We start from the raw sequence: 144179 nt of genomic DNA, 5'->3' as shown, positions 1-144179 counted from the left end.
TCAACCAATGAATGCATAAATAAGTAGAACAACAGATCTACGTTTCCATATATCTATCTATCTATTATCTATCTATCTATCTCTATCTTTTTCTTCTCTCTAAAATCAATCAATAAATTTTAAAAAAAGATGCAGTAAAATGTATATAATATGACCCTATGTTTTAAAAGTTATGACTGCACTATGTACCTATGTAACCATATTTTGTATATCTATGTCTCTGTGGGTGTGTATATACATAAGAGTGACAAAAAAATATAAAAGAGTTCATTCAAGGTGGTTAATATAAATTATCCAAATAAGTGTGGAGAAGGGAGGACAGCACAGAAAAAAGATTGCAAGTAAATACTAAAGGCAGCATGTTATATAACTTTATTCGTGTATTTGTGTAAAGTTCTATGCATGCATATAAAAATGTATTTAAAGCAAAAATTAATTTTCGCAAGACTCACCTGGGGAACTTAGTAAAGTGCATCGCCTTTCCCTGGCTTTTGTTCCCAGCCATGTGGAATGAGACACCCAGGAGCTGTGCATTTATGAAGAAGCCCAGATAACAGCAATGCAGCCCATCCGTTCACACCGGTGCTCACACTTTATTCTTCATGAGGGAGAAGTATTTGAAATTTTATTCTTCATGACCTCCAGCAGAATGCAGTGTCTGCCCTTCTTCAAAACTAAATGTCCCCCAAGGGCCCCGGAGGTCGAGTTAGCAAGCGTGGAGGAGCGCCTGACTCAGCACTCTTTTCCAGATCTGCCTGACATGGGTGTGGGAGTGTTTCCCCAGCAGGACCTCTTTCCACTCCTTCACCTTCATGGCCGGCGTGTCTAGCAAAACTGTCCTGTCACCTGCTTGAACCCTGCTGCAGAGTGAGGGGTGCTCTTGCAGATTATATACTTTATAAACATACGTGGAACTCAGTGACATCCAGCTCCTTGCACAACACCTGAGAATGTGGCAGACATTACAATAAAAAAAAAAAATCAAAGTTTTGGTGAAACTGAGCAAACACGGACAGTTGCCAATGCAGCTCCTGCTTCTATACATCCCAGCTTCACTACTCAGGTCCCAGGAAATCTATTCTCACTGGTGCAGGGGGAGCTTCTGAGCCGAGGACTCCGAGCATCCTGCTTTCCCTGCTGAGGAGCCACAAAGAATGGATGGGCCTATAATCAGGGATAAGGTACTAGAGCCATTTACAATAATTAATTTACTGTCAAAATAGGCATTCCATTACAAAATCTGAGTTGGGAAACTATGGACCCAGTTGCATATTTTGTTCTATATCTAATTATGGTTATGAGTTTTCAACATTCAGTCATTTTAAAATGTGCCATCAACTTATTTAACTTAGATTCTGCCCATGAGAAACTTACACTCAGAGGCCTAGCGGGTGTGGCTCAGTTGGATGAGCTTTGTCAGGTGCACCTAGAGGTCACCAGTTTGATTCTGACTCCCTGTCAGAGCACGTGCGCAGGTTGCGGGTTCAGTCCCCACATCAATGTGGTTTTTGTTGTTGTTTTTTTCCTCTTTCTCTCCCTTTCCCTTCATTTCTCTCTAAAATCAATAAAAACATATTGTTTAAAAAAAAAAAAAAAACTTACACCCTTATTGAGGGGCCAGATCCATCTGAGTGGGGTCACACAGTGATAAGTCACAAAGACACATACATTGATACACAAAAATTAACACAGCACAGGTTCTTTCATTTCGAAGACAAGTTCCAAAATCATATGCACAAAAGCAGCCATGTGGCGATATGTGTATAGTCCTCCCAAAGCCCTTTAACGAAAGAACCAGACATTTAGGTAATTATGTTTTGTAACATTTAAAAATCAGTCCCATGACTTCATAGTTACACTTCTCGTTTTGGTGCCTGTGTGAATGCAGTTTTCTCCCTGTGAGAGAGGAACTTGGAGCACGTTCTCCTTACCAGCTGTAGCCTCTGTGATATCTGTTTTCAATGTAAATTCCTTGATGAAAGGAACAATATATTACGCTGTCTTCGCATACTGTAGTCTTTGAAGGATGATTATTATGGTTAGTAACAAAAAATTATATATTAGCAAAAATGTATCTACACTTCTGTGCAAATTAACAGGGGAGTTAGTATTACAGTTTAATATGAAAGAGTGATGGTAAGACTGTCAAAGCAAATAGGCCTCATTTCTATAAAAGTCAGGGCCGTTTTTATCAATGAAAACAGACTTTCTTAAAGGCTTAAGAACACAGACTGGGAAAATGTAAGAGTCAGCAGTTACCAAAGAGCGTCTCCCTAAGAAAGTGCAATCTGAACGGTAGTGAGAGCAGAAGGACATTCAGAGGCAGTAACACCAAGTGTACTTGACATTTAAGGCAGATACAATTTTAGCATTTCTGTCTTCTACATAATCAAGTTGTTTTAATCAGTATTCAGCATAAAAATAATAATAATAACAATCAGGAAATAATTTTTATCAAACTGTGTTAATGAGGTCATGGCAGTAAATGATAACAAACAGATTATTTTAATAACATTGTTTATAAAAGGGGAAAAAGGAATGTAAAAACTGTTTCCAAAAGAGTGAATAAATTCCTCAAAATTCACAAAATGGTGTGCGCTTAGAATGACAGAATGGAGACAACTCGAGTTCCATTTCTTCTTTGTCATGATTAGATTAGTGTCATCATTGCTTATTCTGTTTGCTCTCTCAGTATAGAAATATGTAGTCCGACAGTGATGGGAGCGAAGGACGCACCTGGGACGAGCCTGCGCGCATGATTCTCAACCGCTCATTTACTTCGCTGCTTGCTCTGCAAATGAATGCGTATAACTGAGTTTAGGATGACAGTGGCCAATGGAAAACTGGAGGTTTTTCCCATTAACTTCCAATAGAATAAAATGTTTATTAAAGGGTATATTAAAAGTGTGTTAATTTGGGACTTAGGTATATATTATTTGAAACTTCATAGTAATCATAGTACTTGTTTAGCATCCAGGTCAATAGATTTTTTTTTTTTTTTTTCCTCACAGAGAAAGGGTTTTTAACTGACTTTATTCAAAATTGCCAGAGCATGGTGACAATAAAAACTAGACCAACTTTGAAATCATTTTATTTTATTACCTGTAGGTAATGCACCTGTAATCACTTGTACCTGTGTGGACTGCTCCTTGTCCCCGCCTCTCCACGCCTGCCCATAGGGCCCCCATGAAAGGCTAAACTGGGTGCAAAAGTACAGCAAAAGCACTTTAATAGAGGGCATAATGTAGGTCCTTTCACAAACTGTAAAATGTTAAAAAATGTGGCCTCTCATCACCAACCATACACAAAGGACCATGGATAAGTTCAGAGATGGAAAATACTTAGTCCTTAGTTCCTTTTCTTCCACTCACAGTGACATCCTCACAGGACTTCTTTCTCAGTGAACCAGAACATGTCTTTGGAAGGCTTATAAAACTGCAGACCAGACAATCCATACAATGGTCTGGCAATGGCGTTCCTGAATTAGATCTCTAACTGGACACTCAAGGGAAGTCTGTCCTCAGGATCCATGAGGAGCGGCTGGTGCCCTCCAGGTGCTCAGGCCGCTGTGTTCATGGAGGAAGTACGCTGCTGGACGTATGTGGAAGGTGGGGCGGGGCAAGGAAACTGAATGACAAAGCTAAGTCTTCACTCCCTGTAGAACATGGAAAAATAGTAAGACCTTAGGGCTTCAAGTGTGTTGACTATTTTTATCCTTTCAAATGCCCAAGAAAGAAGGTATTGTTATTATCATCCCCTTTTAGCAGATGAGACCCTGAACCAGAGAGCCTGAGCAACTAGCCCTAGTCACACAGCTAGTGGTGGAGTCAGCCCACGTGGTATGTCTGCAAAGTCCCACAGAGAAACACTCGCTATGGTATTCTGATGAGCTGCTGTCCATTTCAACTGTTCAGAGCCTCTCTGAATTCTATGAAATATTTTGCAGAGGCGTAATTTGGATTTGGCTTGCTATAAGGCCAGAGTGAGAAGTAATTAATTAGTAAATGTGACAAGCCAAGGAAAATAAAATATTAAAATTATCTCAAAATAGCTTTAATGTTTTATTTTTCACTATGATATTAGCAAAAATTAATTGGGTAGTTCAATTGCTTTATTTATGGGAGAGGTTCTCTGAAAAGAAAGTCAACTATTAAAGACAGTATGAAGATCTTAAGAACATGCTAACTGCTTTAAATTAATTTATTCAAATAAGCTTTGCAACATTACTGAAAGTTAAAAATTTGCTCATTTTGCCAAAGAAACTAAACTTACAGAGGTTAAGCGATTTGCCCAGTGAATCATGAACTTGTCGTTTGAAACCCTGTCTGTGTAATTTCAGGGCTCAGGTTCACCCTTCATAGGAGTTTCTCTGCAGATCCATCTTGCTAATTAAGAACCAGCCTTTTCCAGGTGCTTGCTCTTCAAACTGCTCTACCAGGCTGCCACTCACGTGACAGTGTTTTTACTTGCCCAAGGGTGGAACTCTCACCTGTGAGTCAATAGTCACTAAGGGCCAAAATTCACTCTTTAAAAAAAAAAAAAGGAAGGACAATACCTAATCGCAGATGTCCTGTGTGGCTACTGACAATGCCAAGAGCAGCTGGCACAGGCCAGAATGAATTTATTTAATAAACATTTGTCAGTCTCCTGCCCACTGCCAAGTGCTGGGCTGGGCACTTGGATGACAGAGAGACAATGTCATACCCCTGCCATTGGGCTACATTTCAAGTTTCTGACATGTAAACAAATTCAGAAAATGTTTTTTTTTTTTTTTTTTAAAGAATTAGAGCATTGGTTTAAAACATTTGTTTTCGTTGCTAAAGACATAGCAAGTGTGCATGAATCAGAGGCATGCCGACTTTCTCTCGTCTGGGAAATGAGTGCCTCTTGATTCACAAGCAATTCTTGAGTCTCATAAAATCGAGCATGTTTAGATTCTAAGGGCTCCCTACCTAAGCTCTGCCCTGTCTCTCCCCAGGGGCATTTTTATCTAAGACAGTCTGATGTGCTCCTCCTGGGGATGGTCAGGTGCTCAAAAGATTGTGAGCTTGGCAAATTTATTCCTGTAGCCCTTTCTCCAAGTTGTACATCATCTAATATTGCCTGAAGGTCACCTGGGCTGGACTAGACGACGCATGAACAATGAGACTGTCCTGTCCACTGACAGTGGAGATGGGAATCGAAGCTAGACTTGCCTATGACTTCTTGTTCTGTTATTTAAGATCTGTTTGATCTTTGGCAAACATTTCTTTTTAGCCTGAAAATGAGAAATGTAATGGGTATATTGTTTTTAACCCCCTCATTTTAGTTACCCTTATCTCTAAACCAGGTGGATGGGGCAATATAGCAACCAAGGAGACATCTGATCAGGTCTAGAGAGAGATCTAGTTTTTTACAACGGGGAGGGAAGGGCTTGTGCTGTTGGTATCTGGCAGGTAGAGGCAGGGATGCTGCTAAGCATCCTACCACGCATAGGACAGCCCCAAAACAAAGAATTGTCCATCCCCAAGCGTCAACAATGCTGAGAATAAGAAAACTTGCCCTGATCTCTCTCACATTCAGACTCCCAGTGCCCACAATGGCCTGAGGAAAATGGGTATGACAGAGAGAAAGTGGGCACCCTCCTCCCAGCCTGAGTGTACCAGGAGGTAGGTACCTCAAACACAGAGGAAAGGGAAGGAGAAGAAAGACTCTTCCTCCTCTTCAGACTCAGGTTGACTGTGGGAAAAGAAGAAAAACAGGACACAAGAAAGTAGGCAGCTCAGTGTTTGCCTTAATCTCCTCCTCTTCGGACAGAAATTCCCAAAATGAGAGGTGCATTTGACCTGCCGAGGGAACTGCTACCCAAATCAGGATGTGCTGCAGTCCCACCAAGGGTGCGGGTCGGCTGAGTGCGGGCGTGCACATGCAGAATTCCCATCACCGAGCCAAAGAAGAGGGAGGAGGTGAGAGAGGGAAAGAGGGGAAGAGAAGGAGAAAGAGAGAAGGGAGGATAAAAGAGGACGATGGAGAGAGGGAGGGGAACTGAAGTGCAGGGAGCCACTTCACAATGAATAATAATGTTAATAATAATAATAAACAATAACAATATTAATCATAATATAATTTTGAGCCACATATTAAGAGTAACGTACCTTCCTATTACATAATTATATATTTCTAAAAGATATTACATAATTATATTTGTACATTAAAAAGTAAATAGATTATCCATCAAAAGAAATAAAAATATGTTGATTTGCAACAACATAGATGGACCTTGAGAATATCATGCTAAGCAAAATAAGTCAGTCAGAAGAAGCTACAAACCATATGATGTTACTCATGTGGGATATAAAACTGAACTGAAACTCATAGACACAGACAGACAACATTATGGTGGTTACCAGAGGGAAGGGGGTGGGGGAAGTATTGGGTAAAGGGGGCCAAATGCGTGGTAACAGGAGGTGATTTGACTGTGGGTGGTGGGCTCACAATGCTATATACAGGTCATGTTTCATAGTAAGATACACTTGAAACCTATATAACCAATGTCATCCCAATAAATTTAATAAAAAATATGCGGAAATGTGTCATAAAGTTAATAAAAATACATTGATATGTTTTAGAATTTTTAAAGTATGTAGTACCTTTATTATCATGTTTTTATAATCTGTCTTGATTTCTTGATCATTCTACATAAATATTAACTTTCAGATTTAACTTTGTATATGTGCAATGTATTCTTTTTCTTAAAGCAGCTCCCTAAGTTGCATACATTTGTTGTCCCACTTTGGTCTGCCACAGCCCGGTGGGGGTTCTGGTCAGTCCAAAGTCCTCAGTGCACCGTGGCCAGGGCAGGCTTACACAGGGCCCAGCTGCTCCTTCGCTGAGGACTGAGAATAAGGTTGCTTCCCTTTTGCCCTTCCTGAGACTGACTTTGAGACTCAGGAGCCAAAAGATATTTCCTGGATTCCCATGGAGCCCCTTGGATCAGAAGGCCTGCTGCCTCCTTCAGGCCAGTGTTAGGAATAGGGCTTAGCTTTTCAGTTCAGTTCCACCGTCCTACAGACCAGGCTGAGAGTCTTCACAAAGCTATGCTGAAGTGTCCATGGTTAGAAGCCCTCTGAGCACAGTGCCTGCGATCTACTGACTACATTCCCGTAAGAGCCACATTGGTTCCTGGGTAGGAGTTCGCCAGTGCTCACTCTTCTCACAGAAAATGGATCCGTCCTCTCGTGGCCCCTTCCCCTGGCTGGGGCCTGTGTTGCCCCAGAGTGCTCTGTACTCCACATCAAGGGCCATCCGCCAGGACACCACCTAAGAGACTGGCCAGTCTGCAGAGATTCCTCCACCAGTCAAATGTTCAGAGCAGCAGAGACTCAAAACCACTGGGGAGCTTAGAGTTAGTCACAGGCTAATTTGAGTAGTGAATGAGATTTGTTTCCTTACAAAATTTCGAAATAGCGGTAAAGTAGGAAGAGGTAGAAAAGTAGTGCATTGAAGTTTGAAATAAGACTGTCACAGTCCTAATTATCTCATTTATACAGTCAACCTAGAATTATTTCTCCTCTGATCATTAAATAAGCATTCATTGGATATCTACTATGTGTAAGATGCTGTCTGAGGTACTATAATCCTTGTTTATTTATTAGTATTCACGACTCTAACTTTCAAGGCAGGGACTCCTTCATATTCTGCACCACTTACCACAGTTCTACATAGAGTGGGTGCTCAAAAATATTGGTTTCCTGAATGATTTAGTTCTAGTTCAATTAAATAGCAAATACTTCATTTGTTAAGGAAAATGCACATTCCTAATAACAAAAGTAATAAATGCTAAATACAGAAGTATATAAAGAAATAATTGATTGATATGATTTGGCTATATATTTCTCATAATTTCCTGGTAACTATGTGTGTTCAATTATTTACTTACCATCTATCTATATATTTATATTAATTGTTACTATATGTACATTTTGCTTTTCATTTTTATTGTCATTGAATAGCATGAGTATCTTAAATTATGTAAATATTACTAAAAACAGTTTAATAATTTTATGCTGAAATCCATCACATGGGTGTATTATAATTTATTCAACCAATCTGGTCTCAAATGGTATTTAAGCTACTCCCAGATTTTGTTTTTACTAACAGCACTCTGCTGAGAACCCGTGTGTGTGGAGCTGAATGCTGAGTTAGTGGGTATAATTGGATCAGCATAAACCATTATTGACCACATTCTGGCTTGAAGAGGTATAAGTGTAGGGAGGACGGAACTAAGTTGGGGAATAGAAATGGTCCTCAGACAGACCCAAAGCTAGGACTCAATTAGAGCTGAGTGTTCATGGTAATGGGAAAACTGAGAAACAGATCATAATCTAAAAGGGTGCATTAAGCATGCTTTTTAAATTTTCTGGTGCTTTGCTGTCTTGGGGCCTTGCTGTCTAGCTAATTCCTACAGACAGCAAACAGTGTCCCTGGGAGTGGGCCTTTCACACGCAAATCAGCACCCCAGAGCCCAAGTCCCCAAGTCCCCCCCGTGGGGCTCACACTCGGCCAGGACCCCCTTTCCCTGATAACTGGGGCAGACAACTCTGGATGCACCTGTCCCCAGACCCAGAAATGATTCACACTAGCCAGTCCACTGAATCTGCTGACCCTGCTTGGTTAGTCCTTTCCACAGGAACCACAATCAAAGTCCTTGCCCACATTCCCCCCTCACCCCTGTCTCCTGGCTGGCCAGGTGCTGCCGTGTGTACCCTGGGTGGTGTGGTGCGCCTCCTGTTTCTAGGGGTTTGTGAGTATAAAAAGCTTCTTCCTCTGTGATAATCATTTCCATGTCTGCATTTGACCATATCTGATTAAAACAAATCCTGGGTTCCTTACAACAATGGATAAAAATGGAACAGAAATATTAGCCAGAAAACCAAGCCTACTTACAGGCAAACACATCACATTGAAACGAAGAGCAGTGCGTGTGTGAGGCCCTGGAAAGAGCCCTGATTTCTTGCTGCCTCAGCTGGTCGGTTTCCTCTGCACAGCGGGCCCAGGACGTGTCTGTCCTTTATAAGGGTATCTGAAAGGTTATCAAAATAAAACATGCTCATATGAGATATAACCTCCGAAATTTCTAGGTGCTCCCAGTGCTCTGCACACAGGAGAAACAGTCATTAAGTATTTGTTTAACGAATCGATGACAAAGGGTCTAAGCAAACACTTACCTAACTAATGATGCTGAAGTGTGGGAAGGGACATGGTGGATCTGGAGCACAGTGCGTTGGAAACACATGGGAAGAGAGCTGATTAATCTACATTTATGCTCCACCCCAAGGCTTTCTTTTCCTGCTCGTCTGAGGCTGGCCCCTCGTCCCTTTCTCCCTCAGTCCCATCGTGCCCGAAGCAGGGAGGGGGTGCAAAGACACAGCAGCCATTCCCATTACCGCCTGCCTGTCGTGAGCCTCACCACAGAAGCTTTATTAAAGTCAGGAGTAGAAAGTAATCATTAAAATGAGTTTCGAGAATAACCCTTGGATTTCATCTATACCCACTCTCTCCTCTCCCCATAGGCAGGAATAATGAGTTGTTTGCATTTTTATTCTCAGAAAGTCAATGCAATTCTAAACTCTAAGAAAAGTATATTCCCTCCAAATTAGAAAAATATATCAGATAAATTGTTCAAAGAAGAATCTGCCCAAAGTTAAATCTTTGAGGCAAGCTTGATTTATCTTAATATGATGGAATATTACACTTACATGAAATATTCATATGATTAGGAAGAGATTGTCTTGAACTTGGAGCAGTATAGACTCTAAGAAGAAAGTCTTGAAAATGTACATTCTGAAAATGTTTCTCTCTTAGGGATTTGAAAGTTATATAAAATTTAAAAATAGATATATTTTAAACTTCCCAAAGACTGTTTTCAGTTACAGAGACATTTTAAAACCACAAAGCAAGTGATCTAAGGAGCTAGGAGTAAACTAATTTTCAATCAAAGGCTAACAACCAATATTATAGTTACCATAATGTATAATATAAAGTTAGTACTAAGAGGTGTTTTTTTTTCCCTCTGCAGCTTCAAGTATATGTTTATACAGTGATACTTCTAAAAAAGGTATACAACTAAATTACAGTTATGAGTCACCTTTATATTCTAATGCAAAGGTCATGGGCGGGGGGAAACACTGTCCCATAATGTCTGCTTCATTCCATGTACCTGGAACAAAATAGGTGCTCAATAAACACACATTGAATGAATTAAAAACAGAATAGATAAATTAATATTTGTTCAAAAGCCATATGTTTACTACTGTAGACTTTTCTTAGATTTATAATGTTTACAGGTCTCTAGTTACTGAAAATTAGGCAATACGTATTATTCTCACATTATACCAGATATTTACCATATGTTAGAAAATCCAGAAAGCGTTTCTCCAATCTTATTTCTGAGATAAGGTCATTCCCTAGGAGGGTTATTTAGTATATCAATGAGATGAGTGACTGATGAGTCTCAGGGGATAATTCTTTAGGTTAAAGAGAGAGAGAGAACAAAGTTCCAGTTTGTCCTTTGTGGTCCACACAGTGCTATGAAGAAGCACAGAAACAAAAAGATGGATGTTATGGCCTGGAAAAGTCTGAAATAAAATAATGTTAACTGCTTAATCAACGAAGACTGAAAAATTGACCATCCCGCACCCAGATGATTAAGAAGAAAGAATGCATTCCCTACATGTTGCGTTGTTTCCAAGTATTAAATTGAAGTTTCTTAAACTAACTGATAATGTCAAGTAATCCCAAAAGGAAAAACAAAGAAAGACAAAACAGCACGAGTGTCTCACTGAGGTTGCTACAGTGACTAAATCAAGAAAGAGGCAGCGTCTGTGCTATTCCCATGAGACGCCAATTAGGACCGCCGTAGCCACTCCCACCCGGTCCTGTACAGCCAGCAGCCCTTTGTTCCTGAAACTGGCTCTCCAGCGTGAACAATAAGTGACAGATGAAAAGAAACTGATGGTACTAGATTGGTATTAGGAGCAGTAAGGTAAATTCATATTCTGACTGTGAAAAAGGCAAGTAGCCAATAGAAGAAAATCAACTGAAATGTTTTAAAGAGAAGTTACAGCAGCAATGGTCCCAAAAGAGAAAGATGCTGTTTTCTTTGGAAATGGCAATATGCAGTCATAAAGCCTAAACTCCAGTTTATTACCTTTTTTCTTTTTCTTTCTGCAAAAGCCTTATTGTTTCCATTTAGTCCAATGCATGGGAGAGGACTCCAGTGGGGGCAGACACCAGGGGAAGGCTGAGGGACCCCTCAAAAGCCTCTGGGCCCCAAAGGCTCCTTATTCCTCATGCTTGAGGAGCGCCTCCTGAGGAGACACTGGCCCGGCACAGCCTGGGGGCCAGGTTTCAGAGGTGAGTCAGGTGTCACCCATCTTCTTGATGAGTTTCACCTGCTCATCCAGGACGTGGTTCTCCAGGAAGTCACAGAGCTGAGGGTCATGTGGGCAGAACTTGGGGCATGCAGATCCAAAGGGCCAGGTTCAGATTCTTCTCCAGGACCACGGCAGCTTCCATGTGTCCTCAGTGTCACCCCACTCGTCTTGGGACAGCTTCAGCTGGTTCTGCATCTTTGAGAGACACTGAGACCCTCGGGCTTTTCCTCAGCCAACTCTTGGGAGAAGTGGCCCACACTCTCCAGAACCACATCCTTGTGGTTGAAATAGAGACCCAGGGACATGTAGGTGTAGGAGGCCCAAAGATGCAGGTTGGCCAGACGATTGATGGCAGCCTCCACCTCGGTGGAATAATTCTGACAAATTAGGGAGCTTGTGGTTTTTCAGCAATAAGGAGTTGAGGTCAAAAATGGTGTTGGCTGGTCTCAGGCTGAGGATGGCTGATGTGGTTCCAAAGAGGTGAAAAGTGGTTGGAGGCTAGAAGAAGGGGCGTCCCTGGTCTGTTCTGTCCAAACACTGTTGAAGCAAAAGACAGATTTGGGGACCACTGAGGGCACTGCTGACCTCTGGTGTTTTATTTTCATCAATGATAGATGTTTATTATCAACTGTATGACTTTAATATCTACATGTCATTAAAGAGTATCTAAGCCATGTGAATATGATTCAGACACATAGCTGCATTATTCATTTCTTTATCATTCCTTCTTTCATTATTTTAATAAATGAATTGAGTATCTAATAGGTATTCATACTTGCTAACGAATCCTTTACATTTGTATGGTAATACATGCATGTGTACACATATGTGTGTGGGCATGTGGGTGTGTGTGTATCAACTTTTCTATTCTATACTTCTTAACTCACCCTTCTCTACCACATTGAGTAATCTAGTATGCAGAACCAAGCATGGACTTGGGGACATGAACTTGAGTATGTAACAATGTCTTACATTTTGGAGCCTTTCTGAGGGAGCTGCTGGCAGAGTTGCAGTGGATGATGAGCTATTTAGAATCCCCCCAACAGCAAACAAATCACCCTCAAATCTCTCAAAACCTAAGCTGCATCTGGTTCCTCACAAACCCAATATAACAAATGCCTTTCCCTTCCCATCCTCCCCTCCTCCCCTCCTCCCCTCCTCCCCTCCTCCCCTCCTCCCCTCCTCGTCTCCTCCCCTCCTCCCCCCTCCCCCACTTTCCTCACAGCTCTTTATTCCTCTATCACCAGCAATACATATTCCTACTCTCAGTGATACATTTTCCAAACACTGAAATGTTGTTTGGAGACTTTTTTTGAACTTCTTTATTTCCCCCTTTGACTCTTTGTTGCAATTGTCTGGGATCAGAGTCCCCTTATTTCCTTCTGGTCCTTCTTATTGTGGTTCTCTATAGTGACCCTCTCTTCTGGGGGTGAGGAGGACAGTAGCTCCCCTCGATTCTGTCCTCGCCTCCCCTCTGCCCTGGCTCTCACACAAGCCCGTTCTTACCAAAACAGGCTCTGCTCATCTGCTTCCAGCAGGAGCTAGCTTCTCCCCTGCCCTGCCCCGACTTCCCCTGCACTGTCATTAGAATGCTGTCCCATCTACAACCTGAAGTCCACCGTCTTTATTTCTTTCCCATGTCTTCAGCATCGCCTTCAGCTGCATTCACAGGGCTAGGGTGACCAGCTCAACTGTTTCATCTCCCTTCATTCCCAGCCAGGGCAGCCAGACCCACGGGGCTGCCTTCCTTCTCAGCAGACATGCTGTCGTGCATTTTGCGTACTATGGTCTGTCTCATCACAAACCTTACACACCACCCACTTTCTGCAGGAGGACCAGTGATGTCCTTATTCTCTACACCTGGAGCACATTTCCTGACTGTTTGTTATAGTCTGAGTTTTCTGGAGCTCACCTATGGAGGGCTTCAACTCTTGGCTGTAAAATCTACATACTTGATAACCTTTAAATAAAAAAAGTCACACTTGGCAGATAGTCGGCCCTGTGCTCCTATTTCAAACTGGTGTAGTCTATTGAAGTCCTAAACAATCAGGCTGTTTCCATAAGAATTATTAGAAAGAGGGGAGCTTGCCTCCTGGTGGAAACATGGTTACAGAAATTCACAATCACTTTCATTAATTAGATGGAGGTGGGGATGGGAGAGAAGTTTGAGAAATCTACTTAACTTTCTAAAATAAATGAGATGGAGCCCGGCCGGTGTGGCTCAGTGGTTGAGAGTCAATCCATGCACCAAGAAGTTGCCAGTTTGATTCCTTCCTGGTCAGAAAATGCCCAGGTTGTGGGCCCTATCCCCAGTGGGGCGGGGGGGGGGGAGGGGGAGCATGCAGGAGGCGGCCACTCGATGTTCTCTCTCATCAGTGTTTCTATGTCTCTCTTCCTTCCTCTCTCTTTAAGATCAATAAAAAAAAAAAATTTGAAAAATAAAATAAAATAAATGAGATGGAACTAAACTATAAACTGCCTGAAATATGGCTAAACATAAGTCCTACAACCAAGTATATAAAGCAGACACATAGACTGGAGTGAGGGGAGGAGAGGAAGAAGGGGCTGGTCCCACAACCATGTGTGGGAGATTACAATGGGAGGGACATCTCTGAGGCAGAGAACCCCTGAGGAGCAAGGGATCCCAGCCCCACACGAGGCCCCCCAGCCTAGGGTTCCAGTGCCAATAAGAGAAATCCCTGTAATTTGTGGCTGGAAAAAACAGCTCAGATTATAGCTGAGGGAGACAGAGGGCATTCCTCTTAAAGGGCCTGCGTATGGTCTTACATGGACTCACTTGCTCTGAGTCTCAGTAATTGGGCACCAAAGACATATGGGTACAAACTGAGTTGTCCGCCATCTTGGCGAGGGCTGGAGAGGCAGCTTTCTCCACGAAGAAGTGCGAGGAGAGGCCACCGCCCCGTTCCTGGGCCTTCCCCACAGAGCCGGCAGGCAGGTGCCACATTTGGGTCGCCATCCTTTCGTCTAACCTCATTAGTCTGTCCAGGTGATCCCTGAGACCCCTACCCCCGCCCAATTTACAGGCCCACCCAAACCATTTCAAAGTAGCTTTTCCCTACAAACAGCCTGTTTTGGCTCATGCTCCAGGCTTTCCTAAAGTCTCTCCAAGAAGCAGTATCTGGCCTTGGCATGCCACGAACCTCTCGCTAAGGGGCCTCAAGCCTAACACTAGAAGCATCTGGTCTTGGTTTGCAGTTTGGCCTCTCCTGGCCACCTCAAAGACCAGCACAAGTAGCAGCCATTTGCAGATCATGTTGTAGCTCCTGCTGGGGGGCCCTGGGCAAGGCACAGGTGCCAGCTGACCTTGGCCTGCACCTCCAGAGCCAGCGCACCCAGGAGAGAGCCTCAAACCAAGTTGAAGCACCACCCATCCTCCTCCACTAGAGACACACTCAAGGGATAGACTCAGCATACACCAGAGCCCCAATGAAGTACGTCCTGCTCTGTGGAGTTGCCCCCGCACAGCTGATCCTCCAAGCTGGTTGCAGTCAGTTCTCACAGCCAATCAGCTTAGGAGTAAATCCCTCCTATTCTCCCTCCCACTAAAATGCCAATAGCAATCATTTCCATCTGGATACCAGCCAGAGAGACATGGCACAGACTGGGTATTAGGTTATAGTTTAGTTAAGAAACTTATAACAGGATTCCAAAAAGCTAGGCTGATGAGAAGCTAGAACATTCATATCAGGCTCAATCAGAGATTGTATCCAGGTTCAAGGATACAGGCAGTCACAGGACCCAGAAGAGGCAGAGAGATCCAGGGCATCGGTTCTGGTTCTGCTGTTCCACATCCTTACTTCCTAGACTGGGCATGCATTCTCTTGTCCAGGTTGAAAAACGGTGTTTGTAAGTGAGGCATCTGTGGTGGGCAGTTAGACAGACATGTGCAGGGCAAGCACGATGGACCAGGTACAGAGGTCACTAGAGTGAAAAGCCCTGAGCGCCCAGCAAAGGACAACTGTAGTGTGAAACCTGGCCCCCAGGGTGACATTTTCTCCCCTAGAGATAACATCCGGGCCTCAGCTGTATTTCAGCTCCAAACCCAGAAAAGCAGCAAAATCAAAAAAGCAATGTCACGACGGACCTCAGGACCAGCTGCATTATAGAATGGCCCCTGCCCTGGCTCCAACCACTATATCAGTGGAGACCCAGACCCTAAAAAGACCCACCTGAAAAGCTGCTGAATATTCTATTGAGATCTTTGCCTGAGACCTCCCCTAAAATCTCCACCCTTAAAACTCTTAGGACCCAGGGTCAACTCTCCCTCCAGGGGGCATGCCTGTGCTTTCCCCTTCCTCCTTCCTCTCCCCCTCCCTACAGGTGCTTCACCATTACCTTCCTCATTCCCAAACTCCAAAGGCCCCTCCTTTACCTCTATTACTTGTTTCCTAAGCCCATTTCTTCTATAGATTACTTCTTCTACCTCTGTACTTTTCCAAATAAATGTTCTCTTACAGTTTGAGTCTTGGCTCTGAATTCTCTCCTAGCCAGAACTGAAGTACTGAGGTTGCTGAACCCAAGTATGGTCTGACCCCATGGGTCTGACACCTAGAGCAGTTCCAGCCTCCTGCAACAGTATCTGCTCAAACAGCAAGGGCATTTGAGAATATAAAACGCTCTACTTCTATGTAAATTATGTAAATTCCATCATTTACATTGCTTTCCAAGAAACGATGCCCAGTAAACCTCTAGATTCTAGGTTTGTTTACCTGAGGTCATGCTAAATTACCAAGAGATTGGTTATCATCATGTTTACCTGATGATTAAACCAGGTCTCCTACGGTCACGGTCACTATTTTTCCAGGGAACACATCATCATTAAAGGGAGAGAAACAGGTCAGAAGTCAGCAGCTTAATCCCTTCAGTCTCCCAAACATGCAAGGGTGAAGGAACTGAGAGGGAAGCAATAAGCTTGCAGAGAGAATTGGAGGATAAATATGCAGCACTTCCTCCTGCTCTCTCACCCCCAGAGAGTGCCTCCCTTTGACCCAAACCAACTAGACAGCAGAGCTCAGAGAAGCCTGTTGTTACTGACCACTCATGCCCCAGGGCACAAAACAGGATGGAGAAAGGTAAACAACACATCTAGAGGCAAAGAGAAAAAAACTTTAAATTATCCTTGAGCAGGTATACTATGAGAGACTCTAAAGTACAAAAGTGGCAAAATCTAAACTCTTGAATTATAAAATCAAGTCCAGGATTTTTTCTTCCCTACAAATTATCTAAAAAAGATATATTTCTAATTTTCTATTAGAATTTTCACTCTATCCCAATAAAAATTTAAGTTTCTGCCCTGGCAGAGTGCTCAGTTGGTAGGAACATCATTCCTTACACCAAAAGGCTGTGGGTTCAATTCCCTGTCAGGGCACGTGCAGGAGGCAACCGATGGATGTCTCTCTCTCTCTCTCTCTCAAATTAATTTTTTTTAAAAAGGTGAAGTTTCCTAACTAGATCTCCTTAACCCGACCTGTTGCTATTTAAGTACTTTAATTATTGAAGATGTAGAACACTGCTTCTAAAACACCATTGACATGTGACAAATGGACTATTCAATAATCTATCGCAAAAAACAAAGAGCAAAGTTTCCTGACATGCCATTTCACATGCTATACACAATGTTGGTCCTACACTTTAATGACTTAAAATCAATGAAAAAGTATGAGTTTAGTAATTATTTCATATCCATGTCTGTCTTTGGTAAAATAGGTTTACAGATTTGTGTGTGGAGTGGGGAGAGTTGGGGTGGGGAAGGGGGAAGAACATCATCCAAACATCTTTATTGAAAATGATGCAAAGTAGTTTTATTCAATACTTACAAGTTCTATAGTAATTGACATTTTAGCACTTTAAAGGAAGCATATTCTAGACAGCCTGCCGTATTCTTAAAACTGAGTCAATCAGTAATTAATAACAATGTTCAAATTGTATAAATTTTCATTAAAAATACAGAATATATATTTCTAATTCTTTCTCAGACTTACAAGTTACTTTTGGTACAAATATCTTTTCCTAACTAGTCTTTTTTCACCTTTTATAAATTTCACAAGAGAATTACAGGTTATAGAAGAGATTGATGACAGTCAGACAGCTAATATTTATTGAGGATCCATAAACCTGGCATCGTGCAACTGCTTTTCCCCCTTATCAATGCTGAGTTTTTGTTATTGGTATTTCACTTCTGAGCCTTCATATCTTTATTGATAAAGTTCATTTTTATTTCTGCCCTATATAAATGGGAAAGTGTTTTGTAAATTATGGTGTTATACAATGTTAGTTTGGGGCATTATGCACATGAAAACTTATAATCTCTCTATCTTATGAAAATTCAAATTTTCCATAGCTATTTATTTCATTTCTAGCTGGTTTGCCTTTGTTCTGCTCTTGATGGCTCTGGTGGAGTGGATGGGAGAAGTCAACACGTTCCTCGTGAGGTCTTCATGCTTTCAGAAAGGGCTCCCGTGGAAAGTCCCCCGAGGCAAGGCACACAGCCAGCCCACCGTTCTCTGGACACCTGCTGGCATAATCACGAGGAGCTTGACTGCCCTCAAAGTAAATCCAAACTCCTTACATTTCCTCCATGAAAAAAGGGAGGTAAAAGCTTGAATTAAACTTTCCCTTGGGGGGTGAGCTCTGCAATAGATCAAAAAAATAAAACTAGAAAAAACATAAAGGAAAAAGTTAAAAGCCATTTTACTAGAAATAAATCACATGAATTTTGCAGGGTGGGTGAATTATCAGAAACAATTTTCTCTCTCAGGCTCCCATTCCTTTATTCCCTCAAAGTCTATATATATATTTTTTTATCCTCACCTGAGGACATTTTTCCATTTTTTGTTCAGATAGAGCGGGAGGGAGAGAGAGAGAGAAACATTGATGTGAAAGGGACACATCAAATGGCTGCCACCAGCACGACCAACCAGGGCTGGGGACGAACTGCAACCGAGGTACGTGCCCTTAGCGGGAACCGAACCTGGGTTTCTCTGTACCTCAGGCTGACGCTCCAACTGCTGACCCAAACCAGCCAGGGCTGTATATATATTTTTTTTCATTTTCAACTATCATTAACCCAACAAAGTCTCAGCTGCCATTCTGAGACCTCTGCTTAATGAGAAAATACACTGAAGGCATTTGGGGGAGTATTTTCAATGGAATCTCATGAATTTGCTGTTTCCAACAGTATTCACTATGAACAGTCCCTCCATTCTTCCGCCAGCAGACTTTTCTGGAAGCCAAGTTGGTCCCGTGCTCTGTCTTTGGGAAGGGACCTGGGCAATGTCATAACTTGTCCTCGTTGTTCTGATCATGCTGCCACATTTCCCAGAAAACTGGAGGCATTAGTTTTATTTCAGTTGCTGACCTGTTTAGGAGTTATTTTTACTTTAAGCTGAACATTTGCCTGTCGTCTACACAAGGAGAATGGATGCCTCCCTCGGAAGCTTCCAGCGACGTGATTCTTCCTCGTGGCATCCATGTTACCCAGCACACAAAAATAAGTCCAAAAGTTAAGACCTGCTTTTATATTTCTGGTTTTGACTCACTGATCCCAGGACCACCTAACCTATATGTAGAGCCTAAAAGTTGTTATTTTAATTTCAGACCCTCTGAAGCAAGGATTGGACTGTTGGTAGCTTATCTGAGAGGTGATCTTAGGAACTGAAAGATGGGAGGCTGAGGTCCTGTTTGGAAGACTGGTGTCGCCCACCATGCTCACCTAACCCCAGCTCTTCTTTGCTATACTTGCATTGGACTGATCTGCCTCTCTTGGCCGCAGAGCAAGCAGGAAAATGCAGCAACGTGAACAGAATTGTCAGTCCAACTGCTGAAATCAGGAGCCCCATGGGAAGGGACATGTCAGCTACATGGGCAGAGCATGGGCATGTCAGAGGCTTCATTGGTTGCTTATGTAGTATTTCACCACATTTCAGTTCTCATGTGTTTCCTGTTGCCTCTTTTCAGCAAAGGAGCTGCATGGAATCAAATCCAAAAGCGTCGTCTTAGCACCACTGTACTGTGCACTACACAATGTTGAGTTTCAGTTCTATTGTGAATCCAGAGTTGTAGTCCATTGTTCATGGAAAGAAAGACCTTATTAAAAAAGAGAGAGAGAGATGTTTTTATTGATTTCTTTCTTTAGAGAGAGAAAGAAAGGGAGAGAGAATAGAAACATTGATGTGAGAGAGAAACATTGATGGGCCACCTCCTGCATGCCCCCCACTGGGGATCGAGCCCATAACCTGCATGTGCCCTGACTGGGAATGGAACTGGGACCTCTCAGTTCATGGGGCAATGCTCAGTCTACTGAGCCACACAGGCCAGGCCAAGGACCTCGTTTTTTTTAACGAACGTTATGGAGGTGCTGGCTTTACATGGAATAAAAGACAGCTTGATGCCTTTGGCCTGGACCACCTATTCTTCTCTTCAAAGTTTCATTTTAGAAGCTTCTTGATTCAATTCATTCTTCCTTCAATATCTTTTCTTTCGTTTTTGTTAGCTTATCACTAAGAATGATTTGATACAAACAATATAAGAGAAAGGCAAATTTTTAAATTCTGAAGTGAAATGTCATTCACTGTTAACAATCCTTGAGTTTGCATATCATAATTTTTAAAAATGAAGAGGTTTGGAATCAGACAAGACTCTTTGGGCCAGTTATTAATATCTGTTCCTGGAAAATCTAACATCTTTTTTATTTTTTCTTACATTTTTCTATTTTACTTTTCCCCAGCTTTATTGGCAAATAACAACAACAAAAAAACAACCTGACAAACTAAATAGAACCAGAGGCACGGATACATGGAACAGACTGACAGCTGTTGGAAGGGAGGGGGGAAGGGGAACAGAAGGTCAAGGATTAGGCAAAGAACATGTGTACATAACCCATAGACACAGACAACAGTGTGGTGATGGCCAAAAGGGGAGAGGGGGCATGAAGGCTGGGTAGAGGTGGGCAAAATGGGGGGAAATGGGGACATCTGTAATATAAATAAATAAATAATACAACCTGATATACATAAATAGAAATAAAGTGTGCAACCTGATTATTTAGTTTACATATATTTTGTGTAATGATTACCACAATCAGTTTAATGAACACATCTATCACCTCACATCACTACTATTTTTGTGTGTGTGATAAGAATATTTAAGATCCACTTTCTTAGTGTATGTCAATTATAATCAAAAGCTAAAAATAATATTTTAAAAAATCTGATTTGCCCTGGCTGGTGTGGCTCAATTGGTTGAAGTGTCATTCTGTGCACCGAAGGGTCTCTGGTTCAATTCCCAGTCAGGGCACATACCTAGGTTGTGGGTTCAACCCTGGTTAGGAGAAAATGGATCCATGTTTCTCTCTTTTTCCCACTCCCTTCTTTTTTTCTAAAATCAATAAAAATATATTCTCAGGTGAGAATTTTTAAAGCAAATTAGATTTCAAATGTACAACATAGTATTAGTATTACAGTCATGTAATGTTGGGTATTCAATCCCCAGAACTTACTTGTCTTATAACTGGGAGTTTGCAGCCTTTGATCAAGATTACCCCATCCCCCCCAACCCCATTCTCTCCACCCTCTGGGAACCATGAATCTGTTTCCATGAGTTCATTTTTTTGGGGGGGATTCCACGTATAGATAAGATTATATAGTATTAGTTTTTTTCTGTCTAACTTACTGCACTTAGCATGATATCCTGTAGGTTCATCCATATTATTGTAGAAAGCAGGATTTATTTCATTTTAATTGCTGAATAGTGTTCTAGTGTGTGTGTGTGTGTGTGTGTGTGTGTGTGTGTAACACATCTTCCTTATTCATTTATCCATAGACAGACACAAAATACTTAGGCTGTTTCCATATCTTGACTTCTATGAATAATGCTACTATGGACATGGGAGTGCAAGTATTTCTTTGAGATACTGGTTTTCCAACACCTTTTCTTAGCAACAGATTTATTATAATGTGTGTGACTTGTTTGGGAAATATTTGCATCTAGATAGGAGGTAAGAAGCCTCAATACAAATGGGTGAAATTCTGTTTGTGCAATTTCAGAGTTTAGTAAGCTTCAGGGAGATATAAGGGGAGACTAATAGTTATAGGTAAGCTGAGCACTGATGGGAAATATAATCTCCTACTCTCTTGTCTGCTCAGAAAAAAATGGAAACTATATTCCCTAACATTCTGCATGTTTGAAAATACTCTAAGTTACTTATGTTTGAATAATAGATACAATAAATGGGAAATTGTGTTCTTTTGCTGATGGCTTTTGTCTTCTTTTTATTAGCACCGAATGTTACTTTGAACAAATCTGAGGTTTCCATACTCTTTCTCAATCACAGTACTTGATTTTATTTTCATGTTAATTCCCCTGGAATTAATTTTTTAAATATATTTCATGAAAATATATTTATTTGGAGATGTCATGGTGATTTTTTTTTTCCCTAACATAAAGGTAATTTACTCTTTCAATCTTTTAATATGTCTTTGAACATTTCTTCTACTTTATTGTCCTGATGTCTTCTTTTTAAAGGCCCCAATTAGGCTTTTATTGATATTCTCTGCCTACCTACTTCAACACTGCCCCCCTATATTCTATCATTCTTTGATGTTGTCCATTTCATTTTGTTCAGTTTCCACAAGTCTGCCTTTTTTTTCCTAATCATGTTTCAGATGTGTTTTGGGAATGGTATTACATTTCCTTTGTAGTTTAATCTTAAACTCATTCAGTTCACCCTTCCTGTCTCCTATAGTATCATTTTTTTCCTTGAGATATTACACTTCTTCTTTGAGTTCTTATTTAAAAGAGGTCAATATTGTTTTTCTTTGTTATGTGGAAATCTCTTTTTTTTTGTGAAAAAAAATAAGCAGAAATGGACATATTATAAAGCTTTCATTTTATATTTTTGGTGTACATATCCTGGTATATGTTCTATATCTGCTTTTGATTTTTTAGAGGGCTTTTTTCTAGTGTGTTTGTTTTAATTTTATGGTTAAAAGCCATTTTGGTTTCAGTTTTTAACATTTTAAGGTGAGATTCAATATACATACTATAAAATGTGTAGATCTTAATAGTTACATAAAAGTTATAGCTTAATTAGTCTTGTCAAATACATACATGCCCTCATTATGATCTATACCCCCATCAAGATATAAATAATTTCCATCGTCACAGAAAGTCCCTGCTTGCTCCTTCATAATCATTCTCCAAGTTCTCCCCACAGGCACCCGTGGTTTTGATTTATTTCACTGTAGATAAATTTCATCAATTCTTGAGCTTCATGAAATGGAATCATATAACGTTCCCTCATGAGTCTCATGTCTCATTGTATTTTTAGAAATTCATCATTATTGCATGCAGTAATAGTTCATTCTTTTTTGTTGATGAGTTGTGTTTTAATATGTGGATACACAATAATTTGTTTATGAATTTTGTTGTTCATTGACATCAGGGTTGTTTACAGTTTTGGGGTATTATTTAAAAACTGATATACTCTGGTTATTTTAGATTATTATTCATTAAAGAAAAGTATTTGTACCCTGGCCAGTTTGGCTCAGTGGTTAGAGTGTCAGCCTGCAGACCGGAGAGTCTTGATTCGGTTCCCAGGAAGGGCACGTACCTTGGTTGCAGTTTGTCCCCAGCTCCGGTTGGGGTTGTGTGGGTGGCAGCCACTTGATGTGTCCCTCTCACATCGATGTTTCTCTCTCTCTCTTCCCCCCTCTTTCCCTCCCACTCTATGTGAAGATAAATGCAAAAATGTCCTTGGGTGAGGATTAAAAAAAAAAGTATTTGCCAAGCCTGATAGTTACAAAAACAGTTTTGAGTCAAGCATTCATCCCAGAGGCTTAAATTCTGGTCTCTGGACTGTTGGTTTTCTCATCAACACTTGACCCAGCAGGTATGGTTCTAGTCTGGCCCAGCAAGAAGTCACCAATGCTCAGAGTGAAGCACTCTCCCACATCCCCACATCCTACCCTCTTCTTGTCAAGGTTCTTTGTGTGGCATTTTAGTCTTTATTTTCGGCTGATTAAGAACAGTGAGGTTTATAACTCACAAAACCTTCTCTATCTTGTCATTCCAACAGCTTACTGCTTACATATATAAGACATCCACAGGTTTCCTCATTCTGCTGTTTCATCCTCAACACTATGACATCTGACAGTGCTCAGACCCTTGGTAACGTGTTGCTTCCACTCACCATGCTTGCTGTTCTAAACTACAGTCATTCACTGGCTTTGACCCTCAAATTATATAACTCTCCTTTACGGGAAAAAAGCATAAACATAATTAACTTTAGAGTGGTTACTATGTGACACACATGTTTCTGAGCACTCTGCATATAATGGTTCATATAATCTTCACAACACCACATGAAGTACCCAATAATTATACTTAGTTTACACATGAGGAAACTGAGGCACAGAAATTGACCAAGTAACTTTCCCACAGCCACATGGTTACTAAGTGATGGAACAGTTACTAAGTGATGGGCCAGCCATTTTAATCATGCACCGCCACTCTACTGAGATTTGTGGTACAATTTGTATAGTATTTGGAACTTTTTTATGAACAGTATTTCTGAGATATAGATATGTATCTTTTTCTTCAATGATAAAGTTTTATTTAGTTTATTTTTATTCTTTTGTTTTAGATGATATCAAAAAAGAGAGGCAACTTTAGTTTGCCATTCTTTTTTTTTTCTTTATTGATTTTGAGAGAGAAAAACATCGATTGGCCACCTACTGCATGTGCCCCACTGGAGATTTGGCCCATGACCTGGGCATGTGCCCGGCAACCTCTTAGTGGATGGATTAACGCTCAACCACTGAGCCACACTGGCCAGGCAAGTTTGCCATTCTTAATGGCAGTCTTCATAATTTATTTCTAATGACATTTTGAGTCCAATTGCAGTGTTTTTGAATTACTCAAAAGGGCAGTCATTTAATTTAAACTCTGTAAGTGGTCCACATATTCTGTGTGCAGGTATTTATAGGTTAAAACCCAGAACAGAAATGTAAGTACATGGCCACTATTCTTTGGTGTTTATACTTGTTTCTACAACAATAAAGAGTTGCTGCCCAGAACAGAGCATAGGCCAAAGTACAGCAAAAAATTCTGAAAAACCCAACTATTAGATTTAGTTTTTACACCTCCTGGTTGAATATTTTCATCCAGCTGAACTCATTGATGATAAAGAGGAGAAAAAGTAAGGGATCTTAGTTATCAAATTAAAAATTAAACTAAAAAGAAATTTTAACACATTAGCAAAAAACAAAAAGACTATCTGAGAATGGAAATAACTCAAAGGCCAAAGTTAAAATTCTGGATTCTGTTCATAAATTGGCTATTATCTTACACTGTAAATTTTGAGAAGTCTCTGCTTTCCACAGCATGGGGATAATTATTTGTTCTACTTAGCTCATAGAAATTTTGAAAGTTTAATATAAAATCAGATATAAAAAGCCTTCAGAAAAATAAGACTTTCTATATTTTTGGAAGATAAGTTTTAGTTTACAGAACATTTTCAGATCCATTAGGGCTCCTCAAAACACTTTGTGAGTCAGAGAAGCAAAGTAGAGAAACACTTGATTTACGTGGGATCACAGAGATAAAATGTTGTATATAAATATTAACTGAATTTACCTATTTATATTATATGACCCACACTATAGAGGGAAAGCTTATTAAGAGTCTACAATGATAGCTAATAAAATTGAAACAGTAGTTAAAAACTCCCAGCAAACAAAAGTCCTTGACCTAATGGCTTCACAGGCAAGTTTTACAAATATTCAAGAAGAATTAACACCTATCCTCTCAAACTATTCCAAAAAATTCAAGAGGAAGGAAGATTTCCAAACTCTTTTTATGAGGCCAGCATTATCCTAATTCTAAAACCTGATAAAGACACTACAAAAAAAGAAAATTATAGGCCACTATCTCTGATGAACATAGATGCTAAAATCCTCAACAAAATATTAGTAAATCAGATCCAACAATACATTAAAAAGATGATACACCATGACCAAATGGGATTTATTCTAGAGATGCAAGACTGGTTGCAATATTCACAAATCAATAAATGTGATACATCACATAAACAAAATAAAGAGTAAAAATCACATGATTATATCAATAGATGTAGAAAAAGCATTTTACAAAATACAGCACCCATTTATGACAAAAAACTCTCAGCAAAAGGGGAATAGAGGGATCACACCTCAACGTAATAAAGACAATGTATAAAAAACCTACAGCCAACATCACACTCAATGGGCAAAAACTAAAAACATTTCCCTTAAAACCAGGAGCAAGATAGGGATGTCCACTTTCATCACTCTTATTCAACATAGTACTGGAAGTCCTCGCCACAATGATTAGACAAAAAGAAGAAATAAAAGGCATCCAAATTGGAGAGGAGGTAAAACTGTCATTATTCTCAGATGACATGATACTGTACATTGAAAACCCTACGGCTCCACTAAAAATAAAAATAAAAAATAAAAATAAATTAAAATAAATGAATTTGGCAAAGTAACAGGATACAAAATTAATATCCGGAAATTAGTGGCATTTTTATACACCAATAATTGATCTCTCAGAAAGAGAAACTAAAATAACGACCCCATTTTCTATTGCAACAAAGAGAAATAAGGTATCTAGGAATAAATTTATGCAAGGAGGTAAAAGACCTGTATTCAGAAAAAAGAGCATTAAAAAAAGAAATAGAGAAAGATACAAACAAATGGAAGCATATACCGTGTTCATGGATTAGAAGAATTAACATCATTAAAATGCCCATACTACCCAAAGTAACCTATAAATTCAGTGAAATCCCTATTAAAATACCAACAGCATAGTCCCACTGGTGTGGCTCAGTAGGTGAGCATCGACCTATTCACCAAGAGGTTGTGGGTTTGATTCCAGGTCAGGACACATTTCCAGGTTGTGGGCCCAATCCCCAAAGGGGATCATGCAGGAGGCGGCCAATCGATATTCTCTTTCATTGATGTTTCTATCTCTCTCTCTAAAAAATAAAATAAAAAATAAAATAAAATACCAATGGAATGTTTCACAGATCTAGAACAAATATCTTCAAAATTTATATGGAATAAGCCCAAGTGTCCATTAGTAGATGAGTAGATAAAAAAGCTGTGGTACATTTACACAATGGAATACTATGTGGCTATAAAAGAGGATTTCTTACCCTTTGTGACAGCACAGAGGAATCTGGGTATTATTATGCTAAGCAAAATATTCCAGTCAGAGAAAGTCAAAGATCACATGATCTCACTTATATGAGGAATCTAATGAACAAAATAGGTCCAGAGGCATGGATACATGGAACAGACTGACAGGTTTCTGAGGGGAGGGGGTTGGGAGGAATGAGAAGAGATTAACCAAAGAACATATGAATATATGAACAGCCCACGGACACAGACAGTAGTGTGCTGAAGGCCTGAGATGGGATGGGGGCTGAATGGAGTGGGCAAAGGGGGGTCATCTGTATAGTGTCAATAATAAAAATTAATTAATTAATTTTTAAAAGAGAAAACAATAACCTAAAAAAAGAGTGAGTTTACAATGAGCCAAGCAATACATATATACATATATATATATCTCTCTCTATATACATATATATATCTCTCTCTATATATATAGAGAGAGAGATGTATATATGTATAATGTGAGTAACTCCCAACTATGTAGTAGCATGAGCACTGTTAGCTTCATATTACTGCTGAAGAAACTGAGACTTTGAATTCAGTTTCCAAATTCATCAGCTGAGCAAGTAATAGAGCCAGGATGTGAACTTAGTTCTCTCTGACTACAAGGTAGCCATAGTCCCCTTATATCTTAATCTATGATTTAATTTGTTCTTGAATAGACTTCATCTTAGTCAGGTCCTCTGATATCCAGACACCAGAAAAATTATCTTTTCTTTCTAAGCTGATCATTGAACTTCACTTTTAGTGTCATTTGTCACTTTATTTTTTGGAGGAAACAAACCAAATTAGCAAAACTTTCTTCATATTATTTCAGCAGAAGAAAGCCCAGAATAAAAAAGAATTCAATAAGATAATATTACACTTAGCAAAAGAAGTTTATATGGTTCTATTTGTAGTATAATTAATAGCGTGGTTTTCCTTGAACTGGCAAGTTCATCTCAGACGATGCAAGAAATATCTAATGCTTCTCTGTCTGATACCTGAAGGATCTTTTTTTTTCCTAGTGTAATATGTACTGATGATAAAATTACTTTAACAGGATAAATATAATTTTCTTGATGGGGGGTTTGATTCTGATGTTTCTTACAAAGATGAATGCTTGTTGTCACAAAGTATGTTTGCTTAACAAGGGATGTAGGAAAGATAACCAGATAGGCTTCTTATTAGTTCCCAGTTACCTGAGTGGTCCAGATCCCCCTGCTTCCTGGATCCTTGGCTCACCCTCTCTGAAGCATCGTGACCCAGAGGAGGAAAACTTCAAAAAGTGTCAGACAAAAGACCAACTTTGCTCCAATTTTCCAAAATTCAAGAAGGAACCACAGCTTCTGTTTGGAGAGTGGATTTCTCAAAGATCTCGGAGATGGATTCACCTGAGAAACCTGAATAGGGAACTAATATGAAGGCAGGGGAAGCTGGGAAAGGAGGGCTCATGGTTGATTCTTAAATATCCCTCTGTGGTATGAACACAGAAATGGAATCATGTCACACCTGGTTCACACTTTGTAAATGAAGATTACATGTAGTACATTTTACAATTGAAATAGCATATTTCAAGCACTTACTGAATGTTTAAAATTGGATTTTCTGCAAAGTCATGCTCAAAATGTTCATAGAAGAGATGCTGGCTGTTCCCAAATTAGAGCAGAGCTATAATACCACTCAACGCATTTTTTTTCAAATCTTGACCAAGAGCATGGAGAACAATTTTCTTCTTAACAGCCTTTTCATTTGCTGTATGGAATACAACACAATGGTACAATTTTCAGAATTGAAGCTGCTCAAGAAATTATTAGCATTTAACTAAATGTCCTCTTTGCTAGACTATATATTCGTAGATCCAAAAACATAATTTAAGTTAAACCAAATAAGTAGCAAAAGTTAACCATATATCTGTATATTGTTTCAGTTACTGTCTTTCAATCATTTGTTTTACAGATTTCAATTGTATAGGTTTTATATGTTAATACATTTCAGATGTATAACTATCACAAGGTTAACCAACTATTATTGGGAACAACTATTGTCTGCTAAAGTGTTAAAAATCCATGCATCATAGCCAATTTGTGAAGAGCAATAATTTTCACAATTGTAAAACAGTGCAACTCCCCATGTTCTTATGAATAGGATGCAGACACATGAAAATAATACCATTTCTGTAAACCATTAATAATTCAAGATCCATAGAATGTTTATCATGAAAACACACATAACAGGTGGCGATAGCAGAACCATCCCAGGGTTTATCGAGAAGCAGATTCTAGTCTATTTACAGCACTCACTTTGCCTTCGAAAAAGTCACTCATCTTTCCTCAGCCTCAGATTCCTCGCCCAGAACAGAAAAGTGTTTCTAAGCCTGATTGTTCACAGGCCATTTCTATGGCCAACTAAGTAAATAAATAAACTGAACTCTACATATTATTATAATAATAGAAATATGCTCAGAATGAAAAAGAATCTTCTTTATCCTCAAATATATATATATAATATATATAATATAAACACAGGGATGGGCAAAATTAGGTTTATAGTTGTGAGTACATAAAACAGAGTTTATTCTTGCATCAGTATTGATTGATTATTGTATTACTTATTTCTATTATAACTATAAACCAAATTTTGCCTGCTCCTGTATAATAATATATATATTATTCTTCATAAGTTCCTTACTATTTTATTTGACAGTGTTACAGAGAAGCCACGTGTAGACAAAAGACTGTACTTCCATGCTTAGAGAGACTTACATGTGCAGGCATGACGCTTGGAACCACGCTGCTAGGTAGGTGCGAGGAACCAAAAGCCTTTGGATATGGAATATGTTCGGTGATGCCATAAACATTAATAAAATTATTTATTTGAAGACAAAAATATCCTTCACAAACGAATAGCTAAAGTTCAATCTGGAAAAAGAAAGCAAGCGACTTGCAGTCAGTGCACAGTAGTACAAGAGGCATATAGAATATTTTTTCTTAAGCAGATAACTCTGCTATATAGACAGAGACATGAGGAAAATGTATAGTGATGGATTCCATATTTCTTTTTTTTAAGCAAATTAGTGTAATATTGGACTAATGACAGTGAAGTGAGGTCTTTAATGGCTATCAGAAATAGCAACAGATATGGTCTGGCTGGTTTGGCTCAGTGGTTAGAGTGTCGGCCCCGTGGACCAATAAGTCTGGGTTCAATTCTGGTCAAGGGCACGTCCCCCGCCCTGGTGGGGTCATGTGGTTGGCCACCAGTCGATATGGCTCTATCACATCGATGCTTCTCTCTGTCTCTTTCTCTCTCCTTTCCTCCCACTCTATCTGATAATAAGTAGAAAAATATCCTCGGGTGAGGAATTTAAAAAACAAACAAACAAACAAACAAATAGCAACAGATAAAAATACTTAAAGCTAAATTCCTCTCAAAGTGTTATAAATTCCCTAAGGAGCTAATATTAAAAAACTATAATTATTATCAAAATAATAGCTATTAGTTACTGGACTCTTTCTCAGTGACAAAGAAACGAAGACATACCTATTATCTCTTCTACTAGTGACCACATCTCTATGAGGTCAATATTATTATTACCCATTTTACAGATGAGGATATTTTCAAATCTGGAGAGTTTCGCTTAGATCAAATAATTAATAAACAACAGAGCTAGGATTGTACTCTAGTTTATTTTATGTTCATGACCTAAAGATTATATTATCTCTTTCTATGTAGAATGTGACATAATGGTATCTCTAGTTGATCTCTAGGTGATTCAAAACCAAAATAGAAGGTAGAAATTTTCCATGAAATTATAAACAGGGAGCACTGGTTTTACTCCTTAGTTGTTTAAACTTCTTGATTATAGAAGAACAGCAGATTTAGGTGCTACGAGAATACAAAAAAAGAAAACATTCCAGGTTTTACCAGATGAATGAGTGTCTGCATGACAAAGGTAAATAAGTGGAAGGAGGTTGAAGGAGCTGGGTAACAAGGCCAGTGCTGTTGGATACAGAAGGCATGTCCTAGAGAATTGGCCAACCAGACATGGCAATGTAGATTGCTCCTGGAGATCAGAAGAGAGCAGAGCTGTGAACTATATGAACACCTGAAGCCATATCAGAGTCTCTGTCCATATATTCCGAGCATGTGTTCAGTCTCCTGGGTCATGCAGACGGCCTGGGAATGAAGCAAATGGTATCAAGCATTTCTAGCCTTTTTCATAACTTGTCAGGAAGCGAGGACAAATCTGAGCTGACTGATGGTCCTCAGAAGCACACACATAGCCACAAGGTCTGTGGGACTTCATTTCCCTGGATGAGAATGGAATCTCAGATTCTACAGATTCAAGATCTAGAATCTGCTTATTTCTTCAAAAAGCCCATTATTAACCTTTCCTCATTTCCCGTAACTGCACATAAGTCAGTGTTTTAACAAAGCGCATTGACTTGTTACACTGCGGTGCCAAGTTCCTATTACATGTCTGGACAGTAGTGTAATAGAGCTACTTAGACATTATACACAAACATACCATTTAAGTTTCGGGAATAATGCCTTTTATTTCATCAGTTTTGTAACTGATTTTTCTATTAATGTATTTCAGAGTCATTTAGTTAATGTGGGTGACTTGCCTGTGGGCAAAAATAAAGTGTATTTGATCTTACCAAAAATGTGCTCAGACAATTCTAATTTATGTTTTATTCCTCTGGAATGTTTTTTTTTTTTTTTTTACTCTGAATGTATTTCATTATTAAGAAAAATATTTTTTTCTGGCTCAGTAAAGAAAAAATGTCCTCAATATACTCCTGGTATAAAAATATTAAAATATAAACATGCATGTTTATATTGACTACAGAGTAAAATAATTATTAGAAAAAATTTAAAAATATAAAAATATGTTTTTCTGTTGTTCATGTCAAATATCATGTTTGTTTGACTTTTTGTTAAGGGTAGATCACTTACAGAAAAAATATTTATTTTTTTATTTATTTTTAATTTTTTCCTTTATTGATTTTAGAGAGAGCGAAGGGAGAGGGAGAGAGATATAGAAACATCTATGAAAGTAAACATCTATCAGCTGCCTCCTGCATGCTCACCACTGGGGATCGGGCCCACAACCTGGGCATGTGTCCTGACCAGGAATCGAACTGATGATGTCTTGGTGCATGGGTCAACGCTCAACCACTGAGCCCACACCGGCTGGACTACAGCACAAATATTTAAATGAAGTATCTGGAAGTAGTTTGTTCATTGTCTGCAAGTGTGTATGTGTATTGCACTGAGTTTTAGCATAGCACAGAAAGAATTTGTCCCTTTTCCTCTAGGATTTGTGGGTACTCTGTAATGATAATTATGATGGTAGTTACTATTACTATTACTATGACTTATTGAACGTCTACTATGATCTTAACACATGTTACTTCTACTCCTTGTCAGAATCCATTGAATATGATTAAGGCCATTATCTCCATTTCACAAATGAGGAGAGTGAAACTCCAAGCCACCGAAGAAGCTGGAAATAGTAGGACAGCAACAGGACTGAAACCCAAGCATGAAGACCCTAAGCCTACCTTCTGCAGTGTCTCACGCAGAGCAGTGTGGCTGCGGAACGACAGCGCTTGGATACCACAGACCTCTTTGAATGTGATTTATGACACAACTGAATATAGATGATAAACACAATAATTTTGTACAAGTAATGCAATATTATCTGATAGCAACATATTCAAACACTACTCTCTAGGATTAGCAACAAGAAAAACAAACGTTTTGTTTCTTCATTGCCTAAGAATTGTCTTCAGGAAAAAAAAAAAAAGAAAAAAAATGGATATGTCAGTCAGCTTTCTCTGCCAAAAAGCAGATTACTGTTTCTTTGGTGTCATTTGTATTATCTGAGCTCATTTTGTTGGTTGCATATGTTCTCAGGGTGTGACATCAGTCAAGTGCAAAGTGAAGGCAGAATGGTAAAGCCCATTCATTAATTTACACAGCCGTTGGTTCTTTGCTGGCATTTAGAATTAATTGAAGTTGCTCTGGCCGGTTTGGCTCAGCAGTTAGAGTGTCAGCCCACAGACCAAAAATCGTGGGTTCAATTCTGATCAAGTGTATGTATCTCAAGGGCATGTACCTTAGTTGCAATTCAGTCTTCTGCCTTGGTCGGGGTCATATAGGAGGCAACCAAATGATGTCTCTCTCTCTCTCCTCCCCACCTCCCACTCTGTCTGAAAATAAATGAAAAAATATGTTTGGGTGAGTATTAAAAAAAAAATTTAACTGAATTTTACAAAATTTAGTTTTATTTCAAATCACATAAAACACTATGATTTTAGAGAATGCTGAAGACTGATTAAATTGAATTAGTGTAAAGTAAACGAGAGAAATATTAAGCACGATATAACTCAGCCAATTTCAAAGGCTTTCAGTGTTTAAATGTCATGTGAAATTCCAGTTCATGTTGCAGGATAGCAACAAGCCAGAGCAGCAGTGATGAATAAATGACACCTCACACTGTGGAATAATTCCTCAGACTGATTTTGCTAAGCTATATTTATAAAGAAACCCTGGAAAGTTTAAATTCTGTGTTTAAATCACCATTCTCAGAAACATAATTAAGAAAAAATGAGAAAATATTTTGTTCCCTGACCAGGTCTAAAGGGCATGTTGAACAGAGACACTTGCCGAGAAAGAATATTTATTTGTGGGGGAAAAAAAAAAACGATAGCGGCTTTTAAATTATATTTTAGGTTCTGTTAGTCAGAATAACTGAGAGCCCTTTCATCCTAAAGGATAAGGCAAATAAATAGTTTGTTTTCTTCTGGCTGATTTAAATTCATGGACAACACAGAAGTTGATTTATTTGACAGAAAACTTGGATATCAAAAGAAACTTAAACTTCTTTATTGCTCCAAATGTTACAAAAATTTTAATAATGTTTATTTCACTGATACAGTCCATCTGTATCAGTTAATTAAAATGTTACAACTTTTCATATTGCTGATAAATTGTTGATAATTCTTTATGCTATCTCTTTGCCATTTCAAACTTTTCTGTCTAATGTTCAGTTTCAACTATATATTTTAAACATTTGGCTGTATTTTTTCCCTTATCTTTGATTTTCAAATAAGTTTCCCTAGATAGGAAGGTGTCATAGAGAGAGGAGAATGGATTGAAACTTTAGTAAAATTCTCTGTCAACAATGAATATTACTGAACATTCATGTTAAGAAACACAGAACAACTTTCACTAGTTCTTATACTCACTCAGATGCTCACGCTTAGATAACACATTAATGGTTCTAAATTACAACCAGAGGTTGGTTATTCAGACTATATCTACAAAGGCCCAGGGAATTAGCAAGAAGTAACAATTATCTGAATAACTCAAAACCAAATTTTTACAGAAATATAAGAATTTGTAAAGACTTCCAAATAAGTTAAATATATTTATTAAGCTACCCAGGGTCAGAAGTGTGCTTGCTCTTTTATTGGTTAAAGTTGATTCTTAAAAGCCTTCAGGAGCAAGTGCTAGCCTTAACTTCTTCAGGGAAATAAAAGGCATGGAACAGAGTGGCAATTGCATCCATATTCATCACTCTTTGCCCAGTGAAGGACCAGTTATCGGAACATCAGACTCCGAGTTCTCAGTGGGCCAAGCCTGTGCAATCCACAGCCCCAGATGCCCATTATTTGACCTGAGGGATGATCTTGGTCCTTCTTTTCTCTGTCTATATTTTGTGCATCTGAATCAAGCTGGGATTTTTTTGTTTGTTTGTTTATTTGTTTTTAATGTAGATTTGAGAGAGAGAGAGAGAGAGAAACATCAATGTGAAAGAGAAACACCCATTGGCTGCCTCCTGCATGCCTCCTACTGGGGATCGAGCCCAAAACTGAGGCATGTGCCCTGACAGAGAATCAAACCAGTGATCGTTTGGTGTTTCGGATGATGTTCAGCCAACTGAACCACACCGGCCAGGGCAAGGCTCAGATGATTAATTTTATATGTTAACTTGACCAGGTTATAGTATCCAGTTGTTTGGTCAAACACTAGTCTAGATTTGGCTGTAAAGGTGGGATTTTTTTAGATATAAATAACATTATACCAGTAGATGTTTAGTAAAGCAGGGTACTATCTATAATGTGAGGCCCCCAGGGAGCTCTCTGGCTCCTTCTGCCATGTCAGGACTTGGTGAAAAGGTGGCCATCTGTGAACTGGGAGTGGGCCCCACCAGACACTCAACCTGCCAGCACCTTGATCTTGAACTTTCCAGCCTCCAGAACTGCCCCTGCCCTCAGAGACATAAAAGCACGGCGTGCTTCTGACTCTCCTCCATCTCCAAATCTCTATCAAGTGCAACTCATAGACTCAGTGTCTGTTGGTCTGAACCTGAAGACTGAAGAGCATGGATACTGCTACAGTGCCTGGAACATAATAGGTGCTCACTGAAGAAATATTGAGTGTGTGAAGTACTCTGTCTATACGACCACTCAGAGAAAGCACCTGAGATTGTATGCAGAGCATCTACCTGCAGAAACAGACATGCCATTTGTTCCTGAAAGGGCATCTGACCAGTGATAGTATCTCAGAAGGAAAAAAAATCCATGTTTACAAATAATTTATTAATGCTAGCTTTAAGTTGTAAGTCCTTATTTTCCCTTTAATAAAGTTGAGTTTTTCCTTTCTTTTCATATATATATATATATATATACACACACACACATATATATAGATATAGATATATGTATTTATGTGTATGTGTGTGTATACATGTGTGTGTATACACACACATACACATATATAATGTGAGTGGACCTCTTCAATCAATTGAGGGACTTAAGTGAAAAGGCTAAGGTTCCACTAAGTATAAGAAATTCTTCTTGAAAGAATTAGGATTTGAGTTGCAACATTAATTCTTTCCTGTGTGACCACTGTACCATCCTGCTTTGCAAATGTCAGACTTGCTAGAAGCCACAATTATGTGAGCAAGAGCCAATTCTTTAAAATTGAATTTCTCTCTATCTCTCTCCTTCTACACACACACACACACACACACACACACACACACACACATAATACATACAGATATATAACAACTTCATTTTCTCTGGAGAACAATGACTGATATGCATCTCTGTGTGGGCCTAGACCAATGTACATGCTTTACACTCTATTTAGGCATCTCTTAAATGAGGCTGTTATAACATTGCTGGGTTCTAGTTTCACACTATGAGGTCCTCTGAGTTTTAAAGTTATTGTACCATTTTCAAACAGCATAACACCCGAAGGGTTTTCTATTTCTACTGTGCTCTCACTTTCTGGGCCAATCTCCATGATTTACTCTTTGTACTCAAAAAGTAGATTATACTGAATTCCAAAATGGTGGTGGAGAGAATGGAAGCTACACAGACCATCTCCCAAGACCAAACTGGAATTACAACTAACATAAAGACAAATTGTTGGGAAAAATCAACAGAAAAGCAGCAAGAGAGGATACATATAACCAGGGACAGGAAAAAAGTCACTGAATCAAGCCTGGTAGGAACTGCGGAGGTGCAAGAGGTCAGGCTGGGAGCCCATGGACAGCAGCTGTTTTAGCTGTGAGCAGCTCCCTCAGAGTTAAACTCCCAAGCTGGCTCCACAGCACAGAGGGTCAGGACAGAGCACTAAATTAGCTACAGCCATTCACCTTGGGCTCTGGCAGAGGGAGGGCAGGCTGGACTGGAACTGTGTGGAGACTCAGGAGCTTGGAGAAGTGAGAAGACAATGAGAATTTTTTGCAGAATCACTCCCTCACAGGACATTAGCCATGTTACTCAAAGAGCCCCTTTCCAGAGACCCAAGAAGAAGCAACAGCCCCTCTTTAGAAATTTAACACCACCCAGCCAGGCCAGAGAAATGAAAATTGAGGTTCATTAACAGCCAGCATATGCCCCACACCCTGGAAATCCTCTTATGCTGAACACCTGAGGCTCATCAAGTAACTGAGATAAATAGCCTCCAGGAAAAAATCTAGAAGATAAATAAACCTTTCCTGGACTTGCAAATATACCCAGGAAAGTAAGACTTGACAGTGGTGTTTAACATGGGTCCTCCCATACTCATCCAAACCCAGTAGACGAAGCCACAACCAGTGGAACACCAACACCAACAGGGAAAAAATGGCAGGTTCCAAAACCCACTGAGACAGCCAAAATAGTGAAACAAAAAAAGGAATCCCAAATGAAAGAACAAGAGAACTCTGCTGAGGGAGAGATAAATGAAATGCAATTCGGCAAGTTATCAGAAGTAGAGTTCAGAGCAATGATAATGAAGAAACTCAACACCATGAGTAAAGATATAGAAACATTAAAAAGCAACCAATTGTAAATGAAGAATGACATAGCATAAATAAAGAACACATTAGAAGAAATAACCAGCAGAGTAGAGGAAGCTGGGGATCAGATCAGTGAATTAGAAGACAAGGTAGAAAATATCACCCAATCAGAAAAAAAAAAAAAAAAAAAAAACAATTAACAAAACAGGAAGACAGCCTAAGAGAACTGTGGGACAACTTGAAATGTTCCAGAAGAAGAAGAAAATGAGCAAAAGTTAGAGAATATATTTGAAGAAATAGTGACAGAAAACTTCCCTAACTTGAAGGAAAAACACATTCAATTTAAAGATACACAGAAAGCCACAAGTAAGAAGAACCCTAACAGACGCACACCAAGACACATAGTAATTAAAATGTCACAAATTAAAGATAGAGAATCCTAAAGGCAGAAAGAGATAAGCAACAGGTTACCTACAAAGGAACACCCATAAGGCTATCAGCTTACTTTCCAACAAAAACCCTATAGGCAAGAAGGAAATGGCATGAAGTAATCAAGGTAATGAAAAACAAGGATCTGAATTCAAGATGACTCTATCCAGCAAGGTTATCATTCAAAATAGAAGGTCAAATAAAGAGCTTCCAGATTAAAAAAAAATAAAAAAATTAAAAAAAGACTAAGGGGATATATTAGTACCAAACCAACAATGCAAGAAATGTTAAAAAACAAAAACAAATGAACAAAAAAACCTGCTGTAATTAGTAGAAAAAAATAGGAAGAAAAATATAATCACAATAAACAAAAATGGCAATAACTAAGTACATACCAATAATAACCTTAAATTTAAATGAACTGAACTCTCCAATCAAAAGACACAGTAACTGATTGGATAAGAAAACATGCCTCCTATACATGTTGTTTATAAGAGATCCACTTCACAACAAAAGACTCACATAGGTTGAAAGTAAAGGGATGAAAAAAATCTTCCAAGCAAATAAAAGGGATTAAAAAAAACTGAGGTAGCAATACTCATATCTGATAAAATAGATTTCAAAATGAAGGCTATAACTAGAGACAAAGATGCCCACTACATGATATTGAAAGGATATATCCAACAGGAAGATATAACCTTGGTAAACATATATGCACCCAATATAGGAGCACCAAAATATATGTAAAAACTTCTGGAGGACTTTAAAGGAAAAATTGACAGTAACACAATCACAGCAGGGGACTTCAACACTCCTCTGACATCACTGGATAGATCCTCTAGACAAACAGTTAACAAGAAAGCAGAGATTCTAAATGATGCACTAGATCAAATGTATTTAATAGATATCTACAGAGAATTACATCCAAAAACTGCAGAACTCACATTCTTCTCAAGTGCACATGAGATATTCTCAAAGATAGACCACACGTTAGGACACAAACTAAGTCTCTACAAGTTTAAGAAGATTGAAATCATATCAAGCATCTTCTCAGATCACCATGGCATGAAACTAGAAATCAATTACAACTAACACATTTGAACACATAGAGGCTAAATAGCATGTTATTAAACAATGAATGGGTTACCAAGAAGATCAAAGAAGAAATTAGAAACTTCCTAGAAGCCAATAAAGATGAACACACAACAACACAAAATCTATGGGATGCAGCGAAAGCAGTTCTGAAAGGGAAGTTCATAGCACTACAGGTCTACCTCAAGAAACAAGAAAAATTTCTAATTGACTATTTAACCTCACATCTTAAAAAACTAGAAAGCAGTTCTGGCTGGTTTGGTTCAGCAGTTAGAGCATTGGCTTGTGGTTCCAAGAGACCCGGGTTCAGTTCCCGCTAAGGGCATGTACCTCAGTTGCAGTTTGTCCCCGGTCCTGGTTGGGATGTGCTGGTGGCAACCACTCAATGTGTCCCTTTCACGTCTATGTTTCTCTCTCTCTCTCTCTCTCTCTCTCTCTTCCTCCCATTCTATCTGAACAAAAAAAAAAAAGGAAAAATGTCCTCAGATTAAGATAAAAAAAAGAAACAAAACAAAACTTGAAAGCAAACAAAAAGAAAAATCCAGAGCAAGCAGAAGGAAAGAAATAGTAAAGATCAGAGCAGAAATAAATGACATAGAGACTAAAAAGAACAATTCAAAACATCAATGAAACAAAGAGCTGGTTCCTTGAAAAGATAAAGAAGATTGATGCTCCCTGAGAGTTTGCTCAGCAGTTAGAGCATCGATCCATGGACCAATGAATCATGGGTTCTATTTCAGTCAAATGCACGTACCTTGGTTGTGATTTGTCTTTGCCTTGATTGGGTCGTACAAGAGGCAAACAGTTGATGTGGCTCTATCACATCGATGTTTCTCTCTGTCTCTCTCTCTCCCTTCCTTCCACTCTGTCAGATAATAAGTAGAAAAATACCCTTAGGTGAGAAATAAAAAAAAAAAAAAGATCGAAGAACCCTCAGGTAGACTCACCAAGAAACAAAGGGAGAGGACCCAAATACACAAAATCAGAAAGGAAAGAGGAGAATTAACAACTGACACCAATGAAATACAAAGGATCATTAACGAATACTATGAACAATTACATGCCAAAAAATTGGACAAGTTAAGTGAAATGGACAAATTTCTTAAAACACATAGTCTCCCAAAACTGAACTGGGAAGAGATAGATAACTTGAAGATCAATAACAACTAAGGAATTAAAGATGTAATCAAGACTCTCCCAGCAAACAAAACCCCGGGCCTAGACGGCTTCATGTGGGAGTTTTATCGAACACTCAAAGAAGAACACCCATTCTCCTCAAACTATTCCAAAAATTTCAAGGAGGAAGACTTTCAAACTTGTTTTATGAGGGCAGCATAATTCTAATTCCAAAACCAGATAAAGATATTACAAAGAAAGAGAACTACAGACCAATATCCTTGATGAACACAGATGCCAAAATCCTTAACAAAATAATAGCAATTCGGATCCAGCAATATATCAAAAAATGTATTCACCATGACTAAGTGGGATTCATCCGAGCGATGCAAGGCTAGTACAATATTTGCAAATCAATAAATGTGATACACTACATAAACAAAAGGAAAGATAAAAACCATATGATCATATCAATAGACATTGAAAAAGCATTTGACAAAAGCCAGCACCCATTTCTGAGAAAAATGCTCAGCAATGTGGGAACAGAGGGATCATATCTTGATATAATAAAGTCCATATGTGAAAAACCTACAGACAACATCATACTCAATGGGCAAACATTAAAGCATTTTCCTTAAGAACAGGAACAAGACAGGGATTCCCACTTTTGCCACACTTATTTAACATAGTACTGGAAGTCTTAGCCAGAGCAATTAGAGATGAAGAAAAAATCTAAATTGGAAAGGAGGAAGTGAAACTGTCATTATTTGCAGATGGCATTATACTGTACATAGAAAACCCTAAAGACTCCATCAAATATTTACTAGATTTAACAAACTAATTTGTCAAAGTAGCAGGATACAAAATTAATATCAAGAAATTGATGACATTCTTATACATCAACAATGAACTCACACAAAGAGAAACTAAAAAAAAAAAAAAAAAAAAAAAAAAAATCCCATTTACCATTGCAGCAAAAAAATTAAGATACCTAGGAAGAAACTTAACCAAAGAAATAAGGGACCTGTTCTTAGAAAACTATAGGACATTAAAAAAAGAAATGGAGGAAAATATAAAAGAGTGAAAGCGCATACCTTGTTCATGGATTGGAAGAATTAACATTATTAAAATGTCCATACCACCCAGAGCAATCTATAGATTCAATGCAATGCCATTTAAAATATCAATGATATATTTCTGTTACTGGTACAAGAACAGGCATATAAATCAATGGAATAAAACAGAGAACCCAGAAACTGACCCAAGACATTATGCTCGATTAATATTTGACAAAGGGGGCAAGAGCATACAATGGAGTAAAGACAGCCTCTTCAGTAAATGGTGCTGGGAAAATTGGACAGTTACATGCAAAAAAATGAAACTAGACCACCAACTTACACCATACACAAGAAGAATCTCAAACTGGATAAAGGATTTAAATGTGACTCATGAATCCATAAAAATCCTGGAAGAAAATGTAGGCAACAAAATTTTAGACATCAGATGCAGCAGAATTTTCATTGATACAATGCCTAATACAAGAGAAACAAAGGAAAAAACTAATACATGTGACTGCATCAAACTAAACGCTTCTTCACAACAAAAGAAACAACTGTCAAAATGGAAAGGGAACCCACTGTATGGGAGAGCATAATTGCCAATGATATATCGTAAGAGATTAATTTCCAAAATATATAGAGTACTTGTACAACTCAACAAAAGGAAGACAAAGAACCCAATTAATAAATGGGTAGAGGACCTACATAGACACCTCTCCAAGAACAAAATACAAATGGCCCAGAGACATATGAAAAAATGCTCAAAGTCACTAGTCAGAGAGATTAAAATTAAAACAAGTATGAGTTATCACCTCACACCTGCCAGAATGGCTACCATTAACAGATCATTAAACAACAAGTGCTGGCGAGGGTGTGGAGCAAAGGGGGCTCTAGTACACTGCTGGTGGAAATGCAGACTGGTGCAGCCACTATAGAAAACAATTTTTTTTTCCCCTCAAAATTTAAAAATTGATCTGCCATTTGACCCAGTGATCCCACTTTTAAGAATATATCCTAAGAAGCCTGAAACACCAATCAGAAAGAATGTGTATCCCCATGTTTATAGCAGCACTATTTACAATTTCTAAGATGTGGAAACAGCCCAAATGACCATCAATAGATGAGTGGATAAAAAAGCAGTGGTACATATACACAATGAAATATTATGCAGCTGTAAGAAAAAAAGATCTCTTATCTTTTGAGACAACATGGGTGGACCTGGAGAGCATTATGCTGAGTGAAATAAGCCAATTAGAGAAAGACAAATACCACATGAGCTCAGTTATTTGTGGAATATAATGAACAAAATAAGCTGATGAACAAAATAGACCCAGAGCCATAGAAAGGAGTGTGGTTCAGACTGCCAAACCTCAGAGGAGGGGGGTAGGGGAGAGGGATGAGATAAACCAAAGAACTTATATACATATATGTGTAACCAATGGACATAGACAACAATGTTTGAGGGTTGATTGTATGGGATGGGGAGGAGGGTGTCAAGGGGGGAAAAAGAAGAAACTGCTGTAACAAAAAGAAATTAATAAAAATTGAGGGGGGTGGGTAGATTATATCCTGCAGTTCCGCCCACTGTCAAAGAGAATTTGCTGGACCACTGAGCCCTCTCAGCTCCTAGCTCATAGGCCTCCAACACAGTCCTTCCAATGGGACTTGGAAGATTTTTACCAAGGAAACCCAAATGTAGCTAGGATAATACCAGAACTCATAAGCAAGTATATACATTAGAACCACACAGTAACCTTGGTTTATAGTTTTATTGTGATTAACATTTCTTTGTAAGAGAAGTAATAGCCCACATGTGTTAATTAGCTAAATGGGTATAGACATAATGATATAAGTAGTACCAGACACATGAATATACATGTCTTAGAATAAAAAAATAAAAAACAAACCCTGCAAATTGAAAGGACTATAGAGAAGTTCTTTAGTTACTTTTATAAATGTTACAGACTAAGACGTGCTCATCTTGGGTTTATAATACATTAGAAAAGTCAAAAACATTAGAATAAGAGTCTGTAATATAAATATAATTTTGAACATTTCAATCCATGTAAAACAAATTAGTCTAAATCATGCTTTCTAAGCAAGTATTTTCATCTTTGAAGATTCTTTAATGTAACAGATATTTTAATAACTTTAGCACAGTCTGTATTTTCACTGACTATAAGCTAATAATACTTATGGAGGCTACTTGTATTTATTTGTATTTGCTAAAGTTTTCAAAAATAGTGAATAGACAAAAAAGCTTATGAAATTGTGAAAATGAATAATAATAATTAAAAGGTTGAAGTCCGTGATTCAAGGTGTGCAGGCATGCTAAATAGCAATCTCAGAGGATGAATAAAGAAAAATTGGTTTATTTAAAGAAAAGCGGCTGGGGGAAGGGGATATCCAAAGGGAAGGGCTACCATCACTGAGCCATGGGGTCCTGGGTGGATGAGGGCAGCCCCTAGGAGCTGGAGTTTCATCCTTATATGCGCCCACTGGTGGGAAGCTTCTGCCCTTAGTGGATCTTGGGGTCTTGGTTGCCGGGGGGTGAGGGGGGCACAGGAATGCAGATGTGCAATCAGATGCTTCTTTGGTAGTTTTAGTTGCTTATATGGTCTGATTCCTTGTGTCCTGTATCTCTGGTCGGCCTGTTCTCCTGTGGCGGGGAGTTTGGTCTTTGTCCTTCTGTGGTGGGAAGTTTGGTCTTTGTTTTCCTGTGGTGGGAAGCTTGCATCATGGCCCTTATGAATTATATTGCCATGTAAGTCCTAATTATAATGGCGAAGGACTTACCATGGGCCAGGGTTTTCAAAACCTCATATGGCCAGGACTCATCCCCGAACCTTTCGTGAGCCTCTCTGTGTGGAGAAACAGACAGGCATCCGGGTTGGAAAAAGCTCTTTGAGTGGTTCTAATGCGCAGCCTCGTCCGCCGCGGAGCCCGACTCCTGGCAGCACAGAGCGGCAGGTGGAAGGGCCGGTCCCGGCGAACCGTGAGGTCTCGCATCCTGGGAACCGGAACGTGCGGTGACGAGCTCTGCTCACTGGGTCACAGGGTGGGACAAAGTCCGTTAACAGTGGTTCATACGGAAAGTAATACAATAATTAATAAATAAGTAATAATACAAGAATAAACTATAGAAACAAAACCAGTTAAACCTTGAGATATGTAAAGAAAAAAAAGGGGGGGGGGGCTCAAAAGGAAGTGCCTTTTTAATGAACTAGCTTTCCCACCAACCGGTGGGTAGGTTCTCTCATTCTCTACCTCAACTCGCTCCGATCTTAAATTTCCAGATCAATGTTAGAAGATGAGTCCATTCTCCCGCCCCTGTTCTAGTTGGGTGGTAAGGCTGAGCTTTCACCGGGTCTCTGCACCGCAGATTTGAGTCTTTACAAAGTTTCCTGTGTCAGAGGAAAGCCCGCAGCTGCAGGGATGGCCATGGTCTGAGAAATCCCCAGCTGCAGACAGACTAAAGGTATATACCGAGGTTGTAGCCACCCAGAGGCATCATCCTACCCCTGCGTCAGCCAGGAGAGGCCTCTATACATCACCCAAAGCCCCCTGGACTACCTCTCAGAAAAAACGAAACCAGCGTGGTTCTCGGTGAGTTAGGTGCAAACCGTAAGGGTTGGGCACTCATTGTTAGACATCTAGAAAGGGAGTATGATTATGAATCAAATAAATATGTTTAAAGTGATCTAAAATATTAAAGACATGTTGATGTGTTGATGTATCTATTACACAAACAAAAGAAGAGAAAGCTTTTAAATAATTTATTTCCTTTACTTACTGTTGCAGTTTTGCCCTTTCATGTACTGACACTGAGAATAAAAGGAATTCATATCTATTGCTGCTAACGACACTAATTAAAGATTACTGTACTGGAGTGAAATTTCCCAGACTGGGCAAGACTCTTACAAGTCATCATAATATCAATTTCAAAAAAACAAAAAACAAAACAATTATACTTACTGACTGCCATCTGCTCAATTTCAAGAACATGTCAGATAAAGAAAATGTAACTGTCTTGAGGATGTGGGAACTTTCAAACTTGTAAAAGATCATCACCATGAGAAAGGACATATGGATGTCCAGAGCTGAACATTGACATCCACAGATAATATTCAAACAGTGTGATTCAACTTGAAAATGTATGTAAATATTTAGATCTATTTTTTGTAATAATCATTTTGGTGGCACATAAATAAATAGACTCATTCTAATATTTTAAAATTCTAATTAATTGGCATTAGCTTCACCAATCAAATTTAAATGCAAAAAATTATTTCTGTGTAACTACATTATCTGTCAAAATCTAGAACTGACATAGAAGTGTTGTTACTAGCCCCAGAACAATATGGATGCTAACGAGAAAAAAATCCTCTCTACAAAGAATTTGCAATATAATAAGACTATATGAATTGAAAATTAGACATATAAGCTCAAAACCACAAAGATATCATCAAAGAAAATTGGAAATGTGCCTAAATATGAGTGGTAATGGCAAGGAATAAGTTTCTTCCATAAGAATATTTCTATAAAGCAAAAATTGAGAATGAATATAAAAAACATTTATCAACCTGGCTGGTGTGGCGTATCATCCCATGCACCAAGGGGTCACCAGTTCAATTCCCAGTTAGGGCACATGCCCAGGTTGTGGGCCGGATCCCCAGTTGGGGGGCATGCAGGAGGAAGCTGATCGATGTTCTCTCTCATTGATGTTTCTATCATCTCTCTCTCCCTCTGCCATCCTCTCTAATCTAAAATCAATAAAGAAAAAAAATTAAAATTTATCAGCTGTGAATTTATAAAGTAAAAAGATGCAATAAAAGGGAAATAAACATTAATAAAGTGAGGGAAATTGGACTTTTTGATTAACAAACTAACTAAATAGGTAACTAACCATTTATATTTATATTTGGAATCAAGAACTTAAACAGGTTTTTAATCAGCAGTCATTAATTACGTATATCTATTTAAATACAATAAAAGGGTTGTCTAGCTGTTAAAAGATTAGGATTGATAAAAATGTGCTATTTATGCCTTATATGAACAATAACTGTCAAAGAATCCTATCACCACAAATTATATTCAAGAAAAAATTTATTGGAGCATATGTTGACCGTCCTTGGATAAACTCGGTTCCTTAAAGTGATTATTATAAACACCAGCTGCTGTCAGTCTTTCTTAGCACTTTCACTTGAAAAACTTACTCATTATAGAGCACATACAGGGAGATGTGAATTAAATAAATTATCTGTTGGATAAGAGGTAATTTCATGTGTTACTGTTAGAACTTTCTACTCTGCCTAATTAAAAAAATCCAGTGGCTTGTCAAAATAAGCATATGATTAAATGAGTTTTTCTGTTAAGGTAATTACAAACATATTCTTCACCTTTTACAAGTAAAATGTATTTTTAGAATAGTTTTACATTTACAGAAAAATTGTAAAGATAGCACAGAGAGTTACCATATATCCCACACCCAGATTCCTCTATCATTAACATTTTACTTTAATATGGTACATTTCTTATAGTTAATGAACCAATATTGATACACTATTAATAACGAAGGTCTATACTTTCTCACATTTCATTAGTTCTCATCTAGTGCCCTTTTTCTGTTCCAGGATCCCATCCAGGCTCTCACATTACATTTAGCTGTCATGCCTCCTTAGGCCCCTAATAGTTGTGGCAATTTCTCAGGATTTAATTGTTTTGGATGACCTACATGGTTTTGAGGATTCCTGGCTAGGTATTTCATAGAATGATCCTATATTGGAATTTATTTTTTTAATAATTTAACTGAGATTAGGGATTTGGGGGAGAAAGACACAAAGGTGAAATGCTATTTTCTTTATATCATATCAAAGGAACATACTATCAACATAATTTGTTTTTGTTGATAATTCCTTCTAGACAATAAGTGTTCTATCCATGCCAAACACCACATAAAAAAAAACTGTAGCCCAACCCCAAATATACCAGCACATGATGAGTGGGGAATCTAAACTTCCACATTGGTCAAGGGGTAATGAAATACTTCAATACCTTCATTTGTATCAAAGAAGGCAAAGTAGAGAGTCAAGACTCCCTACCACAGGCCAGTAACAACCCCCGCCCTAGAAGTGTCAGTGGAGATCACACCAGGACACCTGAAGTCCACACCTACTCAGCAGTAACAGAAGCGTCCCTCCGTTGGCTGGGGTTGTGTGAGAAGAGACCTACTGAAGAGGCAGGACTTCGCCATCATCAAGCAGTAATGAGAATTCCTCCTCTTGGGTGGAAAGGAGCCAAGTGGAAAGCTGGGTGGTTACCTCCACCTGCAGTACGATGCCGCTCCCTTCTTCTGCTGCAGCAGCATCAGAAAACCCAACTAAGCAGAAGTCTTAAGTAAGTTCCAGAGTGTGTTATAACAATAATGTACAATACCCACCTTTCACCCTAAACAGAAATATCTCACAGATAGATGCCAACACTCAGACAACAGATATTTTAGAATTGAAAGCCACTTCATCAAATTGTTTTGACAAGCCATTATAAACATGTTTAAAACAAAATTAAAGAAATACAAGTCATATCAAAGGAAACCATGTTTCAGCGAAGAAATAAAAGATATAAAGAAGAATCAATTTAAAATTTTAGAAATTAAAAATACAATAAAAATGAAAACAGTGAAACTACCCAGTCTGATAGAAAGAAAAACAGAAAACAAGAACATAAACAGAGGCCTAAGATATATGGCACTATTAAAAAATATCTATCATTTACCTTGTCAGAATCCCACAGGGGAAGGAAAAAAGGAAGAGTACTGACTGAAAATTATCTGAAGTTGGCAACAGACATAAACCAACAGATCTAAGAAACTAATCAAACCCCAAACAGGATAAACCATATTAAATTCATGCCAGATACAGCATAATAAATTTCTGAAACCCCAAAACTAAAAGAAAAATTTTTTTTTAAATATTGGATATTTTTTTTAAATATCCAGAGAAAAACAACAGTATACTGCCCTGGCCAGTTGAGCTCAGGGGTTGGAGCATGGGCCTGCGGTCTGGAGAGACCCGGGTTTGGTTCCCGCTAAGGGCACGTACCTTGGTTGCAGTTTGTCCCCGGCCCTGGTTGGGTCGCGTGGGTGGCAACCACTCAATGTGTTCCTTTCATGTCAATGTTTCTCTCTCTCTCTCTCTCCCTCCCATTCTATCTGAACAAAAAATATTGAAAATGTCCTCGGGTGAGGATAAAAAAAACAAAACAAAAAACCAACAGTATACCTACTGGGGAAATGTATGTTGAAAGACAGAAGATTTCTCATTAGAACCCATGGAGAATATAAGGAAGTATAGAATATTTTTTTGTGTTAAAAGAGAGAAAAAAAGTCAGCTCAGAAGCCTATACCCAGTGAAGACATCCTTTAGAAACAAAGAAAAATTAAAGCAATCTGTTAGCAGCATAACCTAAAGAATGGCCAGAGAAATTTTTTTTAAATAATGGCAACAATTAAAGAAGGAAACTTGGAATATAATAAATTTAGAAAGAACAAAAATACAATAGGCTTTCTATCTTCATCAGTGTTTTCTAAATTATATTTTAGTCATAACATTAACATGTATCTAAATACCTGTAAAAATATTTAATGTTACAAATTAAAAAAGGTAAAGAGACATAATGGAAGTAAGGTTTTTATGCTTCTATTGAACTGCTAAGTAATTAAACCAACAGACTGATAATTTAAGAATAAATAGCATAATACTTAGAGCAACTACTAAAAAAACTGTAAAAATCTGCTCAAGAAGAATATAAATAAGTCAAAATAAAATTCTTCAAAATATTTAGGAAGGTGGGAAAAAAACAGATATACAAAATCAAAGACAAAAAAGATGAAAACAAAAAATAAAGTGGCAGGCATAAGGCTTACTGTAGCAATGATTGCATTAAATGTAAATTATCTAAATGCATCAATAAAAGGACAGAGATGGGAAAAGTGGATTAAAAAATATTACCCATCCAGCCCAGGTCACTGTGCCTCAATTGGCTGGAGCATTGCCCGTACACCAAAAGGAGGTTGGTTCGATTCCTAATCAAGGTACATACCCAGGTTGCAGGTTTGATCCCCGTCAGGATGCATGTAAGAGTCAACTAATATCTCTCTCTCTCTCTCTCTCTCTCTCTCTCTCTCTCTCTCCTTTCTCTAAAAATTAATAATAAAAATAAAACAAAATAAATACTATCCATTTATATACTTTTAACAAGAAACTCACTTTAAATATAACAATATTTACAAACTGAAATGAAAAGAAAAAGTAAACATGAATCAAAAGAAATAGAAGTAACGATAATAAAGTCAGATATTGTGGACTTCAGAACAAAAATATCACTTGAGAAACAGGGAATATAATTGATAATGGTTCATCTACCAAAAAGACATAGCAATCCTAAATGTGTGTGCAATAAATAATGGAGCTGCAAAATATCTAAAGCAAACACTGATAGAATTGAAGTGACAAATAGAAAAATGCACAATCATAGTTGGAGATTTCAACATCTCTCTCTTAATAATTTATAAAACAATTAGAGAGAAACCATGCAAGGTTTTGAATAACTCAACAGCAAGATCTAATTAATATTTATAGAACACCCCTCATAACAATAACAGAATGTATATATTTTTAAGGTGCCCCTGGAACGTATACCAAGATATAGATCAGATCCTGGGTTTTAAAACAAACCTCAATAAAGTTGGAAACAGTGAAATCACAGAGTTTGTTTTACCATAATGAAATCAAGCTAAAAATCAATAACAGAAAGACAATGGGAATATCTTCAAACACTTAGAAATGAAACAACACACTTTTAAATAATCAATGGGTCAAAGAAGTCTCAAGGAAAATCAATAAATACATTAAACTAATAAAAATACTGACATATCAAAACTTGTCAGACATAGCTAATTCAGTACTGAGAGATTTATAGTTCTACATGCATACATTAGAAAAGAGGTAAAATATCAAATTAATAATCTAAGCTCACATCTCAAGAACCTAGAAAAAGAAGAGCAAAGTAAATACACAGCAAAGTTAAAGAAAATAAGAACAACAAAGTAGACAACAATAAAATTGTAAACTTAACATAATAGTAAAAATCAAAACAAATTGATTCTTTGAACATAATAAAATTGACAAATTTATACAAAACTGACAAAGAAATAATATAGAAGACATAAATTATTAATATCTGGTTTGAAACAGGAGCTATCACTATAGACCTGCAGAAATTTAAAAAATAATAATGATAGAATACTATGAACATCTCTACACACAAAAATTGTCCATTTAGTTGAAATGAGCTAGTTACTCAAAAACACAAACTGCCACAACACATTCAATGTGAAACAGGCAATTTGAATAGTCTTATAAAATTTTCAAACAAATTAGTACCAGTGCTTGCACCAAAGAATTCTACCAAACATTTAAAGAATAACACCAGTTCTATACAACTGCTTTAATAAAAGAGAGGGAACATTTCTTAATTCATTATTATCACTGTGATTCTGAAATCAAAGACAATACAAACATATATCTCATATATATTAGATATATAGATATATATAAATATGTATTTAACTGTATATCAATAACCCTCATGAACACATACACAGAAATCCTTATGAAAACATAAGTAATACAATGTTACAATATAATAAAGAATTAAACATTATGACCAGTTAAAATCTATTCCAAGTATTCAATACAGGTTCAATATTCAAAAAATCAATCAATGTAATCTACCATATTTACAGACTAATGATGAAATCTCACACAATCATTATCCATTGATACATAAAAGCACCTGACAAAATTCAAAATTCATTCACACTAATAACACTCAAAAAAATAGAAGGGAATTTCCTGAACCTGATTAAAAGCATCTACACTAAACCTACAGCAAAGGAAACAACATTATGCGTAATGGTGAAAGACAATGTTTTCCCTCGAGATCAGAAATAGTTAGGTTTGTGCTCTCAAGCACTCTTATTCAACTTGTTACTGAAATTTTTTAGCCAGTGCAATAAGGCAAGAAAAAACAAAACAAAACATAGAGGGTCTAGAATTTGAAAGAAAGTCAAGTTGTGAGTTTTACTGCATGATGTGGAAGAAACAGTCAATTGAAGTTGGAGATTTGTCATCTTTTCATTAAAAATATCTCTAGTTCTATTCTCAGTCGGGACATATACCCAGTTGTAGGTTTGATCTCCAACAGGGTTGTGTGCAGGGTTGGCTCATCAATGTTTTACTCTCAAATCGATGTTTCTCTCTCTCTCTCTAAAAAATCAATAAAATATATATATTTTAAAAATATTCTTTTAAGACTGTCAACTCCTATATTTTTTAGAAACAGGCTGCCTATAGCATTTGAATCATTAGTAATAATGCAGAGATCTCTGGTTAGCTATGGAAAAAGTCAATTTTCATCAATTCCTAGATAATCTAGAGCACAAACAAAGATGAAGTAGAACTAATGCAGGCTTTCTTTTGGGAAGTGGAAGTGGACAAGAAAAGACAGTGTAGAAACAGAAAGAGATTAGAAACAAAAATGGAAAGTCAACACAAAATAAAAGTTGGCAATTTCTATTGCTATCTTCTGTAAATATCATAATTGATAACAGAGAGAATCCTATTTGAAAAACCAGTTTCAGAAATATTTTATATAGTTTATTTTGTTTTGCCCTATTTTTGAGAAATGTAAAGAGGCAAAATATATGGGTAGAAGAAAATTTGGATAGGTTAGAATCCTGTATAACAAAGCATGACAGAATCAAGTACATATTACTGCTACCTGAAGTTACTCATACATTCTCTTTTCTTTGAATAAGTTCAATCCAGAGAATACAGCCACTGTGGAATTTAAAAGCTAGTGAATAATTTGTATTAGATGATCCTTATTTCATACATTCTTACCAAACATGAGAGACTATAAAGGTTTTGCTTTCTAGTATAATTAGAGAACTGTTTCCTCTTTAATAAACTGGCTATGTTAAAATTATTTTTATAGTAGATAGGCAATTTCAATTCTTAGAGGATCAGAATATAATAAATAATAAATTTAATGAAAAATAACCCAGTGCTTAATTAAGCCATTTAATGATTCAGAAGGCACTCTCTATTTTAGACTGCTTCATGTTCATTATCATGGATATCAATTACTATTGTATTGGAAAATAGAAGGAAAAATAACCCACAGAAGGTTTCAATTGAGAGAATATTAGCTAAACCACATTTCATTGTGCAATTTGTTAGATAGCATGTTACAGGTAAAAAACGATTTGTCAAAAGGAAAGGGGGAGGGGAGACAGGATGAAAAGAAGGTGAAGGGATTAAAGAACATATATGCATAACCCATAGACACAGACCACAGTGTGGTGATGGCCAGAGGAAAGGGGAGTGAGGGCTGAATAGAGGTGGAAAGGGGGGGATGGGCACATTATAATAATGTTAACAATAAAAATAAAGTGAAAAAAGTTATCTACATTTCTTCTATAGCCATTTAAACCATTGCTCGTATCTTGCCATATTAATAATGATTAATTACACATTAGTTTTGTCTTCTTGACCCTGTGCTCCTTAATGAGGAGTGCTTTTTATTTATCCTTTTGCCAACACTGAACTTCAAATACAAGTTCTTAATTAGTCTGTTGACCTAAACTGATTAGCAAAAATCAAATAAATTATGTGCATTTGAAAGTGATATTGTCCTATTAAAATGGATGAAGTGGATGAAGGGATTTTTTAGGAGATACAACAATGCAAAATATCTCATTAATTTGTTTTGTCCTCAGTGATATTGCTAAGAAATACAAGTCAGCATGGAACAATGGCAGGATAAAAAGCCAGTGATACTTTTCATGCAGCTGAAAGCTAGCATATTGAGAACCTGAACCACCAAATGCCTATCAAGCTTGGACCTAGTGGAGGACCGAAGGCAAGTTAAGCCTGTGATGTTGCATTTTATGTGTAAGTGCTACAGGTAAAATCTCCATCCAGAAAGCTTATGGTAAAATGCTCAACCCAGAAGGATAATAAAACCTAAAGATGTCTCATCATAAGCATTCCTGCTTGCATCTTCACTTTTACTATTAATACATGTGCATAGATGTTCCCAGGAGATGTAATTAAAACATAAAGTGCACAATAAAATTGAAATGTTTCTATCGAAATGCACTTGTTCCTTAAAACAAAAAACTCTATAGAATAATAAGTTATATGTAATGTATTATTAAGCATAGATTCCTAGCATTTATTAGACAAGGGTAAGAAGGAGCTTGTCATTGTTTTGCAGTTGCATGATGGATTTCAAATTCAAGTGTAAATGCACTTTAATAATTAGTAATTTAGAAAGTATTTCAGAAAAAAATGTAAAAGGATCAAAACTATTATGACTCTAGAAAATGAGCTTAATTTTTCACAATATGAATTTTTGAGCCACGTACGCATTTGTTATTAATAATAATTACAGTGATGGCAATAATAGTAAGAGTCCCGTGGCTGTGGAAACTTTTAAAGGGCTGACACCTCCATCTTATTTGATTCTCATAATATGTAGCCCATGAGGTAAGCCTGTGAAACCAGGACCTGACGTTTTACACAGGTCGGGAGGACCGGTGTAGGGGCTGCGGGCCCAGAACCCTGCAGCAAAGATCCACTGTGTGTACTTGGTATGAAAGTCGTTTGAGGCTTCAGAACACTCTCAAGGGAAGAGAGTAAAGCCTTACATTGTAGCTGCACTAACAAGGGAGAGAAAACATTTTTCGTGGGAGTTCCCACCTCTACTGAAAGCCTCTAGCTCTGCTACTTCGCTCCCATTACTTAGAACTCTTCATGTTTTCTTATCTCCTCTTTCTCCTATCAGATTGCCATTCCTTTGTTAATTAATTAATTCATTAAAAAATAAACTTTTGTACCCAATATGTGCTGGGCTTAAGTTTCATATCAGCATAAAAGCACTGAAACTACTATTTTAAGAAACTTAAAGCTCATATTACAAAATTCTATCTTCTTTTTTCTTTGCATCAAAGCTCTACTTGCGCTATATATATTTTCATAATCCTAGATATGAGATTATTCTATTATATGTATAGTTTTATATGAGATATGTATGAAATGGTAGTTTATAATTCACATGTCCATGTGTTTCAGTATGTCTACATGTGGAAATAAATAACCATGGCACTGACCAGTTTTGCTCAGTGGTTAGAGCGTCGGCCTGCGGTCCAGAGAGACCCAGGGTCGGTTCCCGCTAAGGGCACATACCTCGGTTGCAGTTTGTCCCCAGCCCTGGTTGGGGTTGTTGGAGGGACAGTAACTTGATGTGTCCCTTTCACGTCAATGTTTCTCTCTCTCTCTTTCTCTCTCTCCCTCCCACTCTATCTGAACAAAAAATGAAAAAATGTCCTTGGGTGAGGATAAAATAAATAAATAAATAACCGTGAATTGGGCATTACTTTTCTCTAGTATCCTTGTTGATGATAGTTTATCTAATAAAGAAAAAATAAGAGGACTAGAAAAAATGACGGCAGAGTGAATGGAAGCTACACAGACCATCTCCCAGGACCATATTGGATTTACAACGAAAATAAAGACAAATTGTCAGGAAGGGGCAACCGAAAGGCAGCCTGAAGGACCACATAACCAAAGACACTGACTAAATCCTGGTAGGCTTGTGAGGACATGAGAGGGGGCTGGGAGCCCACAGTCCACAGCAGCCTGGGCTGGGACCAGCAGACTCGGCTGGGACCAGGGGACTCGGCAGGAAGCTGTTGCAGCCTCAGGTGCATCCAGAGACTGCGGCTGAGTCCTGAGAACTCAGCTGGGTGCTATGCCCTCGATTGGTGCTGCAGACTCGGCCACCCTTAGCCGGGAGCAGCGCCCTCGGGTTAAAAGTCCCAGGTGGCTCCACGACGCAGAGTCTGTACAGAGGCTAAATTGGCAGCAGCCACTCACCTTGGGCTCCGGCAGAAGGAAGGCAGACTGGCTGGAACTGTATGGGGACACTTAGGATTTGGAGGGTGCTCAGAGTTTTTGCTGAGTGCAGCCACGGAGAACTATGGTCATCTTACTCCTTCCCAGGGCCCTGGGGAGATGTGGTACCCCTCCCTCGGAGATTCAACTCCACCTGGTGGCCATTGAAATGCTAATTGAGGCCCATTAACAACCAGCATCTGCCCCACCCTCGGGAAATCCTCTTACACTGAGCACTTGAGGGAGATTTTCAGGCAACTCAGAAACCAAGCGTCTTCGGGTGACTGCTACTAATAGCCTCCAGGCAAAAAAAGAGAGAAGATAACTACCATTCCCTGGGCTAGCAACTCCAAACAGGAAAATAAGACTTGACAGGGTGTTTAAAATGGGTCCTCCCTGCCTCATCCAAACCCAGGAGAGGAAGCCACAAACAGCAGAACACCAACACCCATAGGAAAAATTTGGCAGACTCCAAAGCCCACTATAATAGCCAAAATGGTGAAAAACAGAAACAAAAGCCAAATGAAAGAACAAGAGACCTCTACCGAAGATGAGATAAATGAGGTGCAGTTAAGTAAGTTAACAGAACTAGAATTCAGAGCCATGATCTTGAGGAAGCTCAACAGCATGTGTAAGGACATAGATCCTGAAAATAAGCCACTTGGAAATTAAAAACCACCAAGAAGAGATAAAAAATGAAATATCAGAAATGCAAAACACATTGCAAGGTCTAAAAAGCAGAGTAGAGGAAGCTGAGGACAGGATCAGTGAATTAGAAGACATGGTAGAAAAAATCAAACAATCAGAAAACCAAAAGGAAAAAATGATTAAAAAACAGGAAGACAGCTTAAGAGAACTGTGGGGCAACTGGGAACGTAATAATATTCACATCATAGAAGTCCCCGAAGAAGAAGAAAATGAGCAAGGGTTAGAAAATATATTCAAAGAAATAGTGAGAGAAAACTTTCCTAATGTAGTGAAGAAAGAAGGCATTCAAGTTCAAGAAGCACAGAGAGCCCCAAGTAAAAACAGGCCCACACCAAGACACATAGTAATCAAACTGCCAAAATTAAAGACACAGAGAGAATCCTAAAAGCAGCAAGAGATAAGCAACAGGTTACCTACAAAGGAAACCACATAAGGCTCTCAGCTGACTTCTCACAAGAAACACTACAGGCAAGAAGGGAATGCCATGAAGTAATCAAGATCATGAACACAAGGATCTGAATCCAAGACTCTACCCAGCAAGGCTATCATTCAAAATGGAAGGTCAAATAAAGAGCTTCCCAGACAAAAAACAAGCCTAAGGAAATGCATTAGCACCAAACCAGCACTGCAAGAAATGTTAAAAGAACTGCGGTAATTACCAGGAGAAATGGGAAAAAAAATAGAACCACACTAAACAAAAATGGAAATAAATACAAAGACATTTGAACACATGAAAGCTAAATAGCATATTATTAAACAATGAATGGGTCCCTGAGGAGATCAAAGAAGAAATCAAAAACTTCCTGAAAACCAATGAAAATGAAGACAACACAAAATCTATGAGATGCAGCAAAAGCAGTTCTGAGAGGGAAGTTCATAGCACTACAGGCCTACATCAAAAAAACAAGAAAAATCTCTAATAGACTATGTAACCTCACAACTTAAAGAACTAGAGAACTAGAGAGCAAACAAAAAGAAAACCCAGAGCAAGTAGAAGGAAGGAAATAGTAAAGATCAGAGCAGAAATAAACAACATAGAGACCAAAAAAACAATCCAAAGTATCAATGAAACAGTTTTTGAAACTGTTTTTCAAAAAGATAAACAAGATTGATGGACCCTTAGCTTGACTCACCAAGAGACAAAGAGAGAGAACTCAAATACACAAAATCAGAAATGAAAGAGAAGTCACAACTGACACCACAGAAATACAAAAGATTGTTAGCAACTACTATGAACAATTATATGGCAACAAATTCGACAATCTAAGCGAAATGGACAAATTTCTAGAAACCCATAGTCTCCCACAACTGGACCAGGAAGAGATAGAAAACTTGAACAGACCAATAATAATAGAAGAAATTGAAGATGTAATCAAAACTCTCCCAGAAAACAAAAGCCCAGGCCTGGATGGCTTCATGGGAGAGTTTTACCGAGCATTCAAAGAGGAACTAATACCCATTCTCCTCAAACTATTTCAAAAAATTCAAGAAGAAGGAAGACTTCCAAACTTGTTTTATGAAGCCAGCATAAATCTAACTCCCAAACCAGAAAAAGACACTACAAAGAAAGAAAACTACAGGACAATATCCCTGATGAACCTAGATGCCAAAATCTTGAACAAAACACTAGCAAATCATATCCAGCAATACACCAAAAAAATTATCCACCATTACCAAGTGGCATTCATCCCAGGGATGCAAGGGTGGTACAATATTCACTAATCAATAATTGTGATACACCACATAAATAAAGTGAAGAATAAAAAACACATGATCATATCAATAGATGCCAAAAAAGCCTTTGACAAAATCCAGCATCCATTTCTGATAAAAACGCTCAGCAATGTGGGAATAGAGGGATCATATCTAGACATAATAAAGGCCATATATGAAAAGACCTACAGCCAACATCATACTCAATGGGCAAAAACTACAAGCATTTCCCTTAAGAACAGGAACAAGGCAAGGATGTCCACTTTCGCCACTCTTACTTAACATATTACTGGAAGTCTTAGCCACAGCTATCAGACAGGAAGAAAAAATAAAAGGGATCCAAATTGGAAAGGAGGAAGTGAAACTCATTATTTGCAGATGACATGATACTATACATAGATAACCCTAAAGACTCCATCAAAAATTTACCAAACTTAATAAATTAATTTGGAAAAGTAGCAGGATACAAAATTAACGTCAAAAAATCGATGGCATTCTTATACACCAATGATGAACTCACAGAAAGAGAAACTAAGAAAACAATCCCATTTACCATTGTGGCAACAAAAATTAAGATACCTAGAAATAAACTTAACCAAAGAAATAAAGGACCTATTCACAGAACACTACAGGTCATTGAAAAAAGAAATAGAGGAAGATATAAAAAAAAGTGGAAGCACATACCCTGTTCATGGATTGGGAGAATTAACATCATTAAAATGTCCATATTACCCAAAGCAATTTATAGATTCAATGGAATCCCCATTAAAATACCAATGGCATACTTCACAGAATTAGAACAAGTACTTCAAAAGTTCATATGGAACCAAAAAAGACCTCGAATAGCCACAGCAATCTTGAAAAGGAAGAACAAAGTTGGACGGATTACATTACCAGATTTCAGGTTATACTACAAAGCCACCGTAATCAAAACAGCCTGGTACTGGCACAAGAACAGGTATATAGACCAGTGGAACAGAACAGAGAACCCAGATATGGACCCAAGGCAATATGCTCAATTAATATTTGACAAAGGTGGCAAGAGCATACAGTGGAGTAAGGACAGCCTCTTTAATAAATGGTGCTGGGAAAATTGGACAGCTACGTGCAGAAAAATGAAACTAGACCATCAACTTACACCCTACACAAGAATAAACTCAAAATGGATAAAAGACTTAAATGTGACTCATGAATCCATAAAAATCCTAGAAGAAAATGTAGGCAACAAAATTTCAGACATCATACGCAGCAGTATTTTCACTGATACTTCACCTAAGGAAATAGAAACAAAGGAGAAAATGAACACATGTGACTACATCAAACTCAAAAGCTTCTGCACAGTAAAAGATACAATCATCAAAATGCACAGGCTACCCACTGTATTGGAGAGCATAATTGCCAATGATATATCAGATAAGGGGTTAATTTCCAATATATAAAGAGTGCTCATACAACTCCACAAAAGGAAGACAAAGAACCCAATTAAAAAATGGGCAGAGGAACTAAATAGACACCTCTCTAAACAGGACATACAAATGGCTAAGAGACATATGAAGAAATGCTCAACATCACTAATCATCAAAGAGATGCAAATTAAAACAACAATGAGTTATCACCTCATACCTGTCAGAATGGCTGCCATCAACAAATCATCAAACAACAAGTGTTGGCCAGGGTGTGGAGAAAGGGGACTCTAGTACACTGCTGGTGAAAATGCAGACTGGTGCAGCCACTATGGAAAACAATATGGTGTTACCTCAAAAAACTAAAAATTGAACTTCTATTTGACCCAGTGATCCCACTCCTAGGAATATATCTCTAAGGAGAAAAGAATGTTTTTTGTTTAATTTTTTTTCTGTCTCTTTGTGTGTGTATTATATAGATAGATGTGTGTATAAATTTATATTTATTCATATACATATGTAATAGAATATAAATACATATTATATATAACAAATCAAATGAATACAAATATTTCAATATCAGTACAGCTAACTCTTGACTGTGTAGAAGGTGAATATTCTCATTTTGGGCCTCTTTTTCTTACTCTTATTCTTATGATCAGGCATTGTATTTCTTCCCCCACAAGTAATATTTGGCACAAAAAGGAAGAAGAGAAAGAGGAAGGAAAAGGGGAGTGTACTATAAATCTATTTTTATACTTTTAACCAGATTGTGAGGGTAGAGAAGTTGATGATTGGAGATAAAGTTGGCTTTCATCTATGGATGGCACTTCCCTAGTGTCTCCCTTCTACAGGTTGCACAAAGGAACAGTCTGCCTCAAGTTTCCCAGACCTCTCCCATCTCACTACTTACCATTTTCCAACATGTTAGCTTTAGGAAATGGGAATATATTCTAAGATTTTCCAGTAACAGTTTGAAATTTAGAGCAACATTTTTTCATTTCATAGATTAAAGAAACCACAGAAGCATATCTATCTCTGAGTGGTGGGGTTTAAGTAAAGTAGGTGGTAGTGATTATGTAAATGTATTGCCATGAAGCCCCAGAAGACATATAAAAAGTTTGCTTAAAAAATGATAACAACTTTAAAATTCTTATAAGTATTACCATGAAATTGCTGAGAAATTAGGTTATAACCTTTTAATTCTTTTTCAGATTTCAACTTCTTTGAAAATATTTTGGTCTTTAATAACCTGCCTTTGTACACACTGACTTGCAATCCTGTGTCTTTTCTAAGTTTATCTGCATAATGCTGTTTTTTATTAAATTTATTGGGGTGACATTGATTAATAACATTAGATGAGTTTCTAGTGTACAATTCTATAATGCATCTTCTGTACTTTGCATACATAATGATGTTTAAACTAGCTGTATGAAAAGTCCATTGGTTAATACAACGTAAATCTTCTTAGTTGGAGCTCCTCAAGTGAGCCTTATTATTTTCTAGAAAATATAAACTATAAACTGACTATGATTATCTCATAAGAGTATTTTGTTTTATTTTATTTTTACTACTGATTATTTTTATTAGAATCCAAATAAGGCCCACACGTTATATTTATTTATAATGTATTACACCTTCTTTAATCTTATATTTTCTTGCAATCTGTTGAGAAAAAAACAAAACAAAGATGGGGCTGTTTGTTGACCCTGGTTTTCACAGTCTAGACTTCACTAGGATCATGTGACATATGTCTCTGTCTTCTGTACTTACAGTATAATTATCATCTGGATTGAGTTTTTTTTCATTGTGAATTTTTAAATGCAAATATTCTGTGACCAATATATGCTTTAGTAAGTAGAAATAACGCCATAGGTGACACGTCATTGTGGGCTCTGCAGTTGGTATGGGAGGGTCCTTTTGCTTGGAGATGCCAGAGAGAGAAACATCGTCAGCAACAGCCTTTCTCAGCTATTAGGAGCATGTGCTGATATAATTATACAGAATGAAGAATCAAAACTTACCCTCCTAAGAACTGTGTCAATTTAACTACTTAAATACTGTATAAAAAATGTCTTTGGACATATACAGAAATGGGGCTGCTTAAAGAATGTTTCAGTAAAAATATAGAAAGGAAAAATCTTTACTTGTAGTTTTTTTATAGGACAATGAGATAATGCACAATTACAATGTAAGTTTAATGCCTGAGTCTCATTGGAGAGTTCTCAAATTCCAACACTAAGGGAAGGAGACATAGGGAGGAGACTCTTAGAGCCAAGGAGCTGAACCAAACACCAAGGAGAAAAGAAAAGGGTAAAGAGCAGCTGGTAAAAAGGTTGCATGTCAAATTTTAGAGATAAGAAAGGAAGACAGAAAGGCTGTATCTTCTATAAAAGTTAATTTTTATAAATTGTTCAGGAATGATAATCTGAGCGTCCCCAATAAAAACTACACATTTTTAAATTTATCTCCCTATAAGTCACCTAGTTATGTTTTTCCTTATGCAGAACTCCACTTCCTGTTATATTTTAAATTATTTTCTTGCCAAATGATATGCTAGATTCTCTTGTTGCCAATAGCCAAGTCATGTTTGTGTTTCTTTAAATGTGTCCTGTGGGAGGTCAATCCTACAAGATGCTCCAGGAGAGTTCTGTGGTTCAATTTTTTCAGAAATAACCACTTACATTATCACTACTTGGAGCATCTCAACACCTTTGGAAATATCTCAGCATCACTTTAAGTTTTTTGTCCACGAAATTCCTTTTACAGAAAACACCTATTCACCACGAATGGAAATGGTACCTGAGACGCAGTCTTAGGAAAGGCTGCCACAGCAGGAGCTGCCAGAATAGCTAGTCTTTTCCCACACCCACAGCTGGATCAGTCAGCCTGACAGCCATGAATCTCAATCAGAAGGTCTACATGCTGGTTCCTCCTGTCCTGGTGCTTTAATTGACTGGCTGGTGCCCACTGATTTCACGATGTGTAATAAGGATACTGCTAACATAAGAACCATAATGCTGAGGGCTTCCGAAAGAATCACATGTCTGCTCCACAAAGTCTCACTGTTACTATGAGTTTTCCTCTTTTCTAAATTTCCGTAATATTCCCTGCTCCATTAGATGGTGCACTATTCAATATTGAACCGTACACAGGTTTGAATTGTTGGCTTATTGCTTATATCCTCCTAGCCAATCACTCTCCACTTCCACATGCGTGCAGTATGTTTCAGTCACAGCATACTCTCAGAGTCCCCAAGCATGCCTTGTTTTTGTTCAGTTCTGGGCTTTTAATAAGCTATTTGGGATAGCCTTCTGCCTTCTTCTCATCCTGTCCAATGACTACAGACTATTCAAGACCTCAGTCAAATGTCACCTCAGCTGCAAACCTTCCCTGAGATCAGGAGTCACTTTGTCCTCCGTGTTCTCATGACATTTTGCATAAATCACTTTGTCACATCTAGCGTGTGATGTGTACTATAAATGTGAGCATCTCCAACTATCCCCCAAATCTTGCTGGAAAAGTCAGAACACTGTTGTATTCAATTTTGTATCTGTTTTGAAAGAATTCTGGGAGATTCAGCTCCTCGGAATGAGAGAGAAAGAGAGAGAGAGAGAGAGAGAGAGACCATAAAAACAACTGCTTTTGGGGAAAAAGAACCTGGTCTATCAGTAGTTGTTGCTCTTGAGTGGCAATTCTCATTTTTAAATTAAAATTGCATGGAGGAAGAAGGACTTCAGCCCATAAACTTTAGCTCTCAATGCCACTTGGTCATACAAAATAAAAGGTACTTTTTATTCTTTATTAAACTGAATAAGTTCTTTTATATAAGGCATCACACCCCAATTAGCTGGAAAAATATTAATATCTAATCTAGATGAAGTTTTAGTCCAATTTAATAATTAAACTTCCTGAAGGGGGAGTTTTCAGTGTCTCTTGCAAGAAAAAGCTTTGTGTCTGAAAGAACCTGTCCTGTCTCCTGGACTCTTTGCCCTGGCATCTAAATATACGAAAAGCAGGTTCCATGTGCTCCAGGAAGAGGAAGGTGGAGATTCTCTGACCTCATGCCAATCCTTTTGCCACGAGATTCTGCATGTCTCTGGTTGTTGCATGCCTCACTGACCTAGATGAAGAGATCTGCAGCCAGTCTGACTCATAGTCTGATCTCTCTAGGCTCAGCAATAGTTTTGGAATATTTCCTGTAGACTACACTTCAACTCAGCTTCAGCTAGTGCTTATTCCTGGTCCATCCTCTATCTTGTCCCCTGCCATGGATTTCTGCTCATCGTCCCATGAGAGGTCACCTTGCTCATCCACCAGTATATGTCACATAGCAGAACACTGGCTGGCAAATCAGCATTCATCCTGCCTCAGAACTGGGAGTGGCCAGGATGGCTAAGCTCCTGCACTTCCCTATGCTTGACCACACTGCCCAACATAATTGATGGGTCAGGAAAGTTTATGAGATGATTCTCTTTCATAACACAGCGAATCATTTCTCAATGCCCCTCTCATGGTATGTATTCAGTTCTTCTTCACTGACTTAGACATTTAGCTGGCTTTTTCATTCTCCTTTCTTCTTTCCTCCCCTCCCCCCAATACCTTAGTTAAAGACAGGGTCTAACTTGTATCCTTCCTCTTTTTAATTAGCTTTTATTATGCAAAATCTAGTCTGACATCTATGTCTGTTTACTAACATATGTTTAAAGAGAAAAACGAGAAGTGGAAGTTAGGCAATCCATTCTCAAGAAAGTGGCTTAAGTTGAACACAATTATCTTGCTGTAAAATCACATTTTTAAATGTAATAAGATGAATATTAAGTTCTTAATTTTCTCTCTCCATCCCACAAGCCCAGGCATATGAATACTATCAGTCAACTAGGGTGAAAATCATATACTCAAGACACCTAAAAGGAAAAATCACATTAATAATTGTTGAAACATTTTTCAATTAAAAGGTTGAAATTTCTCTCTATGGTGAAACAGTCTCTAGACAAAATAAAATGTTACTGTGTATTCATTTAATAAGTTTTACTAAATATCAACTAGATATTTAAACTGTGTTAGGGTTCACTTTGGGGAAATTAATTCTATATCGGTTATTCTAAATATAGGTACATTCCATCTTATTTACATTTTAATTTTGGGGTAGAATTCCAACAAAACAATTGGCAGCACAGATTCAATATTATTCTATTAATAGGTTTTACTCAAAATAGATGCTAGAAAAAAGTTTTTGAAAATAACTTGAAATAAAACAACAGTGACTACATTTTCAAGATCTAATATTCACTCAATTCCTGCAATCCGAGAATTTCTTCTTTGGTCTTTTGTAGTTCATATTTCTAAGGTCTACACTAAATTTCCCAGTGTCATTTCTGTTGTGACATTTCATGGTCCCATCAAAGACGAGGTTACTCTTACTTCTTATTTATCTCACAAAATTGTGTGTTCATTGACTCAGAGAACATAAAAGAAACTTCAGTATTTCATAAAACTACATGTGAGAAATGATCTGTTATTAAACATTTGTCACAAAGAAGTTTTTATAGGCTGAGAACTAGGGTCCAGAAGAAAATTCAACCATAACAGAAAACACTTGTTTGATTGTTATTTACAGATTTTTGCATACATACACCTACATTTATGTTTTCATTATATTATATTTCTAGCACTGATAAAGAAAACAATTAGCTTTCCTCTCACCCATGTTTAAAAGAGAGTTTATATGACAAAGACATCATTCAGAAATGTGCTAGGTTCTGATTATATCTACAAAGCACTTGAGGTAGTCTAAAAAATAAATTACATTTATGTAGAATTTTCTCATTTCTGTTTGATTTGCACTGCTTCAAAATCCCATCTTCTTTTTATCTTCTCTACTCTTTGCTATCATCTAGCAATTAGAATACATGTTTGCATGTTATGAAGAAAGTAGTTATTACACAAATTCAGTAAAAGTTATGTTTAACTATTTTGAACTAGGTTAAAGGGCATCAGAGTTCACTCATAAAGCAAGAGCATCTCCTTACTTTGATAAACCTCCTTTATGTCTGGAGTCAAGTATAATAAAGTCTACTAAATCTCATCACCAGTTCAAGAAAATTCAGATTTTTATCTCCATCCCAAACATGCTTCTTTAGGGAATGAACATGTTTTCTAACTCCTGCTTTTTAGTATGATGAATTTACCCTCCATCTGCTGTTCCTCTCTGTCTAGGCAGTATTCTCGTGCCAATTCCCTTTGCTCTTTTGGATCCTTTATCCATACTTAAGTCTCTTTTAAATTTTCACCTTTAGAAGAGTAATTCTTAACATAAAAAGGAACAAACTTTTGGCATTAGTCAAATTAGGAGGTATTGGAATGAGGGCCGGGCAGCACCCTCTCTGTTTTGGATATTACATCATATATTTGAGCATGTTCTCTATGCAATGTAAGTCTGCATAACCATCAAACAGTTCATATGAAGCATTCTTAGATAACTGTGCTAAAAGACTCTTTGCCCTCAAAACTAGGGGTGGTCTCTTAGAGCAGAATTACTCAAAATGTGCTCTGTACCCTGCTGTCATTACCTAACTGTTTGTATCCAGATTGCGAATATTAGGCAGGGTTCTCTAAAGAAATAGAACAAATAGGAGATGGATGGATGGATGAATGGATGGATGCATAGATAGATAGATAGATAGATAGATAGATAGATAGATAGATAGATAGATAGATATAGATAGATAATAGTAGGTTTAATATAGGAATTGGTTCTCACTATTATAGAAGCTGAGAAGTCCCACAATCTGCTATTTGCAGTTTAGAGAACCAGGAAAGCTGGTGGTGTCATTTAGTTTGAATCCCAAGGCTTGAAAACAAGGAAGCCAATGGGGTAAGTCTATGTCCAAAAATGACAATTAAGGGCCAATGGTGTAAAATTTCAGTGTGAGTCCAAAGGCCCAAGAACCAGCAGCATCTGTGTAGAGAGTAGAGGTTCAAGCCAGCTCAGACAGAGAGATGAAATTCACACTCCCCTTACCTTTTTGTTGTACTCAGGCCCTCATCCAATAGGGTGACATCTGCCCACATTAGTGAAGATGAATCTCCTTTACTCAGTCTGCTTCAAAGGTTGATCTCTTCCGGAGACACCCTCACAGACACACACACATAAATTGTGTCTTACCAGCCACCTGTGCATCCCTTAGCCCAGTCAAGTTGACACATAACATTAACCATCACACTGGAAGTATAGAAATTGAGAGTGTTTAGAAGCTGTCATAACAATTTGATCAAGTCTATTAATTCATATAATAAATCTTTTAAAATTTGCCTTACTTTTTGTCTTTTATTTTAAATCCTCACCTGAAAATATTTTTCCACTTATCTTCACATAGAATGGGGTGGGGGTGGGAGAAAGAGAGAGAATAAACATCAATGTAAGAGAGACACATCAGTTGGTTGTCTCCCGCACGACCCAACTAGGGCCGGGGACCAAACTGCAACTGAGGTTCCTGCCCTTGACCAGAATCAAACCTGCTACTCTTTGGTCCACGGGTGACTTTCTAAACACTGAGCAAAACGAGCCAGGGCTTAATTTTTGTCTTTTTGAAAATTTCATTTTTATAGTAACATATTTTACTGTATTTTATAAAAAATCATTAGTTGGCCCTGGCCAGTTTGGCTCAGCAGTTAGAGCGTCAGCCTGCAGACCAGAGAGTCCTGGATTCAGTTCCCGCTAAGGGCACGTATCTCAGTTGCAGTTTGTCCCCAGCCCCAGTTGGGGTCATGTGGGTGGCAACCAGTTGATGTGTCTCTCTCACATTGATGTTTTTTTCTCTCTCTTTCTCCCTCTCTCCCTCTCACTCTATCTGAAGATAAATGCAAAAATGTCCACAGGTTAGGATTAAAAAAAAATCATTAGTTGGTGACAGATTTAAATATAAAGGTAAAGCTGATTCCTACCACTGAGAGAACTAAAAGCATTGTTTTATACCCTTGTGTCCTAAAGAATCACTATTTTTTTAGTGTATTGCATAGAATATACCATTGACTATATTTTACTTAAGAGAAAATAGATACATAAGAGAAGATCCAAAATCCACAATCAGTCTCAGCGGGACATAGTATAGTAGCAAGCTAGGCCTGTGGTTACAAAAATATCTATCTTGTATTATTCAAAGAAATGATAAAAGGGGGTAAAAAGAAATAAAGGTAATTTACTGATCCTGATTTTATTCCAAATATGTGCCTTTCATTTTTTTTTTTATTAAGACTCATCATCAACATTTTTTGCTCATTATATTAAACAAATATATATGGAGTATCATTTTCATTTCACCCTTGATTTCTTAACTATATGTGTTTAGTTATTTTCTTAAGAGTTGGTCTAATGATTACACTGTAGATCTTAATTTATCGGGAGCTAATTCAGGCTAGTAATTATTCAATTTCAATAATATATAGTGCTGTTTTTCTACCAAAGATTCACTTCTCCCCCTTACTTTGTATTATTACTGACATTTCTCATAATCTTTATATATTAGAAATCCAACAATTGAATGAAGTGTTTATTGTTTACAAAATCTCATATTTTTAAAACAAATTCATTACAGAAATAAATTCTTTGAAAGTGCTGTTTTATATTTATACATCTATTTACATTTCTGATTATCTTTATTTCTTTTCCTATATTCAAGTTACTGTCTAGTGTCCTTTTTTCAGACTAAAGATATTCCTTGTAAAGCATGTCTGCTTCAACAAATCTCTATTTTTCTTTCTTTCTTTTTTTGCTTCATTTTGCTTTGATTTTTGAAAGATAATTTTCTTATATGTAAAATTATTGGTTAAAGTTTTTTTGTTTGTTTTCTTAAGTCTTTTGAATATACTATTCTGCTTCTTTCTAATTTCCATTAGTCTTATGAGAAGCCAGGCATAAATCATATTGCCATTGCTCTTGTGTGTGATAATTTATGTTTCTCATGTGCTTTCAATTTTATCATTGTCTTATTTTTCAGCAGTTTGACTATATATCTAGATGTAAATGTTTTTGTGTTTATCTGACTACATATTTTTTAAGCTTCTTTGACCTATAGATTAAGTTTTCCATAAAATTTGAGAAGACTTGGGTCCTTATTTCTTCAACTATTTTTGTACCACTTACTCTTCTCTCCTTTTGGAATTCCCATTGTGTGGATATTGGTATATCTGATGTTGTCCCACAGGTCTCTGAAGTTCAGTTTATCTTTCTTTAATACTATTTTAAGTTTTGTGTTTTTTTTTTCTTTATTGATTTTAGTGAGAGAGAAAGGGAGAGGGAGAGAAAGGTAGAAACATCGATGAGAGAGAATATCGACTGGCTGCCTCCTGCATGCCTCCCACTGGGGATTTGGCCCACAACCTGGGCACAAGCCCTGACTGAATGTCAAACCGGTGACCACTTAGCATGGGTCGACACTCAACCACTGAGCCACACTGGCAAAGCTCAACATTTTTTCTTTGCATTAAATAAAATTTATCTATTTATTATCAAGTTTATGAATTTTTCTACTATTTGAATATTTTTTGTGCTCATTTAGTAAAATTTTTATTTCCGTTATTAAAATTTTGAACTGTAGAGTTTTCATTCCATTTTATAAAAATATCTACTTCTACTTTCTCACTGGTGTTCCCATTTTATTATTATCATCATATTAAAAATTATTTGAATAAGGCTTAATTTATTTAGTTTGATTTTTTTTATATAATTATATTTTGCTGAATCTAACCTCTTAGTTTCTGGCAACTTTTTATTCCTGAGCATAGATTACATTTTTCTTTTTCTTATCATATGTCATAATTTTTCTTATACATCAGACATTTAAGATAATATATTATAGTTACCCAACTCTGGTGTTCCACCTTAGGGTATGTGTATGCTTTTGTTGTCATTTGCTTTGTAACTCGCCTGTATTTAAAACCCCATGATGTATGTAGCCAGTGATGTTTCTGTTCAGTTTTCTGTCCTTCTTTATTTATTTATTTATTTATTTATTTATTTATTTATTTTTTAATCCTCACGGGAGGATTTTTTTGCCATTTTTTGTTCAGATAGAGTGGGAGGGAGAGAGAGGAAGGGGGAGAGAGAGAGAGAGAAACATCGACATGAAAGGGACACATTGAGTGGCTGCCACCCACACGACCAACCAGGGCCAGGGACAAATTGCAACCGAGGTACATGCCCCTAACAGGAACTGAACCTCGGTCTCTTTGGACCGCAGGCCAATGCTCCAACCGCTGAGCCAAACCGGCCAGGGCCTTATTTTTGTTTTTAACCCAGCTGTCTGAGGGTCACCCTTGTGTCCTTATGGCTTAGTGGCCAATCAGTATTTGGGGCAGAGGCTGGCTGATCACATCAGTCCCATAAAGCTGACAGACCGTCTCTGCAGAATGCATTCAAAATTCAGCTAGTTTTCAAATATGCCTAGACCTTGACTTCCTGATGGCCTGGTTTTGATTGTCCTTGCTCATGTGCCTCTTTGCCGTCAGGCAGGGAGGTCTAACAAGCTAATCTGGTCCATCTTTGGATCTCTCATTTCTAGATTCTCTCCATTAAATGTATGGCTTATCGATGTCTTCTCAACATTGAGCTAACAAAGGTGCAGGTTTCTCTGTTCATTTCACCCTAAACTGTTACTTTTACTAATAATGTGAACATGGTTTTTGGCCTTGACATTAAGTCAAGTCAGCCCCTTCGGCAGCTGGACTGATAGTTTTCAAAGTCAGTTGCACCCATGAAAAATTACCGTTTCACCAGAACTGCACAAAGGAGGTGAGAAGAGCCCCAGGGAACAAGGCTGTAGCTCCCACCTCCTGAGCAGGGTGCCAGCAGCTGTTAATGAATAAGTGCTTCTCAATTTGTTGTTTGCTTGAGGTTGATTTCCAGAGTCCTGAAGTGGTTGTTTTTTTTATCATTTTTTCCCAGTTTTATATTTTCTGGAGAAAGAATACCTTGACCTTTTCATGCCACCATGCCCGAATCATCACTTCTAGATACTGAATTTAGAGTTCTGAGTTTGCCGATTTGATAGTAGGAGAAGAATAGTTTTCATAGCACTCCTCAGATTCTATGAGGGGTAGACAGTCATGACAGTCATATATATTTAAAATTAAACAGTATTTACATGTATCATGTGTAACATCCAATAAACAGCTTCCAATGAGGGTGAAACTGAAAGAGTTTTGGCCATCCTGCAGGTGGGCGTGTCTTTGCAGGGAATAATCAGTCAAGGATTACAGGAATGAAGAATCTGAAAGAGACCCCAAACAAACTAATGCTTTTGGCTAATATCATTTGGCAAAATTTACCCTATTTGACAATTTAGGATAGTCACAACTGCCTACCTTAGGTGAGAGGGCCAAAGTCTCCACAGTTAATGAAACCCACCCCCCATACACCTGATATACAAAACCTCTTCTCGTTGGATTATGTCCCAGCCAACTGCAATGTTCACACACTGAAACACAAGTACAGGATGCACACAATGAACCTGATGAGAGCATTCTTCATTGCAGGAGATGGGAGAAAAAGGGAAGAAAAATACATCATAGCTTGGAGACTGAAGGGGAAGAAGTTAAAAAGATAGACTTATTCCTTGAAGGACCTATGTTTAAATTTGAATATGTGTAATATTGAACAATTTAGTTATTTAGCCTCCTTAAGCCTCCTTTTTTCAAAACAGAAATTTGGGATAATAACATCTACTTTATAGGGTCTTTGTAATGATTAAGTGAGCTCATCTGTATAAGGTGCTCCTTTGGTACAATGTTAAGACCTGGGTGTGTGGTACTATTATTTAGCATGTTCCTTTTTAGTGTTCTGTATGTCTTTGTTAGCTTGTTAGACTTAGAGAGAAAGGACTGTGGAATACAGGGAAAGCCATGATAGCAGTCAGTACACATGGGGCACAGGAAAAGTTCAGACAGTTAACGGAATGCTTGGACGTTTTATTACAACATTTCTCTCTAGAAATTCACATGTGGGAAACACCTATAACCTTTAGCATTTTCTTAAATTCTCTGAGTGAATGAGAAGAGTGTTCTGTGCCCTGTGAGTATAGAGGAATCTTGAGAACTCTTTGTCAAAGTACTTTTTGCTATTGGTAGTGATAGAGGATCTAGAACAAGGAGAAACTGAGATGCACCAATAATACAACCCTTATTTCTGCCTATTATTACAAAATATGTTCTTATAAATACAGGTGTCTGCATGTAATAATAAATTGCACAGTTGCTTCTCGTGTTTTAGAACTGTTTTTCTGCCCAAACACACAGTATAAACAAAGCTTTAATCTTTTGTAAAAGATAAATGAATAGCCCTGGTAGGTGTGGCTCAGTTGGTTGGAGCATTGTCCCATGCACTTAGGAGTCTTGGGTTTGATCCTGGTCGGGACAAGTGTGGGAGGCAATCTATCAATGTTTCTCTCTCTCTTCTAAAAAGTCAATATGAAAGTAAACAGACAAAAGAAAAATTTCCTTTATGTACACAAATTTTTTGTTTTGCTGGAAATGTCATCAACATTTTATTATTTAGCCTACAACATAATTTAAATTGAGTGCTTTGTAGTGATCTTTAAATGCCTTAAAATAGAGATATTATTCTCAAGAAGTGTATATACCTATAGTAAGCTTTTAGTTTTCATTATTTTCTTTTTCACTAACATGTCTATACTCTCATGTAATAGGTCTTTCAAGTAAAAATGGATGGATATTTTCATATTTAATTCTTTGTTTTCATTTTGATAGAGCTTTAGGATCACAAACTTTATTGACATTGATTTACCTTCCCTCTTGCTTTTAGCTAATTATTTAGAATTAATCTTTTCCTTTCTCATAATGTAGAATGCTTTTCTAAGGTACATTTAAAGTATTAGTTGACTTAAACTTATTTTTCACTGTGCTTACTACATTTATCAGTATTCAGTAAAAAAGTGCTGTAGTGGAATATTTTATTATTTCCATTGTAAAGCATCCAATCTCCCTTCCTACTTTATAGAAATCCCTAATATCAGTGAGACATAGTGTCTTAACCTCCTCAACAGAAATTGAAGGAGGGTCTTTGTTTGGTTCTTGTCTTTTACTCTCCAGCAGAAGAATTTGACCCTTGCCTTGCCAACCAGACATTTCCACTGAAGTCGTTGACTCTAGAACAAGCACCACAGGAATGGATTAATGACTGAGTGTTCTCTGTCACATGGAGTCCACATGAAGGCAGCAGCAAAATTCTGGTCCAACTGCGCTTGCTGCCAAACTCCGGAATTCTTTATTTTCCAAGCCTCCCACCAATTCTAAGTTTCACAGGAAATCTATATTTTATCTCATATAGCCAGAATTGGATTCTCTTTTCAAAAATTCTGAATAATAAAACTGTTTTTCTGAAAATAATTTATTATTGCTTAATCAAAGACTGCCTAATTCGTAATGTTGCATGTACAACTTTGTATATTCAATCATTCACTTACATAATTTAGTTCTTCATTTACTGAGTATCACTGTGGTTGGGATAAAGAACATGGGTTTTACTATATTAGGCAGATCTAAATTCAAATTCTAGCCCTGGCCAGTTTGGCTCAGCGGTTAGAGCGTCGGCCTACGGTCCGGAGAGACCCGGGTTCGGTTCCCGCTAAGGGCACGTACTTCGGTTGCAGTTTGTCCCCGGCCCTGGTTGGTCGTGCGGGTGGCAGCCACTCGATGTGTCCCTTCACGTCGATGTTTCTCTCTCTCTCCCTTCCTCTCTCTCCCTTCCACTCTATCTGTACAAAAAATGGAAAAATATCCTCGGGTGAGGATAAAAAAAAAAAAAAATCAATAAATTCAAATTCTAATTTCAGCAGTTAATATGTCATCTTGAGTAATATGTGTTAACTCACTGTATAAGAAAAAGAGCAATGAATTCAGGATCATAACATACATTATTAGCTCTGCCTCTAACCAACATTGAAATCTAAGGTAAAGATCATGTTCTGATCTTATTAACTTCATCTATAAAGAGAATTTTGTCCAGAATGATTTTCAAGACCCTCTCTAGTTCTAAAATTTTATAATTCACATAAAATTCAATTTCACATGCCAAAACTGTGATTGTGTTTTGCAGTCTCTCCCTGTGTGTGTAGATATGTGTATTCACAAGCACTAGATGAGTCATATAAACGCATTCTCTTCTTTACATCAGTCCTAGAAAGGTATCACTCGAGGGCATCTCATGAAAGAGGTCATTTAAACCTAGAGACAAGCAGCTGGCATGGCCCACAGCCCTGCACGTGCTGAGGGCACCGTGCCTGCGGGAACACCCCGTGTGGTTCTGCCAGAGCTCCCAGCACTGCTTTGCATCTTGTCCTTACCTGACTTATCTTTAACTGACTCTATTTTTTTTAAATCTTTATTGTTAAAAGTATTTCAGATCTCTCCCCCTTTCCCCCTCATTGACTTCCTCCTCCCCCCTTCCCCCCTCCTCCTGCTTTTCCCAAACTGTTGTCTGTGTCCATGGGTTATGCATATAAGTTCTTTGGTTTGTCTCTTCCCTCCCAAACCCCTTCCCTCAGAGGTTTGTCAGTCTGTTCCCTACTTCCATGTCTCTGAATCTATTTTGTTCGTCAGCTTATTTTGTTCATTATATTCCACAAATAAGTGAGATCATGTGATATTTGTCTTTCTCCGACTGGCTTATTTTGCTTAGTATAATACTCTCCAGGTCCCTCCATGTCATCTCAAAGGGTAAGAGAGCTTTCTTTCTTACAGCTGCTTAGTACTCCATTGTGTATATGTACCACTGCTTTTTTATCCATTTGTCTACTGATGGACATTTAGGCTGTTTCCAGCTCTTAGCGATTGTAATAGTGCTGCTATGAACATGGGGGTACATATATTCTTTCTGGTTGGTGTTTCACGTTTCTTAGGATATATTCCTAGAAGTGGGATCACTGGGTCAAATGACAGTTCCATTTTTAATTGTTTGGGAAAACACCATATTGTTTTCCTTAGTGGCTGCACCAGTCTGTATTGCCACCAGACATGTGCTAAAGTCTCCTTTTTTCCACACCCTTGCCAACCTAGCTTAGACTTTCTCATGATGGGGACTTTCAGGCATGCTCTTCTGTGTGGTGCTCATCACAATTATAACTCAATAATTATTTGTATCATTATTCAATTAAGCTCAATGAAAGCAAAGTCACTAGCTTAATTATATCTCTGGTACCTTACATTGTGCCAAATTTATAGTAGGTACACAACATATATTTTCTAGATTAGATGAATGAAAATTACTATAAAAATGAAAGCCTGGGTGTCTGATTCCAACTTCCATGTCTCTTCACTCAACTGTGATGACCAGAGAAAAAAACTTAAGCTGCAGAAATGTATCCTGTTTACAATAAAGTCATACCAATACTTGCCATGATTTTGGATCACAGTCTAATTATTTTCAGAGTGTCCTGGGAGTCACGTATTATATACCTTGGCCAGCATCTCAACCCACAGCTGCCATCACTGTTCTTTCAGTGACAGGCCCATTCATCCTTTGATTTGGATAGGCTATGGTGGTTCTGCTGTAGATAATTGATTACAATATAACCCTGAAGGACACCCTCAGGTTGTGAGCCAAGGTATGGGAGCAATCCAGACTCTATCACTCTAATTATAGAAATAACTCTCTAAGGGTAGAATTCAAAATTCCCAGGCTGGTGGGTGACATTGACATTTTGACTAGGGTCCATGGATAATGTAAAAATAAAAGCCAATATAAATCATCCCTTTACTTGAAAACAAATAGTATTTTCAAGAAAATAAAAAATACATTTGTAAATGCCTTAAAGTGCCAAATAATGTGTAAGCCTCTCAAATCTTTGCAAACAGCTAAAGGGCCTGATATTTTGTGGGTACTCCAATGCTACTGAATCTTAGTCTGACTGAAGTAGTTATGCTTAAGAGAGCTATTTCTCTACTGTGTATCTCTTATTGATATTCAAGGCTTATAGAAAAAGCACTAATTTAATTAAATATATTGAATGAGGCCCTGCTGGTGTGGCTCAGTGTTTGAGTGTCAATCCATGCAACAAAGGGCCGCCAGTTCAGTTCCTGGTCAGGGCACATGCCCAGGTTGCGCGCCAGGTCCCAGTGGGGGGCATGGAGGAGGCAGCCAGTCAATTTTCTCTCTCATCAATGTTTCCATCTCTCTCTCCCTCTCCCTTCCTCTCTCTCTCTGAAAATGAATAAATAAATAAAAAAAAAAGAAAGAGAGAGAGAAATAAAAGAGATTGTAAAAGAAACAAAGTCCAAGAAACATAAAAAGTGTTGAAGAATGTTAATCACTTCCAATTTCCAAGAGTAAAAAGAAGTAGATCAAGTGACTAAAATGATGATGGTGAAGTCCCTGACACATCGTAGCTGTTCTCATTCATTCATTAAAATGTGATCCTGGCCTGGCCAGTGTGGCTAAGTGGTTGAGGATCAACCCATTCACCAAGAGTTCACCGGTTTGATTCCTGGTCAGGGCACATGCCCAGGTTGTGGGCCAGATCCCCAGTGGGGGGCATGCAGGAGGCAACCAATCGATGTCCTCTCTCATTGATGTTTCTATCTCTCTCTACCTGTCCCTTCCTCTCTCTCAAAAAGTAATAAAGAAAAAAAATTTTTTAAATAAAAAATTAGGTTTAAAAAAAAAATGTGATCCTGACTTGTCTTATAGTTATAAGAGTTTCAAAGTTCACTCTCTGGATTCCATCTCTCTTCCACCCAAATATAAAACAATAATATCTAAAGTGGAGACACACTAATAAAAGTACAGCTCCATTCAAACTTGGGATAAACTTTGGTGAATGCAGAAATGCCCAAGTGAAAGACCTGCTTAGCTCCAGGTCCAATAACTAGCAGAGAAAACTGGGTATTAACCCATACTGGATAATGAGACTAAAGGTACTCCCCCAGGGGGAAGGGGGCATGCCAAATATCACCTTGTTGGGGTGACAGCTGAGTACAGTCAGGAGAGGAACCTGAATCAGATCACCAGTTATGACATAGCCAATATGATTTTTCTGGCTCTCTGGTTTATGGTGACATCATACTCTTTTTCTCTGTGTCGTTAGATCTCTAACTGGCTGCTTTTTGTTCTTATTATCCTCACCATTTTCCTATGCCTCCTTTCTACCATTCTTTCAGTTGATTTTAGTCTAGAAACTGATTATTGAACCAAATTTCCATTAATAATTTAACTGAAAAATATTTGTACTAATGAAACTAATTTCAAAAAAACAAAAATAGATGGTAATCTTTTAGCTCTAATGTATGAAAATTAATGTGAAATAAAATGGACTAAAAGAAGATTTCCTGAAAAATAATTTCTAGATGGGATTTATTTGGGTTTATTCTATTTATATTAAAATGTTTTTGTTCAAAGCACACCCAGGGTTAAAATATTCTTAGATCAAAATGACATGAGCCCTGGCAGGTTTTTCTTAGCAGTTAGAGCATCAGCCCACAGACTACAGGGTTACAGGTTCAATTCTCAGTCAAGGGCACATGCCTGGGTTGCAAATTCAATTCTTGGTCTGGGTAGAGGTCATGCAGGAGGCAACCAATTGTGTCTCTTATATTGATGTTTCTCTCTCTTCCTTTCTCTCACCTTCCCTTTCACTCTGTATAAAAATTAATGGAAAAATATCCCCCAATGAGGGAAAAAAAAAAAAAAAAGACATGAAAAAATTATTGTTCAGGAATCCATAGGAATCATTCAAGACTTATTTTAGAAGTCAAATTAGATGAACTCTAAAAACACTTCTAAAAACTTGTTTTTCCTATTTTCTGATATTCCAACAAAAAATTTCTCATGAGATATAAAGGCAGTGTTCCTAGGTAAATTTGTACATTTATAAGCCAAAACATTTTGTTTTAAACTTTTACAGCTCATTGGAGTGAGACTTTGACAAATCCGATCTTTAAGGAAATAATAAGCACATAGGATTTTACAGTAAGTTGTTTTTTTTTTTTTAATTTAGATTGCAATACAGTCAAAATAAAATTATTCATAAAAGAAAAAAATACCTTACAGAAATTTAAGAGATTGCCTTGTAACTTTATTTCCATTTGGAAAAATGGTATTTTTTTTATTAGACCACAGTTATCTCTTATTTTGTCCAAAAATGGTCATTCCCCAATGAAGAACATACGAATATGTCAGTCTCATAAAGATGCACCATTGCTCATGACAGCACTCGTTTTCCCTGTGGGGAGATCTAAGATGAACGGTTCAATCAAGCCAGCACCAAGGCCTAGCTGTGATCATGTAGAAGAAACACATGCCCAGGAGCCCGAGCTCTTCTCAGGTTGGTTACAGAGCAAAAACTTTGCTTCCAACTAAGGAATTACATTTCTAACTGTAACTTGTAACCAGGAAGTCACTGAGTAGATGCTCTGCTGGTTCTTGGGAGAAGAAAAATCAGATTAACTTGGATAGAAATGCTAGCCATATTTCCACTTCAAGTTAAAGGCTAGTGGCTGCAAGAACTAGCCACAATACTTCCTTTATTATTATTATTTTATTTTATTTTATTAGTTTATCTTTATTGTTGAAAGCATTACAGATGTCCTCCCTTTTATCCCCCATTCACACCTTCTTCCCCACACCATGCCCCCTCCCCTGCCTTAACTTCACTGTCTGTGTCCATTGGTTATGCATAAATGCATATAAGTTCTTTGGTTTATTTCTTCCCACCCCTCCCACCTCCCCCAACCCCCTTCCCTCTGAGGTGTGTCAGTCTGTTCTCTACTTCCATGTCTTTGAATCTAATTTGTTCGTCAGCTTATTTTTGTTGTTGTTGTTTTTCTGCATTTATTTTATTTTTTATTTTTTTATTTTTATTTTTCCAAATCTTTATTTTTGGATGTAAAATGTATTACAGATGTTCCACATTTTTTCCCCCATTGACCCCCTCCTCCCCACTACCGCCCCCCTCCCACCTTTTCCCACACTATTGTCTGTGTCCATTGGTTATGCATATAAGTTCTTTGGTTTATTTCTTCCCACCCCCCCAACCCCTTTCCTTTTGAGGTTTGTCAGTCTAGCAATGAATTTGTGCTTCTTAATCCCTTCACCTTTTTCACCCATTCCCCCAACCCCCTTCCCAACTGGCAACCAACAAAATGTTCTCTGTATCTATAAGATTGTTTCTGTTCTACCTGTTCATTTTGTTTGTAGATTCCATTGATGATAGATATGTATTCATTGCCATTTTGTTTGTTCATACATTTTCTCTTTTTCTTCAAAAAGACCCTTCATCATTTCATATAATAACGGTTTGGTAGTGATTAACTCCTTTAACTTTTTCTTGTCTGGGAAAGTTTTTATATGTCCATCGATTCTAAATGACAGCTTTGCAGGATAGAGTAATTTTGGTTGTAGGTTCTTGGTTTTCATCACTCTGAATATTTCTTGCCACTCCCTTCTGGCCTGCGAAGTTTCTTTTGAGAAATCAGCTGACAGTCTTATGGGAACTCCCTTGTAGGTAACTAGCTGCCTTTCTCTTGCTGCTTTGAAGATTCTCTCTTTGTCTTGAACCTTTTCATTTTGATGATGATGTGTCTTGGTGTGGGCCTCTTGGGGTTCATCTTGTTTGGGACTCTCTGTGCTTCCTGGACTTGTATGTCTGTTTCCTTCATCAAGTTAGGAAAGTTTTCTGCCATTATTGTTTCAAACAGGTTTTCGATTTCTTGTTCTCTCTCTTCTCCTTCGGGCACCCCCAAGATGCGAATGTTGGCACGCTTGAAGTTGTCCCAGAGGCTCCTTACACTATCCTCATTTTTTTGGATTCTTTTTTCTTTTTCCTGTTCTGATTGGGGATTTTTTTGCTTCCTTATATTCCCAATCGATGGTTTGCTCCTTGGATTTACGTACTCTATTATTGAAGCTGTGTAAATTATCTTTTATTTCAGTTAATGCCTCCTTCAATTCTAACTGTGTATCCATGATTTCTAACTGGTCCTTTTTTATGCTCTTGAGGCCCTCCCTAAGTTCACTGAGGTTCTCACTAAGTTCATTGAGCATCCTTATAAGCAGTATTTTGAACTCAGTATCTGTTAGGTTGCTTATCTCCCTTTCGCTTAGTTCTTCTATTGGGGTTTTGTTCTGTTCTTTCATTTGGGACCTGTTTCTTTGTCTCCTCATTTTGGCTGCCTCCCTGTGTTTGTTTCAGTGTATTACTTAATAAGATGTATGGTTCTCGCTGAGACCCAATGCTTCTCGTTTGAAAGAATTTAGGAAAAACCTGAAGCAGGATCCAAGACCGGCCAATCCTATGGTTAAGCAAGTGGCAACAGCTTGGGTGGGCTTGAAAGTTGTGTGGGGCGGGGCGGGGCGGGCCTCAGGGAGTCAGCAGGGCGGGGCTACCAGTGTGAGCCAGGTTGCTGGAGTCCCAGATGTGGCTTCTGTCTGCCGCCCCAGGGAAGGGCTCACCAAAGGAACAAAGGCCTCTTACAGCACGTTTGTCCCCAAGAAAGCCCCCTCTCCAGCCCTCGCTCCAGTGCCAAACAGCTCAGTTCTTCCCTGTATGTCTCTGGCGCCCCTTGAGCTGCCTCCCCTCCAAGCTCAGAGGGAGAGAGTCCGATAAGTCCGTGCGCGGGCTTTTAAGGGAGCTGCCTGGGGCTCCAGCCGCTTCAGCTTCCCTGAGCCTCAGTTTCCGCTGGTTTTTCCAGCCAGAAGTTATGAGAACTTCTCTTCCTGGCACTGGAACCCTGAGCGGGGCACCTGGTGTGGGATGGCGACCCCTCAGTCCTCAGGAAGGACCTTCCCAGCTGAGGTGTCCTCCTGATTTTTATCCGCCACACGTGGGTGTGGGACCAGCCCGTCTCGCCACCGCCGCCCCTCCTACCAGTCTCGATGTGGCTGCTGCTTTAATTCCGTAGTTGTAGGACTTCCATTCAGCTTGATTTCAGGCAGTTTTGAATGATGTTTGTTCTGTAATTTAGTTGTAACTTTGATGTGGTTGTGGGAGGACGTGATACCGCGTTTACCTACGCCGCTATCTTGACCGGAAGTCTCGTTAGCTTATTTTGTTCATTATATTCCACAAATAATTGAAATCATGTGATATTTGTTTTTCTCTGACTGGCTTATTTCACTTAGCAAAATACTCTCCAGATCTCTCCATGTCATCTCAAAGGGTAGGAGATCTCTTTCTTACAGCTGCATAGTACTGCATTGTGTATATGTACCACTGCTTTTTTATCCACTCATCTACTGATGGACACTTTGGTTGTTTCCAGATCTTAGCAATTATAAATAGTACTGCTATGAACACAGGGGTACATATATTCTTCCTGATTGGTATTTCAGGTTTCTTAGGATATATTCCTAGAAGTGGAATCACTGGGTCAAATGGCAGTTTCATTTTTAATTGTTTGGGGAAACACCATATTGTTCTTCGTAGTGGCTGCACCAGTCTGCATTCCCACAAGCAGTGTGCTTGGAGTTGATTGATTACTGCTTCAATTTTCTTAGTTGTGATTGGTCTGTTCAGGTTTTATGAGTCTTCCTTGTTGAGTTTTGCAATATTTCATGATTCTAGAAATTTGTCCATTTTGCTTAGATTGTCCTATTTGTTGGCATATAATTGTTCATAGTATTTTCTTATAATCCCTTGTATTTCTGTGGTGTCAGTTGTTACTTCACCTCTTTTCACTTCTAATTTTATTTATTTGGGTTTTCTCTCTTTGTTTCTGGGTGAGTTCTATCTAAAGATTCACCAATCATGTTTATATTTTTTAATTTTCCTTAAAAGTTTTGGAACAATTCAAATACATGGGTGAATGATAACCAGTATTTCAGAGTTATGCATCATAAACCAAAGTTCACAAAATCAAATATTTGGAGGGCATGAATGGTAACTAAACGTGCAGAGAGATTGCGTCCGTGGAATAGGAGTGATGAGCGCTGTAGTGAACCAGCAGATACACACCACTGCTAGAGATGTTCAAATGAAAGAATGTTTAACTATGTTTTGGCCAAACAAACCTTGCCTGTGGCTAAAATTGAGCAGTAGGGCAATAACTGGCAACATCTGGCAAAGGACATAAAAATGATAGCCCAAAATTTTTTTAAAAGAGGTCTTCTTATTTTCATCTACCCTATTTTAGATACTCTCCAAAATCATATTTTAAAAAGTGCTTACTTTTACTTAATGTAGAATCCTGGTGAACTCTCCACAAATAATCATTTGCAAATCATGTATCTAGGTCATTGAACTTACTTTATTTCCTATAGACAATGGCTGAGTGTGAGACAACTAAATTTTGAAAGCCGTTTGCCAACTAACTGGACATAAAATAGAGGTGCAAGAACAATTTTTATTGAACACATGGATAAATGATGTTATGACTGTTTTTTTTTAAAGCCAGGGTCGGTCATACACTCACTTCACAGAAGGACATGATACCTTTAAAATAATGATTTGGTTGTTGACTGCATTAACAAGTAAATAAATGAATCAAAACTGTTTGTTTAAGTCTGTGGTTGGTCATACACCAGCTAAGCTAACATAAATTCATGGTACCTGTGGTAGTTTAAACTGTTGCTTTGTTTCTTCCCCTCTCCCTGCAGCCACGTCCTCTCATGCCTGGATGGGGGTGACCATGTTTTCCTGATCCCTTGTTTTGGACTGAGCTTTCTGATTTTCTTTGGTCAATGACATAAAGGCAAATATTACAATGTGCTTCTTCTGACCCTAGAGCTTAAAAGCCATGGTGTGTTTCCATGCCATTTTTTTTTCCATTTCTGATATGTGCAAGGGAAAAACACCTAATATATAGAAATTTGGTAAGTTTCAGAAAAACATCTCTTTTCTTCTTATATAGATTTTAATAAAACTCCAGCTACATTTTTTTAAAAGCCTTCTATGAATATTAAAATTGTAGTCCCATTAAAGAGCTAAAATTACTTTAATGAGTTTTGTTTCCTACTGAAATAACTTGTGAAGCTTTTTACATGAGCTTTATTATTTGACAAGCAAGATATGAAAAATAATTTTTGAGAATATGTGAAAATTAATGTATCTAATTCATTCTGCATTTTTATCCTAAAAATACCAATGTCCTTTAAATATTCTATATTCTTGCAAAGAAAAAAGACATTAATTTTTCTGTTACATAAAGAATATTTTTCCATTGACCACTCTAATTAAAAAATAATTTATGAGGGTAATGGAATTAGTATTCTGTGAGAAAATTCAGTTAAAACATTGTTCATAGGTTATTTTACTCCATTCCTTCCTGTAAATTACTAAGTAAGCATTGTTATTTTTATTTTGAAATGAGAAAATTGAGGCTCAGTGAGTTTAAGTAAGTTACCCTAAATCATGCAATTAAAAAGTACACAAGTGAGCCAGACCAGTGTGAGCCAGCAGTTGAGTGTCAACCCATGCACCAAGAGGTCCCCGGTTTGATTCCCAGTCATGGCACATGCCCGGGTTGTGGGCCCAATTCCCAGTGGGGGGCATGCAGGAGGCAGCGAACTGATGTTCTGTCTCATCGATGTTTCTATCTTTCTCTCCCTCTATCTTTCTCTCTCTCTAAAATCAATAAAGAGAAAAAAGTACCCAAGTGAGATTTGAAACCAGGGTTATCAGACACCAAAATTTTTGCTCGTTTTGATGTATCACATCATAATGTCATAAAATGTGTTAGTTATAAAAGAATAATTCAGTACTAAAATAATTTAAAACATGCCAGAAAGGATATAATCTCTGTCTTGAATTTTTTGGAATGCAAAAAGGGTTATGAATGAAAAATTCTGAGCACTCTCAACCTGTATTCAGAAGTAAGAAAGAGAAGAAGGTATTACTATTCAGGGCCTGATCTAGGGTAAGACAGACCGCAGTCCAAGAAGGTTCTGATGATGGGACACACATTCCACATCCCCAGAAACTAACATGAAAAAACTTGCAGCTGCAATGCCATCCTCCATGGTGCAGGAGACAAGATGATTGCAGGTGATGCAAAGATGTAGACTTAATAGCACAGAATCATCTGTTGAAGAAGATATACCTTTCTACATTTTCTTTAAAAACTAGAATATACATAAGAGAAAAAAAAATTTTTAATGTGGGAATACAATTTCATTTACAAAGTAGATCTTCCAGGTTGATCATCAACTGAGTCAGGAGTAAGAACATCGCCACCACTTGAAAAGCTTTAGTTTGTGTATTCTCATAGTCTTTTACGCATCCTCCTCTTCAAAATCAACTGCTGGCTTGACCTCTGAACCCAGAATTTAACATTCCCTGTTCCTGTGCTTCATTTACACCTATAGGTACTTTTGGAGTTTTTCAGCTACAATGTTATTGTCTGGAAATAATAGCAGTTTATTTCTTCTTTTCCAATCTTTATATGTTTTTCGTTCTTTTGCTTTTGTTTATTTTTCTAGCTTTATTAAACTGGCTAGATGATTAAGTAAAATATTTAGTACAAATGGTCATAGTGAGTTATTTTTCTCATTCCCTATCTCAACACTTTACCATGTGATATGATTGGTGCTATAGATTTTTAGAGTTTAAGGACAGCCCTTTATGAATAGATATCTAAGAACTTTTTTACCTCTTGAGTGGATGTTGAGTTCTCTCAAATGTTTCTTACTTTTGATATAATAATATGTTTTTTCTCTTTTCAATTAATGTAATATGCTACATTGACTTAGTGTTCCCTTTGAGTAAAGTAAGACTTTATAGAATATGCCTGTTCTTTATTGCGCACATCTGCGTATCTGACCTTGGGCATGAAGAACTTTGTTCCAGAACTGTGAGCGCTCGGGCAGCTGTAGTGGCACCTGGCAGGCATCAGCAATAGTGGCACCTTTGGAGGTATTGACTCTATACCTGTTGCACCAGCTATTGTTGCCAGGGTAGATGGCATCAGAGTAAGCCAGAACAAGAGACAGAGAAAAATAGTGTATGCCATGAATCACCATAACAGCTGGCCTGCGGAGCATATAGAAGACATCCCTTGAGGAGTTCTCAGAATGCTCTGGAGGACTTTAAAGGGAATAAAGTTTATTCAGTGCTGACCCAGAAAACCATAATACTATATTTATTATATCATATATTCATATTATATTATATTTGTATTATATACTATATTATATATACTTATATGCTATATATTTATCAGATATATTATATACACATATATGCATACAATATATACAGTATGTATATGATATTATATACACATACACACTGTAGGTAACTTCCCCAACACACACATATACTTACCTACACATTAGATTGGAACCACTAAGTAAGTAGTAATGTATGTTTTAAATATTAAGAGATCCAGGATAAGGTCTAGCTGTTTGAAATAATTAAGATAAATTTTTCCTTGGTTTATTTTAAGAACTTATACTTTCATATTAGTATGTTAATAATGAAAAATCTAAATTTTTGTTAAAAATAAATTATGCTGATTTTCATCTGCATAATAATAACATTTAGATAAAATTTAAAAGCAACCCCATGCTTGCTTTATACCTGGATTATTTAAAATATAAGTTTTTTAGCCCTGGCCAGTTTGGCTCAGCGGTTAGAGTATCAGCCCATGGTCCAGAGAGACCCGGGTTTGGTTCTCGCTAAGGGCATGTTCTTCGGTTGCAGTTTGTCCCTGGCCCAGGTTGGGGTTTTGTGGGTGGCACCCAGTCAATGTGTCTCTCTCACATCAATGTTTCTCTCTCTCTCTCCCTCCCTCTTTCCCTCTTGCTCTATGAATGCAAGTGAGGATTAAAATAAATAAATAAATAAAATAAAAATTTTTTAATTGAATAAATGTATAATAAAATAGTTTTTTCTATAATTTATCACAATATCTTTGAATATGAGAGTATTAGAATTATAAATATCACCCACCTACTGATAGATTCTATTAAGAATGAAAGTTACCATATTGATCAAACACTACCTGGCTTATCAGAAAGATACAGGTGCTGGGGAGACCCTGGGTATTTAATTTTATTTTTTTCATTGCAAATACTTTAGCATTCCAGGGGTATTTTTCACATATAGGGAAATATCAGGAAATAAAGAAAACAGTTTGTCAGAAGAAAGGATTATTTAATTTTCCCTAACCTGCACTTTTTTTGTGTTTTTATTGCTGCTTAAACTGACCATTACTAAAACAATTAACTAGAGACTAGGTACTAGTAAACAAAACATTTGATTAATCATTCATGGTAATTAGGTTTCATATCTTTAAGTCATACTTTCTCAAAATATTTCTTCTTTAATTTCTCCAGAAACAAAAAATATATTATTATGTAATGCAGAATGAAAATCATTTGTGCAGATCAAAAAATTGAAAAAATTTTACACAAAACAGTGCAGAAGCACTAGAACCATCACAAACATTATCCAGTATTAAATTTGATATTCAAGATGTTGGAAGTCAAAGCATTTGCGCAAATACGTAAAAACCACAGACAGTAAAATTCACGTAGCTATCCTGTAGCACCAACATTGGTCACTTTCCCAAACAACCTCCCCACGTTACTACAAAATAAAAGATCTAAAATTGTTTAGGATGGGAAAAATTTCAAAGGAATATCTGAAAAAAAGTAACAAGTTAACTTGTACCTTGCAGACTTGAGATATGGTTTTAAATTATGAACAACCCATGGATTTGTGCTAGAAATGGCCCCTGTGGATGCTGCAGAGCCCCCACCCCTCCGTGGGGGGTCTAAGGAATTCTTGCACTCATGATGGCAAGAGAGCAAATACGTTGACTCACAATCTCTTGAACATACTATGGAAGGACCCTTCGCCTCAGTATAGTTTTGGCAGATCATTACATTTTCAAAAACTGGCTAAAAATGTTAAGTTAAATAAATTATCACAATTAACTTTTCTAATATAATTCACCAACTGTTTGCCATCTGTTAATCATCTCTCTCTAGGATTAAAGACTCTCGGAAGCAGAAAACATGACCTAAATGTTTGAGTTTTCTAATTGCATTTGACATGATACAGAGACTATACCAAATCTTTCCTTTATTTTCTCCTTTGTTTTGTAGTTTACCATAATCTGATTATAATATTGTGAATTATAGAAAATAAAGAAAGCATAGAGAAAGATGAAAAAAAGTAATAGCACCTGTACCCCCACCACTAGAAAAAGTCTCAGTTACTATCTTGGTGCATTTCTTTGACATTCTGTGCCCACCACACCAACCACTTTTGGAAAAACTTGTCCATTTTTTTGTTTGTTTGTTGTGTTTTGCGTAATTGAAATCATACTAATTTTTCACACATCCCATTAAATACTCTTTGGTTTCATGACTTTACAGTTGTATACTTATCCATCTGTGGCACAAACAGCTAGTTCCTTGTTAAAGACACACACATCTCTTTTAGAGTGTAAAGTCCCAACCAGGGACAGTCTTTCTTAGATAAACTGGGTCATATGACTGCATTTTGGTTGATCATGTATGTGCATAAATAATATTTGCTATTTCTGCTCAAGCATATAAGAATCTCCGCCACAGATTTACACTTTTTCCTCTCCCCCATCAGTCAATTTGAAATGACTGCCCAGAAACACCTAAGAATTCACATGTTATGAGTAGCAGGGCTCCCATCAGCCTGGGTCCCTGGGAGACTGCATGGAGCAGATTCCCCGGTGCCTCTCTCACCTGCTGTTTATCCATCTGTCATAAATTCCTCCCACTCTGTTAAATCCCAAAGCTACTGAGATTTGGGTTTATTGTTAGAGCAACAAGCATAATCTTAAACAATACACTATTATCTGTAAATAAAGTCTAATTTAAGTCTTCTATTATTGTTGAATATTAACTGGTTTTCAAGTTTTTATTCTGCATAGAACTGTAATTATATCATTTAGCAATAAATCTTTGTGTATCCATGTATCTTCAAGACACATTCTTAGAAATTCTATTATTTGAGTAAATGAGCATTTTAGGCTACTGGTATATACAGCCAACTGGGCTCAAGAATAGTTGAAACAATGCACACAGTGAAATAATGTGTAAGAATGCCCGGTTCCCTGGCATTCAATCTTTCCCAATTTTTTTCCAAATTCATAAGAGAAAAATAATGTTTTTATTTCTTGGAGTATGCCTGAGGTTATAGTTTTTCTTATGTTTTTTTCTTTTCCATTATAACTATGAATGTTTCCCCATTTGTGCCCAGATATAAAACCAAGATCATTACACATGTTCTAAGCCAAACTAGACCAAGGCTGCCAACAGATCAATATAGTCAGACATACATGTGTGTGTTAGAGTAGTTCTTGCTGCTGTAGAAAATTTAGCATGCCAGTTTCAGCCTCAGCACCTTCTTTTGCTAAAGCCTATTCTTCCTGTTTCCGGAGGTACCTATTATTTTGGACTTGGACCAAAGTTCCTGATCTCTATTCTAGATCATCTTCCAGAATAGAAGTGTTCACCTGAATTCCAAGGCTCCAGGATAATGCTTTAACAACCGGCCTTGTTTTTGTAACCCCCTTTTCAGGGGCCGAGTACTGCTCCACACACTCCTGGCCACTTCAGTGATACTGCCTCCTGGATCTTTACAAGTCTTGTCACTATCTGGAGACACCTGATGCTTTCATGTTCATGCATTTATTCAGTTATGTTTATGAAGGGTCTCGTGAGAGGTGTTGGTGCTACTGGGGTAAACACGAAGGCATGGTCTCTTTCTTCATAAAGCTTGGCGTTTAGTTCTTGTGAAAGGAGAGGGAGAAGAGATGTCATTAGGAACATATGTTAAACAAGAAAACACATTAGTTGCCCTGTCCAGGTGGCTCAGTTGGTTGGAGTGTGGTCCTGCACACCAAAATGTTGCAGGTTCGATTTCTAGTCAGGGCACATACCTAGGTTGTGGCTTTGATCTCCGGCCAGGGCACATACAGAAGGCAGCCAATCTCTCTCACATTGATGTCTGTCTGTCTCTTTCTCCTTTCTTTTCTCTCTAAATATCAATAAAAACACTTCCTCAGATGAGGATTTTAAAAAATTATTTTTAAAAGAAAGAAAACATTAGTGAATATATAATTGTTGAAGATAGAAACCAGAACTGCAAGGAGGTTGATTTTATTCAGGGTATTTTACCAGAGCATCTCACATCCAAAGATTAGAGAATCTTGGCAAAGTAGTTTTGCCTTGGATTTTTATCAGGAGGTATAAATAAGTTGCCCATGGGGTGCTTTACAGGTGGGCTTGTTCTGTGGGCAAGAGAATTTGCAGTCAGTTAACTCACAGGAAAGGTTTTTCTCTGTGGATAGCTACTTTCAGCATAATTATTTTACAATGAACAGTTCGAATCTTAGCTAATTAATTATGACAATCAGTTCTGATCATAGGTAGTCAAACATGAGACAAAGAACAGGAAGTTGGGCTCTGTCTTTTTCAGCAAATTCTAGCACAAGGGGAATAAAAATTTTATATTTAGTCTTGCCGTAGTTCAAAAGTATAAAAAAAAAAAAGCATGAAAGAAAAAAATGGTGTTTTAAGAGGAATTTAGCAGAGTTTAGTAAGAGTTAGAAAAGGCCTCTGAGGGTTGGGTATTTGAAGCATTTTAGAAAAGTTTTCCAACAACAGAAACAGTAAGGTCAAGTTCCTAGAGCAGAGAAAAGCATGAAATAACCAAGAGAGTTAAAAAAGCCAAAGCAGTCGAAGTGAGTATGAAGAAGAAAAAGCATATGTCAGCAGGGACCAAATCAGGCAAGACCACGCGGGGTATGGGAATATGGGATTGTATTCGGAGTGCCATGAGAAGACACTAAACAGAGCTGAGGAAGAGAGAACTGTGGTCCAACTGGTGTTTGAAAAGTTGGTTTTAGCTGCCATGTGGAAAATTAACTAGGTCTGCAAGGGTGCATAGGCAAAGGGAGGGGAACTATTGTAGTAATCTAGATTTTAAAAAAGGTGATAGCTTGGTCTATGCTGCTATCTATGAACTGATCCAATTCCTTATCATTTTATTCTGATTGATATTTCTCTAGTATTTCCACACTTCTTTGAGGCATAGAATTTAGAATGCTGGCAATTACCTTGAAGGCCCAGCAAATCTATAGACAATTCTTTTTTTTTTTTTTTTCTTTATTGATTTTTTTAGAGGGAGAGATAGATAGAAACATCAATGAGAGAGAACATTGATTGGCCTCCTCCTGCATGCCCCCCACTGGGGATTTGGCCTACAACCTGGGCATGTTCCCTGACCTGGAATCGAACTGGTGACCTCCTGGTGCATGGGTCGACGCTCAACCACTGAGCCACACCAGCTGAGTTATGGACTAATTCTTAAAGTGAGATCAGGTTCTTTCTCTCCATATCAACCAGTAGTAAAGGGTGCAATGAGGTTCATAACCATACTGGATTTGGATTCTACTGCCATCTCCAAAGTTCAGTCCACATAATGTCACACTTGAATTACTGTGCTGGTCTTCATGAAATCTTGAAATAATCGTCGTGTACAAGTTTATTTTCATATCACTGTTTTTGACCGAAATAGCTTATCTATTAGCTATAGAGTCAAACTCGAGTCTTTAAAATCCCCTTCAGGAGAGCCAACCTATATTCTTATCATTGACCTTTTTCACAAATCTCTAAATGAACAAGATTAGTATTCTCATTGACACCTGAATATTTCCTTTTCAGTGTTGCTATGCAGTGATCCTAACACCCGCTGTGATGGGATTAGAAATGGGACATGAAGGTAAATAGGTTATGAGGGTGGATTCAGTGTCCTTATAATAAGAGACATGAGGCCTTGCTACCTCTCTCTGTTCTTCACCATGTGAGGATACCAGAAGAAGACAGCCATCTGCAAGCTGGGATGTGCGTCCTCATGACACTAGATATGCAGGCACCTTGATCTTAGAACTGTGAGAAATACATTTCTGTTGTTTATAAGCCCTTTAGTCTAGCCCATCAGTCTTTGTGTTTTGTTATAACAGCCCAAACTGAGACGTGTGTGTGTGTGTACAATAACCTTTAAAATACTTTTCTTCTTTTTTAGCTTATTTTAAAGGAGAGGCTTAGAGAGTCTTTGTAAGGAAAAAGTTACATCTGTTAGGTGGAAGCAAAGTTATTTTTGACACTGTAGAGAAATTCAAATACATGTCGAAGGACCTGAAAGGATGTCAAGTGGTTGAGAGGGTGGAATGTGCTGGAGATGAAGCATTTGTCCCTCAGCCTCAATCTCCGCTTAGCAACGCTGAGGCTGAAACCGCACGTCTCATTTCTGCTGGGTCACCTGGGTCCCTGTCAGTCTCTGTGAATAGGGCTTCAAGGATGACAGAAAGGCTGGAGAAAGGAGAAGGCAGGTGTAACTTTCTGTTTGTTCCTACCAATCTCACTACAGCGCTTATTCGTCAATTATTCTTGCCGTGGGGAACAGCGGTGGGTTCCTACTTTCAGTTTTCCATCCTCTTAAATGAGCCACAGTTTCTTGCTGCAGCTCCCTTTTCTATGTCCCCTTAAAGCAACCTCAGTTCTCTAATAATTGGTTAACAAATCCTTGTGTTAAATTATCTTTGTTAAAAAAGCGGGTGCAGTTTCTCTCCTAACTGGACACTGAATGAATATAGTAAAGAGGTTTTATGACAAGTGACTTAAAATTTTAGTTCTGTCCATTGAAACCGAGTAACAGGATGCATTTACAGATTTTATAAGTGAGACTAACTAATGGCCCCACATTACAATTTTAACAGCTTTACTGCTCTTGGTTGTTAGGCAATTCATTCAACTTTTAGTGGGCTTGGGAGGGGGCGGTGATCATGTCTCTACTGTTCACTAGTTGGTGAACTTGGCCCAGTTAATAGTCAAAGAAACACTAAGTCTCATACCTAAACTACCTAGATGTCAAATCGTGCCTCCTCACGTACCTACTCTGTTAACCTTGGGTAAGTGCCTCAACCTCCCCTTGCCTTGTCTGGAAAATGGAGGGAATGAATGGTTCATGGTTGTACTGAGGATTAGATGAGATCATTTATTTTTAAAAATTAGAAATGCCCTTGGCCCAAATGAAAGCTCAATACATTTTTCTGTTCTTACCATTTACCATGCAATTCACAATATTTTATTGCTAACACATATCAAGAAAAGGTGCGTGAATTTCTCATTAAAGTTTGAAAAAAGTTCATCTAACCTCTGAGCTGCAATCTGAGAAATCACCTTTCCTCATTGACCCAAATCATTGTGTGTTTAGGAGAAGGAGTGTAAGCTTAATTAGTGCCAGCAGTTCATCTGTGGTCTGTGAGAAAGGAGTGCTCTTATTTTGCAGAGATAATCTTACTGTTTTGATTTCCTTCATATATGAAGCATTAGTGAATCAGCAGGGAGAGCATACGGAATACAGGAAGTTGTTTCATTTTCTTAAGTACTACATTTGGATTGGTGACCCAAATTTCACAACATGACCTTGGTCGTTATTGTCAGAGTTCTTGGGAAACTAAGTTTGAATGGGTTGATCAAACTGTAATCAGAACACAAGGCCAAAAGTATGGTCTCAGGTGTAACTGACACCGCCAACCGGGCTAGTCCTGCTACACATGATTTCTTCCTCACAGCTCGGATTTATAGAGCACCTCAATGTGACCTTACTGTGGAGACTCTCACTACACATTTCAGATTTTGGAAAATGCAAATTCAATAAAAACAAGATACCATATTCAACCATCAGACTGGCAAAAATTGAAAAGATTGCAACCGCAGAAGCTGGCAAGCATGTGGAAGAACAGATTATCTCAGACCTTGCTGATGGGTGTGTAGATCACTACCAAATTTTGGAAGGTTGTCTGGAAATAAAAAATAAATAAATAAAGTGTTCATAATCTTTGAACTCATCATTTGCACTTTTTAAAATTTGCCATACTGAAATAAAGCATCAGTATTTAAGAATATAATTACAAGACCATTTGTTTTAGCACTGTTTTAAGTGGGAAAACCTAATTTTCTATAAATAAGTAGTATTCAAATAAACTATAGACTATTTATATTTTGCAATACTTAGATCTGTTAAAACAGATGGTTCCTGGGAGGGATATAAAAGTTATGTGAAGAATGTGGGTTGGAAAAGAGTGTATATAGCACCTTTTGATATTGTAATACATGATACAGTTTTGTCAGAAAAAAAAGGAAGACAAAGAAAATATCTATGTATGCTTTTTCCTCTGTATGCTTCTAAGTTTAGAAGCAGAAAGAATGGCGACACCACACAGATAATGTTGTCTCCATCCGTGTGTGTGTTTAAGGCAGGGGCCCAGATGGAAAGGGTCGCTAGAGTGACTGTCTCTGAATATTTGTAGTGTTAAGATTTGTCACAACAGTCATGATTTTCACCTGTAATTTTTTTTCTTTATTGATTTTAGAGAGATAAGAAGGGAGAAGGAGAGAACGATAGAAACCTCCAGGAGAGAGAACATTGATTGGCCGCCTCCTGCACGCCCCCCACAGGGACCTGACCCACAACCTGGGCATGTGCCCTGATTGGGAATCGAACCAGCGACCTGTTGGTGCAGGAGTCAACGCTCAACCACTGAGCCACACCAGCCGGGCTGTATTTTTTAAATCAAACAAAGTAAATGAAGTTAATAATGTATCGTAGCAGATAAGGGAACTAAATCTAAGAATTTTTTAATATCACATGTAATCAGGAGATAATATCACCTTTGAATCCAAATCTGGGTGATTGCAAAGCCGTCTCGATCGTTGTGCGGACACGCCTCTGGCTGCGAGGTGCTTCCCGGGAGGCCGTGGCGTGCACAGCGCCATCTGGAAGAGCAGCCTGTTCTCTGGAGATCACATTCACGCCAAGCCCTTTGTTTCATGCGGGATTCACCTTGTCCATTGGAGAGAAAACAGGCGGAAGATAGTCTGATGATGGTCTTTCCTGTAACATTTAACCCCTATTAGCCAAGTCCAGTAGTGTCCAGGAAAACTGGAACAATGCAACAGTACCATTTGGAGCAGGTAAGGAAAATGATTGCCCAGCACGGAGGACATAAGAGGAAGAGACACTGTTCAGTGTCACTTCAATTCATTTATCAGGGCCAGGGCCTCCTTTGGGCAAGAGGGAAAACAAGGCTCTGGGAGGCAGCTCAGCAGGTTGGGCCACGAGCTCAGGGACCCACAATATGTAAACTGCATCTAACCGCTCACCCATCAACCCTCCTTGTGCGGGGGTTAAATGGATGGTAACTGGTGAAGTATGTTTAACCAGTGGTTTGTTTTTTCTGCAAATGCTGTCCTGTGGGAAAAGAGAAGCCCATGCTTCGTAAACAGCCTGAAAAGCTGATGAGAAAAGCAATAAGCCTCTCTGAACATTCCTGCATCGTAACATTTCCCCAGGGCCATCATTTTAGGAGCATTACTACGCAACATGAATTAACTCCTGTTAGAGCAGCGCCTGGTGTTTCCAAGTGGATTACCATTACTCCTGGAGGCGCAGGCTCTCTGCACCACAGGATCGACCTATGGACAGGCAGGGCTTACTGAGCTTGGTGCCCATGGAGCTGGGCATGCCTTTTGGGAGAAAAGTGACCAAGGCATTCCCTGGTTGTGAAACTCATGGCCTAAAGAATGATGCTTCCATGGATGTGGGCAGCTCAGAGAGGGCATGGAGTGGGAAGACATAAAAGAGGAATGTGTCACAGAAATTATTTTAAAGTTATAGTTACTAGATCTGAGAGCACTACATCAACGGCAGTCAGCATCCATAACAAAGTGTTCATGGAGCCAAAGTGAGAAAATGCAGGGCGGCGCCGCAATCCACCGTGGAAACGGAGGCCGTGTGCATTCGGGGTGAAGAGTGAGGGAGGCAAGAGGAACCCGCCCAGACTGGCAGCCCTCCAGCCCCAGTCTGAAACGGAGAGGGATCAACTTCACGTCCTCTGTTCTTTTAACCAAGCCATTTCACGTCCCCTTGGATTATCATTCGTAATTCATGCAGTTATGGGCTCCAAAGGGGCCCGTGAGAGGAGCGAAGTCCTGCGTGTAGAAGCAAGCTTTTACAGTTTACTTTCTCCAAATATAATCCCGAAATGGCTCCTGCTGTTCTTCAGGAAATGAAATCTTTCTGACGACAGGAAGCATAGAGAAATACCAAATCCAGCTATTTTTAAAAATCCCTTTGCTCTTGTCTTTAAGATGAAGGCATAAATGTCAACAAACAAGTGTTATTTTCAGGAACTGAATAATTAAGCAACTTCTCAGCTAATGTCAGATTTTAACTGTTTCCATAGCTCCATGTAATTAGAGATACTTTTTATATAGAAGTTTGTCTTCACTCAAATAATGACTGTTCTTAAAATCATATCACATTTACATCTCTCATTTTATGATTTCAGTTTGTTTTGATTTGATTTGAAGTTTTTCATCCAACATTTCTGTTAGGGAGACTAGCCATTAAATATATATTATTTTATTTTATTTTATTTATTTGTTTTTTTATCCTCACTGAGGATATTTTTCTATTTATCTTCAGATAGAGTGGGAGAGGGAGAGCGAGAGAGAGGGAGAGAGGGAGAGTGAGAGAGAGAGAGAGAGAGGGAGAAACATCGATGTAAGAGAGACACATTGACTGGTTGTCTCCCGCACAACCCAAACCAGGGCCGGGACGAACTGCAACCGAGGTTCGTGCCCTTGACCAGAATTGAACCTGCGACTCTTTGGTCTGTGAGCCAACGCTCTAACCACTGATCAAAACCAACCAGGGGCCCTGGCCAGTTTGGCTCAGCGGTTAGAGCGTCGGCCTGCGGTCCGGAGAGACCCGCTTTCGGTTCCTGCTAAGGGCACGTACTTCGGTTACAGTTTGTCCCCGGCCCTGGTTGGTCATGCGGGTGGCAGCCACTCGATGTGTCCCTTCATGTCGATGTTTCTCTCTCTCTCACCCTTCCTCTTTCTCCCTCCCACTCAATCTGTACAAAAAATGGAAAAATATCCTCGGGTGAGGATAAAAAAAACAAAACAAAAACAACCAGGGTTATTTTATTTTATTTTATTTTATTTATCTTATTATTTTATATTTTTGTGAGGGCATAGATTTGTCCTAAGACACACAAAAGAATAATGAAGAAAGGGAAAATAGAAGCAGGATTTCTTGAGTCTTCATCTGGTGCTTTCCTGACCAGTTCATACTGAAGTCTGAGTCCTCTCCTACACTCCACCTGAATCTTCTAGCTGGAGCTTCCCAGAGTGACCAGATCTGCGGTGTCTGATGTTAGACAGGCACCGAGGGCACAGAGCCACAGAGGCCCCGCGCACACTGCGGCAAAGAACACCCAGTGATGGGACTGGCAAACTCAAGTTTGAGCGATGAAAGGAAACCCATCCTAGAACAGATTTTATCTTGGACATATTCATCTTGCAGCCCACAAAGAGAACAGGGGAGAAGCTGCTTCTGACGATGGCCAAGGGGCAAAACCAGGAAAAGAGGCTCAAAGTGTTCCCAGGATAGCAAGTCACACGAAGCCCTGTGGCCCTCTCTGCTTGTGCTGCAACACGATCAGCAGGATCATCTGTAAATTCAAAGAACACGCTCTCCATCCTCAGGGGTTCAGGCCACAGGCAAGTCAAGAACACTGGCAGGGCCCTTCAGTGGGACATGCACACCGAAGGCTAGCAGGCGTAGGGACACCCTTGCGGCCAGAAAACAGACATCTGTTTCTAAAGTTCTCTTTATCTCGGGGTCAAAACTCCTAGGGTAGAAATGAGAAAACTTCTGTGAAACAGCTACTTTGATCTACATAAGGACCCCATCCTTTTCAAGTATGAGAATTCCTTTTTAAAATAAAAGAGTTGTGAACCACCTCATGACACTAGTTATATTCAACTGTACTTAACAGAAAGAACTCATTGTGACCAAATAACTGCATAAATCTCATAATATTTTTAAATAAGGGTTTATAAAATTAATCACAGGAAAATCTGTGTATCATTGATAAATTGTACAATGTTGGTGTAAGATACCATATTTATTCAGACTAAAAATATATTCATCTCTTTTACTTTTAATTGAAAAGAAAGAAAGAGAAGGACATGTGGTGGGATACATGTTGAACTTTTCACCCTTGTCTTTGTTTTCCTGCATCCTGAACCCCTAGTTCATGCTCCCAGAGAGTTCTGGTCATTATATTAGGGGGAGGTGTTGGCGGGAATAAATAAAGAATTGAGACACAGATGTCAAATTCTTGAATTCTAGGTTTTACATTTTTCACTATGGAAGCATTCAAATGTTTTCAAAAGGAGAGCATAAAAAATGATCTTTGTAGATATCACCACACTTCAACACCTAGATACATTTGCCAATCTGTTGGTTCATAGCTTCAGTAGTTCCCTGGGTGAAATCCAAAACAGGCCCCCGTACACAGAGGACCAGAAGCGACCAAAGGAAAAGCGGATCTCTGTCCCCATCTGCCAGAATCTTAAAAGATTGTATTGAAGCCAGAAAAGGGGGTCAGTCTCATACATTATCCATAAGGTCTCAACAATACATTGCATTCTCAAGGCTCTGTCCTTGAAATAGCCCCACTGTGGGAAACTGTGCAGAACAGACACTCCCAGTACAGAAGTGGGGTAAAAAGCCTCCAATTGCCAGGGTTTACCAGCAGTCCGGTCCTCTCAGTGACCTCCTCCAATACAATCTTATGTTATATTTCATGACATTTTTTATGTCATTATTTTGAAGCAAATCCCAAATACGTATTTCTTCTGGAAATATTTCCACACAGTATTATTGCTGCTGGTGTTTTGTTTTATTGGTTATTTATAAAAATACAATATCATTATCACATCTGATCAAATTCACAAATTCTTACTATCTCCTAATACCCTGTCTCTGTCCAAATTTGCCTGCATATCTCAAAAGTGTTTTCTTAAGTTGGTTTATTTAATTCAGGGTCCAAACAGGCCTACAGGTAGCCTTTAGTTTTCTATTATCTCTTTTCATTTCTAGCAATCTTCCGCCCCCTTTTAAGTCATATATTTATTGAAAAAAACAAAAACTGGGTTATTTATCTTGGAGCATTTATCACATTCTGGATGTGGCTGATTGCTACATTGTGGTATATTTAACTTGTTCCAGCTCTTTCCTTAGTCACTTCCATAAACTGGTAGTTAGCTAGATTTAGAAGCTTGAATAAATTGACGGGTTTTTTGTTTTATTTTGTTTTGTTTTGCAAGCACAGGTGTACTTCTATTTACATCTCACCAGGACTCATGTGTATGTAATGAATCCATTTTTAACAGGCTAAGATTGAATCTTAGATTTCAAAAAGTAATAGGACAAGAGTGACTGAAAAGAACATGTGTCAAAAAGATGAGCGTTTGGCCCTGGCCGGTTTGGTTCAGTGGTTCGAATGTCAGCCGGAGGACCAAAGGGTCCCAGGTTTGATTCCCAGCCCAGGCAGGGGCCCTTCGGAAAGCCACCAATCAACGTGTTTCTCTTACATCGATGTTTCTCTCTCTCTCCCTCTCTCCCTTCCACTCTATCTAAAAATCAACTGAAAAATACCCTCCGGTAAGGATTAACAAAACAAAAAAGTATGAGTGTTTGTTTTTTTGAATTGGGAAGAAATAAAGGGAGTTAGCAAAGGAGGCTGGAGGCTGATGAACGGGGCGGCTGGTTGGACCTTGCTCACACCCCAGACTAAAGTTATGAGAGGAACAGCATCTACTCCCCGTGTCAGTTTGAGACTCTGGTGGTAAAGGAGGCTCACACCCTGCGTTCCACACTGAGTTCTGAAGTCATATCATCTCAGAAACAATTTCCATCACAAGACCAATCACCTTCCATCACTTAGCAGCAACTTCAGAAACTAGTCCTAAGCTCACCCAGTTGGGATACAGAAGTGAGCAAAGAGGACCAGAACATGGAAAGGGGTGTTTAGAGGGGTCTGCTTAAGATGTCAGTCTGGACCAGGAGCTTGGAGGACAAAGGGACAGAAGTCTCAGCAAATATTCACAAGAAGATTGATAACAGCCATGAACTTTCCAATTCTACTCCTCAGCAGGTAGTCTTCCCAGCACTTAACATACCCACACATGAAGTGATCCCAACAAAGAAGCAATTTTCCTATTTTCCCAAATGAGATAATTGTTTTTTAGATGCATTTTGGTCAACTCGAACTTATACATTTTTTGTATATCTGGAAGAAATCACCAAATATCCATTTATAATAATGTTTAATTTATTATTTACACATGCATATTTAAAATCACAAATAGTGATTTTCTGTTTCCATATTTGCTCACATTCTTGACATGCACCTTTAATGCAGGTGATGTCCTCTGGTGGCACATCACCGTTTTTTTATAAATCTCAGAGAATCATACCCCAGTGCACATCTCTCTCACTTCAATCTAAGTTATTTGAAATAACAGTATGTTTTCCATCTTGGGCAACACTGAGTTACTAAGGATTCATTTTTATCTCAAGTCCAACCATCTTTCTGTAAAACTTTAGAATAGTTGTGTTTTTTTCTACTTTGTAATTGGTGCAAAATATTGGTCTCTGCAACATAATAATTTGTGATTTTGCTTTCTAAATATATTTATTAAAAGCATACCTATTCTAACCACTAACTTGCAATTATGAACTAATGCCCCCAAGAAACTAAGATAAACCTGTACTAAATTTATTTGCTTATTTTTTAAAACTACTCTGCAGGTGATCTCCGTAAGCATCCCAAACTGTTCATTATGCTTTGTATTTGGGAACATGTAAATGATTCCTTTTCCCCTTCAGCCACATGAAAATATAAACCCAAGAAAGCAGAAACAAGAAAATAATATATTTAAGTAATATTTAAGTCTGAAATAACTAGGAAAAATTATTGAATTTGACTGATATTTCATAGAAGTAACTAAATTAAATATTTTGCTATTATGCAGAATGGAGGCTCTAAACAAAAATTAAGATATTACAGGAAAATAAAATAAATTCCATTTTTTTCAAATGAGTATATGGCTATATAATCTGTAACTACTCTATATACAGTTGGATGATTGTAATACAGGCATTAATGAAATCTGATTCAGTGCAATGAAGATCCATTGAGTTCCTCTTATGTCTAGATGCTGGGCAGGCACTGAGCATAGGAAGATGGCAAGACAGAGCCAGTCCATGCAAAACTCTCTCACCAAGGTTTTTAATATTCTAATTATATCCGGTCTTTCCTAACACCATCTTAACACTGGACACTAATCCTATATTAGTGCATTTGGCTGCTTTCATAAATAGTTTTAGAACTCTCAGTGCCTATCCATTAGTCCCATTCAACTCATTCATTGTAACTATTGTTGATTAGGTAGAGATTGTAATTAATTAAATCAGGATTTCACTTAATGCAGTAAGTAAAATCATTAGCTAATTAGTCCAAGTTTATTGGAAATATTACTACTTCTGCAAGTAATGGAAGTAAAGTGCATGTGGAGATGTTTCTTAAAAGTTAAGTGAGGTGTTAGCTAAGCCTCAGTTTTCTTTGTCTTTGAAGCTAGTAATAATATCCAGCTTAAAGAACTGTCAACAGGCCCTGGCCGATTTGGCTCAGTGTTTGGAGCATCAGCCTGTGGTCTGGAGAGACCCAGGTTCGGTTCCCGCTAAGGGCGCGTACCTCGGTTGCAGTTTGTCCCCAGCCCTGGTTGGATTATGTGGGTGGCAGCTACTCAGCGTGTCCCTTTCACGTCAATGTTTCTCTCTCTCTCTCTCTTCCTCTCTCTCCCTCCCACTCTGTCTGAACAAAAAATGAAAAAATGTCCTCAGGTGAGGATAACAACAACAACAAAAAGAATTGTTGACAGGATTAAATAGAAAGTGCATACAAAGCGATTAGCAAAATGCCTATTCATTATAATTGCTCATGATAATGTTGTCATTCTTGTAGACTTTTGTTATCTAGAGTACTTGTATTGTTGTTGAGGTTGTTTGTTGTGGGGTCTACAGAAGTTCCCATGAATCTGGGATCATGGCTGCATTGCTCAACCTGTGCTTCCTTCTGACTGGCATTTAGATCAGTTCATCAGATCATGGAATCTTAGTCTGACAAGCCAGCTTTTCTTATGAAACCAAATGTATCATCGCTTAGAATACAGAATATGTTTTCAAGCTTAATTAGTGAAAGCATTTCATCTGTGGTCAAAGGAAGTAGAAGTGGCAACATGTTTATTCCAGGGATATGAACTCAATATTTTAATTCTTAAGTATATGTAAAGTTAGTAATTAGTTGGAAAGATTATGTAAAGTATATATAACCTCTACTGCTGATAATTTTAATTTTTATAAAAGAACATCAGTCAACTTAGAAAACAAAATTACGCTCTGGCTGGTTTGGCTCAGCAATTAGAGTATTGGCCCTTGGACCAAAAGATTGTGAGCTCAATTCTCGGTCAAGGGCATGTACCTGGATTTCAGGTTCAATTCCCGGCCCTGGTTTGAGTAGTGCAAGAGGCAACAGTTGATGTGTCTCTCTCACATCAATGTTTCTCTCTCTTTCTCCCTCCTTCCCTTCCACAATCTAAGAAAAAAAAAAAAAAAAAGGAAAGTTTGGCCACTGTGGCTCAGTGGATTGAGAGGTCCCTGTTTGATTCCCAGTCAGAACACATGCCTAGGTTGTGGGTTCGATCCCTAGTTGGGGTTGTGTGGGAGGCAGCAATCGGTGTTTCTCTTTCACATCAATGTTTCTATCTCTTTCTCCCTTCTTCTCTCTCTAAAAAAAAAAAAATCAATAAAAACATATTTTTAAAAAATCAATGAAAAATATCCTCAGGTGAGGATTAACAACAACAAAAAATACATATAGAAACATTTGTAGTAGAGAACTATAATAAATTTTAGTCAAGTTCAATAAACATGGGTTGAGCTCTGGTGTCAGACACTGCTCTGGGCACTAGGAGTAAAAATATAAAGGAAAAAATGTCTACCCCAGAGGAACTCTGATGAACTATTTGCTCAGTACATTCTACCGTTTCCAGTATTTATTTTCAATGAGTGACTAAATTTCTTATCTCCAACTTAAGATCACACTCATTACCCCCACCCTTCCCCAAGCCCATAGGGATAAAAATATTCTTCATTCAGATATGCTTTAAGAACCATGCTTACTCTGTTTTTTTATGACCCGACCCTTCTGATTTAGCCATTTCTGATTTAATGATTCACTAGAAATTTGTTAATAAAAATTTTGAATAATCACTGCATTAAGTCATCAAACCAAGTTCTGTAGACAGTACTGCTCTAGAAGGTAAAGTCACATGGCTACTTAAATATTACAAAGACAATTTGTAAAGTGCCATTTTCAAAATTATAATAGCTTTACAAAGACATTAACTTGGAATAAAAGTAGCAAGAAAAGAAGTGAAGAGACAGAAAAGGAGACAGAGGAAAAGAGGACTCTGAAATAGACACTCTTGTTGGGAAGGAAGAGAAACGGAGAAGCCAAGTACTGTTTTCAGATAAACTGTCCTCACATCTGCAAGAAAAAATTTGCCATTTAATACCTACAACAGTGGTATTGAGGGATACATATTATTGGTTCCTCTGAATTGTTTTCGGAAATTAGGACAATGTATTAAAATCAAGTATTAGGAAGTTTCATGGTCTCACCTACAATAGCTTTTATTTTGGAATTGTATCTAACTCTGGGTTACAGTTTAATTATACTCAGTGCTTCTTAAGGCTTCATAACATACTTTTTCCAACCTAGAGAGAGAGAGAGAGAGAGAGAGAGAGAGAGAGAGAAACACAACCTATTTTTAGAGAAAATGAAACCAAAGCCAATAAAATTCATAAAAATGTCCCATAAATAAATGGCAGCACCAGAATGTTCGCCTATACCTATCTTCTTTTAAGATAGATTCTATTTGCATTAAAGGCTAATTATAAAAATTCAGTTATTTGATTTTGTAGTATATTTTATTATGGAGAACTATTTTTAAATCATTTATTCATTTTGTCTTTTGAAAGTATTCATTGTGACTACATAGAATAAACATCTGGGACTATCAAGCACGGGAACAATAATCCAACCCAGGGTCTCATCAGAGAAGACTCTGGATTAATAAGAAAGTATTCTCCTACTCTCAGACACTATGGATACCAAAATTCACATGATGTGTCATTGCATTTGCACCTCCAAGAGTATATGATAAATGCGTAGAAAAAAGAGAAAAGCCCAAAGAAGAGGTGAATCAATTAATCAAGTAAAAATATAAAAGCTTTCTATATGAAAGCTTACCATATGCAAAGCAGAAGGCCAGACCCCGGTTCTAAGTATCAGAATCTTACATCCAAAAAAATAAAAGCTGATAAGGCTATTAGTTTAGACTAGAATGTCAGAATTGCAATAAAGGGAGAGAGAAAAAAAACAAACATGAATTTTGAGACAGTAAGTTGTTGCAAATAAGCCAGAAATGAGGAAGTAAACTTTTTAAAAAATGTTTTTCCCTTTATTGATTTTAGAGAGAGAGGAAGGGAGAGGGAGAGAGATAGAAACATCGATTGGCTGCCTCCTGCATGCCCCCCACTGAGGATTTGGCCCACAGCCTGGGCATGTGCCCTGACCAGGAATCAAACCAGCGACCTCTTGGTGCACGGGTCAATGCTCAGCCACCGAGCTACACCAGCTAGACGGGAAGTGAATTTTTATAATATTCATTTATACAGACTTAGTACAGCTTAAACACATAAAGAAACATTTTAGAAATGTTTGTGACTGATAGACACATACAAAAGTATTAAAAAGGGATTTTCCATATAGCATGAACTTAGACCTTTCTGCTTTTGGCTAGAAATGAAACCTAGTATGTATTTACAGTGACACTGTTCTCTTATTCCTGTTTTCATTCATTCATTCAGCTATCATCAATTGGGTATCTACCTTGTGTTATTCACTCACAGATGCAACAGGTATAGACTATGCATCTGTTACTTGTGGCCATGCATCAAGCTAACTGGAGCACAGCAGTTCTGGAGCTAATGTTCAATTAGGGAATTATAGACATCTATCTACTAATTACACTATTAATTATTGACTTGCAATTGTGAAAGGTACTGCAAAGGAGAACTGGGCCTTCAGAAAGAAAACAACTGTGTGGTCTGATCTGGTCTAGGAAGTCAGGACTTCCTGAGGAAGTGAAACTGAAATCTGAATTAACCTGTCTGTACCGGTGAATCGGAAAGGACGCAGCAGCACTCCAAATAAGAATGACGACGTTGAAGCAGCCACGTGAGAACCAGTGACTAGAGCACACACAGAGAAGCAAAGGTTGGTGGGAAGTGGGGGCTGAAGAAACCAGTGTGTACAACCCGGTAGGCCACAGGAGGGAGTTTAAAATTTATACTGTGAGCAGTAGGAAGCCATTGTCTTAGTCCAAGAGATATAGAAATGTACAGGTGTTTTTTTCTGTTTTGTGTTTCTTGGTAATGAAAGTGAAAGGAGTCCTTTAAAAAGAAAGACTGCTGTGGACGGAGTGCTTGCAATGCGTAGGGCACTCAACATGTTTTATTTATCTAATCCTCACCATAAAATAATTTTGATTCCCTTACAGATGAGAAAACTGAGACTCAATAACTTGATGGAGGTATTTTCTACGAAATGGGTAAGATGGGATTAACTGCTCTGCTTGGCTATGATCCTTGCACTCTTTTTCTTTGCACCATCGTCTTGTACCCATTCCTTCTTATTACGAACTTCTCTTCTCACTCTCTCCTCTTACCAAATCATCTTTTTTTTATAAATATAATTTTTTAGAGAGGGAGAAATAGAAACATCTATGTGAGAGAAAAACATGGATCGGCTGTCTCCTGAACGCCCCCTACTGGGGACCAAGCCACAACCCAAGTATGTGCCATGACTGGGAATCAAACTGGTACCTTCAGAGGTCCATGGAACGACGCTCAGTCCACTGAGCCACACCAGCCGGGCCTAAGTCATCTTCTTAATGCCACTTTCACACCAGATACATTCCTCATGAAAAAAAAAAAACACAAAACAAAACAAAAAACAGACTTGGTCTACTTTGTTCACTGCAATGAGTTCCTGATACATGTTGTATGTTTGATAAATATTTATTGGATGAATTTCAACATTCTGTCCTCCACCATCTGTCCTTCTCCGAATCTCTCCATGTCATGTGATACTTCCACACTAAACTGACAGGTACACCTCATTAGCCACAGCTTCTAACTGGAATGCCAGACTGGTGTTCCCGGATGTCTTGTGATGTCTCACCAGCACTTCAAGCTCAACATATTTCTCCTTTTCTTGCTTCAATGCCTTTATCTAAAGTTTCCTCATGTATTAAAAATGTACCACCTTTTCCCCAGGAACTTAATCTCAAAACCTGAGTTATCTTTATAGCCCTTGTGCCCCATACTCCTCACATTTAAATAACTCAGAAGTCAGGTGAGACTTGCACATCTGAGTGAATGTAACCTGAACTTGTTCCTACCAACTCAATCTCCTAACTCTCTATTTTAATTCCAAAGCATACTTCCTCAGGCTTTTTCTACTCTGTTTCTTATTCTGTACATCATATTTTGGCTTTATCCTAAACTGGTTTATTCTCATCTGTGTTCTTCAGTGATGAGGGAGGAAGCCATTAAAAACAAAGACTAATATAAATGGAGTGTTTATAATGAAAGAGGCACTCAACATATTTTACTTATTTAAGCTGTCACCCACCCACCCACAAAATATGTTCACAACAAAAATCTTGAGAATACAGTAACTTTCCTGAGAATTCAGAAGCCAATATCCATCACTCATTAGCTTCCATACTCTGTTGGCACCCTCTCTTCCAACTTGGCCTCTTCCAGCTTAGCCTCTTCCACAGCCCATGTGTTAGGATTGTCAATTTTTCCTCCACAATCAGCTCCCACACCCGACATACACTCCCATTGCTTCTTAGTGAGTAGCCCCACCCAGCAATGTGCATTCCCCTGGATTCCGGATTCCCAGTTATGCCTTTCATTTTGTTATAACCACTTGGTCACCACGTCCAGCTTCTCCCTTCTCCATAATATTTTCCCATTTCCATCTTTTCCATTTTCACTGATATTTTTCTGTCATTGTTCCTCAAAGAATTTCCTGAAAAACGTTATACCTCCTGATTCTGTCCCCAGATTCTACCCTTTATAATGCACACTTCATTCTATCCCAGAGTTATCTTCCTAAGCACATATTTGCTCATACCATTAGACAATCGAGACTACTTAGCATAATATTTAAGCCCCTCCACAGAATGACACCAACCTTTATTTTAATGTCTCCATCCTGCATTTTTTTTTCTTTATCCTCACCCAAAAACATTTTTCCATTTTTTGTTCAGATAGAATGGGAGGGAGGAAGGGCAGGAGAGGGAGGGAGGGAGAGAGAGAGAGAGAGAAACATTGACATGAAAGGGACACATTGAGTGGCTGCCACCTACACGACTCAACCAGGACCGGGGACAAACTGCAAACGAGGTACATGCCCTTAGCAGGAACCGAACCCCGGTCTCTCTGGACAGCGGGAGGACGCTCTAACCGCTGAGCCAAACTGGCCAGGGATCCATCCTGCATTTCTTATTTATGCTACTCTTCATGCAACATTGAAATTGTTCATCATCTCAAACCCATGGTCATTTTTCTTAAAACTAGTATGTTCATTGCCCTGGCCGGTTTGGCTCAGCGGTTAGAGCATCAGCCTGCGGACCAGAGAGACCTGAGTTCGGTTCTCACTAAGGGCACGTAACTCAGTTGCAGTTTGTCCCCAGCCCCAGTTGGTATTGTGTGGGTGGCAACCAGTCAATGTGTCTCTCTCACATCGAAGTTTCTCTCTCTCTTCCCCACTCTCTCCCTCCTACACTATCTGAAGATAAATGCAAAAAAGAAAAAAAAAAAAAAAATGTCCTCAGGTAAGGATAAAAAAACAAAAAAAAAAAAACTAGTATGTTCACTAAGTTTGTGCATCCTTTTCTTTCTTCCAAAAATATACCATGGCCGGTTTGGCTCAGCGATTGGAACGTCAGCCTGCAGACCAGAGAGTCTTGGTTCCTGCTAGGGGCATGTACCAAAACAAAAAGGTTTTCTTTCCTTAATTTGTATCCAACCACTAATATTTACACTGTTTTGAAAATTTTCACTCTTTCATGAAACCTACCCTAAACCTCTGTTTCCAAGTCTTTTTTCATTATCAGCACCTTAACTATTCCCATTATAATACTCCTCACAGCCACCTGGAAGTTGCCCATGCTTCAGAGTTCAGAGTTGGCATTTTTCTCACTGTATTTTAAGATCTGTGAAGTCAAGAGAGGTATCTTATTGCTTTTTTTAAAATACCTATAGTCTTTGAAACATACTACAAATGCAATCATTTTCAATACTATTTAAAACATTCAGGAAGTAATATGCCTGAATACTAATAACTATTGTAGAAATAGATCCAGTTCACTTACTTACTATTAAAAGTAGAATTGCTCTACATGAAATTGACCTCAAAGGTTAATGTAATATGCCTTGTTTTGTTTCCATCACTTTCTATGTATCTGAGGGGTCCGGAGTTAATTGGGGGCAGGCGGTTGTAGCACAGAACTTTGCTAAGTAGCTTCAGTTGAAGGCCATATAAGCTTCCTGGTGGCTGGAAGACCCAACCTGCAAGGCTTCTCTGTAGCTCAGCCAAGCATCTCAAAATGTAGCCATTAGCACAGTTACAACTCATTACACAGAGAGTAAAAACAGAGACACCACAGAAACAAGTGAACAGTTTGTAGTTGTTTTTGGTCATGGACAACTGTCCTACTAACAACAGTATATTCATTTTATCCAATTTGTTCTTAGTTCCCCACAGACAAACGTACTGTGTGTATCATATGTTCACTACTCATTGAATTACATCTAAATGGTCAATTTTCTCTAGAACCTCATTTTGCAGTCTAAACCTAAAACCAACTCGGTAACTTTTGCTCAGTTCTGCCTGATTCCCATGGTCTTCTGATTTATATTCAGTGTAGGTTGAGAAGATGATGAGTAGGTTTCAGAAGCTTTGATTTGAGCTTTTGAAATACATTTTCCTCACTCTGAATCTTGAAGATCTCTACTAGGCAGGAGTGACTTGGATGAGCTAAACATGTTAAATTTAGCTTCCATTTTACTTGTCTAGTAAGTGGGAGTGTAACGTATTTTTAAGCTAGATTTTTTAACATATTATGGGCCATGTAGTCATTGTCATTTTCTGAGTGTCCTAGGCTCCCATATTTTTAGATGTGTTATCAAGTAGTAGAAATACGTATCAATTGCTAAAGGAAAGAGTGCACTCATTCAAGTTATTATTTATTTCTCTTTCCCATATTAAAATGGGAGAGTAAATTTACACACACACACACATATATATATATATACACACAAAACCATTCAATACTTACTTGTATCTTTGCTTTACCACACTTAACTCCATCCAGTAAGTTGTCTTGTTTTACTTTGAGGAGAGTGATTGGTGACTGCTCAAAAGTATGTGAATAGTTGGGTGCTGCCCCGTCTTCGGCCATCTGCATTAACAGATGCAATTCTTAGTCCAATACATTACAAGAAAGCGACGCTCCAGAATAGCATATTGAACAATAAAGTTTATACTTTCTTTAACAAGTTGCTTTGTCGCTCACAGCTTTAAGATAGGTGGTTTGTTTTGTGATAAATGATACAGGATAAGGAAAGAGGAAGACTACCTATAAGCTATAAAATGGTGCTTCATGCAGTATATGCTTCTTTCAACTTCCATGTTTGAAATGCAGGTGCATCTGATATGGAGGTAGAAGGAGCACACAGCTGTCACAGCTTACAGTCATCGGTGAAGTCTTTCCAGTGCTCAGTTTACATCATGGATCTGATGTTGTTTTGTTGTTGTTGTTTTGTTGGGGTTTTTTTTTGCCCTAATATCAGAAGAGTACGTTAGCAGAACAAGATAGAATAGCTAAATGGCTTTAGAGGATGAGGAACTGCTACTTCTCTCATTTTCTACAATCGGAAGGCACTATAGGTACCCTAAAAATGGGCTTCAGGAGGATTAGCCTGGAAAATGAAATATTGTGAGAATGGGAGGAACCTTTCTCTCTCTCTCTCTCTCTCTCTCTCCCTCTCTCTCCAGGTGTGTATTTTGCTTGTAATTTCTAAAAGAAAAAAAAAAAAAAAAAACTATCCTCAGTCTCTTTAACATCTGAACAGCCATCCCCCAACCACACACACCAATATCATTAGGTCTGTTTATCAATGTGTGCCTCATAACCACTTTCATCAGACTTACCTTGTAATGTGGTTAATCGTGCAGATTCCAAAATCCTGCACTATACACATTGTATTAGAGTCTCTTGTATTCTGAAATTAAGATCCTCTCAGTTAAAATTAACACCAATCTTTTCTGATACTTAGAATTTACCAAAGAAGATATGTATTTATACACATTTCTCCCAGTTGATCAAAATATTTAAAGGGTCTCACTCTGAAGCCAGATTTTAATGCCAGGTCTTTTCCTTTTATTTGTTCTTGCTCCCAAATTATTTTTATTTAATTGTTTTTTTCTGTCTTCAATAGTAATAATAATAAAAACAGTTGGTGTCTACCTTCAGCATAATAAATAGTCTTTTCTATACAAGGAGATTCTGCATATATAAATTCTGTTTGAGTTATCTGGTTTGATGAAGAGTGATTCCATTCTAGGAAAAGTCTCATGTTGAAAGTTTCACTCACATGTTAGGCAGATAGGCACTCTGGAAATAAAAATTAGAGTTTACAACATTGATCTCATGTTGACTTTATACATCTTTGAGCTTTACTTTAAAAATAATATACCTTTTAAGTCTTTAATATTTAAATTGAAAGAAAACTAAATAAATAATGTAAAATAAAACGAACAAGATTTTAGATATGTATATGGCATTTTGCTTGATGAAAAACACTTTTATAGGACCCTAAAGAAATATGAATAGACCTAACACACATATTTATATCTATTTCTGCTACACTAAAAATCCACATAATGACTCTGGAACTCAAGACAGGTTCATATCACCACATCTCTGGGTCTTTCAGAAAAAAAAAAAAAATGCTGCTAGCAAAGATAAGTTGCATAATAAAAAACAAAGAACTTATGTGCATATATACACAACCATACAACAGGGACATTAGGTGGGGGAAGGCAGGAGGGGTGGGAGCAGGCAGGAGGGGGTCAATGGGAAAAAGAGGGGGATATCTGTTATACTTTCAACAATAAAAATTAATTCATTAGTTTAAAAAAAATAAAATTAAAAGTTTGGCAAAAAAATAAATAAAATGGAAGCCAAGGACTTTACTGAGAGACTGTTTCAATTTACAAAGACTAGACAAGTAAGGGTCCAGTCAGCAGGGACTGTGGACATGAGACTCCCCTTGGAGGAGAAGCGTGTGTCCAGCCCCAGGGCTGGGAAAGGGAAGGCTAACGAGGTGTGAGGGGCTGTGAAGACCAAAGGCACTGTGGAGAGGCAGCCCTCTGAGTTCTGGTGAAGAACGTTTGGTCTATGCATGAAGTGCTTTCCCAGCTATTCTGCTAGTACGGCATACATCCTCTGAATGCCTTAAGCAAAAGAAGAGCATAAGAGATGTTGAAAATCGAATCCTAAATATACCAAGGAACACAAACAATCTGTCTCTTTTCTGTCTTCAGAAAACAGAAAATTGACATTTCTGGAGACATGCAATAGTGGACCCATAACTGAGACAGCAGCAGGACTGAAAAGGGTCCCCAGTGAAATCTCTAGGCTGAAAGATTGGGGTGTTTGTCATAATAACTAGGGTGAATAAATTTGTCAAAAGTTATTGACATATACACTTGAGATCTGTGAACTTTCCTATATGTAATATGTACAATATTTTTAAATCCTGTTGAATGTTTTCTGAAAAATTTGATAAGGCTGCTTTTAACATTTTTTTTTTTAATGAAAATTCAATGGGTCAAATAGAATTCAAAATGCCTTGAAGAAGAATGGATTTGGGGAACTTACTCTACTGGATAGAAAGTCTTATGACAAAGATACAGTAATTTAAATGGCATGGTTTGGTGCAAAGAAATACAAACAGAAAAGAAATGAAATAGGTGTTTCAGAGGGAGACCCACACATACATAGATGTTTGATCTATGAAAATGTAGAACTACCAGGGAGAAAAGACAAGCTTGTTTAACTGGATAGCCACATGGAAAAGAACAAATCTTAAATTCTACTTCACATGTTAGTAAAAAATGCATGCTTACTATTGTAGAACTAAATGTGAAGGGAAAAGTAATCAAACTTTTAAAAGATAATATAAAATAATATCTTTATAACCTTATGTTTGGAAAAGATTTCTCTGTTAGAAAAGTAGATAATATAAAAATAATACCTAGAACAATCCCAATTAAGAAGGAAGGACAGCCCTGGCCAGTTTGGCTCAGCGGTTGGAGCGTCGGCCTACGGTACAGAGAGACCCGGGTTCGGTTCCCGCTAAGGGCACGTACCTCGGTTGCAGTTTGTCCCCGGCCCTGGTTGATCATGCGGGTGGCAGCCACTCGATGTGTCCCTTCACATCGATGTTTCTCTCTCTCTCTCTCTTCCTCTCTTTCCCTTCGGCTCTATCTGAACAAAAAATGGAAAAATGTCCTCGGGTGAGGATAAAAAAAAAAGAAGGAAGGACAATCTGAAGAACAAATTCAAAAAAATAAAAGAAAGGATATAAATAAGAGCCAAAATTAATAAAAATTGGTTTAAAAAGCAAGCTATAGAGAAGGGCAATAGCATAAAAGTTGATTTTTTAAAATCAAATAAAGTAAACTTTTAGCAAGAATTATAAAAAATGCATAAGAGAAACATTTTCTAAAGAATAATTGGAAATGGAAGAAAGTTTTAAGTACAGACACAGCAGAGATTAAAAAGATAAGTGAGAATTTATTATAAGCAACATTTTGCCAACATATGCCAAAGCTTACATGAAATAAACTAATTCCTAGAAAAATATAAATCTCCAACTGTGACACAGAAAGAAATGAGTAGAAACATTTTTGATAAGTTCTACCAGCATTTAAGGATTTTATGAATCGATCTCATAATCAAGGAATAGATAACTCAAAAACTGGATAAACTCTATTGTAAAACTAGTAAGAGATGAAATAATCTTCAGATAACTTTGTGATTCTAGTTTACATTTAGTAATAAAATCAAACAACGATATTGATTAGAAAGAATATTATTGGCCAAGCTTACTCCTCAATGTAGATACAAAGTTTTCGAACAAAACATTAGCAAATAAAATGCAGAAGTGCATTTCAATTTTTAAAAAAATTTAAATCCAATATATCTAAGTAGATTCAATATCAAATTGTAATTTTAGAAAGTACATTGAAGTAGTTTTCAAATTATCATGTTAAAAGAGAAAAACTGTGTGATCCTCTAAACAGAAGAAAAAGCAAACTAAGAATAGAAGATAACATCATTAGCCCTGCCCAGTTTGGCTCAGCGGTTGGAGCATCGGCCCACAGACAAAAGAGTCATGGGTTCGATTCTGGTCAAGGGCATGTACTTCGGTGGCAGTTTGGTCCCCAGCCCTGGTCTGGGTTGTGCAGGAGGCAACCAATCAGTGTGTCTCTCTCACATTGATGTTTCTCCCTTTCCCTCTCCCTCTTCCTCTCCCCCTCCCTCTCCTTCTCCTACTCCCTCTCCTTCTCTTACTTCCTCTCCTTCTCCCTCTCTCTCTTTCTCCCTCCCACTCCCACTCTATTTGAAGATAAATGGAAAAATATCCTTGGGTGAGGATTATAAAAAAGAAAAAAAGAAGATAACTTCCTTAAATTGCTATGACAGATACTATAAGGGCTTCTCAGCCTCCTTGGTCTTCTCTTATCCCAGAACAGAGGGAAGTTACCCCTGTAGCCTTCCTCACTGATGGATAGGAATATATGACAGGATTCTGGCCTTTGGGTTGTGAGAGGAAGAGCTGTGCACCATTTCCGGGCTTGAACCCTGGGAACCTTCCTCGTGATTTACTCACTGCTCTGTCCGAACAAGCTAGAGAGGCAGGAAATGAGAACGGCTGGGAAAGAGTGGGAGAGAGTAAGAGTAAGACCATAGCAATGAGGTTGGAAGAATAATGAGGAACACCTGTAAGGATTTTAACTTTTGCTTTGAGTGAAATGGGATATCATTGCACAGTTTCGAGAAGAGGAGGGACGTGAGCTGATTGACACTGTGAACAAAGGGATCTCTCAGCTGCTGTGCTGAGAATCACTTTAAGACACCAAGGGTGGATTCAAGGACCCAAGGGCCAAGTGACTTTTGTTTGTTTTTTGTTTTTGTTTTATCCACTCAGACAATCTCAGATACTTAATCGGTGTATTTAGACAATTCACATTTAAAGTAATTACTGAAATAGTGGGGTTAATATCTACCATAGTTCTAACTGTATTACATATCTGATTTGCTCTTTATTCATCTCCAGCCACTTTTTTGCTTCTCTGGTGTAACTAAGCATTTTTTATGACTCCATTTATCTCCTCTAGTCATGTAAATTATATAAATATTTTTATTGTATTTATTGGGGTTACATTGGTTAATAAAATTATATAGGTTTAAGCTGTACAATTCCATAATACATCATCTATACACTGTATTGTGTGTTCGCCACCCCAAGTCATATCTCTTTCCAACACCATTTATCCCCCCTTTACTTTCTCCTGCCTCTCCCCAACCCCATTTCTCTACAGTAATGACCATACTGTTGTCTGTCTATGAGGGTTTTTTTTTCCTTAAAACCTTCACCTTTTTTACACGGCACCCCAGACCCTCCCCCAAACTCCCCCGCCCCGGGCAACCATTAGTCTGTTCTCTGTATCTGTGAATCTATTTCTACTTTGTTTGTTCATTTATTTTATCCTTTAGATTCTACATATAAGTGAAATCATATGGTATTTGTCTTTCTCTGACTGGCTTATGTCACTTAGCATAATACTCTCCAGGTCCATCAGTGCTGTTGCAAAGGGTAAGATTTCCTTCTTGTTTATGGCTAAGTAGTATTCCATTATGTAAATGTACTACAGTTTTTTTTAAATTAGTGATTGGTCTAGAGTTTACAATATATATATTTTTAAATTATTTTAATTTATCTTTATTGTTGAAAGTATTATAGTTGTCCCCCCGCTTTTTCTCCCATTGAGCCCCTCATCATCATTCATATCCTCCTCCTGCCTTCCTCACACTGTTGTCTGTGTCTATTGGTTATGTATATATGCATTTAAGTTCTTCGGTTTATCTCTTTCTGCCTCCCACTCCCCTACCCGCCTCTGAGGTTCTGTCAGTCTAACAACTAATTTGTCCTTCTTAATACCTTCACCTTTTTCACCCATCCCCCAATCTTCCTTCTATCTGGCAACCGTCAAACAGTTCTCTGTATCTATGAGTCTGTTTCTGTTCAGCTTGTTTATTTTTTTATAGATTCAGTTGTTGATAAATATGTATTTATTGCCATTTTATTGTTCATTTCTTCTTCTTCTTCTTCAAGACTAACATTTCATATAATACTGGTTTGGTGGTGATTAACTCCTTTAACTTTTTCTTGTCTAGGCAGTTCTTCATATGTCCATCAATTCTAAATGATAGCTCAAAGGATAGAATAATCTTGGTTGTAGGTCCTTGCTTTTCATCACTTTGAATATTTATTGCCACTTCCTTCTGGCCTACAAAGTTTCTTTTCAGAAATCAGCTAGCCGACTGTCTTATGGGAGCTCCCTTGTAGGTAACTAACTGCTTTTTTGTTGCTACTTTTAAGATTCTCTTTGTAACCTTCTGCATTTTAATTATGAGGTGTCTTGGTGTGGACCTCTTGGGATTCATCTTGTTTGAGACTCTGTGCTTCCTGGACTTGTATGACTGTTTCTTTCACCAAGTTAGGAAAGTTTTCAGTCATTATTTTTTCAAATAGGTTTTTAATTTCTTGTTCTCTCTCTTCTCTTCCCAGCACCCCCATGATGAGAATGTTGGTACACTTGAAGTTGTCCCAGAGGCTCCTTACACTTTCCTCATTTTTTTGGATTCTTTTTTCTTTTTGCTGTTCTGATTGGGTGTTTTTCTTCCTTATATTCTAAAAATGGTTTTCTTCTCCTACTCTACTATTGATTCCCTGTAAATTATTCTTCATTTCAGTTAGTTCATATTTTATTTCTAACTGATTCTTTTTTATGCTCTTGAGGGATTTACTTAAGCTGATCAGCTGCAAGGACTGGCTGTGCCCACTGACCTCTGACCATCTTGGAGGATCGGCTGTGCAGGGACCCACCACACAGAGCAAGACTTACTTCAGCAGGGCTCTGATACTCACTGAATTCAACCCCTAAGTGTGTCACTTGTGGAGGAGGTTGAATGGTGGTGCTTTGACATAGTCTGAAGCTGTCTACTGGGTGTGCTGGCTCTAGGGCAAGGTCAGCCACTGCTTGTATTCTACCCAGGGACACCAGGCATAAGCTACAAAACAATCTGCAGATGGGTACTTCTTGTACTGGGCATGGAGGTGCAAGGCCAAGCTGTGAAACAAGCCCAGCTACTGCTAATGTTGGACCTGGGGCCCCTTAGCGAGAGGCATGAGGTTTGCTGAAGCCAGATGCTGTTTGTTTGAGAGATTTTAGGAAAATCTAAAGCATGGGCCAAGACAGGCCAATCCTGTGGTAAAGCCACTGGCAACAGCTTGGGTGGGCCTGAAAGTTGGGTGAGGCAGGGCCTCAGGGAATCACCAGGGTGGAGCAAATTGTGTGAGCCAGGTTGCAGGAGTCCCAGGTATGGCACACGTCCGCCAACTCTGTTTGGAGAGGGCTCCTCAAAGGAACAACAACCTCCTCTAGCACATCTGTCTAGGAGAAAGCTTCCCTACAGTTCTCGCCCCAGTGTCAAACAACTCAGTTCTTCCTGTATGTTTCTGTTGCCTTTCAAGTTGCTGTCCCTTTGCTGGAGCCTGGAAGAAGTGAGTCTGAGTAAGTCCCTGTGTGGGCCCTTTAAGAGGAGCTGCCTGGGACTCCAAAATCCTCAGCCCCCCTGAGCCTGAGTTCTTGATGGTTTTTACAGACCAAAGTTGTAGACACTTCTCTTTCTGGCTCTGGAACCCTGAGCTGGGGGCCTGGTGTGGGACTAGAACACCTTGCTCCTCAGTGGGGGACCTCCACAGCCAAGATATCCCTTTTGATTTTTATCTGCCACACGTGGGTGTAGGACCAGCCCTTCCATGTCTCCACCCCACCTACCAATTGATGTGGCTTCTTCTTTAATTTCATAGCTGTAGAACTTCCATTAATCTCAATTTCAGGTGGTTCTGAATGATGGTTGTGCTGCAGTTTAGTTGTAATTTTGATGTGGTTGTGGGAGGAGATGAGTACCATGTTTACCTATGCCAGGAGTGGGGAAACTTTTTCTACCAAGGGCCACTTGGATATTTATCACATCATTCTCGGGCCCTAAAAAATTACCAACTTAAAAATTAGCCTGTTATATTTGGTCAAACATTTAATTAACTCACCCCTAATGTGATGGCTGGAACTGCTTCTCTGTGGTGGGGCTGTGATGTCAGCTGGTATTGATGACGTTGCTACTCGAAGCTGCTTTTCCAGGTTGGGGTTGGGGGTTCAGGGGGTCAATGGGGGCCATCTGTAGTACTTTCAAGAATAAAAATAAATTTTAAAAATACAATAGTCTACTTCAAAAACAGTGTTAGAAAATTTGTAAGGATGTTCCAATATAGAACAGAATGGGTAAATGTAAACATTTTATGAACATCATAAACTATTAGTCAAAAGGATGGCTAGATAAGAAACATTGAAATTTAACTAATATACAGGACAGATTTCTCCAGGATTTAGCCAGTCTAGGAAAATAAAGAATTATCCTTTGACCTATATAAGAAAACAGTCTACCCTAAAATGGAATGCAATCATTTAACTGATGACACAGAAGGTAGTCAGTCAGAGTCATAATCAGCAAACACTGGCCAAAGAAAAATAGTTTATCTTAGAAAAGTTGTTCCAACTAAAAATTCTGTGGCCTGTGGCTTAACCCCCTCACTTTCCCCTCTGTAGTCAGAGCACCTAACTACAGTAGATTAAAAATTGTGAAACTGGATGTGAACACACTAAGTAAGATCATGTCAACTTTCAGTCTCATGATCTTTTTTTTTTTTTTTTTTTTTTTGGTACATACCCTTAGCGGGAACCGAACCTGGGACTCTCTGGTCCATAGGCTGATGTTCCAACCCCTGAGCCAAACTGGCCAGGGTCAGTCTCAGGATTTTTTAGCCACAAACCAGTGATTAATTAATGTCATACTTATCGATATCAATTAAGAGTCAAGAAGCTGCTTCCTATTTTAAACTAAAGATAATTTTAAAATGAAGATGAAGCTTTTAACACAAATTATCTCTTATACTACTTACTACCTATAGTAGAAAAATTTGGAAATAACCTAAATAGCAAGTAATAGAGGAATTGTTATTTATACAGTGTTATATCCACTCATTGCAGTGTCGTTCCAGGAGTAGTGTCAGACACCAGACTTGACCTGCAGGAAGACATTCCTTAGACATAGTCTTAACATGACCTTGTTCCACATTAAACGCTCATGTGGGTGTCAGGGTTGTTTGGTGTGAGATGTGTGCCGTGTGCAGAAGGGCAGTGCACAGTCTCCGCGCTAGTCAGGAAGGTGCAGGAGCCGAGACACAACCTCCAGATGATCATCAAAGAGAGCAACCTATACCTGGAAGAATCTTCACTTTAACTAGTGTCGTACACAGCTGGCAATCTCATGGGGTGTCCTGGGTGAACTTGGAAGAAGTTGTACTTTCTGGAAATAATGCTATTTTAGCTCCTATGTTATGCAGCCAAATGCTCAACTTCTCTATCTTTTGTTATTATAAAATTTTTGTTTCTGTCTGGAGTCTGTCAACCTCCTTATAATCCTATTCGACATAGCACAATTGTGAGGTCGTTAAGATTTGTATTTATAAAGACAAAGTAAAATAATATTAAATACTTAGTCCATAATGCTAAGCAAAAGAATGATAGAATGCAAACATAAATGTACACTGCTTAAAGGGGAATAATTAATCTTTTTTAGACATATTGTTTAAATTATTTTTATTAATTTATCTGTTACAGATGTTTCTCCTTTTTCCCCCATAGACACCTTCCTCCTCATCGCCCCCCCCCCGTCCCCAGCTTTGTTGTCTATGTCCATTGGTTATGTATAGCAGAGAAAGACAAATATCACATGATCTCACTTATTTGTGGAATATAATAAACAATTAATCTTAAAAAAAGAAAAGACAGAAAGCCCTGGTCAGGTAGCTCAGCTGGTTAGAGTGTCTTCCCAATACAATGACGTAGTTGCCGGTTCAAATGCCAGTCAGGGTGTTACAAGAAGTAACTGATAAATGCAAAGATAATTGGAACAACACCTCTCTCTCTCTGTACTCCCTTCCTCTCTAAAGTCAATTAAAAATAAATAAAATAAAATAAATTTTAAAAAGACAGAGATTTTAAAATATTTCCATACGCTAACAGTTATCGTGAAAATAAGGACACTTTTTCTTCATCTTATTTAACATCTTTGATGAACACAGACCATTTTAAATAGAAATGTAAAATTTATTTATTTTTAATTAATGCCTCAATTCTCTCCCCTTTTAAAAAAAAAGATACTGTAAAATTAAAAGATGTATTCTGGTTGATCTGTGCAAATAATTAGGACTATATTAACCATTGATTTATTTAAGTCAGAGATTGAGGGTGAAAATAAGACCATAGCTAGTTTCCCTCTTTTATATTACCGGCAGCCTCTTCAAGATACCTTTGCGCTAGCTACAGGCTGAAGATCTTTATTTCTGATCTAGTCATTCCAAGAGCATAACTTATAGGAGGCTTGTGAATGACAACATCCAGGAAGGCTTGAGCTTTAATCATGGACCATCACTCATGGGTCAAGGATCATGAGGTGTGTCAAGAATGAAATCTAGATTCTGCATAGTCTCAGGTGGGTTAACTGCCTGGAAGTGTAAAGAGAGCTGGGACCTGTGAGAACGCATAAAGGATGGCTTTTTCCAATGGGAAAAAGTTATCCTAAAGATTGGTATCGAATAAAAAATAAGGGATATATATTTGTATTTTTGACATAATAAAATTTGAATTATTTCTTTTTAACTGTAAAATTCAAAAAATAAGGAATGAGTATATAAATATTGATTTAATAATGTATTGTTATCCAGAATATCATAAGAAATCTAAAAATTGAATTGTAAACAACTATATAAAAACTATACAAAGACAATAAATGATTTACTGGAGAAAAATCATATAACTTTATAGAAAAATAATTAGTCATTTGCAATTACTATAGGTAAGTTAAAAATTAAAAGTAATGGCCCTGGCCAGTTTGGCTCAGTGGTTAGAGCATCGGCCTGCGGTCCTGAGAGACCCGGGTTCAGTTCCCGCTAAGGGCACGTACCTTGGTTGCAGTTTGTCCCTGGCCCTGGTTGGTTTTGTGGGTGGCAGCCACTCGATGTGTCCCTTTCACGTCGATGTTTTTCTCTCTCTCTCTCTCTCTCTCTCCCACTCTACCTGAAGAAAAAAAAAATTAAAAGTAATGTTTTTAAATTAAAAGTAAAAGATAAAGATAAAAGTAAATTATAATTAAAATTTAAAAAATACTTTCATAAATACCTGGCAATAACACACAGTTAGTAGTACTCCCAAATTTTTACAAGGAGATCTGAGAATGATTTTGTATTTCTGGATTGTTAATTAAAACAAAACAAAATTGTAATGTTATACAACTATGTAAAAGGATAGCACATGTGTATACTAATATAAGCCAAGTACATGTAATGTGCTACTACTTCTTTTAGAATATTACACATGAATAGATGCATAAAATCTTTCTACACAGAGGAATTTACTTCTGCAGGAAGTGCTTGGGCAGACATTCCAGCAAGAATTTTCTTCCAGTGTGACTTGTCTATGCACCTTCTAATGACATTTGCAGATTATAAAATTATTTTGCATGCACCTGTCCAATTTTTCCAGAAGTTTATTGAATAGACTGTCTTTTCTCCATTGTGCGCTCTTGCTTCTTTTGTCAAATATTAATTGACCATAGAAGAGTGGGTTGATTTCTGGGCTCTCCATTTTGTTCCATTGATCAATAGGCCTGTTCTTATGCCAGTAGCAGGCTGTTTTGATTACTATGGCCTTGTAGTATAGTTTGATATTAGGTATTGTGATCCCTCTAAATTTGTACTTCTTTTGCAATATTGCTGAAGCTATTTGGGGTCTTTTTTCATTCCATATAAATTTTTGAAATTTTTTTCTATATCTGTGAAATATGCCATTTGTATTTTAATAGGAATTTGTGTTGATTCTACAGATTGCTTTGGGCAGTATGGACATTTTAATATTAATTCTTTCAATCCATGAACATGGATTTTTTTTTTTCCTCAGAGAAAACACCTGATAGAACAAAGTGTTCTGCAAAGTTTCTAGGAGGATGGGGAGTGTTGCCTTATCTGAGCAAAAACTTTTCCTTCATGAGTATGTCATGCAGAGGTTCTCATCTGGCCTCAGTCTGAAAAGTGAAATTTTAAAAAGCATAAAAGAGCAGAGCACACTGTACCAATAAACAGGAAGCGTGGCAAAGAGGGAGACGAGGACCTGGCACACCCAGGCACCTGTGGCAAACATCACTAAATTCTCTAGTAGTCCTTTTACTGCCAAGATCCCTGTGAGGCTTGTGATCCAGGTAGCCCGTGTAGTCCCTAGATTCTCAGCTCTAACCCTCTTCACCCATACGGTGCCTAGCCCTGCTGCCCCTTCTCTCTGCCAAACTCCTTCTCTCCCCACAACGTTTAATTCTTTTTTTTTCTTTATTAATTTGAGAGAGAGAGGAAGGGCGAGGAAGAGAGAGAGAGAGAGAAACATCAATGAGAGAGAACATTGACTGGCCTCCTCCTGCATGCCCCTCACTGGGGATCAGGCACAACTTGGGCATGTGCCCTGACTGGGAATCGAACTGGCAACCTCTTGGTGCATGGGTCAATGCTCAGGTACTGAGCCACACTGGCTGGGCCATGTTTAATTCTTTATTCTACACAGCAATTGTGCTGATCCACAACACACAGAACCAAACTCATCTTCATTAGGGAGTGAGCTTCTCTTTAGCGTAATTTCTAATGAGCATGATTGTGATTATACTTAGTAATACATTTTTGTTTTTTTGTTCATCCCACTGATGGTTACTTCCACAAAACGTTAATGGTTGTTTTCCCATCTGCTTTTTAACTTTTCACCAAAACTCCTACTGGATCTCTATATCTTTTGAAATAACATAGTTTTCGTTGATATTGCCTATGCATTTATTTCATCTCCTCATGGCAGCTAATCCTTTACGTCATGACCACTACAGCTTCACTCTCAGAGTGTACGCTGCCAAAATGAAGCTGTGTCATTTGCTTACTTCTCTTGCCTGCATCCCCTCTCTGAGTCTGGTGAGTCCGTCTTGACCCCAGACCCTCATCCTCCCCTCCCCATGAGGATGTGTCACCAGAAATGACAGCTCTGTTCTGTGTGTGTCTCCCCTGCACCCACAGCTTCTCACCATCTCCAGGCAAAAGCAAGGGACACGGGAAGCCGCCCCTCTCCCTTGTCCTTCCCTGACTGCCGGAGGTGTCTCTGTTCAGAAAAAAAATATTGTTTTTTATAACCAGACTGGTCCTGACTGTCCCTAAGGTCCCTAGGACTCACTGCCACAAAAGCATCCTTTAAGATATGAACGAGGTAAGCTATGCCCAAAAAATTTCCAGGTGAGAAGGCATTATAAAAATGGCATATTGAATATGTTCTTCAAAAATGGCCTTGTCATAACAAAGAAAGGCTGAGGACCTGATACAGACTCGAGACTAAAGACACTTGACAGCTCAGTGCAGTGTGCACTTCTGGACTGTCCTGCGTGAGGTTTTAAAAAGCCACAGAGGACCATACTCGATAAATTGACAAAAAATAGAATATGAATAGGAGAAAAATGAAAAGTTTTATGCCAAATGTTAAATTATTGAAGGGAATAACTGTACTGTATGTAAGAGAATCTATTTTTATTTTTAATCCTCACCAGAGAATATTTTTCTATTTATCTTCAGATAGAGTGGAGGGAGGGAGAGAGAGAGAGAAAAACATTGACATGCGAGGAACACATTGACAAGTTGCCTCTGGTACGACCCCGACCAGGGCTGGGGACAAACCACAACTGAGGTACGTGCCCTTGAGCGGAATCGAACCCGTGACTCATTGGTCCACAGGCCAACACTGAGCCAAACTGGCCAGGGAAAGAATCTATTTCTTAATATACAATGAAGTATTGAAGGAGAAAGTGCATAATGCATGAACTCAGTACGCAAGAATACATGCATGTTTCTCATATGTGTGTGTGTTCATATATAGGAAGGAAGGAGAGGGAGGGAAGGAAACAGAAACAGAGACATACAGAGAGAGTTGAAATCACAAATGTGCCAAAATGTTGGTAGATAAATCAGACAACAGATTTCTGGTTTTACCGTACATGCAAGTTTTTCACACAAGTTTGATTATTTTCCAATTAATACATTCTAAAAATGGACAATTGATTGTTTTCCTGACTTTGACCTGACCTCTGAGATGCCCAGCTTGATCTCTACAGCTACCACCACACCATACCCAGACCCCAGAGGGGTGTGATGCCAACTTCCGACAGCTGTCCGAGTCTGCCCAGGCGGGAATCCTGGCATCCAGGGTTTTCCAAGTTACTGGAGAAGGTCATGCCGACCCCACAAAAAAATACTTTATTAAAATTATACAAAATATGAAACAATAATAATACAAGAATAAAAAATCCAAAATATTTACCACATGGAACCCTCATTCCCTCATTTCATGCCTGGTTCGTCTTCTGGGTTGAGGTGTGACTGGGTTTGCCAGCGGTCCCTCCGCCCTGCTTGTTCCTGAGCCTCCACGCCTGGTGCCCAGTTTCCACCTGGTACCCAGATGCGTGAACATCTTCTATCTTGTCCTCTCCCCATTTGTCCTTCTCAAATGCTTATTCTCTTTAAATCCTTTACATTTTACTTTATTTAAATAGAGTTCACACACATCATACAATTAACCCATTTAAAGTGTATACTTTCATGATTTTAGTGAATTCACAGGCATGGGCACCCAACAGTCAATTTTAAAAGATTTTCATGACTTCAGAAAGAACCCTCATAACCTTTAGCTATCATCCATCTCCTCCCTTCCCCCACCCCTGGTCCTAAGTAACCACGAATGTATTCTCTGTTTCTCTTGTTCCCTGTTTTGGAAATTTCATGTGAATGGAATCATATGTGATCATTTGTGACTGTTTTTATTCACTTAGCACTATGTTTTCGAAGTTCATCCATGTTGTAGCATGTATTAATAGTTTTTATTGCCAAAGCATATTACACTGCTTGGATATGCCATGTTTTATTTACCATTCATCAGATGGACGTTTGGGCTGTTTCCACCTTTGACTAGTAGGAGTACTGGATACCACTACTCTGAGCATTTGTTTACAAGCTTTGGTGAGGACATGTGTTTTCATTTCTCATGAGTGTATACTTAGAGGCAGAATTTCTGGGTCATATAGGAACTCTGTGTTTGACATGTTGAGGAAGGGCCAGACTATTTCTCAAAGTGGCTGCCTCATTTTTCATCCCTACCAACAACGTATGAGAGTCCCACTTTCTCCACATTCTCAGTGACACTGATCTGAATTTTTTTATTCTAACCATGTTTGTGTGTCTGTTGCTACCTAATACTGTTTTGATTTGCATTTTTTATGGCTAATGATGTTGAGCATCTTTTCATCTAAAATTTACTTTTAATGGCATTTGGAGAAGAAAAAGATAAACAAGTGTGTCTGATCTATGGTATTTAACTCATTTCCATGCATGACAGGAAAATTTTTCTTCTAAATATTTGAAAACATATAGTGATACCAATTCTGTAGTTTTCTACTTCTGTACATTTTAGTATGGTTACTGGGTGAGTAAGGAACACCAATACCGTGCCCTGGGTTTACTCTGTAAGATTATGTCTTGTTTGGAGTTGAGAGATGAATTCACTCCAATGACTCCTCCCAGTTGACTAAAAGGCAGCGCAGAACCAATTGCCAAGGCCTTGAGAGGACGATGCTGTTCACATCTGTGGTGAACACGTGTGTTCCACCCCTGATGACTATCAAAGAAAAGCGGGAGCTCAAACATGGGCGCAAGGCATAGGGATGACAAGGTATTTCAATGAGTTTTTTTTACTTTATTGTAAAAATGGAGTGTATAACGCATGCCAAATGATCATTGTAAAAGCTGGGTTAGGGTACATGGAAAGATATATTGTTCTATCTACTCTTATGCATGTTTAAACATTTCTGTGTTAAGAAGCTTTAAAAAAATAAAAAAAAGTTGGGTACCTCGTGGTGGGGCGTGTGGCAAAAGAATACCTGGCAGGGTTTCATTAGTCCATCAAAAAGGGAATTTATCTTTCTCTCAGTAGGGTGGTTCCAGGGAGTGTCATCCAGCCTCTTTCCATATAACAGGAAGAAAAAACGAATAAAAAATGTGAAAGTTTTTTTTTTTTCTTTTAAAGTGTTTTGTTGAAAAGTTCCCATCTCATGGCCTCCAGCTCCCTGTGAACTGTGGTCCAGCACATCTGTTGAGTGGAGATGGCCTCAGTTTGAGGAAAGTGAGATCTGAGATACTTTTGAGTTTGGGGGAAAGAACGGACTAAGGAAACAGGCACCTAAGCTCCATTTGTTTTGTTCACGTTAGTAAGCATGACATCTTTATTTGTGGAATGAATGAATGATTTCCAGGTACTTCCGGGGCACCAGTAGAATAGTGATCAGTTACTTATAGGAAGACATCCTGGAAAAAGAGTTGGAAATTTTGCCAGACAGGAAGAAATAAAAGGGGACTGAGAAGGGCCCATTGCAGGGAGCTTTTTAAATGTTACCCGATAGACCTTCAAGGCTCAAAGATCACCTTTCCCAAAGACAGGGATGCCTAATGACACCCATGCAAATACTGTTTTAGTGCTCAAGGAGCAGCCCATGACTTTTTGGTGGAACAGGTCAGTATGCAGTGCAGCGCTCTGGTCAGCCTCGGCGGGTGGAGCTTAGGTCAGTTTGAGGAAGCTGAGAGCAAGGCAGTGTCCCAATGTGGGCTGATGAGGCATAAACCTCTGTTCCACGCCCAAGGTCACTATTTCCCCTCTTCATTTGTCCTTCCTTTCTCACTTACTCTAAGGCATCTTTTTCTTACTTTTCAGCTTTATTTTACCTGGGAGGTTGGTGGCTGCAAAAATACATATACACCATCAATCCGCCAGCCTGAAGAAATAACTGGAGATGAGAACCACTTCCTCAAGGCTACTATCCAGTAGGCATACTTCAGAGTCAAGGTTAAAATGCTTTCCTCACATGTTAACATGACCCACAGGAAAGATCTTTGGGCAACGTCTATGCTGTTCCTAGACCCTACCCCAACCAGCCCAGGATCCACTGCAGCCATATCCCCCCAAACACTCCCACTCAGGGTTCACCCACCTGTGAGATCCTCTCATAGTTAATGATTAAGCCACTGTTTCTTCTTCACTGCTGTTTTCTAAGAAATATACACGTCCTTGATCTTCTTCAACTCTTAGAAGGCCTGTCTTCTCTATAGCCCTAAAGAATATTAACCATTCCCTGAAGGGGAAGGTGTGGGCTGCTATCCGTGTTCATTAAGGCTAAGCTACGAGGCAGGAGACAGCGCCCATCTCCTCAAACTTTATCAGGGAGGAAGTGGGTTTTGGGGAAGGGCACGTGATATGTATTTCTCAACAAGAGCTCTAGGGGACTGGTCACTTTTGGAAGCCAAAGGAAGCAATGAGTAGGAGCTGAACTAACTCCTTCCTCTTCCCAAGCACCAGCCCTGAGATACTGCAAACCCCAACACAGGACACAGAAAAGACATCACTGTTATTAAAGAAACACTTATTAGACAAGGCAATATCAATCTAAGGAAGGAATTATTTGGGGGTGGAAAATTTTTTCCACTGGAAATTTGGGGGAAGCATTTTTTGGTCTAAATCCTAGAGACTGATCTCTGAACACAGTGCCTTCAGCCGTGCTGAGAGCAGGAGGCCCAGGGGCAGCTTGAGACCTGCAGGTGGGGTTTGGATGGGGCACAGTCCCCCTGTAGGGCACAGGTTGGGGGTGCTGCTAACATACTTGTTGGTCCACAACTTTCTGGGGTTGTCTACCCTTGTTTCCGGTAGGTCTACTACTTATAGAGCTCTGGCCAGCAAAGACAGCTGCTTGGGGGCCAGACTTGGTATTTGTCACTTTACAGCAGGGAGCCCTGGAGAACGGATGCCCCTGGACAGCCTCTGCCTGGGCCCGCACTGCCGCCTTCTGCTGAGCTTTCCCAAACTTCACTGCCCTGGCAAGGGGCTCCTGAGGGCAGGCGGTATCGACTGCATGCCAATGACCCAGTTTCTCTTGTGGGAATGTCCAATGTCTGACGTGACTCTGAACTTCCATCCTCCCAGTAAAGAGAGTTTTACTTTTTTTTTATTTTTAATCCTTGCCTGAGGATATATATATATATATATATATATATATTTTTTTTTTTTTTTTTTTTTTTGCCATTCATTTTCTGATAGCGTAGGAGGGAGGAAGAGAGAAAGAGAGAGGAACATCAATGTGAGAGACACATCAATTGGTTGCCTCCTGCACAACCCCGGCCAGGGCTGGGAACCGAACGGCAACCAAGGTATGTGCCCTTGGCCAGAATCAAACCCAAGACTCTTGGGGTTTGCTCCAACTGCTGAGCCAAACTGGCTAGGGTAAGGGAGGCCTACTTTTCTCTGGGCCTCTACCCTGTGCAGATGATATGGGGCTACCCTTTTCCTGGGAGTTTTCTTGTTTTTGTGTATTTTCTCTCGGGATGAAGCCACTGAAAAAATGTCTTTATTTTACTTACAAAAAGGCTATCAGGAAACTGTTCTTTCTGTGATAGGGTCTGGGGAGGCTTGCTCCCAAGCGTCTCCCCTAATGCTGTGTCCTGAGAAGGAAATCTCTTCCTTCGAGGTTGGGAAGTCCTCAGCCCTTCATCCCTTCCACCAAGCTCTTCTGATTGGGAGCCTGTGGGGCTCACCTTCTTTGCAGCTGGTGGGACATTCTTATCCTTGCACATCCTTAAGGCGTGCTTAGGAATCCAAGGTTCCTGCCGCTGCTCCATACTGACCTCTGTCCTCCGAATGGACATGCAGCAACTGGACAGCTCCCGTGTCCACGCTGGAGACACCCTGAGCATGAGTCAGGGAGGCTTTGCAAGTCAAGCTGTCTGAGTAACGGCACACGTCAGTGGGTTGGCTTTGGGCCTGGCTCTGGTTCTTCTTCAATTTAGACTTTAACTCCTCAGTGAGTTGCTTCTGTAAGTAATCATTTAGAATCATGGAGAACTTACATTTTCGCTGGGGACTTTTCAGTGGTCACAGTAGTTTCTCCTTTACTCTCATTCACATTTATCTTTCGGGAGATTCCCAGCTTGCTGACTGTTAAGATGTCATTAGTTTTTGATTGAAGAGCATCGAGCTCCTCAGCCCTGTCTCCCTGGACACGGTGGGCACGGAAGCAGGTCTGACTTCTCCCCATGTGTGCCCTGTAGTGTTTCTGTTCTGTCACTGGCATTCACAGTCTTATCTTTCGGCTCATGTCTGGTCCCCGCTTGCCTTGCCGGCAGCTGTGGGGGTTGAATGTTGGCTGTCAGAGCATGTCTCTGAATTGTGTTGTCAATGATACTGTTTGGGACAGGCAGAGGAAGCTGTTTGGCATTCTAATCTCTGCACTTCCTCTGCAAGCGTGTGTTTGGTCTCAGAGGGTGGCTGTCTCAGCTCCCGTTCATCCTGGCCCACAAGTGAGGTGGCAGGAGGAGGAAGCTTTGGGACAGAGGCTGGGTTTTCTGTCCTCACTTGGTCTCTGAAGAGATTCAGAGCTTCCTCTCAGGGGCATGAATCTCCTAAATTTGGGACTGAATAAGGAATAATGGGATGAAGTGTCTTTTTAAAGATATCTGTGGATTCAAGGGCTTTGGCAGAAAGGCCAGACAGCATGCTCACACTAAAGCTGGTAATGTGGGCTCCAGCATCTGCTGGGTACTGGACTCGAGGATTGAAGACTCCTGGGCTGTATTCCAGCCACAGTCCCCACCAACTAATGGTGGCACACCTCTCTGTTCTATTTCAGAGGGAGATTTCACAGCAGTCTGCATGGTATTGTCCATGAACTGTTCACAGGGAGCTGAATCTCATTAATGTCCTCGAACTTCTTGCTCAGGCGTACTTTCAGGACTTTTCCAGTTGTGTCAGACTACACCCTGCCCTGACATCAGGAGTTTTCTCCTGACAGACTCATCGTGCCTAGATCTTTCTCAGAGTCCTTTCCCACATGCTTATCTGAAGAGCTCTCCGCGTCACTCAGCAGATGACCTTTTGGATCATTCTCTTGGCATGTCGCTCGTCCTTCCCCTCACCCTCCACTAGCTGAAACATTTCTGAGCCCCTCTCGTAGAAGCTTCGTGGTTGGCTCAACCCACATTTAGAATTTTGCTACTCTGGCCCTTGTACAGAAAGATACATGAGAGGCCATAACTGCTATTTGACTCAGATATGTCTGAGCAATCACTTAGAGACCTCATAAATGACAAGGACTCATGGGCCCTGAGGGACAGGCCCCACAGGTGTGAGATGAGCCTCTTTCGAAGGTGATACTCAAATTTATTTCAAATTTCACTCTTCAGGAGATTGAAGCATGGACCCTGGAGGGCTGGCAGTGAGGACAGGTAGGAGCTGTAGGACAGGAGTTCCTTACAACTTTGCACCACAGAGGGTGAACCCCACGAACTGTCCTGTTTCTTCTGCAACACAATCATTCCAGCGGCTTAATTTCAGATGAGGTGAAACATTCTGATTCATTCTGGGGTCTATGGAAATACGCTCCATGACCCTAATCTGGGATGTGGCACTGGCTGGTAGGATTGGGAGTGGGGATTAAAGGTGGGCCTGGAGTTGGATCTGAGTGAGAGGTAGGGACTGGGATTGGGGCAGGGTGTGAGGCAAGGGTTGAGGTTGAACCTCAGGCAAGGATGCAGGTGGGAAATAAGGAAGTACTGGGAATTCTTGGCCTGTGCAGGCATTTGAGATGCTATTGAAAATAAAAATTGAGCAATAGTCACCTGAGACATGAACATCAGAGGGCAGGGACTTGCTGTGCAAAAATGGAAAATGCCAGAAAAGCTGGATAAATTTTTGCTTTAAAAGGCCCTCCCAGCTCTGGCCCGTTTGGCTCAGCGGTTGGAGCATCAGCCCGTGAACCAAATAATCTTGGGTTCAGTTCCAGTCAAAAGCATGCACCTCGGTTGTGGTTCAGTGCCCGGTTCTGGTTGGGGTCATGAGGGAGGCAACCAATTGATGTGTTTCTCTCACATTGATCTCTCTTTCTCTCTCTCTCTGTCTCCCACTCTAACTGAAGAGAAATGGAAAAATATCTTTGGGTGAGGATTTATTTTTATTTTATTTTATTTTTTTATCCTCACCCGAGGACATTTTTTCATTTATCTTCAGGTAGAGTGGGAGGGAGAGAGAGAGAAACATCGCCGTGAGAGAGACACATCAACTGGTTGCCACCTACATGACCCCAACCGGGGCCGGGAACAAACTGCAACCGAGGTATGTGCCCTTAGCGGGAACTGAACCCGGGTCTCTCTGGTCAGTAAGTTGACATTCTAACCACTGTGCCAAACTTTCTAGGGTTTGGGTGAGGACTTAAAAAATTAAATAAAAATAAAAGAAAAGTTCCTCCCTATTCTTAGGATACAAGTACTACTGTATTGAATCGTGGTCATCAGAGCTGAGAAATAAGAGGTGTCTACAATGTGTAAGTTTGGCTGCAGAGTCTTCCCCAAAAGCGAAGAGATCTTTGTGGAATGGAAGGCAGGAAACTCTTGATGGAAGTCACAGTGTGTCAAGGTCAAAGGGAACAAGTCTTCAGGTTGGGATGGGCAATGGTGCACTGGGAATTTGGATTCCGAGGGAGGAAAAGACTCTGGAGGCAGAATTTGACTTGTTGATGAGGGTGACAGAAAATTACCCAAAGGGGTCATTGGTTTAGGAAAGAGGACAGAGGGGTTGTAGGAAAGGCTCAGGCAGAGCAGGTGGTATGAGGCCTCCTGGAGGGACTGCTGAGATGGCAGAGGACCGAGTGAATGATGACTCAGCCACAGGGGCTGTGGAGGCCAAAGGGGACACAAAGGGAGTAGAATCGTGCAGGACCTCTGAGTACAGCAGCCTACTGGTTTCAGTGGTTGTATTATTACACACGTCACAGGAGGGATCTGGACAAAAAAGTCGATGATTGTGGTTGGTATCATGATGCTGGCCCTGGGGGCTGCAGGAGACAGAAGGTACAAAGCTGCAGCCAGGACCAGAACAAGGAAAGGAAGACCCACTGGCCTGGTGGGGGTGGGACCCCCTGACGCCCGCTGCCCCTTCACATTGCACCTCACCCTTGACTTCTCAGTGAGCTCACCAGCACTCACCCCACGGCACTCACTCACATTTCCGTTGCTATAGCAACCCCCCCACCCCCATGACTATAGAAGGCTTCACTGAATCCCTGGAATTGCATATAACATGCTATTAAGAGAGATCAGAAAAGGGGAAAAGACTAGTCACCTTCTCAGGATAGAAATGAGCCTCCTTTAATCCTCCTCTTCTGTGTGGTAATATCTTAAACCTGGGAAACAAAGAGAATGGGTTACATGCAATGAAGGAAGGTGCATAGGCATTAAACAGAAGTCCCTATATGGGAGACCACTGGGATATTATACTCTTAAAGCCCCAAGAATTAGTAGATGAAGTCAGATGGTCAATGATAATATTAATAACGTCCCCATGTGTGTGTTGCTTCATTTATAAAGTACTTTATAACCACTCTGTGAAGCAAAGAGGTCAATGTTTTTATTATTTTTTTTTTATCCTCACCCGAGGACATTTTTCCATTTTTTTTTTTGTTCAGGTAGAGTGGGAGGGAGAGAGAGGAACAGAGAGAGAGAAACATCGATGTGAAAGGAACACATCGAGTGGTTGCCACCCGCACAACCGACCAGGGCCGGGGACAAACTGCAACCGCGGTACATGCCCTTAGTGGGAACCGAACCCGGGTCTCTCAGGACCGCAGGCCGACGCTCTAACCGCTGAGCCAAACCGGCCAGGGCAAAGAGGTCAATGTTTACAACAAAGAGGAGTTTGTACATTCACAAAGTACTTTGATGGAAGTTCTGACTCTCAATATCTATTGGGCAACACCCATGGCCCAGGTCCATCACTGCTTCGTACCCAGAAACAGCAGAGCAAGGAATCTGAGAAGTGTCTCAGGTTCTGTCTTTCCATGAACCTGTCCCCTGAGAGCTGTTTCCTGAGAGAAGCTGTATCTACCAGGTGTCATCGAGATTATGGACCTGGTACCTCATGGAAAGGAAAGAGAAAGGGTCAGCCTTGCGGAGCTTGAGTGAAATAGGCAGACCCTTACCTTTCAGTGCCTCACCTTTCCTCCTCCTCTTGGCTCTGCCCTGATGATGAGAACACAAAGAATGAGGGGTTGGGGCTCATTTTACTCACTCTTCTCCCTAGGAAACTCAGACATTTATTATCCAAGAATAATGTCTCTCTGAGCCAACCAAACTCATTTTAATTAATAGAACTTTATGTTCCTTCATTTTAACAAATTTTAAAGGTTAAAAGTGATTTGAATGTTTCCTTTTTTAAAAACTCAAGGAAGGATTTTGTCTGTGAGGTCCGCACTTGGCATTCTCAGAGGTCCTTGCTCAGTGACAGCACAGTCACACCCCTGTTCCATCAGAGAGGACCCTGTAACCTGGGACAGTGCTCAGGCTGCAGCCTCTTCCCAGAGGTTCAGCACCGCTCTCCTGACCAGCCTCACACAAAGGCTGGGTCTAGTGATGCCTGACAGGGGAGTATGACTCATGCTGAAGTGTTTGTTAACTCCGATGTGCCACAGAGATCCCCAAGTCTCTGATAACTTGATCCAGAACCAGGGAATCACTGTGTTTGGAGCGAGAAACCTGCCACCACACCCAGGTGGTCTGTGAGCTTCATATGGAAACCCAAGTCCTCCCTGAACCCCTAGGCCTGCCTGGTCTCTTCCCTCATCTGTTGGGGATCACTCAGGATTCCTTACCTTTTGTGCGTGTTCAGTAGCCCAGAAGATTGGGGTCGATAGGGAAAATGAAGAAGAGGAGGAGCAACCACAACAGATGAAACTTAAGTTGCTGTTTCTATCTAAGAATTTTGAGCAGAAGCTCAGATAAAGCTCTGGGAGGCTATTCAGATATAGGCTGGGTCCCATTTTCCAAATGGCAAAGTTGCTTGAGTCAACTGAGCTCTGAGAGTGCAGACTCCTGACTTTAGTGCCAGGCCTGCCTCACAGAGCTCTGTGGAGGCACACAGGGTTTCTGGGTGTGGGGCAGGGTACACCTTCAAGAGGGGGGCTCCACAGCCCCTCCCCTCACCAGCCCAACAGATTCCCTCCACCCCTCTGGGGCCTCTAGGTCCTTCTGCCCTACTCTGCGATCCTATTTTCCAATCTGCCTTTTAACATGTTATATATTTACCTTAATAAATGCTCTGTTTCTTTCGTTTGTAATCCTGATATTACCAGGGTCCCCCTTTAATGTTTGGAGACTTTGACCTCCATGTCACCATGTCCACTACCTTACAAGTCTGAGATCCTGCCTGGAAATTATATTTGCACCCAGATATTTACACTGAGGACCATATATGTCCTCAAATTCAACATACACACCTGAGTACAGAACTTAAAGCTCCTTTAGACTTTCTTAGTTTTGTGACAGTTAAATAGCAAATTTTAGTTTTTATCAGTAAGTTATAAATGAACAATAAATATTGAAAACATCATCCCTCCCAAAAATATATCTCACATATTCTACATATATCTAACCTCTAAGTTTTGTATGAAAGCTCTCCCCAAGACATTTCAGGCAGCCATGGAGGTGGCCGAGGCGGTGCCTGGCAGAGTGAGATCCCCAGACAACCCATGACATCTCTCCAGTAGAGGTCCATTGTGACACAGAAGTCCAGTCCCAGATTTCAGACTGGTTATATTGTCTCCAAGGAGGAGTGTTTTCCAAAAGCTCCACTAGAATAACGTGCTGCTATCTGAGGAGGCTCACTGAAGATAAGTCTTTAGTTCAGGATTCTCAGATGTTTTCAGTTTTCGAGGGACAGTCCTCAGTGCTCTCTGACTCCCATCCCGATCACTCCCCTGAGCCGGACCACATGGGTGCAGCAGTTTTCAGGGTCCCCAGAAGGCAGCGGGTCGGAATGAAAAGGATATCGACGCTCAGGGCTGTCAGCACCCTCGTTTATGTAGTCATGGACATGACATGCTTACTTTGTACTCATGTTGCGTCTCACTGAGCTCACGATAATAGGTCCGCTGACGTTCTGTACCATGGGGCTTCCCAAATGCTGTGTGTGGAGGGAAAGGCAGGTACTCACATTGCGGGCATCCCCTCTGCTCGTGTGCATGCTCTGTTTTCTCCTGGACTTCACTTACGAACCCAAGTTCTAAGATATAGTTAAGAATCTCAAAATAGTGACGGTGGAGCATTAACCCAGCCCTGCATGCTCCTGAATGGGTCCCCTGCGTGACAGCACAGGTTGTATTCCTGTGACCTGCTCTGCGCTCCATTCCTCACCGCGGCTTACATCCTGGCCTTACCTTATTTGACTGTGTGGACTTGACGGTGTTAATCAACCTCTTGGAAGCTCAGTTTCCTCATTGGTAAAATAGGAATGCACATAGTTCTATTTTCAGCATTGGTATAAAGCAATTTGTTCAGTGTATATCACAGTACTGGCCAATAGATACAACGTGAGTTTAAAAAGCCTGTCTCATATGTACTTTTAAATTTTCTTCTAGTCACCTTTATAGAGTTCATTCTCTGATTCTTTTTTTCCAGGTCTTTGTTCAGAAGCAACTAACGTGGAAAGTCCTTCCCTGACCATCTCGTCTCTTGTAGGGAGAGTTCTAAGGTGGCCCCCATGATCTCCACTCCCCAGCGTATTGTCCTTATGAATGTGTAACCTGTGATTGAAAGGGATCTAACTCCCATGATTAGGTTACTAATCATTGACTGAGTGGGGATTACCCAGGGTGGGCCTGACCTAATCAGAATAGCCCTTAGAAGATGAAGAAGTAATTAGAGACATTGTCCCTCTGCCTCCATGAGTTTTACAGCTGCAGAAACTGAATTCTGCTAACAAACATGAGTTTGGAAGAGAACTCCAAGCCTTGGATCTGACCCATTCCTAGCTGACTCTTTGACCACAATCTTGTGAGACTTAAGCAGAGAACCCAGTGAACTATATACCTTGATTCCTGACTTTGGATAATGTGAGATAATACATTTGTGTTGCTTTAAGCCACTGAGTTTGTGATTTGTTATGCAGCAACAAAAAACTAATATAATATCTAAAATATACTTTCTCCTAGCATTCTCTGTTCCTCTTTCCTGTATCATTTTTCTTCAGACCATTAACTACCTGAAGTTATATTATACAATTATTTACTTGTTTAGTCTGATTGTCCCAGTGGATTATAATCTCCACAAGGGAAGGGAGTCTGGTTTGTTTACTACTGAATTCCCAGCTCCTTAGAGCAGTGCTTGGCACACAACAGGTACTCAATAAATATTTGTTTAATGAACTCATAAACAAATACACGTGCGCGCATGTGTGTGTGTGTGTGTGTGTAGTGTTTATTTAATTTTTAAAACAATTCTTATAGGTGTACTTCAGTTCAAGCAAGCTTGGCATGGGGAATCTCAATGTATGCATATAAAAAAATTTAGTGTTGGTTTTTATTTCTACAACCATATAAAATACATAACAATTTACCAAAACTGCTAGTTTGGCACAAAATTTTAGGAGTATATGTAGTACATGAAACATGGTAATCCTGACAGTTTAACAGCCTTGTTACCGTTTTTTTTGTTTTTTTTTTTTTTTAAATAAATGTTACTATAATTTAACAGCAAACATATAGGAACAGGACAGAAAACAACCTAGATCAGGTGCACTTGTTGAAGGATGTCTCAGTTAGAAATCATATTGAATGGATGGAATGATAACAGTGCTACCAATGCAATTTAATGTCTCTCACTAATAAAACTATTTTTCTTGAAAATGTATCTGGCCCTGGACAGTTTGTCACAATGGTTAGAGTGTCAGTCCATGGACCAAAGAGTCAGGGGGTTCAATTCCAGTCAAGGGCACATTCCTCAGTTGCAGTTCGGTCCCCAGCCTTGGTCAGAGTCATCCGGGAGGCAACAAATATATGTGTCTCTCTCTCCTCTCTCTCTCTATCTCTTTCTCTCTCTCTCTTTCTCCCCGCCCCCACTCTATCTGCAGATAAATGGAAAAATATCCTCCAGTGAGGATTTAAAACAAAAATGTATCTATATTGAAAGTATTACTGATGCCCCCCCTTTTTCCCCATTGATTACCTCCACCCCATGACTATTATGTTACAACCAATTTATACTTCTTAACCCCTTCATTTTTCTCACCCATTCCTCCAAACCCTTCCCATCTGGCAACCAACAATAATTTATCTGTATCTGTCAATCTGTTTCTGTTCTGCTTGTTCATTTTGTTTGTAGATTCAATTGTTGTTAGAGGTGTATTTATTGTCATTTTCCTGTTCATATTTTCTATCTTCTTCTTCTTCAAGAAAATCCTTTAACATTTCCTATAATACTGGTTTGGTGGTAATGAACTCCTTTAGCTTTTTCTTGACTGGGAAACCCTTTATATGTTCATTAATTCTAAATGATAGCTTTGAATGATAGAATAATCTTAGTTGTAGGTTACTGCTTTTTATCACTTTAAATAATTCTTGCCACTCCTTCTGGCCTGCAAAGTTTCTTTTAAGAAATCAGCTGACTATCTTATGGGAGCCCCCTTGTAGGTGACTAAATGCTTTACTTGTTCTGCTTTTAAGATTCTCTCTTTGTCTTTAAACATTTTTATTTTACTCATGATGTGTCTTGGTGTGGACCTCTTTGGGTTCCTCTTGTTTGGGATTCTCTGCACTTCCTGAACTTGTATGTCTGTTTTCTTCACCAAGTTAGGGAAGTTTTCTGTCATTATTTTTCAAATGGGTTTTGAATTTCTTACTCTCTCTCTTCTCCTTCTGGCACCACCATGATACAAAAGCTGGTATGCTTGAAGTTATCCCAGAAGCTCCTTACACTGTCCTCATTTTTTGGATTCTTTTTTCTTTTTGCTGTTCTGATTGGGTGGTTTTTGCTTCCTTATATTCTAAATGAATGGTTTGGTTCTTGGCTTTACCTACTCTACTATTGATTCCCTGTAAGTTAATCTTTATTTCAGTTAGTTTTCCTTCATTTCTGACTGGTTCTTTTTTATGCTCTTGAGGTCCTCCCTAAGTTCCTTGAGCATCCTTATAACCAGTGTTTTGAACTCTGCATCTAGTAGATTTCTTGTGTCCATTTTGTTTAGTCTTTTCCTGGAGTTTTGTTCTGTTTTTTTCATTTGGGATATATTTCTTTGTCTCCTCATTTTGGCTGCCTCCCTGTGTTTGTTTCTATGTATTAGGTAGAGCTGCTACATCTCTTAGGTTTGGTAGGGTGGCCTAATTAGGTAAGTGTCCTGTAGGGTCCAGTGACACAGCCTCCCAGATCTTACCAGCTGGGCACTTGAGGTGCACCCCTACCCCTGGTGTAAGCTGTGTACCCTTCTGTTGTAATTGAATCTTTATTGCTGTTGGCACATCAATGAGAGGGATTTAGTCAGGCTATTCAGCTGCAAGAACTGGTTGTGACTACTGACTGACCTCTGACCACCTTGGAAGATCAGTTGTACAGGGCCCACCAAACAGAGCAAGATTTGCTTTAGCAAGTCTCTGGTACCTACTGAGTCCACCCCTTGTGAATGTCACTTGTGGAGGTGGTGCTTCAATGTGGTCTGAAGCTTTCCACCAGGCGTATTGGCTCAAGGGCCTCTAGACAGGTGCAGGCCAAGGTCAGCTACTGCCTGTGTTTTACCTGGGGTCACCAGGCATAAGCTACAAAGCTATCTGCAGATGGCTGCTTCTTGTGCTGGGCTTAGAGTTTCCCAGGCAAGGCCAAGCTGTGAGGCAAGGCCAACCATTGCTAGTAACAGGCCAGGGGCCAGTTAGAGAGAGGTATGGGGTTCATTAAGACCAAATGCTGCTTGTTTGAGAGATTTTAAGAAAATCTGAAACATGAGCCCAGACATGCCATTCTTACGGTAAAGCCACTGGAAACAGCTTAAGTGAACCCAGAAGTTGGGTGGAGCAGGGCCTCAGGAAATCACCATTGTAGGGCAAACAGTGTGAGCCAGGTTGCTGAAGTCCCACATATTGTGCCTGTCTGCTGGCCCCATGGGGGAAGGGTTCACCAAAGGAACAATGGCATCTACCAGCACTTCTGTCAGGGAGAAAGCTGCCCCTTCAGCTCTTGCCCTGATGCCAAACAATCTATTTTTTCCTTGTATGTCTCTGGTGCCTTTCAGGCTGCCTTCCTTATGCTGGAGCCCAGGGGAGCAAGTCTGAGCAAGTCCATGTGCATGCAGGCCCTTTAAGAAGAACTGCCTGGGACTCCAGAAGCCACAGCCTCAATTTCTGCTGCTTCTTATAGACAGAAGTTATGGGGATTCTCTTCCTGGCACTGGAACCCTGAGCTTGGAGCCTGGTGTGGGACAGAGACCCCTTGCTCCTTGGGGAGGTACCCCTCCTGATTTTTATCCACCACCCATAAATGTAGGACCAGTCCAATCTGCATCTCCACCTCTCCTACCAGTCTTGTAGCTTCTTTAATTTCGTAGCTGCAGAACTTTCATTCACCTCAATTTTAGGCAGTTTTGAATGATGGTTTTTCTGTAGTTTTAATTTTAATGTGGTTGTGGGAGGAGGCAAGTACCACATTACTTATACCACCATTTTGACTGGAAGTCTCCTATCATTGAATATTTTCTCCTGTCCCTCATGATACTGCTATCATTCTTGCCATTTATCCATGTACTAAGATCACCCAATGCACTGTTACTATTATTGCTTTAAACAGTTATGCTTTAGATTAAGAATAAAAAACATAAAAGATTTCACTTTATCTTTATCTATCCCATGTATGATGCTTTTTCTTTCTTTTTCTAAATCTGATCTTCTGATATATTTTTATTCTTTTAGAAGGACTTCTATTAACATTGCTTTCTGGGAAGGTCTGTGACTGATAAATTCTTTCATTTATTGTTTCAGAAAGTTTTTATTTTGCCTTCACATTTGAAGGATAATTTTGTTGGATATAAAATTTTAGGTTGATAAGTTTTTCTCTTTGCAAACTTTAGTAATTTACTCTACCCTCCTCTTGTTTTTATTCTTTCTGATGAAAAGTCTGTAATAATTCTTACCATTATTCCTTAATAGCAAAGTTCTTCTTCTTTTTACTTCTTTCAGAATTCCTCTGTCTTTGGTTTTATACTGTTTCAATAAGGCATGCCTAAAGGTTTTTATATTATTGTTTCTTTATTAATTTTGTGTGATATTCTCTGAGCTTCTTGGGTATGTGCTTTGGTGTTTATCAATGGAAATCTCTTGGCTATTATTATTTTAATTATTTCTTCTTCTTTGTTCTTTTTTTCTTCTCCTTCTAGTATTTTAAGGATCCATATATTATATTTTTTAAACTGAAATTGTTTCACAGTTTTTACATGTTCTACTTTTTAAATTATTTTTTCCCCTCTATCAATTTCAGTATGGTAATTTTCTATTAATCTCTTTTCAACCTCACAATTCTTTTCTTAGATAATGTTGAGTTACTAATTATCCCATTAAAGCCATTTTTTATTTCTGTTATAGTATTTTCGACTTACATTACCTGTCTGTTCTTGCATCTTCTCTCTTTTGCCATCATAGCCTTTAGCATATTAACCATAGCTATTTTAAACTTTATGTTTAAAAATTTCAACATCTATGTAATACTTAAGTCTGATTCTGATGATTGTGTAACTACACAAAAACTAGTCTGATTCTGATGATGGTGTAACCACACAAAAACTTCATTTCTTTAATCAACCTTTTCTCTTTGTTTCTTTTTGATTCACACTGGCCTTATCCAGCCTAGAAGCACACTGACTCACCTATCTCCTTCTCCCTTACGTTCACACTCTTAATCATTAAACCCTCAGGACAATGAGGTTCTGGTCAGCATCTCATAACCATAGGGACAGGTCTATTGACCACAGAGACAGAGTCTTATTCAAACAGAAAATAACATCTAGTCCTCAGTTGTGTTTCAACACCAGCCCCAGAGAAGTAGAATGACTCCACTGACCACAGCTTTGTAAAACCAGATGATACCATGGCTGACATCAGGACCAGATGCAATGATCAGCTGCACTCTACCCTAGCACCAAACAATCAACAGAGACCATGACCCTAACTCCACCATGACTAGTGGTTTTTTCCCAGTCAAACCCATCTTCTGGAAACCATCAGGAAGCCAGGTCTTAGAGCAACAATTCACTTGTGACTCCAGGTTTGGCACTATTTCCTTAAAAATAAATCCTTACTGTTTTAACTGCGAACTCCTGTTCACATTTTTTTTCTTTTTGATTTTTTTTCTTTATTGAGTTTAGAGACAGAGGAAGGGAGAAGGAGAGAGAGATAGAAACATCAATGAGAGAGAACATTGATTGGCCGCCTCTTGCACACCCCCCACTGGGGATTGGGCCCACAACCTGGGCATGTGTCCTGACCGGAAATCGAACCAGTGACCTCTTGGTGCATGGGTCAATGCTCAGCCACTGAGCCACACCTGCCAGGTTCCTGTTCACATTTGATTGGTCTTTGACGCTCACAGGCAAACAATCCCCTTTAGTTCAGTAACAATTGCTTAGTCTCATCAGACTTTTTTTTTTTTTTTTCTTTTGGCATGCCTTATATTTCTTGAAAGTCAGGCATGTTACATGTATCAGATATTATGAACTGAAATAAATCTTTAGTGTGAGGACTTATACTAATGTTTAGAAGTTGTGTTGGATTTGATATTTGCAATTAGTGCCAGTGGCTTCAAATTCCTTTAGCGTCCTTGGTTTTGTCTTTCCTTTTGCTTTGGGGTTCCCTAAGTACTCCTTCTCAGACAGTCTGTTTCTTGCAATTCTTTCAACTGTAATTCACTTTATTATACTGGAACTCTGTTGCTATTGTGCTAAGGTATGGGAGGATGTTGTATAATATTCTTATTAAATTCTAGTCTGTGGAGCTGTGACTTTCACAAGTGTTTCTCTAGTCATACAGCTTTTTCCACTTTCCCCTACTTCTTTTCTTGGTGGCAGTGTTCTCAAACTGGTTCCTTGACACCTGTTTGTTTATTTTTCCCTTAGATGTGACAAGAAGGCCATAGGGAAATAGAGTATAAAGACACCTTTTCCCAACTGGGATAAGATTCTGACAAAGTCTCTTTCCTTGGAAAGCAAGGTCTTATTATGGAGAATGCTCTGGGACTATTTCACAATGACTATTTCTCTCCAGCTGCCTCAGTCATAAGGGAATTTTTCTCAGATCTTCACTGAGAACCTGGTGGGGTATTTGGAGGTAAAACCCAGAAAATGTGTGGGTTTCTTATAACTGTGGGCCCCAGGAGCTTCTCACTCTCAAGTTAATCCACCTCAGGCCCCATCAATTTCACAAAATTATCATTTAAAAGTTCTTATCAGTTTAAGACCCCAGTGGCTTCTGCTCCAGGAAAGCAGATCTCAGCTCTGGCTCTCTGGATATGAATTTGGGGAGGCAGTTTGCCCTGAAACATCAGTTTTCTGATTGGCCTGAGAAAAGTAATTGACATTTAGTTTGTCCAACTTTTTCTTGTTGCAAAATGAGAGTGATTGCCTCCAAACTCTTTACACATTAGATTGAAACCAGACTTTTGGTGAGGCTTCTTAAGACCTAGGCTCAAAACTGGCAAAATATTACTTCCACCCATATGTCATTAGGCAAAGCAAAGCAAATGGTCAAGCCCCAACCTAAGAATAGGGCTGTAGCAAGAGTGTGGACACAGGGAGGGAAAATAATTAAGACCATTTGCTCAATGACCTGCAGGAAGATTGTTTTAATCTCTGGATTCTTTCATCATACCCTGGACTTTTCATTTCTCCCATCATTTCGGTAACTATTTGTTTTATGAAATTCTCTCTGTATCTGCTGGAGTGTTTCTTGTTTCTTTTTTTCTAACTGGACCCGCACTAATATAGTTCTAATTCAGGAGGAAAAAAAGTGGTGCTATTTACTGTCCCTCTAAATCCCCAACTACTCTCAGCAGTATCTTAGTTAAGACTCTTTTATTTGCAAGCAACAGGAAGTTACACAATTGAATTTCAGTACAAATATAGGGAGCAGGTTGAGAATGTCTTGGTAAGACTCTGAAATAGCTACCTGAACCCAGTGCAGAAGGATGACCACACCTCTCCAAGTCCTGGAGCCTGAAAGGGGAAATGAGGAGAAACCCACACAGGCCTCGGCTGCAGCTGCTTGCCCAGCATCATGCTCTGTTTCTGCAGTCTGCCTAGCTCTGTTTCACGGGCAGAAGCCAGTCCTGTCATGAGTGCTCACCTTCCTGGGGGAAGAGCCCTGCTGAAGCAGAATGGCTGGCTCTCAACTCAATTTCATACTCTCAAGAGGTAAAAGTTGAATGGTTTGCCTCGGGTCAGTTTCTTCCTCCTGATCCAATCAGTGGGCACTGAAGCAGAGCTCAGGGAGCCCACACCTGGCTGCCCAGGTGTGAAGGAGCAGAGACCACAGAAGGGCTCACTAGGAGTTGGGCCTGCAGTTTTCAACTGGTGGCAGTTCTGTCCCTCAGGAGATACTTGGGCTATTTGAAGACCTGTTTGATTGCCACACTGAGGGGATGCTACTGCCATCTAGTGGGTGGAAGCCAGGGATGATGGTAAACATCCAAAAATGCACAGGCAAGTCCCCACAACAAAGAATTATCTGACCCAAAATGTCAATAGTGCCGAGATTGAGAAACCCTGAGCTGAGCTAACATCTTAAAGTGAGAATTGATGCTTACTAGCCTAACACTAGCACTAGTGCTAGAGTATGGGGTAGAACATGAGGGAAGAGGAAAAAGAATTACCAGTAATAATTGCTGCATTTAATGAGCATTCACTGTGTTCCAAACTCTGGATTAAGTGTTTGACTAACATCTTGTAATTGACCCCTCACAACAATCCTATAAAGAATTTAGTAGTATCATCTGTTTTATGAAAAACCAAATAGGACTCTGTCCCTCCAAAGCTCCTGTTCTCGACTAGAAACCAGAAGGTGAGAACGAGCAGTCCTCTTACCTGTGGATCTGAACCTGCTTTCACCTAAAGGAGCTAGAAAGAGATTCTTTTTAAAAAAAAATATTTTTTCATTTTTTATTTTAGAGAGAAAGTAAGGGAGAGGGAGAGGTAGAAACACCAATGGGAGAGAACATCGACCGGCCACCTCCTGCACGCCCACCACTGGGGATCAAGCATGTGCCCTGATCGAGAACCAAACCGGTGACCTCTTGGTGCATGGGTCAAAGCTCAACCACTGAACAACACTGCCCAGGCTATAAAGAGATTCTTTTTTTTTTTTTTTTATCCTCAGCCGAGGACATTTTTCCATTTTTTGTACAGATAGAGTGGGAGGGAGAGAGAGGAAGGGAGAGAGAGAGAGAAACATCGATGTGAAGGGACACATCGAGTGGCTGCCACCCGCACGACCAACCAGGGCCGGGGACAAACTGCAACCGAAGTACGTGCCCTTAGCGGGAACCGAACCCGGGTCTCTCTAAATAATACCACTGTCATCATTGCTGGGAAACACCATACAAGTGACGGTGAGATCCTGCTGCCACCAAAGGAACCTGAAGGTAACAAAAGCAGCTGAGCAATATGCAGGCTGACTTGGAGAGGGAATGGAGGTGGAAGACCCAGGGTGAGATGCCTGATACAGAACACAGCATTCCCAAGACGTACGTGCTCACGCTTCCTCCCCTCCCAAACTTGTAGCCCCTGCGCTCCGTCCGGGCTGAGTCCACGCCCGCACCTTCGGATAGGAATACACACACTAGATCTCTAGGCTTGTGGTAAAGATTAAACTCAGAAACGTGTACATAGCAGGGTTGGCAATTAGGTCAGGCGTGGCCCACTTTTATAAATACCAGTTTGCTGGCACACTGCCATGCCCTTTGGTTTACTGTATCCATGACTGCTTCCGTGCTACAGTAGCAGAGCTGAGCTGTCTCAACGGAGGTGGAGTATAACCTGCAAATCTGAACACAGTTTGTCTGCCTGCTTCCCGAAATGTGTGCTAACACTTGGGAGAAAGTGGTGATTCCGGCATCCAGGGCAGGGCCCCTCTGTTCTTCCCCCCAAGGGGTGACTGGATCTTTCTATCCACGTGGGAAGCATGTTTTCTGCATTTCTTTGTTTACAGATGTGTTCAAGGGGTTCCAGCCAAACGGGACATCTACACCGTCCAAGGCACTCCCTCAAGCACAGGATTAAATGACACAGTGAAAGGCAGTCCCGTAACAGCCCGTTGCTCCCCGGAGACCAGGATGGCTCACTTTGTTTTGGAGGGGGGAGGAGGCAGGTTAGGCAGTTTGGCATTGACAGTACTAATGACAGAGCCATGTCACGAGATGAGAAGAGAGAGGCTGAGAGGGGAGAGGTTCACATCTTAGCTATTTGGCATGTTACTTGTATAAGACTTTAGTCAACTTTCTTAATATCTCTGGTCATCAGTTTTATCTTGTGGATTAAATGAAATAACTTATAAAAGAACCAAATGAACATTAAAATGTGATAAATAGATGTTATAATAATAATACATTTGTTCCACATGTAACTACTGAGTACCTGTTACAGAGATATTGTGGGAAGTCTCTGACCCCACCTTCTCCTCATCTTATGGCCCTAAAATGACAGTCATATGAGCTAGAATTTACTGAAGGTTTTCTATATCCTCTATTCTGTTCTAAGCGCTTTATTTGTAATTCAAAATTTAATCTTTACAACAACCCTTTAAGGTAAGTACTATTGTTGTCAAATCCATGTTGAAGGTAGAGAACTAAGGCCCAGAAAAGATAAGTGGATTTCCCCAGGTCACACAGCTAAGTTAGTTACAGGATGCACTCATCTAGTCTGACTGCAGAGCCGAGGGTTTTCAACAGTACACCGAGCATCAGCTGTGTGACATGTAACAGTGATTCATGGTCAGTCCAGGGGGACTTTGCTGTGGAGGGTTCTGCTATGAGTGCCAACTGGTGTGGCGCCCAGCGCAGCAGCTACTATGGAAAGGGAGCTGTGGCCACCACGGGAGTCGCGCAGGCCATCTCCTAAGGTGTGTAGGAACTCTCAGTGACATGTGGAGGGGCTTACCAGACACTAGTTTTCAGGCTGTATATCTATCTATACCAGAGAGAGAGAGAGAGTAAAATCAGTTCATCGATGATCTGAATTGCCCTGGTACCTGTTATGGGATGAATTGTGTTTCCCACAAAATTTCTATGTGGAAGCCCGAACCTTGGAACCTTCTTCTGTGACTGTATTTGGAGCTAGGGTCTTTAAAGAAATGGTTAAGTTAAAATGAGGCTTTTAGGGGCATCCCTAATCCAGTCTAACTGGTGCTCTGTGTTGGAAACAAACCAAGTAAATGTAAAGATGTGACTGGCTGTATTAAGAGATTCATGAATCAGGCAGTATCCCATCTACCAGACGGGTGCTCTATGGGGTTGTACAAAACAGAAGGCTTTTTTAGGAAGCAGAGTAGGGCAAGGGAGCAATTAGTGGAAAAAAAAAAAAAAAGACTTATTCGGGGGTAGGGACATCTTTTTGGAGGCAAAGAAAAGGGAAAGGGCTTTTATTATGTGATTATCTCTTTTACTATGGGGGACAGACAGGTTACCCTACTTGGGCTTGACCAAAAAATTCCATAGTGGTTGAACATGTAATGTTTCTAGGAGAGGCTGAAACTGCAATTAGATCAGATACTAAATACAGGTTTGGTATCATGGGCTCTTAGCACGAGTGACACCATCTTGCGCCTGTGTTTTTTGTTTTCTTTCGCACCTATGAGAATACACTGGGACCGAGAGAGAGACACCAACAGGTACTTGCACAGAGGAAAGACTTCGGACACAAGCTGGAAGGGGGCCATCTGGAAGCCAAGGAGAGGCGCCTCAGAAGAATCTAATTCTCAAAGAATAGCTTCCAGAACTGTGAGAAAATGAAGTTCTGTTTAAACCATCTAGTCTGTGGCACCTTGGTATGGCAGCCAAGCAAATGAATATAGTGTCCCAGCAACCCTCTTCCTCTGACACCCTGCCACACCACAGAGCAGATCTGATGTCTGCAGTGGGCAGGGTGCCACCAACCCAGAAACCCTGAGTCAACAGGAGAGACTTGGCGCCGAGGAGGATCAGGAGGTGGTGACGTGCACCT

This window comes from Molossus molossus, unplaced genomic scaffold (genome assembly GCF_014108415.1).
Source record: "Molossus molossus isolate mMolMol1 unplaced genomic scaffold, mMolMol1.p scaffold_m16_p_11, whole genome shotgun sequence".
Lineage (NCBI taxonomy): Eukaryota > Metazoa > Chordata > Mammalia > Chiroptera > Molossidae > Molossus > Molossus molossus.
Note: the sequence above shows the minus strand (reverse complement) of the source record.